Source organism: Echiichthys vipera (genome assembly GCF_963691815.1).
Source record: "Echiichthys vipera genome assembly, chromosome: 10".
Classification (NCBI taxonomy): Eukaryota; Metazoa; Chordata; class Actinopteri; order Perciformes; family Trachinidae; genus Echiichthys; species Echiichthys vipera.
Window position 1 is genome coordinate 1491999 of NC_139835.1, and position 119167 is coordinate 1611165.

Below are 119167 nucleotides of genomic sequence, written 5' to 3' on the forward strand. Positions count from 1 at the left end.
CTTAACCCTTTTAGCTTTCAACTCGGCTATCAGGGCTTTTCCTGCCTCCAACCATTCATTCAAAACTTGGGATGGCCCAGATGCAATTTGAGATGAGAAAGAGAGAGAGAGAGAGAGAGAGAGAGAGGGAGAGAGAGAGAGAGAGAGAGAGAGAGAGAGAGAGAGAGGAGAGAGAGAGAGAGAGAGAGAGAGAGAGAGAGAGAGAGAGAGAGAGAGAAGAAACTAACAAACAGAAGAACAAACAAAGGCTACAGTCAAAGTAAAGACAAAGACAAAGAGACAAAATGACAAAGCAAAAGCTCAGAAAATTAAATTAGTGTAGCAGGGAGAAGGATTAAGAAAATGGCTCTTAAAAGAACCGTTGGATTTGTGATATATGAAGAGAGTTTTTTTGATGTACAAAGACCTGGAAAATAAAAAAAAATGAAGCAGGATTAGTTGCACTTCCATAAATGTTACTTATTGCCACTAAAAATTTAAATTTAGCAAAATGTAGAGTAAATTATCAAAAGAATAAAAAGAGAAATAAAACGTGTGCCTACAAAAGTTATGAGTACACTAACACTAATTAAAACTATCAGGGCTCTGTATTTGAGAAATGATTAAGTATCAAAATGCGCTCTCTAAGTTCTTACAGTGCATTTTCACCTGTTTATTACCAAAATAAATAGTTAACAGATGTCCTAATACTGACGGAAATACACAAAATCACATAAGGTAGCATTTTTTTTGTCAAGATAGCATAAATAAAAAACGTGTTAGCATGTGCGCTAACCTTAGCGCCTTATTGATAGTTAACATACGACCTCCGTGGCATTCCCAACTGAGTTGTAACTTAAACGTCAAACTGAACTAACTTAGTTACACATGATTTGCAGACAATCACCGTTATAGCTCACGCACAAAACACAACATAACCACATAAATTGAGTACACAAACGTGACGGACTTACCAATGCTATGACGTTCAGTGAAACGTGAATGCCATGCCTCTGTCTGGCGCATCACATTTTGATTGGTGCCAAGGTTAAAGGGTGGACGATGACGACATACCCAACACACCGTTTATTGTAGTTATGTACACGACCGCTAAACTCGAAACGTGCCTATGGGTCGTAATAAGCTCCTTGATCAAACGACCTATGTGGTCGTTTTTGGGTGGAGGACATGCTGCTTACATTGGAATGAGTTGAAAGCCCCCTGCGTCAGGTTTATACATTTAAGGAGCGTCCTGAGCTTCAAATATGGACGTTTAAGGAGCGCCCTGAGCTTCAAATATGGCCGTGGACGGGTTTACATTGGAATGAGTTGAAAGCCCCCTGTGTCGGGTTTGTACGTTTAAGGAGCGCCCTGAGGAGCACCCTGAGCTTCAAATATCGCCGCGGACGGGCTTACATTGGAATGAGTTGAAAGCCCCCTGCGTCGGGTTTGTACGTTTAAGGAGACCTTTTTAGTCAGTAACTAATGCCAAAGACCCCTGACCAATCGTCAGTTTTTGACGCGTTGGGTGTGAGACTGTGTTGAAAACTAGCATATGAAATTAGACTGTGGGTATTTCCATAGCCTAGCATAGCATAACCAATATAGCTAGGGCTAAACTAGCTAGCATTAAAGGTTAAGAATTAACAGTTCAATTGATTTCAAATATCACTAAAAACGAGCATAACCAAGGTAAGAAGAAATGGGCAAAGCGCACGGAAAAAATGCCTGCACCATGGCCGAAGGAGGGCACATTTGATGTGGGAGCCTGCGAGGACATGGAGGGACAAATAAAAAACTACAAACCAAAAGATGGGAGTAAAAAAAGGAAAGGGAAAGGAGAGCTTGAATTAAAGGTTTTGAGCTTGTTCAAAACTAGGGTTGGGCATCTCTGGCATGAGGCCGATACGATACGCATCTCGATACACTGTCCCAAATCTGATGCATTTAAGATACATATGGAGCACCTACCGATGCAATACGATACGATTCACAACTCAATCATCATGCACTGCACAATTCAATGAGTTTGATTATTTATTAATCAAATAAAAGATCTCTCACAAACAAGTTCTGTATAAACATTACAACATGTTCATTATTAACAAAAACAATTAAATGCAAGATGAAGCTCAGCTTAGATGTGCTTAGCACGCTTTATGCTGCAGGTCAGCAAACTCGCCAGTGAGTAAAGTAAGTAAAGAAAAAAGAAAGAAAATAAATTACCCTCTCACAACGAGGTCTTCCATAGCTTCTTACAAAAGGAAACATGTAAACTAGATTCAGCAGTCATATGCTGTTGTAAACAAACACCAGTGTCACTTTGAAACAGTCGTAACAGTAGCTTAGCTTATCTGTTGTGAGAATAAACAAACATGTGCAAATTATTTACTTATATACTGAAACACTCTTTCAGATGGCACGCTTGTTCCTGGAATGGACAGGTAACTTTTTGCCAGAGCTGAAAGCAGTGGAAGGTCAACTTGTTTTTTCCACCACTGCAAAACATCCCCACCCAGACATAAAGAGCCCCTCTCTCTGTATTTTAGGATTTCCTCCTTAGCTCTCTCCCTAGTGGTCTTCATTGGTGCTCTTGCAGTGATGAAATCGCCAAACATCTGGTCCATGGCAGTCCTCTTCTTGGGAGGGATATCATCTACACAGTGGAAGAGAAGAGAGGCTTATCACTTGTAGTGAAAAAATATTTCTGTCAGTACTACGCTATGAAAATAAACTAGACGTAGATAACTGTATAAAGTTTTACAACTTCTGGCACCGTTTCCATCAAAACCAACCTGAGCATTGTTCCTTTTCATGGAGGCTCCTGACACCGTGTGTGTCAACTGCTCGGTCCTCCTCGTCCTCGTCCCGTTTGTCAACAGCCTCATCCAGTGTGTCAGAAGCTGCAGCAGCGTAGTCCTCGTCATCCAGTGTGTCAACAGCCTGGTCCTCATTCTGCATTTCTGTGTCACTGCCCCCCTCCTGACAATAAACAGTAACACATAGACTAGCAATCAGATTTTCTTATTTGAACCAAACAATCAGCATCTAAATAACACATTAGTTAATAAGTGAGGGTGAGAATTAGTTATGTCATTTGACATAAATTTTCTCAGCATATGCATTCACTTTATATGTATTCATTCATTCATTCATTCATTCAATCAATCTAGACAACAGTCATAATTGTATTAAATTACATAAAAGGCAAAAATGCACATACAGGATGATAAATGTCAGGTTCTACAAAGAAAAATAGTATAACATGTGATGATAATCTTATTAAGCATGCTCTTCTTACCTGTCCATTCATCTGAACCACCTCTGCTGTTAGCTTCATGAAAATCAGGTCCTTGGCTTCGTTGTCATCCAAGAAAGCCAGGTCTTTAAAACGCGGATCAAGTGCTGAGGCGTAGTACAGGAGATCCTGGAGATATGCATAGCGTCCATCAAAGTCCTGTCTGAGAGCGTGATCACACTGTCCTCCCGGACCGAGACCCGGACTTTAGGGTACTTGTCCCCCCTCCCTCTCCCCCCCGCGCCCCAGCCCCGTTTGTACTCACACTGCCTGGGCCTCGGCCAATGCTTCTTGCTGTCCATACGCCATCACGCCGTAACACGTCACACGCATTGATCGCGTGTGCGTGGCTTTGTTTACAAATCTTTCCACAGACGTCGGAGTTTTTGTGCGTCTTGTCGACTGTTTTTGAATATTTTCATCCGACCAAATCTGCAGTAAACACTCCACCTCCGCATCACACCAACGTGAACCTTTCACCACCATTGTTGTTGTTGTTAAATGTCCACGCATGGTCCGTCCTTCTATTTACATGTCCGAACAGGTAGGTCTCGTGCTCGTGCTCGTACACGTGCGCACGCTCGTGCTCGTACATGTGCAAACGGCTCCGCTAAAGCCCACCTCTTTCAAGCGGGCCGTGGACGGTCCGCTGGCCGCAGTTGAGCGCGGAGCGGGTGCACTCACATGGCTTTAAGGTACTAGGCTTTAGCTGAAAAACCGGTTTTGGCCGCGGCCAAAAGGATAGTGTGAGCACGCTCTGAATCGCTCCTTCATCTGGGAAATTACCAGCAGATCACTCTCATCAGGCTGGAAATGCCTCTGCAGTTTGGCCTGGATTGGGGCAATCATTGAAATGGTGGGGTTATTCTCCTCACTGAGGAGTGTGGTTGTTACTTTTAGGGGAGACATTAGTTTGATGACCTCTGGGATGAGTGTCATGTCGTCCTCTGTCAGGCTGACCATGACTTCTCCCCTCTTTAACTTTCCTGACAGCAGGGCGTTCAACACAGCAGGCTGCTGCTCCCAGAAACGCTCCAACATATCAAGGGTACTATTCCATCTTGTGGAAACGTCATGGACTAGCTTGTGAATGGGCAGGTGTAACTGGGTCTGTATTTCACGAAGAATTTCAGTTGCTCTGGGGCTTCTGTGGAAAAAAGTGACCACCTTCCTCACTTTAATCACAAGCTCTGAAGCAGTGTCCAGTCTCAGAGCTTTTTGCGACGCGAGATTCAAAGTATGGGCGATGCAACGCACATGTGGGTCCATCTTGGCATTCGCTCCAGCCAGGATCATATTTTTTGCGTTGTCTGTGACCAGCGCTGGCCTCTTGTCTTCAATCTTCCACTCGCGGCAAATGCCCTGTAGTAAAACTGCAAGATTGTTACCTGTGTGAGCCTCATTTAACACTCTGGTCTGCAGAACGTGGTTTTGTAAAACCCACTAGTCATCAATATAGTGCACTGTGGCTGTAACATATGATGCAGTGGGGCAAGATGTCCAGCCATCCATAGTGAGTGCAACTCTTTCCGCTTTGCTCAGTGACTCGGCTATCTCTCGTCTTACTTTTTCATACAGGGCAGGGATTTGCTTCTCGGAGAAAAGCTTCCGATTTGGTATTTAGTACCGTGGGTCCAAGACATGGAGAAGGTGTTTGAAGCCTTCGTTCTCAGTAACACTGTAAGGCTGGATATCTTTACAAATAAAGAACGCTATAGCGCCATTTATCGTCTTTGCACGAGCGGAGCTGTTAGCCAGCGGAGCATGGAAAAAGTTTTCAATTTGTCGCTCACCGCTCTTGGACGTAGTCGCCACATCTGACTCCACGGCGGGGGATGCCGGGTTACTGGCGGAGGCCACGGTCACACCGTGCCGTTGCTTCAGGTGACTAATGAGGTTTGTGGTGCTCCCTGTGTACCGTACAGCAGCACTGCGCATTTTGCAAATTGCGTCTGACTTGACAAGTTCTCCTTTTTCTTTGTAAAATCCGTAGTATTGCCAAACTTTGGATTTATGGTTGACAGGTGAGTAGATTTTCTCCGCCTCCGCCATGTTTGTTTTGAACAGCATGCGCACGTCCATGCTGTTCGTCCCAGGCGCATAGTATAGTATACATCCGCTGTACACGTTAACGTAACATAGATCCTGTTTAGTCAGAGTAAAAAGTCAAAAAATAACATCTTATTTGGTTTGTTACATGTACAAAAAAATGCAGAAACCACTCAATGATTAAAATATCGAATTTTACCGATGCAAACTTTTAATAATCGATGCATCTCGATTTTTTTCCAAAATTGCATCTATTCACATCTGTTCTACCAATGCACTCGCATCTCACCTGCACGTGTCCGTGTATCGATGCGTATCGGTTAATCTTCCCATCCCTATTCAAAACAGAAGGTGAAAGATACAGAGAAAAATTCAGAGAGAACGTGATAAATCACAGTCAAATGAAAAAAGAGGCGTACAAACAGCAGGCTGCAGGAATCTACCCCAGCCTAGCTGGCAATATCATATTTACTGGGGACTTTGACCTGCACAGGGAACAAACACCAACAACAGTGGCGACACACTCCCAGACACCTTCCTCATCACTGGCCACTGTGAGGGATGCCTCACCACAGGCCCTTCCGCCTTATGCACAACCCGAGCCAGGGGCGATGGAGGAGATATGTGGAGCTCAGGACTCGCAGGCCAGGGCCCCCGACAGTATGACAACACAGAAACAAGGTGTGAGCGACGACACGGACAAAACTCCGACAGGAGCTGATTGCCAATCAGGCCTGGTGCCTAAGTTTTGCAGCACAGGGAAAAGGACATCCATATTGGACTGCTACAAGGACCTAGATGCAAGCAAAGCAGGACAGTCCTACTGGCTGAACATGGATACTGCAGGTACTGACCTACATAGAGAATTGAATCGATGCCAAATACAAGACTTGGAGGAAGACATAGATGTATACCATGAAGGAGCACAGGACAGACAGACAAATGGAGAACTCCAACAGTGGCCAGAGGTTCCCCAGCCACCAAAAATCGACAGACCACAGACGACAGAATTTGACCTTAGATAAAGGCCAAACATACGTAAACCAGACAGATATGAGGCAGGCCAGTATCCAATTTTAATAAAGGCCACTCAGGGCAATATGTGCCGTGGCAAACAGTCGACCTTGCAGGTCTTGTCTCAAGGCTGCCTGACATTCACGAAGGAGCCTGCAAATGGATAAGAGCATTTGAAGAGGAAACTGTGGGAAAAATGCTGGCCCACATAAAAGCGACATGGGCAAGATGTTTTGGGGCGGCAGCAATGAAGAACCTTTTCCTGATGGTTGTATAGGAGATACAAGAAAATCAGATCCCACAAACACCCACACAAGCTCACCAGGAGCTGCCAATGTATACCAACAATCTCGCGGTGCACGGGGTGGATATGGAAACTCATATTATTCAAGGGGAGGTCCCTACAAAGGACAAGGATCATGGCGAACCAGTGGTGAATGCTGGGAGTGCGGCATGCCAGGTTATTTTGCAGACTGATGTCCAAAGAACAACGCATTCAGAGGGGGCAGAGGCAGGACAATGCAACGTGGAGCTAGAGGCTCGGCTGGCCCCTGGGGGAGACCTAATTTTGGATACTAGGGGTGCCCAGAGAATCCTAAAGGGGGGGGTCAGTTTCCAGTGTTAGTGGTGGAGGCTGATGAAGAACCTATGCTGCAGGTTCAAAATAAGTAGACAAGTACCAATTCTAGTGGACACTGGAGGATTCTCGGGACAAAAGCAGCTAATTCAAATGACGGCTCCAGTGAAATTAACCACAGGAAACTAAGAATAACTAATAACTAATAACTAATTGAAATGATGGCTTCAGTGAAAATAACCACAGAAAACAAAGAATAACTCTTAACTAAGAACTAATTCAAATGACGCTCCAGTGAAAATAACCACAAAAAAATAATAATAACTAATCACTAAGAACTAATTCAAATGACGGCTCCAGTGAAAATAACCACAGAAAACTAAGAAATTAAAAACCCAATTCTGGTTGCGAAATAAACACCTGGCAATTTGATTGGAAGAGATGCATTGTGTAAAATAAACATGACAATTTTGTGTTCATCACAATATATGCAAAATTCAGTTGAAAACACCCAAATATTTAAAAGTATAACTTTTGATACAGAAGAAGCGACTGAGGATGAATGAGACATTTGGAGAAGGCCAGGCGCAACAATGAGTGAACAAGGGTTATGAGGTCACAAGACGGTTTGTTGGTGGTCCCAGTATAGTTGTTGTCCATGTTGATTTCTGAAGTGCACAGTCTAGATCACTGTGCAAGGGGGGAAGTGATGAAGAAAAGGCTACTGGTCGCCTTATATGCAAGCAATGTTGAATGAGGTGTTAAACCAATGTGAAGTATGTGCTCAAAATAATGTAAAGAAAGGTGTGAAAACACCTGTCGGACATATTCCAGTACCAGAAGGTCCATTTAAACATCTAGTTATGGACTATGTCGATATGATAAAATCAGTTCAAGGCAAAAGATACATGCTTGTGGTAATCGACAGTTTCAACAGATGGGTTGAAGCTACACCTTCTAAAGACTTGAGCGCTGAAACGGTTGTCAAGTTTCTGATAAGAGAAGTAATCCCGCGATTTAGGATTCCATCAGAAATCAGCTCTGACAATGGGTCTGCGTTTGTGCAGAAATTTGCAAAAGGTATCCTACAACAGTTGAGAATCAAACAACATTTAGGAGCAGTGTATCATCCGCAAAGCCAAGGAATGGTTGAGCGAGTAAATGGAACCCTGAAGGCTAAGCTAAACAAAATTTGTGCCGCCACTAAGCTGAACTGGGTAGATGCTATGCCACTAGCACTAATGAGCTATCGCATGCAAACACATAGAATAACGCATTTAACACCGCATGGAATGCTTACAGGTCGACCTATGCCAGCACCACAGCTAAGAGGTCCTTTTAAAGCACCAGCGCTTGAACAATTGCAAAATTAGCTGAAAGCATATCAGAATCAGAATCAGAATCAGGTTTATTGCCAGACAATTTTCATTGCAAGGAATTTGACTTGATTTGACAGTGCCTACATAAATATAAACATGAACACAAGCAAACTAAACATATGGCATTGAATTATATACATGAAATATAAGTGACTGTATTTGTGTGACCAGTGCAGGTGGTAATGTGCAAGTTAAAGTGTCCAGTGAAAAAAAAAAGGGGGGGGGGGGGGGTTAATATAACACCTGTGATTTGGGTACGTTAATATAACGTGTGAGTTCCAGATGTCGTTAATATAACGAATGACAGTTAAGTGTCTTTAACAGAATTCCAGAGCCTGACGGCAGAGGGGAAGAAACTGTTCTTGTGGCGGGAGGTTTTGGTCCTGATGGACCGCAGCCTCCGGCCAGAGGGGAGAGGTTCAAACAGATAGTGTCCAGGGTGGGAGGGATCAGCAGCTATCCTCCCTGCTCTCCTCAGGGTCCTGGAAGAGTAGAGTTCTGGGAGAGAAGGGAGGTTGCAGCCAATCACCTTTTCTGCAGAACGTATGATACGCTGCAGTCTGCGCCTGTCCTTGGCAGAGGCAGCAGTGTACCAGGCGGTGATGGAGGAGGTGAGGATGGACTCGATGATGGCAGTGTAGAAGTGGACCAGCATTGTCCGTGGTAGATTGAACTTCTTCAGCTGCCTCAGGAAGTACGTCCTCTGCTGAGCCTTCTTGATGAGGGAGCTGATGTTTGGCTCCCACCTGAGGTCCTGGGAGATGATGGTTCCCAGGAAGCGGAAGGACTCCCCAGTGTCCACTGGAGAGTCACACAGGATGATGGGGGAGGGTGGGGCTGTGCTCTTCCTGAAGTCTATAGTCATCTCCACTGTTTTGGAAGCATTTAGCTCCAGGTTGTTCTCCCTGCACCAAGTCACCAGTTGGTCGATCTCCCATCTGTAGGCAGACTCATCCCCACCAGGGATGAGTCCAATGAGGGTGGTGTCATCCGCGAACTTAAGGAGCTTGACGGACTGGTGACTGGAGGTGCAGTTGTTAGTGTACAGGGAGAAGAGCAGGGGAGAAAGAACACAGCCCTGCGGAGAGCCGGTGCTGATCGTCCTGGAGTCCGAGGTGAGGCTTCCCAGCCTCACGTGCTGCTTCCTGTCAGTCAGGAAGTCGGTGATCCACCTGCAGGTGGAGTCTGGCACGTTGAGTTGAGAAAGCTTGTCCTGCAGACGAGCCGGGATGATTGTGTTGAATGCAGAGCTGAGGTCCACAAACAGGATCCTGACGTAGGATCCTGTAGATGCTGGAGGATGAAGTGTGTAGCCATGTTAACAGCATCGTCTACAGACCTGTTGGCTCTGTAGGCAAACTGCAGGGGGTCCAGGAGTGAGTCTGTGATGGATTTGAGGTGGGACAAAACCAGGCGCTCAAAGGATTTCATGACCACAGAGGTCAGGGCGACAGGTCTGTAGTCGTTTAATCCAGTGGGTCCTGGTTTTTTGGGGACTGGTATGATGGTGGAGGCCTTGAAGCAAGCTGGCACACGGCATGTCTCCAGTGAGGTGTTAAAGATGTCCATGAACATAGGAGACAGCTGGTCTGCACAGTGCTTCAGGCAGGATGGCGACACGGAATCTGGCCCAGCAGCTTTGCGGGGGTTCTGTCTCTTGAAGAGCCGGTTAACGTCTCTCTCAAGGACAGACAGAGGTGTCGGTGGAGGGGGGGTGGAGAGGGGCAGCTGTGGTGGTAGGAGGTTTACAGTCTCCATTGTGGTGATGGGGGGAGAAGGGCTGATGGGCTGGAGCTGGTGGGTAATGTGGTGGGGGGTGGTGTGAGTACTGTCCAGGTGATCTTCAAAGCGACAGTAGAAGTCGTTGAGGTTGTTGGCAAGTCGTTGATCGTTAGCAGCAGGGGGGGCTCTTGGCTTGTAGTTGGTGATCTGCCTGAGCCCCCTCCAGACAGAGGCAGAGTCGTTAGAGGAGAACTGATGTTGTAGCTTCTTGGAGTACAGCTGTTTAGCGTCCCTCACCGCCCTGCTAAACCTGTACTTGGCCTCTTTGTACTCTGCTCTGTTGCCACTTTTGAAAGCCCTTTCCTTGTCAGACCTCAACTGTCGCAGTCTGGGTGTGGACCAGGGCTTGTCATTGTTATAAGTCACCCTGGTGCGTGTTGGTACACAGCAGTCCTCACAGAAGCTGATGTATGACGTCACAGCTTCTGTGTACTCATCCAGACTGGTGGAAGCAGTCCTGAAAACATCCCAGTCAGTACAGTCCAGACACGCCTTTAAGTCCTCTGCAACTTCACTGGTCCACTTTTTTAATGTCCTCACCACAGGTTTAGAGAGTTTTAGTCTTTGTCTGTAGGCAGGAATCAGGTGGACCATGTTGTGGTCAGAGTGTCCAGGAGTGATAAGCGTTACTGACTGTTGCGTAACAGTGATCCAGAGTGTTCCCCTCCCTGGTTGCACATTTAATAAACTGTCTGTATTTGGGCAATTCGTGACTAAGGTTACCTTTGTTAAAATCCCCGAGGACAATAACTAAGGAGTCCGGGTTGGTCCGCTCCACTTCCAGTATCTGGTTGGCGAGTGCGCGCTGCACGTTGGCCTCCGGTGGAATGTAAACACCGACCAGAATGAAGGAAGCGAACTCACGGGGGGAGTAGAATGGTTTGCAGTTAATAATAAAAGTTTCCAGGAGGGGAGAACAGTGCCGTTGTATCACCGTTACGTCGTTGCACCAGCCGCTGTTGATGTAGAAACAAATACCTCCACCCTTTGTTTTGCCAGAGAGCCGCGTGTCACAGTCCGCTCGGTGAAGCTGGAATCCATCCAGCTGTAGCGCAGAGTCCGGAATGTTCTCACACAGCCATGACTCGGTGAAGCACAAAACAGAGGATGAATTAAAGTCCTTGTCTCTCCTCAACAGGAGCTGAAGTTCGTCCATTTTATTGCCCAGTGAGCGCACGTTAGAGAGAAATATTCCAGGTAGCGGCGTGCATCTTCCCCTCTGGCGAAGGCGCACGAGCGCACCGGCTCGTTTCCCCCTGCGACGGCGTAAAGTTGTAAAGGCGAGGGCACCTTGGACTAAAAAGTTCACCAGAACCGATGTGGGAGCCAGAAATTCGGGAAACAAATCCCGCGGAGTTGTTACCCGAATGTTCATGAGCTGTTCTCTGGTGAAAGACAGCCGTGAATCCAGACAAAAAACACTGTTTACAAACAAAACAAGACAAAACAAAGCGCACCAACAAATCGAGGCAGCCATCCGCGGCGCCATCTTGAACAACTTATAGTTAGATATGAAATATCTAACTATAATCCATAGAACTATCTACACACAGGAAAGAGCACGAGAGGAGAGCCTGGAGCAGAAGGGGGAGTCACCAGTGAAACCAGGAGACTTGGTGTGGATCAAGGTGTTCTGGAGGAAGTGGCATCAACCGCATTGGGAAGGACCGTACCAGGTGGTCAGGGCCACGCCGACAGCTGTCCAGGTCGAAGGGAGCACCACGTGGTATCATCTAAACCACTGCACAAAAACACAAATCAAGGATGAAGGGAACCCAACGGCAGAAGTGAGACATATGAAATGTGGTAAAACTGACTCTAACATTCCTGTGTAATCAGAGTATGATGGCTGAGGAGAGCAGAACCGTGCCAAGCCAGGTACCGACAAGCGAGAGTCCACAGAAAGGAGGAGTCGGAGACGAGGAAAATGCGATCCAGCCCCAGACGGGGATCCACCAGTCTTAAACAGATGAGTATGATGCAAAACTAAACACTCTGTGCCACCTGCCAGCATTGTCAGATAGAAATAAATTTACAAACCCATTTGAGGGTCTAACACAGGAAAGCATAAAAATGCGTAAGAAAAGACAGAGCCATACAGCATGGATTTGGGAAGACAGAGAAATACTTCCAGAACAAGTTACAAGACTAGAGGTACCAGAGAAGTTAGAAGGGAACGAAGGACTTAGGACAGAGGTGATAACAGGAGGGAGATTAAGATTACACCTCCCAGCACAAGAACGAGTAGGTTTGGTAGAAAGAAGAGAGGTGACGATTTCAGAAATCCTCAAAGATGGAAGTAGGCAAGTTATATGTGGGTGGATGTCAGATAAGTTAGGAATATCAGTGTGGGACAAGGGGGCAGTGAAATGCATGCCGGTAGTGCGAGAGGCGTTGTGTGGATGGATCATGGAACTAGATAATGCAGCAATTAATATTGGTAAAACATATGAACTGAATAGTGTTAGCGCTGCAGAAATAGGTGGTCAGATGAACGTGAAAGTACGATGGAGTGCAAGGTATGCAAAGCCAACGATGGACGTGCTGTGTGAAGGGCTGCCGAGGGATGCGATCGCCACGCCTGAAGAAGAAATGACTACACCTGTGAGTACAATTATTACTACAACTAAAAGTATTACAACACCAACTAAGACGACTACTACAACTAAGAGTCCTACAACACCAGCCAGAACCACGACCACACATAAAAGCATTACAATCAGTACAACAACCCAAAGAACTACCACAGTAGAACCAAAACAAGTGACCACAGGGCTTATCAAGACCACAAAAGTAGTAGTACAGAGAATGTATAGAACAGACAATGCAACTAAAATTAAAGTAGAGTGTAACGATCCCCAAGGTGGGCTGGAGGTATTGGTGGACGTGACGTGTAATGGAGACAGCCCCACGGCCGGTCTGAGAGCATTTCCTGTGGCAGGGCCGAGAACATTTAAACCCAAGTGGGTACGGCCAAAATAATATAGAGAGATTAAAGATGAGCTGGAGGCCCGAGCTGCACAGAACTATTGGTACAAGAGTGTGTGGGCTACGGCCAAAGACCTGACGACAAACGACTGTTTAGTGTGTTCTAAAAGTCCCGGAGCGAGACCTACGGTATTCCCAGAAAAGTATAACTCTAGAGAGTGTGCAGAGTATCAGAAACAAGTCTGTAAAAAAGGACAGTTTTCTAAGAATAAACATGCACCGATTTTCTTTCGCCAACCTGTGTGTGGTCTTGGATGTAGATTACTATATGGTTCTCAGAGAATACATTCAAATTTGAGGTTTGGAGACAATAAATACGACATAAAATGTGCCGATTTTAAGACACAGAAGGTTGAAGACGACACCCCCCCAACAAATTACAACATAGACCGAGAGGCTGAGTAAGAGTGCTTCGCGAGCGGAGTCTTCAGGGACCAAGGTGGTGTTGAAGTAGGAAACACCACCGTAAAGTGTAGTGTTACATGGGTACTATCCTGGTTTCCACATGTAAGCAAGACATCAATTACATCACCATTGTGGTTCGAAAACCCTTCAGAGACTTTAGAACAGGATTGTGCTAATGTAACCATGACGTTGTTTTTTCGGTGACCAGACCTTTCCCATTGCACACAGTTATTGGATGTGTGGAGGGGATAGAGTGATAAATGTATTACCAGCAAGGTGGGTTGGGCTGTGTATATTAGTAAGGTTAAAGGTGCCAATAACTGTGATATATTCAGGAGTGGACGAGTTAGTTGCAGGAGGGACCCGAATGAGAAGAGGTCTTATGGAGGACAGGGAAGTGTACTTGGATGTGATAGGACAACCACAAGAGTTCCATACGAGTTTAAGGCCCGAGATGAGATTAAAGCGGGTCTTGAGTCTATCATACCGTGGATCAATTACACCTTAGAGGGCTTTGAAGTATTCGGTGCACAGTTACATGCGACCTCCGAAATGACGAGACAAAACAGGCTGGCGTTAGATTGGCTGCTAGCCGAACAAGGAGGAGTATGCTACATGTTTCAATTCAATTCAATTCAAAAAACTTTATTTGTCCCCGGGGGGCAATTCAGGGCACACAGAGCAGCAAATAACGACAGTGCAATTATACAAAAACATTTTAACCTAACACAAGAATAAAGTGTAAAAGAAGAGTTAGTGTCAGGATGTTAGTGTGTTAGTACAGGTAGAATAAGTGTCAGGATGTTAGTGTGTTAGTACAGGTTAGATACAGAGAACATCGTCGGCGTGAGATGTAGAAAGATATGTGTGTATCAGATGTAAGCAGACATGTGAACGGGTGTTTATGATGTAAACAATGTAAACATGCAGTAGACTGTTGAAACAGGTATAAACAGAACTGTAGTGCAGAGAAGATATAAGTGGACAGTGATCGGATTCAGATGAGGTCAGACATGATACATGTGTGTAATGAGCAGACGTAACAGAACTATAGTGCAGTAATAGAGTATAAATATAATATATAACTATAAGCTAAATAATAAAGTGAATAATAAAGTGATGGTGGTGCATGGCAGGAAAACAGCAGTCTAAGTATATGCTAGCTCTGTGTAACAGATGAATACTGAAAAATAAAGTGACCATAGTGCTGTCATGGATACAATATAAGACCTGATAGACACAATAAAGTGGAGCAGTGCATTAATACCATAAATTAACATAACTAACAGAATCAAGTGGACCAGTAAGAACTTTTGGGGAGCAATGTTGCACATACATACCACATACATACCAAACAATACGGCCGCTAATGGAACTTTTTCTAGTGCTATGAACAAATTGAAGGGGCTGCGGGGCCGAAATGACAAAAAATGCTGGCAGAGATGCACGTGAGTGGAGAGGACTAGAAGCAATAGCCGGAGAGTGGTGATCATTATTTGTAAAAGCTATTGCGATCATTTTCATAGTGTTAATTATTGTAGCATCCCTACACTGTTGCATCATACCCATACTGAAAAGGTGGATCCAGGGAATGTTGTATAAGCGGGCAGTGGAAGACACGAGACTACAAATGGCTCAACTGGAGTTGGTCAACTGAACCAATACCCAGGGCAAATGATCTATGGAATGTCTACATGGTTTCTGATTCTTTCTTTTTCTCTTTTGGAGCAGTAAGGAGGATGGTGAAATGGACACAAACTAACTGAGAGAGAGCTCATCAGGACTGTGCCATGAGACATCCTCTCACGCTGAAATATTGCCCAACTGAATCTTGGTATCGGTGGAGTCGGCGACTTCAAGGACTGATGATGGGCGATGCCGACACATATTAACCCACATATTATTCCATTATTGTTTAAGACTGTAAAAGAATGTTCTTGCATTTCATATGGGTATGCTGTCCAATAATAGAGTGTAAGTTGCAGTATAGATGTTACATCATAATCATACACTAAATAATAGTTACAGGTTTTATGGTAATAAGACAATCAAGGTAAATCACAAATAGTGACTTCAGGAGGGATATGGTATGGTGGATGTAAACACACACACAGAGTAGATGGTTATAATCACCAGATCACAGTGGATGATCTGCATAGTTGAGAGTCAGGAAAGTCAGTCATTATACTCAGTTGGATTAAGATTAATTTTCATTCATTGTTTAGTGTTTTCATTCATTCATTTTTTATTCTAATCAAACCATGATTTAACAACAACTATATTCAGTTAGGTTGAGATTCATTTTTATTCTAATCAAAACATGATTTAATACAACTGCACAACGCAGGCAAGCGCTAATCCACAGTTGCTCAGGCTTACACTACATTTGATGATTTCAGTTGAAAGGTTTACAGGTAATAACACTATATCATGATTGCAGTTATAATTTACAGTGTTACAGTTTAATAACTTAGTTTTGTATATTTATATTATATTATATATATATATATTATATTATATTTCATTTACAAATGTTTTATCATTGGTTAATTTGCTTCACATGCTAAAAGATTAACGTGAAGAAATCAATGCAGCCGTTGCTAGCGCCCAGCGCAGTCGCCCATTATCTATGTATGTCGAAACAGAGGCCATGGGGACTATGCAGGACTTTTCTCCTCCACACAATGATGAGATGATCAAGAATGATTACATGATGACGAAATGAAGGCCGGAGGTTTTTCACCTGCATGAGCCGCGGATGGCAAATTGATTTCTAACGATAACACTTCAATGAGGGTTAAAACCCTCACAGGAGGGATATGTGGAAGAAAATATGATTGAGAAAGTGAATAACAGGCCGAGGTCACCGTGTACTGGGGATATAGGCCTGATAAGCTAGAAAACAATAGAACTGTATTTGGGCATGATGACATCTGGACACCAAGTAGACGCCACTGATTGTAAATGTACTGAGTGTGTATTGGAAAAACCTGACGGGGCGTGTAAGTGTTGTCAGCCTCATTATAAGATGGGAAGTTCTGTTAAGAGGAATTGGAATTTTGGTATTGTGGATCTTGGAACTCTGTGATGAGTGTATCAAACCTTGATTCAATAAATTTTCCTTGATTGCTGTGAGACCTCTCTGCTGACTCCTTCTTGTAGCCCTTTCTATTTTTATAATATATTGTTCTACCATACTTGCTACAGGAACAATTCAGAAGAACTGAATTCCAAAAGAGTGCCACCTCACTGCTGACAAGGTCCTGAGCAAAAAACCAAGAGGGTCATCAGAAATGATGGTACGGAGACCACATGAAATTGCAGTCACCAAATGGTTAGACAACAAGCCTGTTGTCATAGCATCAACCGCCCATGGGATTGAGCCCCATGATACCTGTTCCAGATGGTCAAAAAAGAAAAGCAGCAAGTCCCAGTCACAAGACCTGCAGTGGTTGTGGAATACAACTGCAACATGGGAGGGGTTGACATGTGCGATTGCATGCTAAGCTTCTACAGAATGTCAGGCCGCACCAAGAAGTGGACTGTTCGTACCGTACTTCACTTCACTGATTTGTCCATCACCAACTCATGGCTACAATACGGAGAAGACAGACAGGCAGGCCTGGACAGACAGGCCTGGAACACCTCCCTAGGGAGGCGCCCAGGGGTATCCTTACTAGATGCCCGAACCACCTCAACTGGCTCCTTTCAGCGGCTCTACTCCAAGTTCCTCACGGATGGCTGAACTTCTCACCCGATCTCTAAGGGAGACTCCAGCCACCCTTCTGAGAAAACCCATTTTGGCCCCTTGTACCCGCGACCTCGTTCTTTCGGTCATGACCCAGCTTTCATGACAATAGGTAAGGGTAGGAACGAAGATTGACCGGTAGATCAAGAGCATTGCCTTCCGGCTCAGCTCTCTTTTCGTCACAATGGTGCGGTAGAGCGACTGCAACACCGCCCCTGCTGCTCCGATTCTCCGGCCAAACTCACGCTCCATCGTCCCCTCACTCGTAAACATGATCCTGAGGCACTTGAACTCCTTCACTTGGGGTAAGGACTCATTCCTGACCAACGAAGCCATCAGGACCACATCATCTGCAAAAAGCAGAGAAGAGATCCTCAGCCCACCGAACTGCAACCCCTCCCCACCGCGACTACGCCTCGATATCCTGTCCAAGAAAATCACAAACAAGATTGTTGACAAAGCGCACCCCTGGCGGAGGCCGACCCCCACCGGGAACGAATCCGACTTACTGCCAAGGATCCGGACACAGCTCTCGCTTTGGATTTACAGAGATTGGATGGCCCACACAAGTGACCCCCGCACCCCATACTCCCGCAGCACCTCCCACAGTATCACCCGAGGGACCCGGTCATATGCCTTCTCCAGATCCACAAAACACATGTAGACTGGATGGGCATACTCCCAGGCCCCCTCCAGGATCCATGCGAAAGTGAAGAGCTGGTCTATTGTTCCATATCCAGGTCAGAATCCACATTGTTCCTCTTTAATCTGAGGTTCGACTATAGGACAAACCCTCCTTTCCAGCACCTTGGAGTAGACTTTACCAGGGAGGCTGAGTAGTGTGATACCCCTGTAATTGGCACACACCCTCTGGTCCCCCTTTTTAAATAGGGGACCACCACCCCAGTCTGCCTCTCCCTTTGCACTGTCCCAGACTTCCACGCAATGTTGAGAAGACGTGTCAACCAAGACAGCCCCTCCAAACCCAAAACTTTCAGCATTTCTGGACGAATCTTATCAATCCCTGGGGCTTTGCCACTGTGGAGTTGTTTGACTACCTCAGTGACTTCCGCCAGAGATGTTGACAATGATTCCCCATCAGCCTCCAGCTCTGCCTCTACAAAAGAGGGCGTGATAGTCGGATCAAGGAGTTCCTCAAAGTGCTCCTTCCACCGCCCGATTACCGTTTATCGGCTGAGGTCACCAGCGTCCCGTCCTTACTGTAAATAGCTTGGGCAGTTCCCCGTTTCCCCCTCCTTAGATGTCGAATGGTTTTCCAGAAGCACCTTGGTGCCGCCCGAAAGTCCTTCTCCATGACTTCTCCGAACTCCTTCCACACCCACTGCTTTGCCTCTGACACAGCAGAGGCTGCAGCCCTTCTGGCCTGTCGGTACCTTGCAACTGCCTCCTGAGTCTTCTGGGATAACATATCCCGGAAGGCCTCCTTCTTCAGTCAGACAGCTTCCCTGATCACCGGTGTCCACCACGGTGTTCAAGGGTTACCGCCCCTTTAGGCACCTAAGACCTTGAGGCCACAGCTCACCGCTGCAGCTTCAGCAATGGAAGCTTTGAACAATGCCCACTCCGGTTCAATGCCCCAAACCTCCACAGGGATGCCAGCAAAGGTCCGCCGGAGGTGTGAGTTTAAGATCTCTCTGACAGGGGCCTCCCCCAGACGTTCCCTGTTCACCCGCACTACTCGTTTGGGCTTACCTAGTCTGTCCAGAATCTTCCCCCATCCTCTGACCCAACTCATCACCAGATGGTGATCAGTTGACAGCTCTGCCCCTCTCTTCACTCGAGTGTCCAGAAAAAAACGGCCTTAGATCAGCTGATACGATCACAAAATCGATCATCGACCTTTGGCCTAGGGTGCTCTGGTACCACGTACACTTATGAGCATCCCTATGTTCGAACATGGTGTTAGTTATAGACAATCCGTGACTAGCACAGAAGTCTAATAACAAGTCTTAGTACATGAGGCCCCTGGATTGGAAGGAATTTCAGCCCAGGGGCCTCATGTACTAAGACTTGCGTGGCTTTCTTAGTAAAACATGGCGTACGCTAGAATCCAGAAACTGGCGTAATCACAAAAAAATTCAGATGTATCAAAGTGTGGGTACGCATGGATCCAAGCACTTTTCCTTTGTACATCCCAATCAACGTGGAATTGAGCGCACATGTAGAAGTGCTAAACTCCTCCCTCGAAATTTTATTAAATGAAGAGGAGACCCGAAGAGCTGTGTTATTTGGTAGCCTCTTTTCAGGGATAAACACAAAGAAAAAGACATTTGAGTGGGAGTGTGTGTGTGAGGCAGTGAACGCTGTGGGGTCGGAGCGGCGCACACCCACTGAAATAAAAAAAAAAAGGTCCGACGTGAAGGTGGAGGTGAAGCGGAGGATTTCGGCCCACCGCCGAAGTATCACCGCAACGGGCGGGGTGACAGGAGGGGAGGAACACAGATCATCCTCAAGGTAAATGTGTTAAACTCAGAAATGTCATTATACTGGTCGTACAATAGGCTGCTCACATTACACATGCTCGTGCGTTAAGTTGCCACGATATAAACACATTGACTCATGTTTAATTACTTCATTTTTTTATTATTATTTCTCAATAGACGATGAGACAGGAGAGGGCTCCTCCCTCTGCACCATGCGCCCTGGCGTCTCCACCGGCACCTCCAGCCCCACGCGCCCCGGTGACTCCACCGGCACCTCCAGCACCACGCGCCCCGGCGACTCCACGCCAGCTGACGTCCTCACGACTGGCCGTGTCCTTTCACAAGCTGTGCCGGAATCACAGGAGGAAATAGTGAGAGCAATCCGTGGCGTCAGTGATCGTCTAGATAAAATTGCCAATGCACTGGGAGATATTTATCATGCAATAAATGCACTTACAAAGTAAATTGTGTCCTTGCCTCTTTACATCGTTGAAATCAGACGCTAACGAGCCGTATCGCTTCACGGGGTGGATCGAGGTTGACGGGTCCGGCATCCGGTTCCTCTGGTGGGGGGATGTGCTCTGGCAGTGGTATGCCATGGCGGTGTGCCAAGTTGTGTAGGACACCATAGGCCAGCACGATCCGGCACACCTTCTCAGGTGTGTACAGCAGCACCCCACCCGACCGGTCTAGACAGCGCCAGCGCCCCTTCAATAGGCCAATTTCCCTCTCCACCACTGCCCGAGTTTGGGAATGGCGGCCGTTGTACCTGAGGGGTCAAAAGCCACGTTCTCAGGGGGTAACCATATATATATATATATATATATAAATCACACTACTGTTGGCGGGAAAACAAACAGGACAAAACAACTTCATTACAAGGATTGACTGATCACACTTATATTAATGACTGCAGAGGTGCGCCGTGGCCGTGGGTTGGGAGGGGCTGCCCTGGTTGACACGTCTCTTCAACATTGCGTGGAAGTCTGGGACAGTGCCAAGGGAGTGGCAGACAGAGATGGTGGTTCCCCTGTTTAAAAAGAGGGGCCAGAGGGTGTGTGCCAATTACAGGGGTATCACTACTCAGCCTCCCTGGTTAAGTCTACTCCAAGGTGCTGGAAAAGAGGGTTTGTATCCTCGGCAGTAAGTCGGATTCGTTCCCGGTGGGGGTTGGCCTCTGCCAGGGGTGCGCTTTGTCACCAATCCTGTTTGCGATCTTCATGGACAGGATATCGAGGCGTAGTCGTGGTGGGGAGGGGTTGCAGTTCGGTGGGCTGAGGATCTCGTCTCTGCTTTTTGCAGATGATGTGGTCCTGATGGCATCATCGGTCAGTGACCTTCAGCACATACTGGATCTGTATGCAGCTGAGTGTGAAACGGCTGGGATGAGGATCAGCACCTCTAAATCTGAGGCCATGGCTCTCAGCAGGAAACCGGTCGACTGCTTACTCCAGGTAGGGAATCAGTCCTTACCCCAAGTGAAGGAGTTCAGTACCTCAGGATCTTGTTCACGAGTGAGGGGACGATGGAGCGTGAGTATGGCCGGAGAATCGGAGCAGTGGGGGCGGTATTGCAGTCGCTCTACCGCACCGTTGTCACGAAAAGAGGGCTTAGCCAGAAGACAAAGCTCTCGATCTACCGGACAATCATCTTCCTACCCTCACCTATGGCCATGAAAGCTGGGTCATGACCGAAAGAAAGAGGTCGCGGATACAAGCGGCCGAAATGGGTTTTCTCAGAAGGGTGGGTTGAGTCCCCCTTAGAGATAGGGTGAGAAGTTCAGCAATCTGTGAGGAACTTGGAGTATAGCCGCTGCTCCTTTGCGTTGAAAGGAGCCAGTTGAGGTGGTTCCGGCATCTAGTAAGGATGCCCCCTGGGCGCCTCCCTAGGGAGGTGTTCCAGGCACGTCCAGCTGGGAGGAGGCCTCGGGGAAGACCCAGGACCAGGTGGAGAGATTATATCTCCACACTGGCCTGGGAACGCCTCGGGATCCCCCAGTTAGAGCTGGTTAATGTGGCCCGGGAAAGGGAAGTTTGGGGTCCCCTGCTAAAGCTGCTGCCCCCGCGACCCGACCCCAGATACGCTGTTGAAGATGAGATGAGAAGTTAAAGCAATATTAAAAAAGAAGTAATGAAAAAGTGGCAAGCTATGTGGGACAGAGACATCACTGGAAGAAATTATTATAATGTACAAAAAAATGTGAGTGCACATGGTGTTAAATGGAAAAACAGAAGGGAGGAAACAGTGCCGACAAGAATGAGAACAGGACACACAGGACTGAATCAAACTTTATATTGAATAGGAAAAAGTGGAATGGATGAGTGTGAATGTGGACAAACAGAAAATGTTGAACATGTATTGATGGAGTGAGAGATACACGGAGGAGAGAAGAAGGTTGGCTGGTGTAGTGCAGAGAGCAGGAAGACTGCGGAGTCTGGGAGGCAGACTGGAACAACAGGAGAGGGTGTGTCACTTACGCAGAAGGCACTCAGCAAGTGTTTAAAGGAGACAGGCATATTTAAAATGATTTATATTATTTATATTGTTATGATTATAAGTCTTTATATAACCCCCTTTTTCTCTCTTTAATGTTATGATTATTAATTTATTATTTAATTTATTTATCTATCTATTTCTTTTATTTCCTCTTTCTTTTTATGTAAAAAGACATAGATGGTAGTGTTCCATACTCCGATCCAGTTGGTGGCGGTGTGCACCAAAGTAACTTATGGTTGCAACCCGCCAATAAACAAAAAGAAGAAGAAGAAGAAGAAAACTGAAAGCAAGATCGTGCGTTTGAAAAGGTGGGCAGCTGCATTTAATCCTACATTCAAAACATGGCATGATGGACTATAACTAAGTTGCCTATGGCTACGAAGTTTAAACTCAATACGTTCATGGTTGATATTTGCTAACTGGTAGCTGGCTTCCCACGTTATTGTAAACAAGAAAGCTGCATCCTCAGCTGGAAGAATAACGTTATGTATGCTATCGTTAGCGCCCCGACATAAACGTTCACAGAGCCTTGACACGACCCAGGTACGATTTGTGTGTTCAGGATATCAAGCTAAAGAAGCGACTACTGAGGAGATAGCCTGCTGTTGTTCTTCAAGTGTATCCTAGCTTTAGGAACGGTACTGCTGTGCTAATGTTAGAGCTAGCTTAATCTAGCTATTAGTGTCTGTATTCGTTATTAATCAAAAACCCCTTATAGTCCAGTCATTTCAAGCCAAAACAGGGGTCAACGTTGAACAAATTGCAACAGATGCAAACTCAACCGATTTTGTATCCTGAGTAAGAGAAAAACCCTGAAGAATCACAATAGGGGAAAGTTTCTAAAATACACCCTTTGCATTCACCTATTCATTATTTTTTTCACACGAATAGGGAAAAAAAAACAACTTTTCGATATCACCATGAAAATGGATTGATAACTTGCATCAACACACACAAAAATTAGGGGAGCAACCAGAAATGTTAGGAGCACAACCAGAAATTTAAGGGGCACACACGGTAAATCAATAACAGATGCAGAAATTACAATGTGCAGTTTCAAATTCAGTGTCACATTTTTATTGTGCTCGCTTGAAGATGAAACATAGAAGGTAAACTGACAGCACCGTCACTGTCATGACAGTACAATATTAAAAAAATATACCATACATTCAGAATAAGGGCTCTGATCAGACAATACACGACATTAAGTTTGCAAGAACGAAACGCAACGAGATTTTAACACTAAACTTTAACACTAGAGTTGCAGTATTTTCTTTACAGGGGGTTGATTTTAGCAGGTGTCTTTGCATAGCACTTGGGTTAGCCGCGGAGTAGCCTGCATTACTCATGGAGGCACACCAGATGTACAATTCACTCGCACTCTCTCGAATTTTGGTAGAGATGAATGCGGCCATTTGGTGGGAGTCTGGAGCCCTGCATTGGGTATAGCCAGGTGAAAATGTCTGGATGAATCTTGATGACATAGAACAGTAAAATACTTCATGTTAAGGTCTGAATGGACCCATTAAGTCTACCCATGAGCAATAATAAATGCAGCAGGAAGAAAGACTTTAAAGCAGCCTTTATAAATGATCATTGCAAAGATGGGTTTGGGGCTGGGTCTGTTGGACTGTTTCTGGGGGATGAGTGAGGGAAGAACAGGAGAATGCAGAAGACAAACGGGAGCTAAAATAATGTCTATGTTTAATGTGTAATTCTGTATCTTGTGCAGGATCCATTTGTAGTTCTCAGTCATGTACAGACGCCAAATCCATTCAGCAGTGACCCAAGACCCTGCTTTAAAGGCCCATGTTAACAAACAATTAAAAAAAACTTGTAATTCATTTTTTTTTTTTGTCTTGATGTGGGTAATTAACTCAGTCGTTTTCAGGGTGATATCTGATTTGTATCCCCCTATTCTCTTGAGAAAAATAAAGGGTATATTTGGGTCTTTTTTTAGAAACTTTCACCTATTGGGATTCTTCAGGCCTTTTTTCATACTCAGGACATATTGAAGATACACAATCAATTGAGTTTGCTTCTGTTGCAATTTGTTCAACCCTTTTGCATAAAATGACTATTAGTGAGATAGCAGTTAAGATATGACAGCATCATTATTTAATTCATCCAGTAGCTATAACTTAACTGAGACTTGAACTGTTTCACTTTCATAGTGGATTGACATGGTGATGACGTTTGTCAAAATTGGATTTACTTTATTCATAAATGAAGTTAAGAACAGGTTAAAGGTCATGCTGTCCTAACCAAATGTAAGTGGTGATAACCAAATTTAGATCCTTAAACCTAAATTTGACTGTTACACATCAGGCCGAAGGTTGCTTAAAAGATAATAAGCCATATATGCATCATCTACAGGCAGCTTTGATGGTCTCTGATCTCAGCCACAAATAGCAGCTTGCATTCTGAAGAGCAGCAGGCGAAGCAGGTGTTGACACAAACAGAGTCGGGAGGAGTGGTTCACTTGTGCAGAGAGGGATCAAAGAAACAGAAGGAGGAGGACAAGAAGAGGGCTGCAGATGGCTGGCTTTCTGGATAACTTCCGCTGGCCAGAGTGTGAATGCATCGACTGGGGGGAGAGGAGGAACGCAGTGGCTTCGGTTGTCTCTGGAGTTCTGGTCAGTGGCTCTAGAGAGAGAGACTGGTTGAATGTCTGACAAACACACATAAATAGAAATGTTACATCAGACATAGTGGGCCTCATTTATCAAACTTGCGTGGAAACGAGTGCAGATCTGAGCGCAGAATTGGTCGTAGGAAAGGACCCACGTGTGATTTTTGAAACATTCGTATCCGACCAATCTCAGCGTGGGAATGAGCGGGCCTTGATAAATGCGGCGTCTGAATTCGATCGTCTTTAACATGTTACGCCCCTAAATATTCCTGGTTCGGAGGCCTCGCCCACTGAGGTCAAACATGGAGAGAAGGAACGCAGGTTAGAAAAGACACTTTTCCGACACACAGATCGGCATCCTGACATCCGAGATGGAGCAAAATAAAGCTGAGCTTTTTGGCAGTCTTAAGAGTGGAATAAAAGGGGCCCATAAAAACGCTGTATAAGAATAACGGAAGAAGTCAAACCGAGGCAGCGCTCCACTGAGACCCGTGTGCGCCTGTGCGCACTGTTGTCATCTAGAAGAACCATACCAAGATGTTAATCATCTGATACCTTGTTTGATTTAATGCAATTTATCGAGGGTAGCCACGAACCGAGGAGATGACTTTGGCTCTGCAGTGCGTCTTGCTGCAGCCGCGCACCAACACATTCATTCATTCATTCAATGTCGGGGTCGTGGGGGGCTGGAGCCGAGCTGTTTTGAAATATAAAAGAATCGTGTGCCCCCCCACCCCCGGCCACCTGGCCACCACGTTTAAAAGCGACAGCTAGGCGTCACAAATCACCTGTACATTTATCGAGTGGTAGTTTTGGCGATTGATGAATGCGTAATCATTCTTGGATGGTGCCTTCAGATTTTTATTTTTTTTTATTCGTTTTAAGAATCCGTTTTGATCTGTTCTTAATATGTGACTGCTTAATCTTAATGACAGCTGAGGTTTGTTAATTATTTTCAGCCAGATTTTGCTGTGCTGCACCGCAAATCCACAGGCCAAAATGTGCGTACACGACCTCAGACCAGACGTGAGATTTGATCGTAGCTCCCGCTCACGTCCAAATTGATAAATGCCGACGTTTACCAGGAAATGGTCATACGCACGTTTTTCTGCCGTACGTTCGTTTGATAAATGAGGCCTAGTGAGTGTGAGTGTATGTGTATGTGTATATGCAGACATTGTCTCTTTAATACCGTCTCAGTTTCTTCTTCTGTTTCTCATGTCGACGTGATCATAAGGAGCTTTGTCATTTGTAATCCTCTGTCTGTATTCTCTCTTTTCCAGCAACTATCCCCAACATTACAATATACTGTAAGAGTCATGTAATGGAACTACATGACATGTATCCAGATACCTCAAATGTCAACCCTCTTTTCTCTTGTCCCAGTTCTTTACAGGCTGGTGGATCATGATTGATGCAGCAGTGACGTATTCAACCCAGGATCAGATGAACCACGCATTCCACACATGTGGCGTATTCTCCACTATTGCATTCATCATGTAAGTGTTGGACAGGTTGTAGATCTGTCTGTATGTAGGAATACAAGTGAGAAACACACACACTACATGGTTTTAAAAAGGTCTTTAAAATTCTTACATTTAATTTGGTAAACACAATCAATCTCATCTCATCTCATCTTCAACCGCTTATCCGCGGTTGGGTCGCGGGGGCAGCAGCTTTAGCAGGGGACCCCAAACTTCCCTTTCCAGGGCCACATTAACCAGCTCTAACTGGGGGATCCCGAGGCGTTCCCAGGCCAGTGTGGAGATATAATCTCTCCACCTGGTCCTGGGTCTTCCCCGAGGCCTCCTCCCAGCTGGACGTGCCTGGAACAGCTCCCTAGGGAGGCGCCCAGGGGGCATCCTTACTAGATGCCGGAACCACCTCAACTGGCTCCTTTCAACGCAAAGGAGCAGCGGCTCTACTCCGAGTTCCTCTCGTATGGCTGAACTTCTCACCCTATCTCTAAGGGAGACTCCAGCCACCCTCCTGAGAAAACCCATTTCGGCCGCTTGTACCCGCGACCTCGTTCTTTCGGTCATGACCCAGCTTTCATGACCATAGGTGAGGGTAGGAACGAAGATTGACAGGTAGATCGAGAGCTTTGCCTTCCGGCTCAGCTCTCTTTTCGTCACAACGGTGCGGTAGAGCGACTGCAACACCGCCCCCGCTGCTCCGATTCTCAGGCCAAACTCACGCGCCATCGTTCCCTCACTCGTGAACATGATCCCGAGGTACTTGAACTCGTTCACTTGGGGTAAGGACTCATTCCCTACCTGGAGTAAGCAATCCACCGGTTTCCTGCTGAGAGCCATGGCCTCAGATTTAGAGGTGCTGATCCTCATCCCAGCCGTTTCACACTCGGCTGCGAACCGATCCAGTGAGTACTGAAGGTCACTGACCAACGATGCCATCAGGACCACATCATCTGCAAAAAGCAGAGACGAGATCCTCAGCCCACCGAACTGCAACCCCTCCCCACCACGACGACGCCTCGATATCCTGTCCATGAAAATCACGAACAGGATTGGTGACAAAGCACACCCCTGGCATAGGCCAACCCCCACCGGGAACGATTTCGACTTACTGCAGAGGATCCGGACACAGCTCTCGCTTTGGGTGTACAGAGATTGGATGGCCCACAGAAGTGACCCCCTCACCCCATACTCCCGCAGCACCTCCCACAGTATCTCCCGAGGGACCCGGTCATATGCCTTCTCCAGATCCACAAAACACATGTAGACTGGATGGGCATACCCCCGGGCCCCCCTCCAGGATCCTTGCCAGAGTGAAGAGCTGTTCCATTGTTCCACGTCCAGGACGGAATCCGCATTGTTCCTCTTCAATCTGAGTTTCAACTATAGGACGAACCCTCCTTTCCAGCACCTTGGAGTAGAGGCTGAGTAGTGTGATACCCCTGTAATTGGCACACACCCTCTGGTCCCCCTTTTTAAACAGGGGAACCACCATCTCGGTCTGCCACTCCCTTGGCACTGTCCCAGACTTCCACGCAATGTTGAAGAGACGTGTCAAACAAGACAGCCCCTCCAAACCCAAAGCTTTCAGCATTTCTGGACGAATCTCATCAATCCCTGGGGCTTTGCCACTGTGGAGTTGTTTGACTACCTCAGTGACTTCCGCCAGGGATATTGACAATGATTCCCAATCAATATACTTTATTTAGGTAGGGTAAAAAAACCTCATTGAGTTTAAAACCTATTTTCCAAGAGTGACCTGGCCAAGACTGCAGCACAAAAGCAGAATGGTTACACACAGGACACAAATAAAATACGATTACACAATACAAAAAAAAGAGACAGTGGGATTACATGATTACACAGTGCAATGACAAGATCCAAGCTTATTTCTCTGTCATTTAGAGTTGTCTTGAACTCCCCCAGAGCTACAAGATGTTTACATTTTTAGTCCTTCTGCACATCATTCCAGGTAGACGGGGCAGAAAATTTAAAAACCTTTTTGCCCAGTTCAGTTCTCACTCTCGAGACCTGCATCTGTGTGATGTCCTGAGAACGCAGGCCATATTGGCTGAGGTTTCTACGCATGTGTAAACACAAATAAGTAGGTAGAAGTCCAAGAGTAGATTTATAAATGAAAGTCAGCCAGTGAGAGAGTCTACGGACACACTAAGATGGACAATATGCAACAGCATATAGGGAGCGGTGATGTACACCATAGCTGCAACCAGGAATCAAACACAAAGTACTGTGGTATACTGTATCCAATTTCTTTAAAAACTGATCAGGAGCGTTCATATAAAGCAGGTCTCTATAGTCCAACAAGGGTAAAAGAAGTTGTGGTGATGAAATGTTTTCTGACTTGCAATGAAAAACATGACTTATTTCTAAAAAAGAAACCCAATTTCAATTTCAGGTTAGAAACAAGTTTATTGATGTGCAGTTTGAAGGACAGTTTCTCATCAAAATGAATGCCTTAGTATTTAGAATTTGTGACCATTTCAATTTCAACCCCGTTGACAGCCGAGGAATGTGGGATGGAAGCTGCTTTCCACTTGAATATAGCATGGTCTATGATTTATCTGGACTCAGCCCTAACTTGAGCTGAGTCAAACAGAACTGAACAGTGTCAAACGCTGACTGCTCAAGTGATTTTTAAAGCTGAAGATGAACAATAAATAACTGGATTATCAGCATACACATGGGACACACATACACAGCATCAGACAAATTATCACAAAGATTATTTAAATAAACTGTGAACAACAGTGGCCCTACTGTAATATTGAACCTTGAGGCACTCCCTTTGGGACAGGGAGGAAAGAGGAAAAGAGACCCGGCGGCCTGGACACACTGTGTTCTATCTGATTAGTTAGAAAACCAGTTTACAGGCTGGTTACATAAGCAGATCCAGCAGAAACCCTTGGCCATGAGACATATCAAATACTACAGTGCAGGGGAATCATGCTTTTCACTTTGAAAGAATTTTGGGAGCAAATGCTAGCTTGCAGTTTTGTTCGTTTTGCATTCATATTTACTTTTGAATGCCATTATGATATTTGGATATTATTGAGTAATGTTGTCATCAGCAGAATGAGTGAAATTGGTCGATTTTTCTGTAGAAATTTACATTGCAAGGCCAACTTTCAGCAATTAGATGTTGTCTTCAGCTCATTCAGCCCAATACTAATGGTGTATTTGACATGCATATTTGCACAGCTGATCAACATAGAATTAGCTTTGGATGTTATGAGCAAATTGTATTGTATGAAATAAAAACAACAAATTTCTCTAGGTTGATTGATATTAAATGTCAACGATGAATAACCTGTAACCAGTGTCAACCAGTGACTGATAACTCGAGGCTGTGTCTTTGTTTTCAGGATAAATGCAGTTTCCAATGGCCAGGTGAGAGGAGACACATATGGAGAGGGCTGCCTTGGCAGGACAGGTGTGTTTCTCCGTGTGTGTGTGTGTGTGTGTGTGTGTGTGTGTGTGTGTGTGTGTGTGTGTGTGTGTGTGTGTGTGTGTGTGTGTGTGTGTGTGTGTGTGTGTGTGTGTGTGTGTGTGTGTGTGTGTGTGTGTGTGTGTGTGTGTGTGTGTGTGTGTGTGTGTGTGTGTGTGTGTCTGCTGCTTTTAGCATAATGGACACAATGGCTGCTTGCAAATGAACACCCCCTCAAACATCAGCTTGAAGCCTTTGACGTCAGGGCAATAGCAAATAAAGAGGAACATAAGGTATTGTTGCACTGTAATAGCAAATTCAGTCTTGCTGCCGAAAAATACATTTGATAGCTAGAATTTATTTGGACTAGAGCCCAGCCACTGAAACGATTCACAGATTACCGATAGGATGCAAGATTTAGTGAATTTTTGAGCTGAAATGAAAATAGACTTTTTGTTTGTGCATTTTGCAACAATATTACTATACAAAGGTACTCAGAAGACTGCTTTTTAATATCTTTATTAAAAAATATTTAAAATATTAATACCTTAAACTACCAATGTATTACATTGTCTACCAAATCTGGAAATAAAATTAACATCTGTGTGTGCAGTATCATTTAGTTGCTGACCATTTAAATAATGAACTACGTAATGACACCATTTGTAAATCACCCCAAGTATTGTTTTGCTGAATTTTATGTTCTCTAAAAAATGTTTTAGTTCAGCACATATCAGACAACTTGTATGCCGATAACATAGACTGTAGACTATATAAAGATGAACAGCTTGACAGCTCCCTGAAAGTGAAGCCAAAACACCTGGATCGCCTCCTGATGGCTGGCTGCTCATATTTTTACCACTCCATGTTAGCTAGTGATGTCCAATTGAAGCTTGATGAAACAGTAGTTGTATTTGTTGAGCCAACATGATGAAGCTCTCCTCCAAGATAAATAAACATAATAAATACAATGCTTCATATTGAGAATGAGAAGATACGTGACAATTTGGGAGGGGTCTGAGTCCGTCCGCCATGTTGAAATCCCACACTATCACAAGCTGGGGCTGCATCCATTATGTGAACAAATGCAATATCTACTAATTCAAATACTTACACTTTCTTTTTCAAATTACAATCTGGGCTGCGTTCAAGCTGCGACTGGCGTCATGCAATTTAGTTCAATATGATCCTTCATTGTCTTTAAAGGGAACTGATCGTGATGACATCATTAGGTTTGTGCATCCATCCCTTATAAGATGATACATATTTAATATATGGACTAAGTTAGGATTCAGGGAACGATACGATTTAAAATATAACAATTCAGCTGATTTGATGATACGATGCAAACTGTTACAGTTCTCATCAATTGTTTGATGAAAACGTTCATTTTCTATAATAAATTAAAATAAGATAATTCTATAAAATTGGCACTGTGAAAAACACGGCACAGTCGTCAGCCCCTGCTGCACGCTACAGAGCAGCAGAGTGCATCCATCAGAATCAACAGTTACTTCCCAGAAGCTGCGGTGCTACGTGTGGTCGTGCTACACACAGAGCAAAGCAGAGACAGGTGAAGTGAACATATTGTTAGTTAGTTATTGGTACTGATTAACAGGCTCAGTAGTGAATCCCTCATGCTGACAGATTGGAACAGGAAGCCGCTTTAAAAGTGACTTTTTTTTCTTTGTAAATAAGTGCTGTGGATCATGTGGGTGCTCAAGTCAGCATCTGATCAGTCAGTTATATTTCTGGAAACACTATTTGCATTTTGTCAACCATTTAAAGATAACATCCTGATTATAAACTACTGGCATAATGTATTGATAGACCTTTTTAATTCATTCATATTTAATGGGCACAAAACCTTGCAATGTTTCAGCTTTAATATTTTGCATTCTAAAATACCTTCATACTTTGTCACAGGCTATCTTGCTCTGCTTTCATTTGATTGGCTTCAACAGATTCTACTGTGGGAGTGTTCAGCTGTAAACTAGTAAGGTAATAAAAGTGATTAGCATGCTATGTCCTTGCAGGAGCTCGTCTCTGGCTGTTTATTGGCTTCATGATGATGTTTGGCTCACTCATCGCCTCCATCTGGATCCTCTTCGGAGGCTACGTGGTGCCAAGTGAGTGTGACCACATTTTCTTTTCATCTCATTTCTCCCTCTTCACCACTTCCTTCTGTCCCTGCTTGAATTTGATGCCAGCAACACATATTAAAACAGTTGAGAAAGTGTCCACAAGAGTGTAAAAGTTGTGAAATATTCTGAAATATCTGAAAATGATTTAACTAAATCCAACACAGGTGGCACAGATATCTGCGGGTCTGACATCAAAACTATAAACTATATAAATATCATGAGTGAAAAATCGCATTTATCGCCTTACATCATTTACTCATTTTCATAGCCTCTGCAAGGTGCTCCAGTGTAATAATCATCCCACAGGGAAAGTAGATGTCCTAAGACCATCAGTTGTTACCAGAGATTTAGGCTGATTATATATAAGCTTAATATCCTGGAGTACCGGACAAAATCCAACTTCTTTCAGAGTAAAAATGAGATAACTCCAACTAACACCATCAAATGCTTTTTCCACGTCTAAAGACAGAGCAGCTGTTGGAGTATTTATGTCTTTTGCTTTCCAGATTAAATGTAAAAGACGTCTAAGACTGTCAGACAAGGTCCCCCCCTTCACAAACCCGACCTGGTCTGGGTGTATATTTTGTCTTATTACTATATTTACTCTCAACTCAAAAGACTAATGGATCTGTAACTTCCACATTCTAGGGGGTCTTTACCTTTTTTCAATATAATATAGTATTATTATACTAGTATTATTATTCAATTCAATTTTATTTACATAACAAAAGTTATCTCAGGACACTTTACAGAGTAGGTATAGACCACACTTTATGACTTAGACCCCAACAATTCCCCCACAGTGGCGTTGTAAACCTTCCCTTTAACAGGCAGGAACGTAGAACAGACCCAGCTCTATGGAGGACGGACATCTGTCTGCATCGGCTGGGGAGGAAGAAAAGGAGAGAGAAGAGACAGACAGATGGACAGAGTGACAAAGACAGACACAAAGACTGACAGAGAGACAGTCCCAGAGATGCAAGCAACCACAAAAGTAACAGTAACTACAATAATATCTATAGTAATTTGAATACGACGATTGATGTTATGACAGTTAATATAGTAGAATAGTAGAAACAAGCACAGCTAAGGTGATAGAACTAGACAATGGTAATAATTATGGTGGTAAATATAATCAGTGATGAGTAGTGGTAATAGCTGTGATACATTATGGACTTTGTCATTGAGGTTCCCTGTATCTATAGCGGCACTGAATATTTTTCAAACTTCAGGACAAAGTTCTTCTGCAAACTTCTTAAAACATTCACTAGGTATTCTGTCTATACCGGAAGTCTTCCTGCTAGTGACGTCCAGATGGAGCTTCATGAAGTATTTTCTTTATTTTCTAAATCCACTAGATGGAGCTCTCTGTTCAACAAAGGGTTGAATACACACTGGCCCTCATTTATCAAACGAACGTACGGCAGAAAAACGTGCGTATGACCGCTTCCACACAAACTTCGGCATTTATCAATTTCGATGTGAGGCGGGAGTTACGATCAAATCTCACGTCAGGTCTGAGATCGTGTACGCACATTTGAGCCTGTGGATTTGCGTTGCAGCACAGCAAAATCTGGCTGGAAATAATTAACAAACCTCAGCTGTCATTAAGCATAAGCAGTCACATATTAAGAACAGATCAAAACGGATTCTTAAAACGAATTAAAAAAAAAAAAATGTGGTTGGAGCAATTGATTGTACTCATGTGCGTCTGAAGGCACCATCCATGAATGATTACACATTCATCAATTGCAAAAACTACCACTCGATAAATGTACAGGGGATTTGTGATGCCAAGCTATCGCTTTTAAACGTGGTGGCCAGGGGGGGACACACGATTCTTTTATATTTCTAAACAGCTCAGCTCCAGCCCCCCGCGACCCCGACAGGGACAAGCGGTTGAAGATGAATGAATGAATGTGCTGGTGCGCGGCTGCAGGAAGGCGCACTACAGAGCCAAAATCAACTCCTCTGTAAGTGGCTACCCTGGATAAATTGTATTAAATCAAACAAGGTATCAGATGATTAACATTTTGGTTTAGTTCTTCTAGGTGACAAAGGTTATCCTCTAAAGGAATACCTAATAACCCCGCTGGCAAACCCTGCTACAGAGCAGGAGCGCAGGTTCAACAGTGCGCACACATGCACACGGGTCACAGTGGAGCGCTGCTTCGGGTTGACTGCCTCCGTTATTCTTTTCTATACAGCGTTTTTATGGGCCCCTTTTATTCCTCTCTTAAGACTGCCAAAAAGCACATCTTTATTTGGCTCCATCTCGGATGTCAGGATGTCGATCTCTGTGTCGGAAAACTTTCTTTTCTTACCAGTGTTTCGTCTCTCCATGTTTGACCTCAGTGGGCAAGGCCTCCGGACCAGGAATATTTAAGGGTGTAACATGTTAATGACGATCAAATTCAGCCACCGCATTTATCAAGGCCTGCGCATTCGTACGCTGAGATTGGTCAGATACGAATGTTTTATAAATCTAACTTGTGTCCTGTCCTACTACCAATTCTGCGCTCAGATCTGCACCCGTTTTCACGCAAGATTGATAAATGAGGGCCACTGAATCACCATTCATTGAGCCCTTTTCTTTAAACCAAGAGCTCCATCTAGTGGAATCAACAAATACAACTAATGTTTCATGAAGCTTCATTTGGACATCACTGCTTCCCACAAGGCAGTAGTTAAATTTTTTTTTTTTTAAAGAGTTATTGGATCTCAAGATCCCTCATGTTCTCCTCCAAGAGTTTGGGAAGATTTAATTTTGCAAAAAAATCTCTTCCTTTATTTACATCCATCTGACCCTCGGATCTATACAGCCTAGGGGTGGGCGATATGGCAAAAATATCATATCAAGGTTTTTTTACGGTAAAATCACAATCATGATTTTATCATATTGCAACCAAAGTCTATCTATCTCCATCTATCTATCTATCTATCTATCTATCTATCTATCTATCTATCTATCTATCTATCTATCTATCTATCTATCTATCTATCTATCTCTTTCTTTCTCTCTCTCTCTTTCTCTCTCTCTCTATATATATATATATCTATATATATATATATATATATCTTCTCCTCACCCTCCACAGGTAGTTGTCCCTCTCTTTAAGCTCAGGTCCTCTACCACAGGCTAGGGAGCTTGAGGGTTCTGCGCAGGATCTTTGCTGTTCCAAGAACTGCACTTTTCTGGACAGAGATGTCAGAGGTTGTTCCGGGAATCTGCTGTATCCACTCCTCCAGCTTGGGGGTCACTGCCCCTAGTGCTCCGATCACCACGGGCACTACTGTCACCTTTACCTTCCAGGCTCTCTCCAGCTCCTCTCTGAGCCCTTGGTATTCAAGTTTCTTGTGTTCCTTTTTGCGGATGTTCCCATCACTTGGTATCGCCACATACACCACCACGGCTTTCCTCTGTCCTTTATCCACCACCACGATATCTGGTTGGTTTGCCATTACCACCCTGTCAGTCTGTATCTGGAAGTCCCACAGGATCTTCGTTTGCTCATTCTCCACCACCTTTGGAGGAGTTTCCCGTTTGGATCTTGGGGTTTCCAGTCCATACTCTGCACAGATGTTTCTGTACACTATGCCAGCCATTTGGTTATACAGTTCCATGTATGCTTTCCCTGCCAGCATCTTGCACCCTGCGGTTATGTGTTGGATCGTTTCAGGTGCCTCTTTACACAACCTACACCTTGGGTCTTGTCTGGTGTGGTATATCTGGGCCTCTATCGCTCTGGTGCACATGGCCTGCTCCTGTGCAACCATGATGAGTGCCTCAGTGCTGTCCTGTAGGCCAGCCTTTTCTAGCCATTGGTAGGACTTCTTGAGATCAGCCACTTCAGTGATGTTCCAGTGGTACATGCCGTGTAGGGGCTTGTCCTCCCATGTAGGCTCCTTCTCCAGCACCTACTCATTTGCTCACCATTGTCTGATACACTCACTGAGTACTTCATCCATGGGGGCCTTATCCTTGATGTATTCATGGAGCTTGGATGTTTCATCCTGGATAGTGGCTCTCATGGTAAGTAGTCCACTGCCTCCTTCCTTACAGCTTGCGTACAGTCTCAGGGTGCTGGACTTGGGATGGAACCCGCCATGCATGGTGAGGAGCTTCCGGGTCTTAACATCTTTGGTCTTTATCTTGTCCTGATTATTCCCGCAGGGTATCCGATCACTGGCAGGACAGACTTCTTAGGACTTGTCTTACTCACTGGAGGTATTTGGCAGTTGCCGATTTCCCTGTTCGAGGTTTCCATTTGCTTGTGGTGTTCCAAGGTACTTTTAACTGTCCTCCACGTCTGCTATTATTCCTTCTGGGAGTGGGACCCCTTCGGTGTGGACTACCTTGCCTCTCCGTGTCACCATTCTACTACATTTCTCGAGCCCGAATGACATCCCAATGTCATTGTAGATATCCCAATGTAGATATATATGGTTCTGGAAGAGCATATGGGAGAAGGAGGCAGCACATAACAACATTGCACAATGGCTGGTCTCTCTGAGAGAGGAGCACAGCAACGTCCCTGAACAGAACCCAGTGACCATCACAGAGGCAGACATCCAAGAACGAGTCTCAGGTATGAAAAACTGGACAGCACCCGGCCCGGACATGATCCACGCCTACTGGCTAAGGAGACTCACAGCACTCCATTAGCGCCTTGCAGCACAAATGAACCAGCTGCTCAGAGACGGGACTCACCCAGAATGGCTAACCGTAAACAATAAACTCTTAGTCAAATATAAATGAAGTAGATGTAAGAATACAGGTACAATAAAATTCATGGAAAATGAAATCAGATCAGTTAAATGTAGAGAAAATGTATAAGATAAAATATATATGACTGTATATGACAGAAATGAGCAGCAAGATCAAATTATTGCACTAAATGGTGGATTTAGTTATTGCACAAAAAAAACTCCATCCCTTCTGTCCTATTTATTTCCTCCTCCTCCCAAATGAGGAGTTGTAGAGGATTATGGCCTGAGGGACAAAGGAGTTCTTGAGCGTGTTGGTCCTACACTTGGGCAAAAGCAGCCTTCCACTGAACAGGCTCCTCTGGCTGCTGATGACAGTGTGCAGGGGGTTGCTGGCACTGTCCATAATGTCCAGCAGTTTGTCCAGTGTCCTCCTCTCGGCCACCGTCACCCACGAGTCCAGTTTCATGCCGACCACAGAGCCGGTCCGCCTGATCAGTTTATCCAGTCTGGAGGTGTGTGCCCCCCCAGCACAACACAGTGTAGAAAAGGACACTGGTGAAACATCCACAGCAGTTTGCTGCAGATGTTTAGGGACCGCAGTCTCCTCAGGAAGTACAACCTGCTTTGTGTCTTCCTTTAGAAATGGCTGGTGTGTGTTGTCCAGTCCAGTTTATCGTCCAGACACAGCCCGAGAGTCCACAGCCTCCACCTTAGCTCCCTCTAGCAGGACTTGTCTCGGTCTGGACCTCCCAAAATCAATGACCTGGGCCCAGTATTTCAAACGTGATCTGACAGGATTATCCTGGTCGGATTGGATTAAATCTAGATCTGATCTGAAAACTGGGTATTTCAACACAGATCAGGAGAATCCTGATCCTGAAGATCAGGGTTTCAGCTCTGGTAATCCAATCCTCCCCTGAATCCAGATAAAAGGCTGATTTGGGTATTTCAAAAGTTAAGTCAGATATCTGGATCAACTTGATACCAAACTTTCAGGATCATTTGAATCCCACCTCAGAGGTGGATTTGACTTGGATTGACAAACTCTCAGCGCATACTTCTCCTAGATATTGTTACTCAAGATGTTTGTTACACTTAAGTGTTAGTGTTGTATTTCTAACAAGTAATTTAAGTAATATCAAAAAATGTAAAGCATAGTACAATTTTTGACCACACTGTAAAACTGCTGTAAATAAAATTACAATTATTTCTCAAATTCTAGTTCACCAAACATTGTAACTTGCATGTACCAAAACAGAGAAAGACAAAGGAATGCAGGGTCCAAACAAAGTTTTATTCCAACAAAAAATAATGTGACCACTAAGGACCATGCTATTTCAAATGTCAAGCTGTTTCTCTAACAGCTTGATTGTTAATTCTGTCTCTTTTTTCTGAAGCAGCGTCAGCTTAATTTGCCGTTTGGCCAGTTCAGTCTGTTTGACTGCCCTTTCGGTCTCCATTTTGAGGAGCCTCTCATAGGCTTCCTCATCCCCGGCATGCCTCTTCCGTCGCCGTCGCTCTGGCGCTGGCTCTGGCTTTGGCCCCCGTGCCTGATGTGGTAGATAGATAAGTTTATTGGTCACATGCAAAGCTAAAACCAAGGTTTAAAAACAGTGTAGTGAAATGCAAAAAAAACAAGCTCTCACCAATGGTGGACCGGGTGGAGCAATGCTGGCACTTGATGGTGTTGATGGCACAGGTGTGAGCAGCACATAGTCAGCTGAAAGGTTGAGTGGCTCGTCAGACTCCCCCACACTGGCTGGCAAAATCCCATGGAGGGCATGGGAACTCTCCCCTCCAAGTATATCGAGGACAGTATCTGAGAATTCTCCAGCTTTACGAAATAAACAAGAACATTTGTATTGCACATTCATATAAGACATGTAGCTCATAGTGCTTCACAAAACTGACATGAAATTAGTACTTGTACCATTAATGTAACATAATATGGGAATTTAGAAGACAAACAGTTAAGTCTTACCTTTGAAGGGCTTGTTCCCTGTTTGGGGGTTTTTCGCCTCCGCCTGGTCCTTGGTGGCCTTTTGCTTCAAGTTTTTCCACCAAAGCTTGACCTGCTCCACCGACCGTAGTTGGCCACTGCCAGTGGCATTTATTTGGGCTGTGATAGCAGCCCAAATCTCGCCTTTGGTCTTTGCAGACACATTGGTCTGGCCAGGGGTGCTGAAAGTGCCAAACAAAACACTATAATGTGACCTAACCCCATCCAGCAACGCATGCGTTTCAGCAGCTGTAAAGTTCAATCCCTTACTTTTTTGGGCCTCCATGGTGTCTGGAGGTTGATCAACCAGTCACTCTTTTATACCTTGCCAGTCTCGTTACTTTCAGGTGTGAGAGTATCCCAGGTTCATTAGTAAGGGCTTAAATTGGGTTCTCAGCTGAACACGATTGGTTGACAAGACAATAACAGCAATTGTACACCGACACCGACAGCAAAGGAGAAGGTATAGGCCACGGCATTATGCTGAGCGCCCCAACCTGCTCGAGCATAACTCAAATGAGGAGCTTTATGCAAGATACAGATTTGGGCGAGATGATATTACTTACATCTGTAATATTCTTCATCCTCACCTTGAACGTGCCACCCTGAGGAGCCATGCCTTGACTGTGGAGGAGCAAGTGCTTATAGCGCTACGGTTTTATGCATGTGGTTCCTTCTTTGAGGTAATTGGGGATGGACTGGCGGTGACAAAGTCAGCAGTCGGCCATGTGGTGCATTCAGTGTCATCTGCCCTCAGCAATCTTCTGGGTCAATTTGTGAAATGGCCTGAAAATGAAGACGACATGGCAAGGACCAAGAGGAAGTTTTTCTCATTGGGGGGGATGCCCAATTGTATTGGTGTTATTGATTGTACTCACGTGCATATTCAGGCACCTCATGCCAGGGAATGGGAGTATGTCAACAGAAAAGGCCGGCACAGCATTAACGTGCAGCTTGTGGGGAACGCTGACCTCATTGTCACCAACTGTGTCGTAAGATGGCCTGGGTCTGTACACGATGCCCGTATTTTGAGGTCAAGCCACCTCTTTCAAAGGTTCCAGCAGGCCGCCCCAGATGTCATCCTCCTCGGTGACAGCGGTTACCCCCTTCTACCCTGGCTGATGACCCCTTTTGCTACTGTCACCAATGACTCTCAGCAGAGGTACAACAGTGTCCATGCCACAACAAGAGGGACAATTGAGCGCCTGAATGGCGTGATAAAAAGCAGATTTGCTTGCCTGAACTATCTCCGTGTGGAGCCACAGAAGGCCTGTCACGTCATCTGTGCCTGCATTGTGCTCCACAACATTGCACAAACGAGGAGAGTGCCACTTGGGGCTCCCATTGATGGACCTCCTCCCTGCGCAGAAGTCCCCGATCCGCTGCCTCCACCACCGCAGCAGCCTGATGGTCCTGCTGGAAGAGCTGTGAGAAATGCCATGGTTAATCTTTATTTTTCCACTTGAATGATTAAAGAAAAATGTGCACATTTTTTCTGTGTCAGTGTTAATGTCATGCTGCACATTTCAGCACTTTCCAAGCATTTTCAAGGTATATTTTCATGCTTCTGATTAATTGAAGACAAAGTGGCTTCAAGCTTAAAAATGGACCTTTAAAATATTTGGATATAGCTTGAATGTGATTTTAAAACATGTAGCAATGTATTTCAGTTAGTGTTTTACACACTGATTATTTTACTTCATCAAATCAGATCCTTTTATAAATTATCATAATTATGTTGGAGAGGAATTAGGATGAAGAAATGTTTCTAATTGTGTCACTGACCAATACCATGAAAGTAATGCCATTACAAATTTAAGCAGTTTCAAGCACTTTATTCAAACTCCAATTACTTGAAAGTCTTAAATGTATCAATACAATTAAAGCATTTTCAAGGATTTCCAGCACTCACCCTGTTGTAGCTGAGTGGTCCATGGCTGTGAGTGGACTCTGAAGGTAGAAGGTGTATGAGTATCTTAATCCACAATCCCAAATTGTGTTTATGTAGCCTACACAAAAACATGATATCATCACCAGCATTAGGCTACTGTAGCATTCTGAACCTTCTGAACAAACCTTGTAGTTAATACTCAAACTGTGTTGCGTTGTGTTTTCTAAGCACTGAGCAGGTCTGTACACAATGCAGCCTGCTTATACTGTAAATCTGCCGTGTTGCAAATGACGTGACGCTAATGATAGCCGCTAATGATAGCCCGCTAGCTGCTTAACACACAAGTCAATGGAGCCGCGTTAGCTCCCGTTAGCACGGCCGCGTCTCAATTAGAGATCGCCACGGCTTGCTTTTAATAAGGTGACAATTCAAATAGTTGGCTTGCATGATGTGTTGGTTGCCGTTCGTAAATGGATGGTAAATGGACTTGTACTTATATAGCGCCTTTCTAGTCATCTGACTACTCAAGGCGCTTCACAGTGTTTGTCACATTCACCCATTCACACAGACATTCACACTGATGGCAGTGGACATCTACATACCATCTAATCTGATCTAATCACTCACACCACATTTACACACCCATGCGCAGCACGGGGAGCAATTCGGGGTTCAGTGTCTTGCCCAAGGACACTTCGACATGTGGACCGGGGGGAGATGGGGATCGAACCACCAATCTCTCGAACAGAGGACGACCCACTCTGCCACCAAGCCACAGGCGCCCCGTTCGTATGGTATTAAAACCGCTACACAATAGACGACGGTTAACTTACACTTTTGACGTGAAAGTCGGCTCTCTGCTACTCTTTTCATGAAGTAGTCCACCATGTTTCAGATCCCGGAGGCGGAGACTTGAGATTGGGAAATCCGTATCCGGCCAGGTAGGGATCACGGTGATCCACCCTGCCTGTGTTTTGAAATACTCAGATAAAGTCAGCAGGATCACCGTGATCCATGACTGAGAAAAGGAGGATTTCATTATCCGGATTATTCTGATCCAGATTACAAATTTTGAAATACTGGGCCCAGCTCCTTCGTCTTGGAGGTGTTGAGCTGTAGGTGGTTAGTGTGGCACCAGAGAGAAAAGTCCCCCACCAGACTCCGATACTCCTCCTCCCTGTCACCCCTGATACATCCCACGATGGCTTTGTCAACGGCGTACTTCTGTATGTGGCACGGCTCTGAGTTGTAAACCTGTTGAAGAAGTCAGTCAACTCGTTCACCCTCATTGTCCCCCCTGTAGCTCTGGTCTTTGTGTAGTGACCTGTGATGGTCCTCACACCTTCCCAGACCTCCCTCATGTTGTTCTCCCTCAGCTTCTGCTCCGTCTTTCTCCTGTAGCTGTCCTTAGCTTCCCTCACACAGTGTTTCAACTCCTACTGTGCTGCCTTCATGGCCTCCCTGTCCCTGCTCCTGAAGGCAGCCTTCTTCTTCTTGAGGACAGCCTTAACTTCCCACGTTACCCATGGCTTGTTATTAGGGTAACAACGGACAGTCTTGACAGGGGAGACCACGTCTGAGCAGAAGTTCAGGTACTCCATCAGACAATGTGTCATCCCCTCTATGTCCTCACCGTGCAGGTTAAGCAGCACATCCCAGACTGTGGTGTTGTAACAGTCTCTCAGGGCACTTTCCATCTCTGGGGACCACCTCCTGATGGTACGAGTTGTCACCGGCTGCTTTTGGACCAGGGGAGTATACAGTGGCCATAGGTGAACCAAGTTGTGATCAGACTTCCCCAGTGGGGGGAGGGGAGTCACTCTGTATGCATCCCTTACATTAGCATACAGGAGATCAATTGTTCTGTTGTTTCTGGTGGGACAGTCTACAACCTGGTGAAAAACAGCCAAAGTAGAGTCCAAAGTGGCATGATTAAAGTCCCCAGAGATGATCATAAATGCCTCAGGGTGCTGTGTCTGCAGCCTTGCAGTGACTGAGTGGATCTTGTCACAGTCAGTGGTTGCGTCCGCTCTGGGAGGGATGTAAACATAGAAGGTGATCATGTGACTGAACTCCCTTGGTAGCTGCTCTCACGGTAGATCCGCTTCTTGTTCAGTGCGGACAGCTCGTTGATCTTGTTCGGAAGCGAGTTCACATTCCCCATAGTTTTTGAAAACATTTCACTCAACTGTCTAACAGGATTAATGATGAAGGGGTGACAGTTTCTATGCAAAAGGTCAAAGGTCAACTTCACTGGGACCTCATGTTTCATGACTAAGAACAGAAGGAGAGACACTTGGGCAGATACTGAACTGGTGACACTAATGTTGAAACTGTGCTGATCTGGAGAAAACTACACTTAATAACTTCACTAAGTCTTCACTATATACTGTATATATTATGTAAGTCTGGACAATTTGGATGTAAACTGCAACTTGACTGTTTGGTGGAGTTATACAACCACAAGACGGTTATTGTAATTGCGATGGCGGCATGCTGACTGATGGAACTAAAACACGGGAGAAAGGGACGGCCGGTGGCTGAGAGGTCAGAGCAGTCGCCCCATGTAAAGAGGCTGAAGGTCCTCGAGGCAGCAGCCCTGGGTTTGACTCCGACTGGCGGCTGTTTGGTGCATATCTCCCCCTCTCTCTCACCCCACTTCCTGTCTGTCTTATCTAATAAAAGGCTTGAAAAACTGCCAAAAAAAATAATAAGAGCAGATAAGCAAATGTAGAAAACAGCTCACTCACATGCACATCACACACCACATCACCACTGTCTCATTAACATGTATTGGAAATGTGCATTTTCAAATGTTCCGGAATAATGTATTGATACTGTGGGATTACTGCGTTTTAAAATATGACTCAAGCTGTGTCCACACTAATGTGGATCAACACCAACTCTGATGTTTGCTGCTTTGTATTACAGTGTAGTAGATTATACCAAACTTGTATTTAAATGTATTATATTTACTATTATATCTATATTATGTTTATTCTCTAGTCATTTGATGCAACGTCTTGAAGCAGCAGCCCACAGATTATTAGCTTAGCTTTGGATATAGGAATCATTTCTCACTCAGTCAAGTCATTTAATGAGCTATTTTGTTGTGCAGTTGTTAAGCAACATAAACTGAATGTTCTGACAAACATCTCAGAGACTTGTGGAATACCCACTGGAACCCGACATACCTGTACATAGATCAAATTTTAAGAAAGAGAGAGATGGAATCAGAAGGTCTCCATGCAGTCTCTGCGCTGCGTGAGTGGCAGCCTGTTACAGCAGCCCTCGCTCACTTTTGAGCTTTTTCCTCTTTTTATATTTCTTTTGCACTTTTTTAATTATTCTTTCTTAAAACTCTTTTGAGCTGTCTCTTGGGCAGTCTTATTTTTGCTATTTTTTATCTTTTTATTTTATCTGATTTTGTAATATGTTTCTGCTTGTAATATTCTGTTGCTGCCGTGACAAACGAATTTCACCGTCTGCGGGACATTAAAGGTTTTCTGATTCTCATTCTGATTCTGATCTCAATAGACCTGAGAATAAAACACCCAATCAACAATGCAGTTGATCCAAAATGTGGATGACCTGAAGGGATTTGAAAAGTGGGAGAATACCAACAGCAGCAGCCAAGAGAGCAGCATTATAATAATGTCCTAAGAATATATTTAAAGTCATAGAAACATATTCTAAGAATAATTTGGAAGACTAATGCACACTCCTGGTGTGTGTTACAGCAGGTGTTAAACATAGGCCCAAAGGTTTAGACCAATACCAGTTCATTACCCATAACAACCATAAAGTCAGTAAGAGCTCCAGTTTACCAACCCATCATAATTTAATTACAACTAAAAACATACATATAACTGAATGAGGTGATGTCACGACCATGGGGAAATGAATGCATATTCCTATTTCGTTTTGAATTCTAAGTCCTCGTTCTCTTTCTTTGTAAACTGTTCAATCTACTACAAGATACTCAAATACAACAAAATATCCCCACATAGTGACACCAAAGATTCTCTATACAAAAAAAAGATGCCGCACTTTCAGGAAACGCCAATGGAACTAAATGGTACACACTTCCTGCCTCCTAAGTGAGCACTTCCTTGTTTGATAATGTTGTGAACTTCATGTGGATGAATGAAACGTTATACTTTTTCTTTTTTATTTAGATTTATTTTTTCTAACATTACACAGCTTACAGACATAAGGGCTTACAACATTCTGGTGGCTGTCTCAGCTCACTAATGTCTCATAAGTTGTTGCAGCAGTTTTTGGGTTGATACCATTTGTCACACAGACTAGGTGATAAATTGAACCAGTTTTTACCACTCAAAACCTTTTCAGAATCCTACATTAAGACACCCAGACCAGCAGAACACCAAAAACATTTGATGTTTGGAGATTTCTGTATGAAATGCATTTTGTGGTGATTCAGCACTTGTGTTATGTAAACTTCTCTGAATGCCCTAGATCTCTAGTTTGTGGTAGTAAAGTTTCATGAGGCTGTAATTATCCTAGATGTTTGGTTTGGTTTATTTATGGATATAGAAACACAAAAAAAGAATCCAAGCGAAAACATGTGAGAGCGTTGAACACTTTTTTCCAACATGGTCCCTGAACAAAACAGATCATTTTGCACAGTGAGTAAATCGAGTCAGTGAATGAAAAGGCTCCTCCCCACAAGATGTGTTCCACGGAAGCTCATTTGAGTTCAGTCATGCATACTGCATAGTTCATCTTCTCTCTGCCTTCAAGGACTCCATGCACCTGTTTTAATATTCTTGTGCTTACTTTTGTGTTATTGATAGTGATTGTGTTTTGTTTGATTTTTCAGAGAAAGAAGTGGCCCCGGGGCTGGCTGTGTTCTTTCAGAATGCCTTCATCTTTTTTAGGTGAGTATAAAACATGAAACTGGACATTGTGTTGTACATGGTGTGATGTCATATATGAAGTTTTATGGAACAAAGCCATCTGTGAGCCTCCCTGCTCACCGGACAGACGGACAATGAGAGACACAGCGTTTGTCAGCGGTTAACTGTTTATTTCCCGCTTCTTCTCCCCCCCCCAAACGTGACTCAACGTCTTTCACGTTGTACGGACGAGCGGCCGTCCCTCTGACGGCCGTGGTCCGGTGTCTGCTGCCTCTCTATTCGGTCCCCGCTCTGGTCCTCCCATAGGACCCAGTCTACTGCAAGAGACAGAACCAGGTTACAAACGTGCTTATATAGCTGACTGATTACCTGATTCTGTCCAGCTGTCTGATCACCGGCTGAGCCACTCCTCCCTCTCCTCCAGCAGTCGACACCTTAACCACACCCCACTGCCACATACCCCCACCGCCCGACTTAGGCCGGGATCCCACCGGCCGCAAGCCCACTCCCACCCCCCTCCGCGGAGCGGGAGAGAAAGTCAGCCACGACCATGCGGTTACCCGGCCTATGGATCACCTTGAACCGGAACGGCTGTAATGCCAGATACCAGCGAGTGATCCGCGCGTTGGCATCTTTCATGCGGTGGAGCCATTGGAGCGGGGCATGGTCCGACCAGAGGGTGAATGAGCGCCCCAGGAGGTAGTAGCGGAGGGCCCCGACCGCCCACCGTATGGCGAGGCACTCCTTTTCCACCGTACTGTAGTTCACCTCCCGCTGAGCCAGCTTTCGGCTAATGTACAGTACGGGGCGGTCGATCCCCTCCACCTCCTGGGACAAAACGGCCCCCAGCCCACTGTTCGAGGCATCGGTCTGCAGGATGAAAGGGAGAGAAAAGTTAGGGGTGTACAAGAGTGGCTTCCCACAGAGGGCTCGCTTCACCCTCTCAAACGCCAGCTGACACGGCTCCGTCCACTGGACCGGATCTGAGGCACCCTTTCGGGTCAGGTCGGTGAGGGGGCTGGTCAGCTCCGAAAAGGCCGGAATGAACCTCCTATAGTAACCGGCCAGCCCCAGAAACCTCCTGACCTCCTTTTTTGTCTTGGGTGTCGGGCAGGCCGCCACTGCTGCGGTCTTTTGCACCTGTGGCCGCACCTGCCCGGCCCCCAAGTGGTACCCCAAATACCGTACCTCCCTCCGTCCAACCGCACACTTCTTCGGGTTGGCCGTGAGCCCCGCCTTCCTCAGAGACTCGAGCACCGCCCCCACCTGCTGCATATGCTGCTCCCAGGACTCACTATGAATGATTACATCATCCAAGTAGGCCGCAGCATATGCAGAGTGAGGCCGCAGTACCCGGTCCATGAGGCGCTGGAAAGTAGCTGGGGCCCCGAACAGCCCGAACGGAAGTGTGACAAACTGGTACAAACCGTACGGAGTGGAGAAGGCCGTCTTTTCCCTGGACTCCGGCGACAGGAGAATCTGCCAGTAGCCCTTGGTCAGATCCAGTGTCGTGAAAAAGCGAGCCGTGCCCAGCCGATCCAGGAGTTCGTCGACCCGGGGCATTGGGTAGGCATCGAATTTGGACACCTCATTGACCCTGCGATAGTCCACACAGAACCGTATTGACCCATCAGACTTGCGAACCAGCACAATGGGGCAACACCAGTCACTGTTGGACTCTTCTATTACCCCCATCTCCAACATGGCCTGAAGCTCTGCCAGAACCATTTTCCTCTTGTGTTCTGGCAGCCGATAGGGTCGTGAACGCACGGTCACCCCTGGGGTTGTTTCTATGTGGTGGTGTATGAGGCTTGTGCGTCCTGGCAGGGGCGAGAACACATCCGCAAAACGCTGCTGCAACGAGGCCACGTCTGCTATCTGGCTCGGTGAGAGATGGTCATCAAAGGGGACCGGTGCTGAATAGTTCGATTTTGCCACCTCCGGCCCCAACTCATCTCTCTCGATCACCGTAGTAGCCAGAGAAACAGCAGTCACCTCCCTCCAGGCTTTAAGGAGGTTGAGGTGGTAAACCTGTGTGGCTCCGCCCCTGTCTGAACGTACAACCTCATAGTCAACATCCCCCACTCGCCGTGTGACCACAAAGGGCCCTTGCCACTTGGCGAGCAATTTGGAGCTAGATGATGGTAGCAATACAAGCACTTTATCTCCCGGTGAAAACTGTCTAAGTTTTGCCCCTCTGTTGTACAGACGCTGTTGACGTTCCTGGGCCTGGAGCAAATTCTCCCGTGATAACTGACCCAGTGAGTGGAGTTTTGCTCGCAGGTCCAGGACGTGCTGCACCTCGCTCTTGCTGGTGCTTGGACCCGCCTCCCAGTTTTCCTTAACCAGGTCCAAGACACCCCGCGGTTTTCGGCCGAACAGAAGTTCGAAGGGAGAAAATCCCGTGGAGGCCTGGGGAACCTCCCGCACTGCAAACAACAGAGGGTCCAACCATTTATCCCAATTACGGCTATCCTCGTGCACGAACTTACGAATCATGTTCTTTAGGGTTTTGTTAAACCGCTCCACCAGGCCGTCGGTCTGGGGATGGTACACACTAGTCCGGATTGAACGGATGCCCAGTAATTCGTATAGTTCGCGTAGTGTACGTGACATAAAGGATGTGCCCTGATCCGTCAGGATCTCTTTCGGGATCCCAACTCGGGAGATAACTTGAAACAGTGCCTGTGCAACACTCTTTGCAGAGATATTGCGCAGAGGCACCGCCTCGGGATATCGGGTTGCATAGTCCACTAGGACTAACACAAAGCGATATCCCCGTGCACTCCGGTCTAATGGCCCGATGAGGTCCATGGCAATTCTATCAAATGGGACCTCCATTAGTGGTAGTGGGCGCAACGGCGCTTTTGGGGTGGCCGGCGGATTGACTAACTGACATTCGCGGCAGGATGCACACCACCGACTTACATCTGCGCGAATGCCCGGCCAATAAAATCGGGCCATGATCCGGTTCAGTGTTTTGTCATAGCCTAGGTGGCCCGCCATGGGGTTATGATGAGCCGCCTGGAAGATTGTTTCCCGGCGGCTTTTGGGCACCAACAACTGGGTGAGTTCTTCGCCTGTCCGAGCGTCACGACTCGCTCTGTATAACCTGTCCCTAATGACAACAAAATATGGGTGAGTGAGTGCTGTGTTAGGGTGGACCTGGCACCCATCAATTTTCATCACTTGGTTAAAGGCATGACGGAGGGTCTCATCCCGAGACTGCTCAAGTGGAAAATCTTCCATGGGGGCTATCTGCAGGGCCCCCGGAGCCAGCCGTGCTGGCCCCGCCGGCCCCACGCCCCCCCCGACGGCGTCGGGATGCGGCACCCCCGTCTCACCACTAAGCACGGCACACCACTCGCATTCCCCTGACGTACGTGACCGCACCCTCATAGTTTCCCCCGCTAAGCTAGCAAACCCCGGCCAATTCGTGCCCAAGATTAGAGGGTGCGTGAGGCGAGTACTAACTCCAGCCCTAACTCTATGCTTTTTCCCTTTAAAAAGAATTTCTAGAGCCACCACCGGATAATCGTGAATATCCCCATGCACACCGCCCAGAGCGGGGCGGGTTCCGGGTGTGTGGGCGCGTGCGGGGCAGGGTGCGGTGCAGCGGCCACCGGGAATCTCCTCCTCGGGGCCTGGGTGGGACGGCCCGCAGGGATCGCCGCTGGCCTGGCCTCCTCCCTCATGCTCCGCCGGGGAAGGGAGAGATGGTCCTCCGCGAGGGCGATCGCTGCCTCGATGGTGGGGGGACGGTGGCACTGGACCCAGTTGGCGGTGGACGAGGGTAAGCCGGCGATAAACTGCTCCAGCGCCACCTGTCCAACGACGTCCTCGGCGGAGTGGGTCCCCGGCTGGAGCCAGCGCCTCGCTGCGTCGAGGAGCCGCTGCGCGAAGGCGAAGGGGCGGCCGGCTTCCTCGAAAGAGAGCCCCCTGAACCGCCGCCGGTGTCCCTCTGGCGTACTGCCCAGCCGGTCCAGGATGGCTCTCTTCAGGTGGGCAAAGTCATGGCGAGAGGCCGCCGGCAGGCTGTGTGCGGCCTGCTGCGCAACGCCGGTAAGCAGGGGGAGAAGCAGGACCGCCCTCTCCTCCTCTGACCACCCGCACGCCTCCGCCGTGCCCTCGAAGATGTCCAGAAATGCCTCCGGATCATCCTCTGCTGTCATCCGTTGAAGGGCAACAGGCGGAGGCCGGCCGCGACTGGGCTCCGGGTCGGGCTGGGTGGCCGGGCGCTGCAGCAGCCCCTGCAGGAGAGCACGATCTTCCCTCTGGGCCGCCGCGATGTCGGCCAGGGCACGGGACTGCTGCTGCTGGAGAGCGGTGGTGCTCTCCTGCATCGCGGCGAGGTGCTGGAGGGCCAGCGCCAGCGGGCTTTGGGCTTCCGACATGTCCCTGTTCGGGTGCCAGATGTGAGCCTCCCTGCTCACCGAACAGACGGACAATGAGAGACACAGCGTTTGTCAGCGGTTAACTGTTTATTTCCCGCTTCTTCTCCCCCCCCCAAACGTGACTCAACGTCTTTCACGTTGTACGGACGAGCGGCCGTCCCTCTGACGGCCGTGGTCCGGTGTCTGCTGCCTCTCTATTCGGTCCCCGCTCTGGTCCTCCCATAGGACCCAGTCTACTGCAAGAGACAGAACCAGGTTACAAACGTGCTTATATAGCTGACTGATTACCTGATTCTGTCCAGCTGTCTGATCACCGGCTGAGCCACTCCTCCCTCTCCTCCAGCAGTCGACACCTTAACCACACCCCACTGCCACACCATCATAAAAGAGTCAGGGGCTCAGCTTTGTCTTAAAATTGAAAGTCTAATCTGATTATTCTGGTTGACAATGTACATAGTATGCATTCTTTAATAAATAAAGTTATTTGTTTTAGAGAGGAGCTTTCCTAACAGTGCACAATCCACATAGAAGAGGCCTATTTTCATCCCAACTCATAAAGTCACTGTATCAGCTGCCCATCATCAGCATCACTCTCAAAAACGTATGGGTCGGGCCCTGCTTCCCATAGTTCTCAACCCTATTTAGGAACAAGAATGCAATGTCCAAAAAGTCAAAGAAAACACTCATAAAAGAAGAAGGCCCCAATCCTGGTCTCATCTGGAAATGTTCCCCTGCAGGCTGCTGAATCTGTAAAGCCCACAGAGGCAGAGACAGAGGCCACCGAGTCTCTCCTCACAGACTTTACTGGGCCAAGGACCTTTGTGCCAGAATGGACTCATGGATTAAAGTAGTTTTGATTTTTCAATGAAATGGCACATCACTTCCTTCAGTGGTTACTTTAGGACAGGTGATGTAAATGTCATCATATAATTCAATTCAATGTTATTTACAGTGCCAAATGATAACAAAAGTTATCTCAGGACACTTTACAGAGTAGGTATAGACCACACTCTATGACCTATTTATGATTTACATAGACCCAACAATTCCCCCGTAGAGTACGGTGGCAACGAAAACCTTCCCTTTAACAGACAGGAACGTTGGACAGACCCAGCTCTATGTAGGACAGACATCTGTCTGCACCGGTTGTGGAGAAAGAAAAGGAGAGAGAAAGAGAGAAAAAACAGACAGATGGCCAGAGAGAGACAAAGACAGACAGAAACACACTTCCAGAGATGCAACCAACCAAAAAGTAACAGTAACTATAATAATATCTATAGTATGTGAATATGACTTATATGTTATGGCAGTTAATACAGCTGTAGTAGTAATAGTAGAAACAAGCACAGCTAAGGTGATAGAATATGAAAATGATGATAATAACAATAGCTATAATAATATAGTGTTCAGGCATCAGCTTCATATAGAATAGAATAGGATAGAATAGAATTACTTTAATGATCCCAGACTGGGAAATTATTTTGTAACAGCAGTAGTGGGTCAGCAAATAAAACACTTTGTACATAAAATACATTGAATCCAATGTGTGCTATAAACAATAATAAAATATACAACAAAACAAAGTATGCAAAATATACTATAACAATAATAATATATACAACAAAACAGTAGAGAGACCAGAGTTCTCTGTCAGGCAGAGGTGAGAGAGTTATTATATAAAGTGATGGATTGTGGCAGGAAAGATTTCCTGTATCTATTGCTACGACAGCGAAGCTGAAGCAGCCTTCTGGAGAAGGTGTTCCGCTGTCTGACCAGTGTGAGTTGGAGAGGGTGGAGAGGATTATCCATGATGGATGAACAGTGACAGAACATAACAGTTTTTTCAGTGTCCTCCTCTCCACTACAGCCTCCAGAGTGTCCTGTTTGCAGCCAATCACAGAGCCAGCCTTCCTGATCAGCAAAGAAAAGTACACTGGCCACCACAGACTGATAAAAGATCTCCAACATCTTGCTGCACACATTGAAGGATCTCAGCTTCCTCAGGAAGTAAAGTCTGCTCATCCCCTTCTTGTAAACAGCTTCAGTGTTAGATCTCCAGTCCAGTCTGTGGTTGATGGTAACACCCAGGTACTTGTAATACTCCACAGCCTCCACATCCTTTCCCAGAATGCACAGAGGTTGGAAAGCCGTCTTCCTCTTCTTCCTGAAATCTATCACCGTCTCTCTGGTCTTGCTGATGTTCAGCCGCAGGCAATTCTGTCCAGTCCACTTCACAAAGTTGTCTACCAGTGCCCTGTACTCCTCCTCCTGTCCCTCACTTATACTCCCAACAACAGCCGAATCATCAGAAAACTTTTGCAGGTGACATGACCTGGTGTTGTACTGAAAGTCAGTGGTGTATAAGGTGAACAGGAAAGAAGACAGTACAGTCCCCTGTGGCGCTCCTGTACTCCTCCTGTCCCTCAATTATACTCCCAACAACAGCCGAGTCATCAGAAAACTTTTGCAGGTGACATGACCTGGTGTTGCACTGAAAGTCAGTGGTGTATAAGGTGAACAGGAAAGGAGACAGTACAGTCCCCTGTGGCGCTCCTGTATCACTAACCACCACATCAGACAGAAAACTGCCCATACAGACAAACTGTGGCCTGCCTGTCAGGTAGTCAGTAGTCCAGGAGATCATTGTGGATGATGGATGAACAGTGACAGAACATAACAGTTTTTTCAGTGTCCTCCTCTCCACTACAGCCTCCAGAGTGTCCTGTTTGCAGCCAATCACAGAGCCAGCCTTCCTGATCAGTTTGTTGAGTCTGTTGGTGTCGCTGGCTCCAATGCTGCTTCCCCAACAAACTACATCAAATAAAAGTACACTGGCCACCACAGACTGATAAAAGATCTCCAACATCTTGCTGCACACATTGAAGGATCTCAGCTTCCTCAGGAAGTAAAGTCTGCTCATCCCCTTCTTGTAAACAGCTTCAGTGTTAGATCTCCAGTCCAGTCTGTGGTTGATGGTAACACCCAGGTACTTGTAATACTCCACAGCCTCCACATCCTTTCCCAGAATGCACAGAGGTTGGAAAGCCGTCTTCCTCTTCTTCCTGAAATCTATCACCATCTCTCTGGTCTTGCTGATGTTCAGCCGCAGGCAATTCTGTCCAGTCCACTTCACAAAGTTGTCTACCAGTGCCCTGTACTCCTCCTCCTGTCCCTCACTTATAATTAATAATAATAATAATTCATTTAATTTATATAGTGCTTTTCAAAGACCCAAAGTCGCTTACAGAGCAGGACAGGTAGTACATAGACACACATGCAACAGGTAGCAAACAACAGAAGACAAGGATGACAGGGAAACAAAGCAAAGGGGGCATGGGGTAATGGTGATACAGACAAACAGGCAGAAACAGGTACAACAATAGAGGTGGGGGGATGGATTGAAGAGCAGTGGTGGGGGGGGGGGGCTGAATGGGTGAGGAGAGCGGAAGGAGGGTGGGGGGGGGTCAGGGGGAGAGGACAGGAGTGAATGTAGTTATGGGTAGGGGAGGTTGTAGGCTTGTGAGAAAAGGAAGGTTTTTAGACGGGATTTAAATGTTGTGAGTGATGGAGAGTCGCGGATGGGCTGGGGGAGAGAGTTCCAGAGTCGGGGTGCAGTTCTAGAGAAGGCTCTGTGTCCGAAGGTTTTGAGTTTGGAAGGTGGCATGGTCAGAGTTAGGGAGGAGGAGGATCGGAGGGCTTGGGAGGGGCGGTGGGGGATAAGGGGGTCAGAGAGGTAGGGTGGTGTCAGATGGTGGAGAGCTTTGAAGGTTAGGAGGAGTATTTTGAAGTCGATGCGTTGTTTGATCGGGAGCCAGTGGAGGGTGTAGAGAATGGGGGTGATGTGTTCACGGGAGCGGGTGTGAGTGAGGAGGCGAGCAGCAGAGTTCTGGACCATTTGGAGTCTATGGAGGGAATGGGAGGTGATGCCAGTGAGGAGGGAATTCAATAGTCAAGACGTGAGGAGATGAAGGCGTGGATGAGGGATTCAGCGGCAGGGGGGGAGAGGCAGTGTCTGATTTTGGCGATGCGGCGGAGGTGGAAGTAGGAGGTCTTGACAATGGAGCGGACGTGGGGATCAAAGGAGAGCGTGGGGTCCAGGATAACACCAAGGTTGCGTGCAAGGGGGGAGGGAGAAATGATTGAGCTGTCAACGGTAAGTGAGATGGGTCCGGTTTTGTTTTAAAGTGGATTTGGTGCCAATGAGGAGGAGTTCTGTTCTGTCACTGTTGAGTTTGAGGAAGTTCTGGGACAGCCATGTTTTTATTGCAGAAATGGAGGTTTCAATGTGGTTGAGTGGAAGATTTTGGGTGGGTTTGGTGCGGATGTAGATCTGGGTGTCGTCAGCATAGCAGTGGAATTCGAGGTTGAGTGAGCGGATGAGGTGACCAAGGGGGAATAGGTAGCAGATGAAGAGAAGGGGGCCAAGGACTGAGCCCTGGGGGACCCCCTGGGAAACAGGAGAGAGGGTGGATGTGTGGCCGGAGAGGGAGACGAACTGTTGCCTGTCGGTGAGGTAGGAGGTGAGCCAGTCGAGGGCAGTGCCCTCAACACCCTGCTGGCGCAGCCTTTCGAGGAGGATGGAATGATTGATAGTATCGAAGGCTGCGCTGAGGTCGAGTAGTAGCAGGATGTTGAGGGCACCGGAGTCTGCAGAGGTGAGGAGGTCATTGACAACTTTGACAAGGGCAGTTTCGGTGCTGTGAAGTGGGCGGAAACCGGATTGGAGGGGTTCATAGAGGTTGTTTGACTGGAGGTGGGTGTGAAGTTGGGCGGCGACAATGCGTTCCAGAGTTTTGGAGAGGAACGGCGGGTTGGAGATTGGACGGTAGTTGGAGAGGTTAGCTGGATCAAGGGTGGGCTTTTTAAGGATGGGGGTGATGGAGGCAAGTTTGTAGGTGGAGGGAATGAGACCAAGGGACAGAGACTGGTTGAAGAGGATGGTGAGGTGGGGGATGAGGACGGGGAGGCAGGCCTTGGTTAGAGCTGTTGGTATGGGGTCGAGGGAGCAGGTGGTTGTTTTGGACGCAGAGATGATGTCCAAAATGTAGGAGGGGTCGATGGGGGAGAAGGCAGTGAGAGAAGGGGGGGGCGGGTGGTCAGGGAGGGGGGAGGGGACTGGGATGGTGTTGGTGGAGGAGTTGCCAACAGTGGCAGTCAGGGAGCTGTTGATTTGGGAGATTTTATTGTTAAAGGCGAGGAGCAAAGAGTTGCAGATGTCGGGTGACGAGGGAGGGTTATGGTCTGGCGGCCGGAGCAGTTTGTTGACGGTGGAGAACAGGATGCGGGGGTTCCTGTTGGTGCTGTTGATGAGGGTGGAGAAGTGGGCGGATTTGGCAGCTTGGAGAGCATCACGGTAGGAGGAGATGTGGTGTTTGTAGGCTTCAGCGTGAACAGTGAGGTGGGTTCGTTTGAGGCGTCGTTCGATTTGTCGGCCGGTCTGTTTCATGGTGCGGAGTTCGGGGGTGTACCAGGGGGCAGAGCGGGTGAATGAGACAGAGGACGTTTTCCAGGGGGCAAGGGAGTCAAGTGAGTCAGAAAGGATGGAGTTGAGCATGGTGGCGTAGTCATCAGGGGAAGAGGGGGCAGAGTCGGGGGGGAAGGCAGAGGATATGAGCTGGGAGAGGGAGAGTGGATTGACTGATTTGATGTTACGGTAGGAGATGGCACGCTTTTTGGGATTGTGGGGGGAGGGTAGAGGGGCGGAGAAGATGATGCATAGGTGATCAGAGAGGGGAAAGGGGAGGGGATGTGGGTTAGAGACGGGTAGGGAGGCAGAGCAGACGATGTCGAGGATGTTGCCTTTGGTATGGGTGGGGAAGTCAATATGTTGGGTTAGGTGGAAACAGTCAAGAAGAGAGAGGAAGTCAGATGTCAGTGGGGCGTTGGGCTGATCGATGTGGATGTTCAGGTCACCGGTAAGTAGGAGGCGGGGAGAGAGGGAGGACGCAATAGTGAGGAGGTCGGACAGATCAGAGAGAAAAGATGGGTGTGGCTTCGGGGGGACGGTAGATTAGAACAGCAGTGATAGAGTTGGGAAGGGAGAAGGCAAGGTGTTCGAAGGATGAGATAGATAGGAGGTTGAGATTGAGTTCAGTGATGGTCATGGATTGTTTATGGAGAACGGCAACGCCTCCCCCTCTGCCGGAGAGACGGGGTTTGGCGATGTAGCTGTAGTTGGGAGGAGTGGCTTGGTTGAGAGCGTAGTAGTCCAGCGGCTGTTGCCAGGTTTCACAGAGGAGGAGTAGATCGAGGTTATTGTCCAGTAACAGTTCAGATATAACAGGTGATTTGTTGGAGAGGGAGCGACAGTTCAGTAGTGCAAGGGAGATGGATGGAGGAGCGGGGGAGGGGGAGCGGAGGTTGTTGAGGTTGGCAGTTCGGGAAGTGGGAGCGGGGGGGGGGGGGGGGGGGGGGGAGTTAGTCCAGAATGAGGGGATAGGTGAGCCAGCGGGGAGGTGCTGGTTGCGGGGGGGGCCAGGGCCTCGTGATGAAGCGGCGATTGCGATGGATCCCAGCTTTGCTGGCTGCGGTGGCAGCAGCAGCAGGAAGGCGATGGTTGTTGTTGAGGCATGGAGATCGGCAGCAGTGTAGGTGAGAGGGGGAGGAGTTGGTGGAGTGGAGGAAAGGGTCGAGAGAGTGTGAAGTAGCAGAAGTGAAGATCCAGGGTGTAGATGGGTCAGTATTGGTGAAAGGAGGCGAGGTAGGATGTTGGCAGTGGCTAGCATCTGGGTAGCTAGAAGCTGGTAGGCAGTGAGTTGTGTGGGCGCAGCAGTGAACCAGGGGTTGAAGTCGGTGGAATGGGTGGTGTTGGTTGGCCCGGACCGTTCCCGGGCGGTAGGCAGAGCCCACATTGCCGTGTCAGCAGTCAGCCAGGCGAGCTGATGGGGAATGGGGATTCCCCCCAGGTACGCCTGCTTGGTGGCGGGACAGCTGGGCTGTTGTTATTAGCTGGGCACACAGCTAGACTACCGCTGACGAGCAGGAAGGGAGTGGGGGTTCCCCCCCTGAACGCCGGCTAGGTAGCTACACAGCTGAGCTAATGTTTTTAGCGGGGCACTCAGCTAGGCTGCGTCTGACGGACTGGCAGGGAGTGTGGCTAATGTTATTAGCAGCAGACGTAGCGGGACGGTCACAGGTTGCCACAATCACCACCACAAACACACAGCTTACTCACCCAGATCCAGAGCAGGCGGTCCACACAAACAGAGAGACACAGGCAGACGAAGTGAAGGCGACACAGATAGATCCAGAGGCGGAGCTAGCTAGCCGGCTAACACAGCTGATAGTCCGGGAGCGTAGGAGCGGGTGAAGGAAACGAGCGGAGCCCAGGTCCAGGGTGAGCGAGCGAGCCGCACACTCGGAGACACGGGGAGATCCAGTGGAGGAGAAGCGGATAGGTCCAGTGGTGGAGGACGTTTAGCCGGCTGGCAGTTAGCTAGCTGGCTAACACAGCTGATAGTCCGGGAGTGGGGGGAAGCAAGCAGAACTGCGGGGAGGCGAGATGGGGTGAGAGACGCGGACGGTTGGACAGCTAAACTGACACTGAGACGAGGGGATAAAAATAAAACAAAGAAAGAAGAGACAGATAGACACGAAAAACGTTGGACGGAGACAGGGATAGAAGCGGCAGTCAACAAGCCAGACGCCAGCAGTGCTCTAACCCGGACGAAACATCTCGCGAGAATGACTCCCAACAACAGCCGAGTCATCAGAAAACTTTTGCAGGTGACATGACCTGGTGTTGTACTGAAAGTCAGTGGTGTATAAGGTGAACAGGAAAGAAGACAGTACAGTCCCCTGTGGTGCTCCTGTACTCCTCCTCCTGTCCCTCACTTATACTCCCAACAACAGCCGAGTCATCAGAAAACTTTTGCAGGTGAATGACCTGGTGTTGTACTGAAAGTCAGTGGTGTATAAGGTGACAGGAAAGAAGACAGTACAGTCCCTGTGGCGCTCCTGTATCACTAACCAACACATCAGACCGAAAACTGCCCCATACGGACAAACTGTGGCCTGCCTGTCAGGTAGTCAGTAGTCCAGGAGATCATTGTGTCGTCTACTCCCACCACCCGCAGCTTTTTCCCATTAGCAGTGGCTGAATGGTGTTAAAAGCACTATAGAAATCAAAGAATGTGATTCTCACAGTACCTCCTCCAACATCCAGGTGCGAATTGGCTTGTTGCAGCAGGTAGATGACAGCGTCATCAACTCCCAAGTGGGGCTCGTAAGAAAATTGCAGAGGGTCTAGGGCCTCAGGTTGGCCAAAACCAGTCTCTCCAGCACCTTCATGGCGTAAGATGTGAGGACCACTGGTCGATAGTCATTGAGGTCTGATGGTGCTGACTTCTTTGGAACAGGAACCAGGCAGGAAGTCTTCCAAAGCACTGGTATTCTCTCCTGACCAAGGCTCAGGTTGTAGAGGTGTTGTAGGACAGGAGACAGCTGTCTGGCACATGTCTTCAGGATCCTGGGGCTGATACTGTCTGGGCCTGTAGCCTTCTGCTGGTGGTGTCTCTCCAGCTGTCTCCTAACCTGGCCTGCAGTCACAGTCATGCGAAGGGGGCTGCTGGTGTCTTCAGTGGAGGACGAGGAGGTGGAAGAGGAGGAGGAGAGGTGCTGCACAGGAGAGCACACAGCAGGGAAGTGAGGGGGGAGGGGAGGAAGCATTTGGGGCAGTGAGGGTGTGTGGGGGTCTGGAGGCGTCATGGAGACGACAGAAGGATGTGAGCTGAACCTATTGAAGAATCTGTTCAGCTTGTTTTGCCCTCTCCAGGCTGCCTGATGACTGTCTGCCGCTCACCCAGTGATCTGCTTCATACCAGTCCCCACATCCCTCAAATTGTTCTGCTGGAGTTTGGCATCCAGCTTCCTCCTGTATGCGTCTTACAGGTCCTCAGCATATCCCTGAGTTCATGCTGCACTCTCCTCAGTTCTTCCCTGTCTCCAGACCTGAACGCCCTCTTCTTCTTGTTAAGAAGGGCTTTCAGGTCATTGGTGATCCTCGGCTTATTATTAGGGAAGCGGCGTACAGTCCGGGTTGGCATGGTGGTGTGTTCACAGAACCTGATGTATTCTGTGATGCAGCCGGTCATGCTGTCCAGATCCTCTCCATGTGGCTCAACAAGTACATCCCAGTCTGTTGACTCAAAGCAGTCCTGTAGTGCATCAGCAGCCTCCTGAGTCCACCTCCTCACACTCCTATTGTGGACAGGCTGCCGCTGAACAAGGGGAATATACTTAGGGGTCAGCAGAACCAGGTTGTGGTCAGATCTTTCAAGAGGGGGGAGGGCTGTGGGACTGTATGCATCCTTAGCATTTGCATACAACAGATCCAGTGTGTTTCAGTCTCTGGTGGGGCAGTCAACATACTGTTCAATTCCATTTCAATTCAATTCAATTTTATTTATAGTGTCGAATCATAACAAAAGTTATCTCAGGACACTTTACAGAGTAGGTAAAGACCACACTCAATGACTTATTTATGATTTACATAGACCCAACAATTCCCCCGTAGAGTATGGTCACAACGAAAACCTTCCCTTTAACAGGCAGGAACGTCAGACAGACCCAGCTCTGTGGAGGACGGCCATCTGTCTTGACCGGTTGGGGAAGAAGAAAAGGAGAGAGAAAGAGAGAAAAGACACACAGATGGACAGAGAGAGACAGACAGACACACTTCCAGAGACGCAAGCAAAGCCTAACAGTAACTATAATAATATTTATAGTAATGTGAATATAACGTATATGTTAAGACAGTTAATACAACAGAATAGTAGAAACAAGCACAGCTAAGGTGACAGAATATGAAAATGATCATAATTATGGTGGCAAACATGATCAATGATGAGTAGTGGCAATAGCAGCTACGATACAGCTACAAATTTTATAGTTTATTAAACTAGTGATAGTATATATGAGTAACAGTGATAACAGCAGCAGGAAGCGTCATGTAGGACCACGGCAGCAGGCACCACCACGATCAGCAGAGACCTGCGAGACGACAAAGCACAAACAGCTCCGGGGGAAGAAGCTGAATTAGTAACATGCATTGATGAGACATGAATGATACAGACAGAGAGGAGAGAAGCTCAGAGTATCAGGAAAAGTATTATCCCCCGGCAGACTAGGCCTATAGCAGCATAATTAAGCAGAATAAAGTCTTATCGTAAGCCCTAGCTGTAAGCTTTATCAAAAAGGAAAGTTTTAAGTTTACTCTTATATAAGGGACAGTGTCTGCCTCCCGAATAACATTTGGGAGTTTGTTCCACAGGAGAGGAGCTTGGTAGCTGAAGGCTCTGCCTCCACTTCTACTTTTGGAGACTCTAGGAACGACGAGTAGCCCTGCATTCTCAGAGCGCAGAAATCTAGTTGGGTGATGCGGTACTATGAGCTCTTTAAGATACGATGGAGCCTGACCAATAAGAGCTTTGTACGTAAGGAGAAGTATTTTAAATTCTATTCGAGATTTTACAGGTAGCCAGTGCAGAGAAGCTAATACAGGAGAAATATGTTCTCTTCGATTTGTTTTAGTTAGTACACGAGCTGCAGCATTTTGGACCAACTGGAGACTCTTAAAAGACTTATTGGAGCAGCCTGATAATAAGGAGTCGCAATAGTCCAGCCTAGAAGTAACAAATGCATGGACAAGTTTCTCTGCATCTTTCTGAGACACAATGTTCCTAATTTTTGCAATATTACGCAGGTGAAAATATGCAGTCCTTGTCGTTAGTTTTATGTGAGAATCGAAGGACATATCCTGATCAAAAATAACACCAGGATTCCTTACTGTGGTGCTGGAGGACAACACAACATCATCCAGGGTAACAATGTCTTTAGCTATTGAGTTTCGGAGGCCTTTGGGGCCAAGTACAATAACTTCAGTTTTGTCTGAGTTTAACATCAGAAAATTGCAGGTCATCCAGCTTTTTATTTCCTTAATGCACTGTGACGAAGAGCACATCGTCACCAGTTTTGCACACATGGCACCACGCACTTTAGACCGAGTATGAATACAGATGCACTTTAATAATTGCACAGACACTTTAAGAAGAGCAACAGCACTTTATTAGAGATTTGCACAATACATTTTAACACTATTTTTGGATTTGTAGCCATGTGATTTATGTTTGGCGGGTCTTGATCTGGCTGATAGGTGCTGTGTAGGCCACGCAGTTTACCTAGAGCAGAGGGACATGGGGTTAAATGTGCCTATTAAGTTGTTAATTGATCAAACAAGGAGCTAAGTTAAAAATGTGTATTTTGTTGCTTAATGAGTGTGCAGTGGATAAATCAAGAGTGTTGTGTACTCACCAGTCTTTTGTCTTACGGGTGTGCGGGCAAAAGGCTTCCCCAGGAAACGGACGCCACTTATATAGTTCCAGGGGCAGCCAAGTGTAAATTGGTGTGGGGATGGTAAATGTGTGCATTGTATTTTAGTGGAGGTAATATGAAGTGTATTGGTGTATTTTCTCTGTCAGTGGATGTAGAGTAGGATGTATATAAGTCACAGATGATGTGGTGCAGATACAGAAATAAAAACAATGGTGGGTTAAAAATGTTTTAGGCAGGGGATCCTGGAGAATGGATTCTTCCAGGGTAATAGGTTGACACCCTATAAATAGGCGCCATTTTGGCAACCTGGGGTTCTCTTTTTTTTGGTGATCCTGATGTGCCTATACGGTTTGCCAAGGGCAATGAATAAAGAATCGCCTTGATGACCAGCCTCAAACCTTGCCTAGGGATCATTTTTTTGCTGTATCATCCGGCTGTAATTGTCGTCATTCTCACATGCACATTTGAAGTTTATCTAACTGATGGGTTTCTTCTGGTTTGATCGACAAATATAATTGTGTATCATCAGCATAACAATGAAAGTTTATGGAGTGCTTCCTTATAATATTTCCTAAGGGAAGCATATATAAGGTGAAAAGAATCGGTCCAAGGACAGAACCCTGTGGGACTCTGTGACTGACTTTAGTGTGCATGGAGGATTTGTCATTAACATGTACAAACTGAGATCTATCTGATAAATATGACTTAAACCAGCTCAGTGCGGTTCCTTTAATGCCAATTAGATGCTCCAGTCTCTGCAGCAGGATGTGATGGTCAATAGTGTCGAAGGCAGCACTAAGATCTAGTAAAACAAGTACAGAGACGAGTCCTTTGTCTGAAGCTATTAGAAGGTCGTTAGTAATTTTCACCAGTGCTGTCTCAGTGCTATGATTTGCTCTAAATCCTGACTGGAAATCCTCAACTATCTCATTATTATGTAAAAAGTCACACAACTGATTGGCAACTAATTTCTCGAGGATCTTGGAGAGAAAAGGAAGGTTAGATATAGGTCTATAGTTGGCTAGTACCTCAGGATCAAGACTGGGCTTTTTAAGAAGAGGTTTAATTACAGCTACTTTAAAAGACTGTGGTACATAACCTGCTGATAAAGACATGTTAATCAAATCTAATACAGGAGTGCTAATTAAAGGTAACACTTCTTTAAGTAACCTAGTTGGAATAGAGTCTAGGAGACAAGTAGAAGGTTTTGATGCTGAAATAGTAGAGGTTAATTTGTTAAGGTCGACTGTAGAAAAGCAGTCCAAGAATATATCAGGTCGTTCAGTTTCTAAGGTTCCTGGGTTTGTTGAAAAAATGGTGCCAAGCGAGTTGATTTTGTCTCTAATAGTTATAATTTTGTCATTAAAGAAGGCCATGAAGTCGTTACTACTGAGGGTTATAGGAATACATGGCTCAATAGAGCTGTGGCTCTCTGTCAGCCTGGCTACAGTGCTGAAAAGAAATCTAGGATTGTTCTTATTCTCCTCTATTAAAGATGAGTAATATGCTGCTCTGGCATTACGGAGGTCCTTCCTATAGGTTTTAAGACTTTCTTGCCAAACTAAGTGAGATTCCTCCAGTTTAGTGGAGCGCCATTTACTTTCCAACTTTCGCGATATTTGTTTTAATTCACGGGTTTGTGAGTTATACCATGGAGCTAACTTCCTCTGTTTTATTTTCTTCTTTTTTAAAGGAGCAACAGAGTCGAGTGTTGTTCTTAGAGAGCCTGCAACACTGTCAACAATATGATCAATTTCAGAGAAACTAACGTTAGTGCAGGAGTCTTGAATATTAGGATAAGGCATTAAAGTAAATGCAGATGGAATCGCTTCCTTAATTTTAGTTATAGCACTATCAGATAAACATCTAGTGTAGACACTTTTACCCAGAGGTGAGTAGTCCTGTAATATGAATTCAAAAGTTATTAAATAATGGTCTGATAAAATAGGATTCTGTGGAAAGACTATTAAGTCATTAATTTCCACACCATAAACCAAAACAAGGTCGAGGGTGTGATTAAAACAGTGAGTAGGTTTATGTACACTGACTAAAACCAATCGAATCTAATAGAGAGATAAACGCGATACTGAGACTATTATTATCGCTGTCCACATGAATATTAAAATCTCCTACAATGATTACTTTATCAGTTTTAAGGACTAAATTTGACATAAACTCTGAGAATTCAGACAGAAATTCAGAGTACGGACAAGGAGCACGGTACACTATAACAAATATAATTGGCTGCACAGTTTTCCAGGTTGAATGTGAAAGACTAAGAACAAGACTTTCAAATGAATTATAATTTAGTTTAGGTTTAGGGTTTATTAATAGGCCTGAGTCATAAATAGCTGCAACGCCTCCTCCTTGACCACTGCCTCGAGGAATATGAGTATTAATATGACTGGGAGGAGTGGATTCATTTAGGCTAACATATTCATCGGGCCGCAGCCATGTTTCGGTCAGACAGAGTAAATCAATATGGTTATCTGATATCAGATCGTTTACTAATACAGCTTTAGATGACAGAGATCTGATGTTTAAAAGTCCACATTTTGTTTTCTGATATTGTTGCATAGTGGCAGATTTTGCGTTGATTTGTATCAAGTTTTTCTTTATAGCTCCTCTTCTGTTCATTTTTGATCTGTTTAATTTAAATGATCGTGGGGCAGACAGTGTTTGTATACTAAACTGAGCTGGAAAATGCTCCACTGGTGAAATGTTGGAAGAGTTTTATCCAGTGAGACGTGATTAAAATCCCCAATGATGACAATAAATGCATTAGGATGCTGCGTCTGTATCTGGGCAACAGCGAAGTGGATGATGTCACAGGCCAGCGCTGCATCAGCTGAAGGAGGAACGTACACACCGATAATGATGGCGGACGTTTATTTAGCTTCTGTCACCGGGCGCTGCTAGCTTTGGATATTTTTCTGCTTCGTCGGTCACACCAGATCGAACTTTGTGCTTTCCCGCCCCTCCGCGGCTTGGTCAGCACTGCTATCGACGCCTCACCACGGCTGTTCGAGCGCCGAGCATTAGCGCACCAGCTAATCTCTCGGCTTCTTCACAGTTAGCACACCAGCTAACTGCCTCGGCTCCCTGCCTGCACACCAGCTCGCACAGAAAGGAGGCTAAACACCCTCACACCAGAGGGCATGGAGACTCCGGAGCTATACTCTGTCGCTGCGGGAATAAGATATCCAGCATGGATCCACAGCAGGTCTGCTGAAGCTGTCTGGGGCTGGAACACGGCTGGGTGGCTATCGATGTCCCCGACTCGTGTCCCTACTGTGCTGTGTAAGAAGAGTCTCCGCAGATGACTTTTCCGCCAGGCTAGCCTGTCCGGACATGACCCCTATCTCCCTTCCGACGGCGCCGCAGTCGACAATGGATAGGAGGTGGGGGTCACTGCCGTGGCAACACCGGAGGCTAGCGGCAGCTGGGGCTCCCAGATGTAGCTAGCCGCGGGTCCCCCGCTGGAGGAAGACGTCCTGGAATTGGACTATGGGGAAGATGATGATGGCGCCTTGGAACTCCTCATATCAGAGGATGGAGAAGAGCGTGACGAAGCAACTTCTCCCCATCTTCCCGGAGCTGCTGGAGGGGGTGGCTCGCTCATGGAGAGACCGGGGCTTCGTCCCTCGATTGTGAGGCAATGGAGAGCCTGGGTCTGCTCCGTATGCCTCCGATGGAGCCACTCGTTGCAGCGCACCTTCACCCCCAGCTGTCAGCAGTGTCCTCCCGGAGCCCCAGCCTGGCTGGTTTAAGAAGCCCTCGGCCCCAGCTACAGCTTCACCGGAACAGCCTGCGCAAGCTGCCAGCAACCAGGCAAGAAAAAAAGAAGAGAGCGGCCTGACGTGCCCCTCTCTCCACCGGTGTTGCAGTTGGAAGTTCCCCGTTCTCCAGCTCCACCTGTTTGGCTGCTGAGCGTGCATCTAGGGGCCCCCCACGCCCCTATCTCCCGGCTGCCATGGACTGTGCCAGAGCAGACCGGGAGAGACGGACATTTGACGGCGGAGGGTTCAAGAGAGCCAAGGGCGCAGCTAATAAAAACCAAAGCTGTCAAAATAAACAGCGTGGTGGCAGCACCCGCTGTCTCCCCCAGCCACGGCTTTCCCCGGGCGGGGGCGGCGAGGTCCCCACCGCTGTCCTGTCCTCCCGGGCCAAGGTGCACAGCACCAGGAGAGGGCGCCACGGCACCACGGTTGGGCTCTCTGGTGGAGCTGCAGCGTGTGTCACCTCTCTGCCACAAGTGGTGGCAGAGAGGGTGCTGAGGACGCTTTCGAGGGGGTACAGGCTGCGGTTTGCCGCTGTTCCCCCATGATTCGCAGGCATAATACACTCCCAGGCTCAGGGATAGTAAGCTCGTGCTTTACAGGAGGAAATCCTCTCACTGTTAAACAAAGGAGCAATCTTTGCACAGTGTCAGAGCGGTTTTTACTCCAGGTATTTTCTGTTCCCGGGGGGAGCAGTATTTGCCCTATCCTGAAATACATGTTCAGGATGCTTACACACGCATCCCTGCTGCGCCTGGTGCGACAGAAATATATGTTCACTTCTGTCGATCTGAAAGACGCGTATTTCCACATTCCAATCTATCCTCCCCACAGAAAGTAAGTCGAGGGTTGCCTCGACATGAGAGAATTCCAGCTCTGGGTGGCCTCATGTGGGCTGGATCCCGTGCGTCATGGCGCACGGAGGGTGTTGGTCACACCGGGGTGCGTCAGAGCGCTGCGCCACTGGCGAGCCCCGTCCTTTCTGACCCGCAGGGTACCCATGGGCACGTCCTGTCCAGGAAGGTGGTCACTACTGATGCCAGCCTGACAGGGTGGGGCGGAATCCACATGGGCCGATTGGTGAGGGGCCACTGGGGTGTGGGCCTTCAGCGGTCTCACATACATTTTCTGGAGCTTTCAGCGGTATTCTTATCCCTGAAACGCTTCCTTCCGTCTGTTATTGGTCATCATGTCCTGGTGAGGACGGACAATACGACGACGGTGGCATATATGAACCGTCAAGGGGGGTTACGCTCTCGTCAGTTTCACATGCTGGCACGCAGACGGATCATGTGGAGCTGTGGTCGTATCCTCTCCTTGAGAGCGATGCACGTCCCGGGAGCTCTGAACACGGGCGCAGACCTGTTGTCCAGGGGAGCGCCAGTATACGGGGAGTGGACTCTGCACCCGGAGGTTGTGGATCAGATCTGGGCCCGTAATGGGCGGGCCGCGGTGGACCTGTTCGCGTCGAGAGGAAACACGCAGTGCGCGCTGTTTTACTCTGCGCAGCATCGATGCTCCCCTCGGCGTAGACCCACTAGCGCACGTGAGCTTCTTTACGCGTTCCCTCCCCTGGCCTTGATACCCCCCACTTTATCCAGAGTAAGGGACCACAGCCACACGCTGATTCTGGTTGCTCCGCATTGGCTTATGATGCATTGGCTGGCGGAGATTTATCGGTTACTGTTACAGCCCTGGCAGCTCCAGCTGCGCAGGGACCTGCTATCACAGGGGGGAGGGACGGTCTTCCCCCGCATCCAGAACACCTAGTGCTGTGGGTTTGGCCCCTGAGTGGCTCAGTCTGTCAGCTGTGGGACTCCCACAGTGTCACGTGGGGTTTGGCAGGCAAACAGCGAGCCAGCACCTGCTGGTTTGCCGTTTTATGAAGGGAGTGTGCAGGCTTCTCCCCGTGTCCAGACCATTGGTGCCACCATGGGATGTGGCTGTGGTTCTGGGGGGGCTTAAGGGCCCACCGTTTGAGCCAATGGAGGGTGCAGACGTGAAACACGTGTCTCTCAAGACGGTGTTGTTACTGGCTCTGGCTTCGGCTAAACGGGGGATGTGAGGATAGTTTTGAAGCCCAACCCGGCTTTTGTACCGAAGGTGGTGGGCTCATGTTCTCCTATTGACCTTGTGGCTTTTGCTGCCTCACCAGGAGGGCAGCGGTTGCATGCATTATGTCCGGTCCGTGCAGTGCACACTTACATGGACAGGACTAAAGGTTTCAGGAGGAGTGACCAGCTGTTTGTGTCCTGGGCTAATTCTCATAAGGGGAAACCTATCACAAAGCAGAGCCTGTCCCACTGGGTCGTGGAGGCAATTGCTTTGGTCTTTACGAGTCAGGGTCTGCAGCCACTGTAAAGTTTCAAATGATTATTTTGATTATTTTATTGTGTGCTGTGAAGATTCCAGGTATAGCAGAAACACACTGGCCAATGTCAGCGTTTCAGAATGATGTTGCAATGTGTTATGGCCAAAGTTCAACGTCTGGAGCTGCGTTGGAATCATGCAGCATTATATTAAAAATGAATGAGGGCGTTGTGTTTTGTCAGGGTGAATGTCCATCTCAAAGCAGCCCTGAGTGCAGACGGATGAAAGGAAAGATCATTAAGTTAGATTAATTCTTTATACAAGGTGTTAATAGTTCCACTGTAGATACTTGCACTTAGGTTTTGATTTATAGTTTTGTTGATCCAAGACGCATTGAATAACATAAATGTGAAGTAGTGTATTATAGCTGGTACCCTAAAATAAACGTCAGTCATAAATATGACAGTAGATTTTTTGTTAACAGGGTACTGAGGTTACTATGGTTACCTGTTTTCTTGTCCAAGCGTACTGACGGCTTCTAGCATCAACAAAAACAAGTTCCACTGAAGCTTTTTATCCCTGAAACATAGCTGTTATTATCATTGTCATATTCTATAACCTTAGCTGTGGTTGTTTCTACTATTCTGCTGTATTAACTGCCATTACATATAAGTCATATTCACATTACTATAGATATTATAGTTACTCTTACTTTTGTGGTTGCTTGCATCTCTGGAAGTGTGTCTGTCTCTGTCTGTCTTTATCTCTCTCTGTCTGTCTTTTCTCTCTTTCTCTCTCCTTTTCTTCCTCCCCAACCAGTGCAGACAGATGTCTGTCCTCCATAGAGCTGGGTCTGTCCCACGTTCCTGCCTGTTAAAGGGAAGGTTTTCAACGCCACTGTGTACTCAATGGAGGAATTGTTGGGTCTCTGTAAATCATAAATAAGTCAAGTGTGTGGTCTATACCTACTCTGTAAAGTTTCCTGAGATAACTGTACTTTAAATATAATTAAATTAAATTCTTTGTGCTGCAAAGAGCTCTGATCAATGTCCTGACATTCTGATATCATGTCCCCTCCCCCCCCCCCTCCCCTCCTCATTGTAGCACTCTGATCTACAAGTTCGGCCGGACTGAAGATTTATGGGGTTAGAGCATCTGTCACATTACTGTCTCTTTCTTTCTTTCTCTGACACACACACATGCACACATACACACACGCCATCAGAAAGCATATAATGTTCTGGATCCCTTTTTCATGTCCTTCCTGGTGTGACTAGTTCTCTGTCCTACATTTGCATCATTTACTTTATCTGTGCTGTTCTCTATGAATTCAGTTTTTAACTGTTTAAAGTGTTTGTATTTGGAATGAGGGACTTCCTGTTTGTTATTAAGATTCCAGGTTTTTTTAAATTTGTTTGTATCACAGATGCATCTCAAGTGTCAATTCATGTCAGCGTTTGCTCGACATGTTGAGGATTACAGTGTAGTTTTACTGTAGTGAATCAGGAAGGGAAAACAGTCTTGAGACAGGCTTATTTAGAGATATAATACATTGTTGGGTGGATGTGACGGGGGACAAAGCCCTGTCTGCTGCTCATATTGGCCCTTATTTATCAAACGAACGTACGGCAGAAAAATGTGCGTACGACCATTTCCAGGCAAACTTCAGCATTTATCAATTTGGACGTGAGCGGGAGCTACGATCAAATCTCACGTCAGGTCTGAGATTGTGTACGCAAATTTGAGCCTGTGGATTTGCGGTGCAGCACAGCAAAATCTGGCTGGAAATAATTAACAAACCTCAGCTGTCATTAAGCATAAGCAGTCACATATTAAGAACAGATCAAAACGGATTCTTAAAACAAATATAAAAAAAAATAAAAATTGTGGTTGGAGCAATTGATTGTACTCATGTGCGTCTGAAGGCACCATCCATGAATGATTACGCATTCATCAATTGCAAAACTTGATAAATGTACAGGTGATTAGTGATGCCAAGCTGTCGCTTTAAAACGTGGTGGCCAGGGGGGACACACGGTTTCTTTATATTTCTAAACAGCTCGGCTCTAGCCCCCCACGACCCCTACAGGGACAAGCGGTTGAGATGAATGAATGAATGAATGTGTTGGCCCGCGGCTGTAGCAAGGCGCACTGCAGAGCCAAAGTCATCTCCTCGGTTAGTGGCTACCCTCGATAAATTGCAAATTGCAACAAGGTATCAGATGATGAACATTTTGGTATGGTTCTTCTAGGTGACAAAGGTTATCCTCTAACGGAATACCTAATAACCCCGCTGGCAAACCCCGCTACAGAGCAGGAGCGCAGGTTCAGCAGTGCGCACACACGCACACAGGTCACAGTGGAGCGCTGCTTCGGGTTGACTGCCTCCGTTATTATATTTTCCATACAGCGTTTTTATGGGCCCCTTTTATTCCACTCTTAAGACTGCCAAAAAGCACATCTTTATTTTGCTCCATCTCGGATGTCAGGATGTCGATCTCTGTGTCGGAAAACTTTCTTTTCTAACCTGTGTTTCTTCTCTCCGTGTTTGACCTCAGTGGGCGAGGCCTCAGAACCAGGAATATTTAAGAGCGTAACATGTTGATGACGATCGAATTCAGCCGCCGCATTTATCAAGGCCTGCTCATTCGTACGCTGAGATTGGTCAGATACGAATGTTTCATAAATCACACGTGTCCTGTCGTAGGACCAACCGTTTTCACGCAAGATTGATAAATGAGGGCCATCATGATCAGTTTCCTGTTGACACATCAGTTCTGCCTCAGGAGGAAGTGTGTTTTGTCTTCTTGTACTTTGTCCTTGTTTAGTTCTTGTTTCTACCAGAACCTGTAAAGTGAGATGTAAGTATTCAGATACTTAAGATTTTGGCATCATTTTTAGTATTTAAGTATGGAACAAATCTTGTGAAGCTGTCAATCAGACTGCTGTACTAACAGTATTAAATGACATGTAAGATTCCTTGTTACAGTATCACATATAGACGTGCATCAGGCCATTTTTTATGTAATAGATGCACTTTTACTCTAAAGTTTTGGGCTGATTTCCCCCTTTCCCTACACCTTTTTAACTATTTGAATAACGTCAAGAGTTTAAAATGTGAAAAATAAAATGTTTTATTGGAGACTGCTGTAGATCATTTTGTTTCCATTCATTTAGCTGTGTAAAAGTAGCAAAGTTGTGTTTCTTTGTAGCTGGGGGAGAGGAAGTGAGACCTGCTGCTTTTAGTAATAACCTGTGGCCATCTATAAAGAGAGGAAATGATGCCTAAGCCTCCATTGTGACATCACTTTGTAACACATTTTTACTGACGCAAGCTCAGTTAATATTTCATGATTCATCATGTATGTGATGAATACAGCTGCCACAGTTCTACAAGGTCTAACCAGGTTTGAGTATAGAGTGTTCAAAGTGGGGAAGTAAACACTTAAAACATTTCCTCTTAAAACACATGCATTAACCAATGTTTTCTTCATTATTTGTTCTCAGTTAAGAACAAAATATACACACGTTTGTGCAAAACGGATGCTTATTGAGTTCTCTTCAGTTATACAGTTGTACAGTGGAGATCAAAATTAGTATAATTAAAAAGCATTAATACTTGATTTATTCTGAAATGTTTTGTATTGTTCATAATTTGATAGAATATCAGCTGTGACTATACCTCTGCTGCACTAGCATGTTTTTTTTAAATAACCAAGGCACTTCAACAAAAACCTTTATTTAGTGAAAAAAACAGTGATCAAAATTAGAGAACAGTAACTATTGTATCAGAAGAGATTTCAACAATGTTTTCTTCTATAGGATTCAAAAATGAAAAGGAAGTGTAGAGGCCACAGCTTTGAATGACTTCAGCACATCTGCACCCAGAGGACATCACTAGTTTCTCAGACTGCTCTGGTTTGATCTTGGTCCATTCTGACTCAGTTTCTTCCACAGTTCAGTAACTGGATTGGGTTTCTGAGATATTACTTTGTCACCAAGGATTTTCCAGAGATTCTCTATGGCATGGGTGTCAAACTGATCCAGTAAAGGGCCGTGTGGCTGCAGGTTTTCAGTCCAACCAATCAAAAACACACCTGGTCCAACAAATCAACTGTGTGAAGACTGTTCAGGTGATTGAGTAAGTCGAGTCAGGTGTGTTCTTGCTTGGTGCCCTTGACGCTGCAGTAAGAACACAACCTTTGAGTCTGGAGCAAATGTTCCATAAAGCAAAACGTATCAAATAAACCAGGCTTATTTTAGTTAGTCTGACTCATTTTCAGTAACATGGTTCCATAAAACAAGTTCAGCATAGTTCAAACCCAGTTACTAGTGCTGTCCAAATGAAGCTTCATGAAGCATGAGAGCTCCATCCAGTGGACTCAGAAATAATGAAAATGCTTCATGAGGCTTCATTTGGAAATCACTAGCAGATGACAATAGGTGGTGGTAATGCTCCGCACGTTTGCTATTCACCATTAAAAAGACGACGCGGTTCCAATCAGTGTATAACAGCTCTGTGCGACTGGAGACAACACTACCCTGCTGAAATGCACCCACTGCACAAGGTGAAAGCATAATGTACAGTGTACTACATGTAAGTGTCCTAACAGGACACCAGAAAATGCTAGTCAGCTGGTCTGCAGAGAAATGACACGTCCTTGTTTAATAGGCCAAATCACAAACCTTTCAGTCTTTAAACTGGTCCTTTATTGGGAGTTCGTGTCAGACTGGAAAATGTCCAACCACCTGATGAACATGATTTAAACTCAGATTAGGATCATTACTTAATGTTCAAAGTAGTAAAAAAATGATCTTGGCAATGAACACTGAAGACATCCTGCTTTTAAGAAATATGAAGCTCTGCCAATGCCGTCATTGTCATCAATGCCATTTTTCTGTCCTAAGATTGACTGAAGATCAAACCCGGTTTGTTACACTTTGCAGTAGTGAGCTGAAATAATGCAAGACAGATGAAAGACCTGTGTGTCTTCAATCTGAACCTCTGGCAGGAGGGCTTCTGGTCAAGTGCTTATTGCCTGATTCATAACAAGAAATATCCAGGAGGTTCAGACAAAATCTCCTCCCAAATGACAGATTCAACAAATAACTCATTATGAGGAAGCTTTGATTAGATTGAAGGATTTGGAGGGTTATGGAATCCTCCTCAGAGCCATAAAAAAAGCTTGAGATGAGTGTGTAGGTTGTTTAATGCCAGAATAAAGACAAAATCAACATACTTAATGCTCGGAGCGTATGAATGTGGTTCATTAGTGCCTCAATGGTTATTATAGAGTGCATACTTTAGAATCTAAAGTACCACATAAAACATTATGACTGTGAACTTTGTCACATTTTGAAGAACTCTGAAGAATTCTTGGCTCAAAGAAAGACATGTGGAGATCTTCCCTCAAACTGGTGTCCAGTAGATGGGGATTCAGTGACCCTGTATGACAGCTGTCTGCATGTGGCTCCAACTGTTTCTAGTGAATTAATTTGTGTCGACTGTGGCTCTCCACAGGTGGACAGGGCAAAGTGGACCTTTTTCTGTCACTTCAGTTGCGTACAAACAAAACTTCTTCTCCTGGAAATGAGATGGATGCTCATACTGAGGTGCAGAAATACTAGGTATACCTTTGGAGCTTAGTGTTCATATTACATTTGCCATGATTGCAGTTTACTAGTATTCATGGAGCCATATTAAACCAAATGAGAGTTGGGCTTATAAACTGGAGAGCGGCCCTTTTCAAACTTCTTTTTCTCTCCTGTAGTGAAGGCTAAAACTAGATCAAATTAGACTTCATCTTCCCAGTAATTCAGTTTGACTTAAAATCTTTATCGTGAGTCTAAATCCATCTCATCAGACGTCTTGCTACAGGGAGAAGCAGAGCAGATATTAATGCGGGGGAGTCGGGATAGCAGGCTGCAGAGTGTGCCTCTCAACCAGTTTAATCCCCACGAAGGGGATGTAGTGAAGGAGCAGATTGGTTGTTGCTTTCATTCTCTCAACTCCTCTGGGGAAATAGAAGAGATGACATCCCAGTGCTCCGAAGGGGGGCAGGTGGTGGAGAAGGGAAGCCGATGCTCAGGAAATGGCTCGAGGAAGAACTAGAAAAGAGATTCAAATATATTTATTTCAATAATACAGTTAGAGATATGGAGGCATTATGCACATTGTCTGCTTGTCCAGGACAAGGGGAAGTTAAAAGTCAGTGACAAAGAAAATACAGTGTTTCTTTACGTGTTCCATACATCACTTGGCTCTTTAGTTAAAGCTATTCTTACCTTTCTGGCATTTCTATTGTGCCTCATTGCCCTTCTGTCCGTGTGTTCTGCATTTATCAATCAACAAATATTTGTTTTGTTTTAAAGCTGTGTGGTCTTTGTCATTTAAATCAATAGTGTAGACTACATAATAGCATAACAATAAAGCCTATTTATATAGGATAAACATGATTAATTAAATAATATGCTTTTTATTTGTGAATACTGCACTATTAACTAGTGATGTCCACATGAAGCTTCATGAAGCATTAGTTGTATTTATTGAGTCCACTAGATGGAGCTCTTGGTTTAAAGAAAAGGGCTCAATGAATGGTGACTGTGTGTTTTCAACCCTTTGTTGAACAGAGAGCTCCATCTACTGGACTCAGAAAATAAAAAAATTCTTCATGAAGCTTCATTTGGACATCACTACTATTAACCCATTCTAACCTACCACGGTAGAAACTGCATCCCTGTGACAGCCCTTAGTGAGAGAGGGAGAGGCACAGCAACAATAACTAGAATAGTTGTCATCAGACTGGTGGTCATTTTCCCGTGGTTACACTGTGGTGAAGTGTTTATCAGAGTTGGGACTCACATTGTCTGGGATGGTGTATGGAGGTTGCAGCCAACGTTTGATTCTCCCACGTTGGTAGATGAAGAGATATGAGATCCCAGGTATCAGAAAGAGCAGGATCAGGACAAGAACCACAGCTACTATTATCTCCGTTTGCTTTGAGTCTTTTCCTACACACACACACACACACCAATAGTTTTCTAGCTGTTATGACAGACAGAATGCACCGTACACTAATAAGTTTGTCTGTGTGGAAGTCTGATTTAAGACGTGCAGTCTTTGGATAGAACTGATCTGTGAAATCATCTCTTTCATGTCTAGAAATGATGACACATTTCACTTTATTAGTATGACCACGTTACAGTGAAGGTTTGAACTCTCTCCTCGGCTGACCTCTCTCTCTAAAAGAATAAAATAAAAAATAAAGTTCAAAGTTAGTGAAAAAAAGAGCCAAAAGTATCTAGCACCTGCCTTACTAAACAGAAATAAATCATTCAAATCAGGCTGTTGTCATGCACACTGTTCGCTGTATTATGGCTAGAGTTGTTCCAATACCGATGCCAGTATCTGGGTAAAATGCTGGATCAGATATCGGCCAGTATGCAAGTCTATACACAAGTTCACCAAGAAAATTATCCCCCAAAAAACATCTTTTTTAAAAGTAGATTGAGTCTGATAGAACTGCTGTTTTTTTTCTTGGCAGCTCTAAAAGTGTAGCCTACACACGACGTTTTCCACAACATACTGAAGCAGCCCAACGTTCCCATTTGAAGTTAAAATGATCCTGGACTTAGGTTGAGCCTGTCATCTGTTTTGAGGAGCTCTGATAGTCTAGTAGATCATTCTCAGCTGAAGGAAAATAGGAGAATGTTGATATAATAATATAAATATAATAAGACTTTCCAGGACATTTTCCATGACTGGAAAATTGATCAACTGTTTTCCAGGATGCATGGGAACCCTGACTGCTGGTTTTTCATGATGTAGCGCAGTAAAGGAATACCACCTCACCAGTACATTGCAAACATGGGTTTGAAACTTGCAGATAAATGGAGAAAGCAGCTACATGAGTGCTTTCTATAGATGTGTTGCTTTTCTGCTGTGAATGCAACTTTTCATTTTCAGCTCACAGAGTGACTATATGATACTGGAATATTCTATTTGTTTATGACTAATCAAGTACCATTGCATTAATCAGTATTTGATCACCATGAACATGTAATGAGCTTCCCTTTTCATTAAAGGCTCTGTCAAAAAAACACACAATAATCAACAGTTTAAAACTTTCTTCTTGTGCGTTCAAGGAAGCTCCGATATTCAAGATTTAAGAGTTGACTGCCACAACCAAGTCCAATAATCTTATCACAACATTCAAGTTTGAAGTCCTTAAAACATGCAGCTGACACATCCTAGATGGCAGTGCTTTGTTAAATGCAGCTCCATGGAACACTTTAGAACACTGTGCCTGGCTGCAGATGTGTTACCGTGTCTCCTGTGACGGTTGTCTTTAGCATTTAACTGACTTTCTGAACCCAGTCGCTCTCAGGACGACAGGGACTCAGAGTAAAACTTGTTGGAGATTTTGGAAAGCTGTTGAGGGCAAAACAAACAATTTGGTTCTTTAACGTAGGGCTGGGAGGTATGGCAAAAATATATCACAATTTGGTTTTTTTACAGTAAAATCACAATCATGATTTTATCATGTTTTTTTATATTGATTTTTAATTATTTTGCAAGTTACTGAACAGTTAAACCAAAGTTTTTCCCCATGTAAAATCATAACCCTAAAAGAGAAACTATATAACAGAGCATTTAGGCCAAAGAACCTTTCTGAATATTTTTTTATCAGTTTGTGCAATTTTGCCAAATACAATGGACTAGGGATGCAAATAATCAAGTAACTCAATCGATAGTTGTTTCATATTATCGATCGATGAACCGATTAATTGATAAGCGGCAATTCTTCTGAGAAGCTGAATTTCCCCCTGAATAGGTTAACTGTATAGACCTTTTTAATGGAATTCCATTACTAGGCAACAGCCTTGGTCCTTGTTAACTTCCTGTCAGCTGATGTCGTTCACATTCACTGCAACAGGAATAAACTTGTCTAATGTCTATGTTTATGTCTAAAATGCCATCTTCTGTATGATCTAAAGAAAAAATGCAAATCATATTCCTTAATCACTCAATTGAGGGCAGGGAATAATATTTTGGAAGCATATCAAACCTATTCTGAATAGAAAATATCAAAATATTACACAGGCTACTTAACATGAAAATAAATTGGGCATGCTCTCATCTGCGACATTGGAATCATTAATAGCAGCAACACAAAAAAATCCTTCCTGAAGAGAAGAATACAATACTATGCCAGTGTGCCTCACTGACATCACATGCTGTGAGTAGGACTGCTGACATTATCTGCCAGTTCAGTTCAATGTAGGAGCATGTAACTGTAATGTGGCGTTCTGTAGTCAAGGAAGTCCAACATTCTGTTGTGAGGGCCACATTCGCGTTTGCAAGTTGTGCTTTCCACTCAGGCTTCTTCCTTGCGTAGCTTGTTTCCACACGGGTGGTTATGGTTGTTCTAGAGGGGATATTGTACCCTGGCTCCATGTACTTTATTACCTCTCAAAGTCCCTCTCCGTCAACGACATTTATGGGCAGCATGTCTGTAGTTACCATGTTACATACCCACTGGGTAATGCCCTCTGCTTTCGTGGAGTCTCATACCCTTCGTCCCAACACTGAGGTGATTGTAGGCTGAGAGCCACTCGCTGCTTGTAGCACGGCTGAATGTGATGTATTTAGGTGGTAAATCAACAAAGTTGTTGAGTTTTTGTACTTTAAAAATACTTCCACATATTGTACATTTGCATTCATCAACCAACTTAAAGTGGCTCCATACTGCACTCTTTTTTGCCGTCTTCATCCTGTCAGTTTACCGCTTCTCGTTGGTCTTGTTGTCGTCGCAGATAACGGTTCTTGCGTGTGCGTCAAGTACGTCTGGCATCAAGCGCGCCCTCACGTGGACTGGCAGGGAAGTACCGGTTCAAAATGCAATTAATGCTGTTAGGACACGATGGATGTAACTCCTCTGTTCTGTTTTGATTTTCAGTCATGACTTCCTGCTACTCTGAATAAAAAAATAATAGGATGAGAAATCCTCGTCACTGCCTGTAGTTCACTATGATTGGTTGATCGGCGTGTCTTTAGGGTGAGAATGAAGCGGACTAGCCAATAGTGTGATTTGGCTGAGGAAAAAAAACCCTGGTGTGTCTGTGCAGAGGAGAGAACAGCAGTGGATAGAATTTGTCCTATAGAGGATACTACGATCTCTCTGCTTTGGCAGATCGTCAACACGTTCTGAGCCTTCACCATCTGATGTCATATCGCCCACTCCTACTTTAACATCTCAACAAAATTTTTTCACCTGGCTGAAAAACTCTTAACAGCAGCAGCAACTATAACCTGTTCTTACTTGACTCAGGGATGACTTCACACTGGGTGCAGCTGGCCAGTCCAACGGCCGTATCGAAGTAGATATACTGCACTTTTGTACAGTAACGCTGTCCCTCCTGAAGCTCAGGGATGGTCACTGAGGAGGCAGCATCTTTATACTTCTGTTGGAGAGTGGAGGGAGGTTGGTTAATATGTCATTTATTTTCTTCATCTATTAGTTGTTTGGTCTATAAAAGGTCAGAAAATGGTTAACAGCCCAAGATGCCGCCTCAAATGTCTTGTTTTGTGCACAACTCAAAGATATTCAGTTTACTGTCAAAGAGGAAGAAAGAAACCATAATATCTTCACATTTATTACAGATTTATCACTATATTTCATATTTGATCCAGTACTGGCCATTAGCAAGAGTGAAATCATCCTGAAACTAACAGGCACTTGTTCCCAGTAAACTCATCTTTTTCTCTGTAGTTTGGCCTTCTGTTCACACAAAGCTGCCATTGCAGACAAACAAAGACCATTTCATGGCTGGAGACCACTGCTGCATGTCGTTCCCTTCCCTCATCTGTTAGCTGTGTATTTAAGGCATATGACGTCTAAAAAAGACACAACTACTTCCTGTTGTCTCCATCTCTCTGTGATCACTAATAGCCGATCATGTTTATCTGTAACAAAAAAGAGCCCTGGTGGAGAGGAAGAAACAATCCAAAGTGTAGCTTCATTTCAGAAAGAAAGATGACAAACAGTTCTGCTTTTATTGTCTGTCAAATGTTCATGTAAGGGGGGGGAAACAGAGGTTTAACCAGCAGAGTAACCAGTATGTCACTCCCACTGCTGGAGGAGGAAGATCATCTTCTTCTTATTATTATTATTCTTCTTCTTATTATTATTCTTCTTCTTCATAATAATATAGTACACAGACAACAGGAAGCTACAGCTTGTAGGTTCTTGCTAAATTGACGGACTCTCTCACCAGTAGGGGCTCTCCTTGCTTGCCATAGTAAACCCTGTGTTTTGCATGGTCTCCATGTTCCAGAGCCAAACTGTGGTTCCTACTCAGATGTACAGTGAGGGAGCCAGGCCCTGCAGTCAGGCTGAAGACAGGAGTACAGAGGTCACCTAGAAGAGCAGAACAAATATACTGAGCACTGACTAAATCAGGACACATCCACACGATCTGTCCTCACTCAATGGTTTACTGTATGTGTCAGATCTCATACCTTTCAGACTTACAACTTCCAAATCAACCTAGCATAAGGATTTTAATGAAGGTATGAAAGCGTCACAGTCACAGCATGTGGTTCCCACCATGGTGGGGCTGGTTAACGTCTAGAACTCACACCTCATGACAGAAATGTTCATCATAACGCTGATTTGACCAGAAATTGTAGAGTTTGCACAAACTATAGAAGCCCTGTGTAAACGGACAGCAGACGTTATGTGGGACTGAGATCAGTCATCTCCCGAGTATCAGCCCAGTCAGACCACTCACAACCATTAACACACTGGAGTTTCAAAACTGTGGTGTTTCTGCTTATAATAAAATACACTACCACAACATCAAACAGTGCATACATCCAGAGCTTCTTGTACAAACCACAACAGAAAAAGAACAACAGCTGCCAGTGTGTGCACACAGTTTTCAGACTGATGCACAGTGCCCTGTTTACATGGCAGGTGGGTGTGTCTTACCGTTTCTGCTGCAGGCTTTGACTGCTGTGGAGGTCAGCCCACGTCTCTCTGCGTGCACACGCAGCATAACACAGCCGTACTCACTCTCAGCTTTGGTGGAAATGACATTACAGGAATTTAAAGATATACGGACGCAGGCTGGTACATTTGTCCACTCACTGTTGTCAAAGCTGAGGACAAGGAAGAGGAGATTTACAATCAGCCCATGATGCCTGTAGCCTTTATTTACAGTGTATAACACATTTCATATATTCAAATAGAAAAAGTGTGTGTTATTAAGCAAAATACTGTCTGGGAGCTGTGTCGCCACAAATATAAATATAGATATACACAGATATTTACTCTAAGCAAAAATGAAGATGGAACAGAAGGAAACAAAAGGCAATAATGACCTGAGATATCCATAATCCAAGTTCAAAGGGACAGTATGTTTTCTACTTTTTTTGAGATGTGTCCAGTATTGAGTGTGCAGCAGCCTGACTGCTGTGAAATGGGCTGCAATGTAAACAACGGGGAACCTGCACACTGAGGTCACACACACAAACGTCCACTAAAGCGTTAGTTTTTACACCGACAGACTGTTATCAGAAGTGTCTGACTGTATCATGGAAAGATTGAGAAGTTGCTGTTCTCCTGCCATCTTTGGTGTGTAGCTACTGATGCAGGTCAACACTTTAGCTAATAGCATTAGCTTAGCATTAGCTAGTGTCTCCAGTGTTGGAGCAGCACTTTTCTTGATGAAAATGTATCTTTGGTAGGATGTCTTCTCCTCTTTGTCTTGCAGTAGTGTCCCGGTCAAACTGCAGACCTGATGGTGTGTAAAGTGCAGTGTATCTGGAGTTATTAGGATCCATCTGTAACTTGCATCCAAAGGGAACGTTAGTCTATGAAAGCTGTGTGAAGTGGAGCTCCACATGTTGTTGGCACGATTGGGAAATGCGCAAAAAATAACCATTATTTTGATTCAAAATGGTTTAGATCACTGGTTCTCGAACTGTGGTACTTGTACCACTAGTGGTAGTCAAGCTTTCTCTGGTGGTACCGGAGGAATCTCCAAAAATTAAAAAAAGGAAAAATTAATTACTAAATTAATATAACACTAAGAAAATACTTGTAATTTAAAATAAGTTTAGCATTTCCTGTCGTATTTTTGTTTCAGTATCAGTCTGCTACGTAGCCATGTTCATGAGTTACAAGCTAAACTGTGATGAAGGAGAGTAAGCAGAGGTAAAATGATTGGTTTGAAAACTCTTACATGTCAGTTCTGATGCTATCCTTTCATACAGCGTGGCTGTGGCTGATGACAGTCAAGAAATAATCTTCTGATTAGGAATAAACCTCCCTGTCTGTAGCTGAATAGTGTCGGCCTATGCTACTGTAGGTGGTACTTGAGAGAGCCTGATATTTCCTGAAGTGGTACGTCATGTACAAAGTTTGGGAACCACTGGTTTAGATAACACAAAGTTAAGCTAAACAATACTCTCCCTCTCTGAAGTTCCACTCAGGTGTCTTCAAGCATCGAGATTTCAGAACAAGATTTCACCATCTTTCTTAATAGTCAGATACTTGTGATAACAACCTGAGCCTGTCAGCGGCAAAAACAAGCATTTTAGTTGACATACAGTATATTGCCAGTGTGCAGGTGCCCCGTTTGATTACATTGTACACAGAGGAGCCAGGCCGCAGCACTCCTCTCAATACTGGACACATTTTAAAAAAGTTGTCATACATGAAGAAATAGGGTCTAGGTTGAAAAATACAGACATTCCCCTTTAAGAGACTTTCAGATTTCTTCTCATGCAGGTTGTAGATTCCCACATTGCTACAGGCACAACAACCATCAGACCTCACCTCCTGTACTGAACTGTGTAGGTGACATCCTCCTCGTGGGCGGCAGGAGTCCATGTCAGATGCCACTCATTAACCTGGATATTCTGTGGCGGTGCTGGTGGAGCCACAGGTAATGCTGCCGTGGAAGAAAAGATCATGTTTGACACTTCAAGCTGGAATACAGGCAATATTCAAACAGTAGTTACCAGGTCAATTGCACCTCCACTGTTTCACAATCATCACTACTGTTATTTATTGTTTCAAATCCATTTACCATCTTCGATCACTTAAAGCCATATAAATACAATTTAAACTCCTTCATGAGCTGTGCCATTTATTTGACCAAATTAGACATGAAAATAAAAGTCTCTTTCCTGGAAGCACAGTAAGCTGCTGACATTTCTGATATACCTTTAGTTTGGTGTAGTTTTGAGCATTGGGAGGCAATAAAGGGAGTTTTATCAGTGTAACCTCTGATGTACACTGACCTCAGTGTACAGTCAAAATAAATGACCAATGATTAATGATAAAGCATTAAGCATTATAATTCCTATTTAAGTTATAGCTATACTCAAAGAGTTCACATTATACTGAAATGACATGTTGAAGGATTCACTTTACCTGTTGTATCCTTTTAATCCATGCTCATATTCTACCTGATATTCAGTCAGACAGGACGCTTCACAATGTTAAAGTGTGAGGGTGACTTGAGTCTGGCTCACTACGCGAACTTTGTTCAGGACTAATGTAGAAGCTCTGAGAGTCTGAGCGAACGTTAGCTTGGGTCAAATCAGGACACTTCTCACACGCAAGCGCACACACACAGTATGTTGCCTCACCTAGCACAGGCGGTGAACGCAAACTAATATAGGCTATATATATATAACACATATATTATAATTACCTTGGACGACGACTAGAATGAACAAGACGGTGAGGAGCATCGTAACGGCGTCATTTCACCTGAACACACGGGTCTCAACAGCAGCCATGATATGTCTGTTTAACTGCACGGACACTTTTTCACTTCCTCACAGTCCGGGAAGGAATCGGGGAAAAGTCCCGCCTCAAGCGCTAGGATTGGACAGGCAGCCTGTCAGTCAAACTCGCAAACCAGCCAGAGCTACGTCATCATGCCTTCATTCATAGCTTGTCTAATTCACCAAACAGATGTTAGAGATCGTGAGATCTGCAGAATTTACGGTTGCATTTGTAGTCCTTGATGAGAACAGTTGATTTATTCAATGATGAATGTTGGAACTGGAGTTTCTGTTTTTCAGCAGACTTCCTGAAACGCCCCTTAAAGGCAACAGGACCTACAGTACATTACACGGTTGTAAAGTACAATTCCCAAAAGAATTCCATAAAACATGAGCTCGACAGGCGACATTTTAGTCTGGTTCCCATACTAGATTAGATTTATTCCAATAGAACCAATCCAAGATAAATCCATCAAACTTGATGTCATTCTATGCGTGTAGTCATAGAGGTAATTATTCTAACCTTTATTTATTCTCGAGGTTACCCTCATTTCAATGAGGTCAAGTTTACAAGGCAATTCAAATATTGACAGCGGTTACAGTCATTTGAAAGTGATTACATGACAATATACACGTGGTGTCCTTGGTATATGTACTGTATATAACTTGCCAGCCAGATAAACTCCTTCCTGACAGCAAGACCCTGAAGACAGTTGCTCCTTAGTCCACAGGTTTATTGACGTTGAAAGGAAAGGTGAAACTAAAACATACAAAACCACATTCAGTTCATTGCTTAATTTTAACATGAACAGGTATATGCAATGTAAACGTAACACAAACTTTACTGTGAATCAAATCTTTATTTTTAACATATTTCCTTATTTATTATCCTTATGAACTTGCAAAGGCCTTAGAACAGTGTATTCATCAGCAATAGCAACCCGGTAGATTTCTAGCGTGAAACTTTACTAAATGTAACATTGTCCAAAAGATAATGCTCTGCACTCCCCGCCTGGAGTGATTACACGTCACTAATTCATGACACTTCCTCTATCTATGCATCTGGGGGAAGAAGAAGCACAGTCTCTGTAACAGGCATAAGAAAGAGTGCAGTTCCTCCTGGTTTGATGACCTTTACTTCAACCTGGCCCACCCTCCCGTCTTAGCTAGGGAAGGTCTGTGTTATCAGCCCTATAGAGGCCATTCATTTCTTGGTGCCTGGCTGTTCTTGAGGGGAACAACACTTCCTGGCTTAATGTTTGGATGAATAGACTGCCACTTTTTGCGTGCTTGTAGCATTGGCAGGAATTGCTTCCGCCATCTGTCCCAGAAGGCGTTAGACAGGTGCTGAACTTGTCACCACTGTTGCTTGAAAAGGTCTGAAGCTCCAAACTCTCCTGCACGTGCAGGAACAATGTTCACCTTTTGTTTGAGAAGAGCAGCTGGTGTGAGTAGAAACAAATCATCAGGGTCGGTTGTCACAGGAACCAGAGGCCTGCCGTTGATAATGGCTGCTACTTCTGCCATGAAGGTCACCAGCACTTCATGGGTAAGTTTGTCTTTCAGCTGGAGAAACATGAAGTCCAGAATTCTCCTGGCAAGACAAATCATTCTTTACCATGTGCCACCAAAATGGGAAGCATGCGGGGGATTGAAGGTCCAAGAGCAACCTTGGTCTGAAAGGTAAGTCTTCGCAGTTATGCTGTCAATGTTAGAAGGTATCTCCAAGTCCTTACAGGCACCAACAAAGTTAGTGCCACGGTCAGAACGAATATGTTTGACTGTCCCGCGCACGCTAAGAAAACGCTGTAGTGCGTTGATGAAGCTGGACGTGTCGAGGGATTCAATTACTTCAATATGAACAGCTCTGACACTCATACAGTACCGTTTACTGTCTGAAAGGCCTCCTCTGGTCCGACGTGAAGAGACACACCAAGGGCCAAACACTTCAAACCCAACATTTGTAAAGGGAGGGTCTGTTGAGAGACAAGCTGAAGGTCTAGTTTTGCTGAAATCAAATCTGCTTACTCAACAGCCAGCACTGCTGTGCAAAGTTCTAACCTTGGTATTGTGTGCTCAGGGCGGGGGGCCAACTTGGCTTTCCCCATAACAAACCCAACATGATTGTTCCCAGCAGCATTTGTGACTCTCAGATATGTCACTGCAGCGACAGCTTTGGCTGAGGCATCAGAAAAGACACACAATTCTCTTCTGACAGCTGTTGAAGGGGAAGTTTACGTATATGGTCTGGAGATTGAAAGATTAGACAGTTCTGTCAAAGATGCTCTCCAGCTCGTCCAGGCTTCCTCCATGTCTTGTGGTAATGGCCTGTCCCAGTCGCCATTTTCAGCAGTGAGTTCTCTCAGGATAGCCTTGCCTTGTATTGTCACTGGAGCTACAAACCCAAGAGGTTCATAGAGGCTATTGATGGTAGATAAGACACCCCTCCGAGTGTAAGGTTTTATCTCGTCAGAGACTTGGAAGAGGAAACAGTCTGCCTGCTGATTCCTTCACTCCAGCGCATGTTCACAATGTGTAAGGTGCACTTGGACTTTGGTCACTGAAAACTTCAAATTCTGAGAGCGAACTAGTGACCTGTTGCTCTGCTCATCCAAGATTGCATACAGTTTCACTGCTTTGTCTCTCTGGCCAGCTGGATATACTTTTACAAGACATATTTTAGAGCAGGATCGGTCCGTCAGATCTCAGCCGCAGACTTTTGTGCATTTGTTGGTGACATGAGATTGAGCTAAGATTTCCTCCTCCTCCTCCCCGCCGTGCTCTGTAGCAGGGTCCGCCTGTTCGACCCAAGGTGCGGGTCCAGGGTGCAGTGATGTGTCATGTTTTTCACTCTTACATTCAGAACATTGAACTTTGATTTTACAATTCTTTGCAATATGTGATGATGAGGAACAGCATAGCACACAATACTCATTCTCCCCCGGTGTAATACTGAACGCCGGAGGAAGTCTTTTCTTCCGGCGGCCATCAAACTTTATAATTCATCTCCCCTCAGTCAGGTAAGGAACAGTGGAGACACTGTATCCTGAAAATGTCACTTTGTCACTTTATACCATCATTGCATCACTTTATTCAGTTGTACTTTATTCAGTTGTACTGTCACTTACTTCAGTAAGTAATGCTGCTATACGACACTGTCACTTTATACCACCACTACATCACTTTATTTATTTATTAATGGTTTACTGTAACTATCGGCTGATACACTTACTGTGCTTTAGGACATGCTGCTACATTTCACTGTGGTTACTGTAACTTACTTAAGTACGAAATGCTGCTACACTCCACTGTGCCATACTGTCACTTAGTTCTGTAGGACATGCTGCTACATTTTTAACATTTTTAACACTTATAACTTATCGCTCCTTCTCACTTATTTAGTTTGTACTTATTTTATTTCAATCTGCTGCTAAACTGCACGCTGCGTATTGTTGTATATTGTATATACCTGCGCTTAACCACGACGTCTGTTGCACTCTGTCACACTTGGTTCATTGCTTGATTTATCTGACGTTAGCTTTATTTTGATTTGATTTATGTTTATGCTTATTGTTACTCTGATCCTTTTCCGCCTTTGTATCGAAACTGTTGCACAATAATTTCCCTCGGGATAAATAAAGCTTCTTGAATCTTGAATCTTGAATCACAGTTTGTCACAGTCGTCAATTTTTGTTGGGGGATTGCCAATATCAGACATGGGTCTGGGAAATATCTCTGTTTTGTGAACAGAGACTTATCTCTTGTTTGTTTGGCTTCCAAACAGTTCTCTCTGCCCTGCTCTCTGTCCTGGGAGTCATGTCCATGTGAGAGATAAAGTTGAAGCTTGGCTCATTCCCAATGCTAGCCTCCTGGCTAACAAAGTCTACGAAGTAGGCAAAGGGAGGATAGGGAACACGCTTGTAGGATGCACCGACTGATGCCCAGATTTCCTGAAAACGAAATGGGAGCTTCTGTATTATAGGGTTGACACCTCTTGCTGTATTGAGAAAAGAGGGGCCAGGTAAGTCTCCTTCAGCCTTGGCTGACTGAAGTTCCATTAGTAGTCTAAGTCTTGAGTAATCTCTCAACTTTGTTAGTTTAGGATAGTCTCGATTTGCTATTTTTGGAAAGTTGTTGATTCGTTTGAACATAGCATCTTCCATACAGGGGCAGAGTGGCCATTGGGACAACTGAGAGATTTCCCGGGAGGCAGGTGGCCAATTAGCTCAAGTGAACCGGCAGATTTCCCTGTGCAGCCATGTGATGTTCCGGAAACGGCCCATTGAGTTAAAACTCTTCAGAATCAAACACGTTCCTGTGACCGTACATACAGAGAGTCCAACCACTATATATAACATTTGTTGTGTCTCTGCATCTCACTCATGGTTGCTACAGTGTCACACTCACTCTCATTAATCCAGCCTACTGATTTTTGTTTAGCCTCTTATATTGACCTAATTATTTTTATTCAGACGTTACATAACTTTCATGAACACAAATATAAAATGGCCAACGATTGAATTTGTTTTTTTGTTCATAAATTAATGTAGAATGGTCGGAGCAAAGCCCGACAAGGGAATGGGAACTGCGTATCGCTCCAATGAACGAATTGGGATGAAAGAGTGGCAGTCAGACAGAGAGAAAGCAGGCAAGGTTGAAGTAGCAGATTTTCTACAGTCGAAAAGGAATCGGATTTTGCGTGTTTGATTTGCTCAGTTACACCTGATGGAGGGCAAGAAGAAAAAGGAGAAAGGAGGGGCTGAAAAGGCCAGAATGAAGAAGAAGCAGATGCTGGAGGAGAGTGCATCAAGATGGTCAAAAATCACAGATTTATTCCGAAACAACCAGGTGTCAACTAGTGATGCAGGTGAGTTGACGGAAAACGGTTAGCTCAAGCTTTGACATTGTTGAGAATTAGCAAATCATTTGAGCTGAGTTCTTCATAGTTCCTCCTCAGTGGGGGCGGTATCATCATATCACGATCTGCACCGCAAGTTTTACACACACACACACACACACACACACACAGAGACACCCCCTTATCCTAATGGAGGGGATGGGTTCGGCCCGTTGTGGCCCGGTGCAGTCAAAATTGTCCCGGTGGATTTTTGTGTCCCACTCCTCCCCTGCTTCTGCTGAACCATAAGTTTGCTCAAGTCTGTCCCATATAATTGCCAATCCTGCTTCTGTATGGTTGATGTGTATTGCTCTTATTTGTTCAACATGTTCTGCTGACTCTTTGCCGAGCCACTTAAGCAGGAGATCCATCTCTTCACTTGGTGTCAGATCTAAACCACTGTTTGCAGTTTGAAAAGAACTTTTCTAGGCTCTGTAGTTCTAAGGCTTGTCATTGAATTGAAGTAAGCCTGTAGCCACAAGTTCGCGCCTAGCAAAGTATCTTACAAAGTAATTTATGTTTGAGCTGCTATTATTGGAGTTTGGAGACATGGGATATAAGGAGAGAGTAGGATGACCATTGTAGTTTTGAGGTCTGGAATCCTGCACAGAAGTAGCATGGTTATTCTCAAACCTTACTTTCCGTGACTCATGAACACATTCATCTCCATAGAAGTAAGGCTGCTGTGAGATAAGATTAGGTGATTGTGGAGCCGTTTTGGTTTGGTCCGGAATAAAAGGGTTTGGCCTCAGGTCTGAGATGTGGAGGTGTAATGCTGAAGCTAGGGCTTGGCTCTGTTTTTGCTGGTACCCTGTCCTCACCTAGCTGGAGTTCTGTCTCTCGTACTTCGGCTTGGTCAATAACATATTGTTCAGTGCGTTTTGTGTCTTCCAAGGGAGTAGAATCTAAGTTTAGCTTGCAACTATATTTCTCGCTATTTGAATCAACAGCAGCTTCAAGTGCTTCTGCTTCAGCAACGGCTGCAGCTGTCTCTTCTTATAATTGAGCATTTCTATCAATGCTTCCAACTTAGCTTTTTCTAGCTTTAGGTTAATTACCCTCTTCGGCGTAGGAGAAATGTGCTTTTGCCGCTTCTGCTCTAGCCCTTGCCTTTGCTGCAGCAGACCCAGTTGAAGAGGAACTTGATCTTGCTGAGGAAAATGAAGCGCGGGAGCGTGTCTTTAATGACAATGCTGTCCTTGGTATATGTACTGTATATAACTTGACAGCCATATAAACTCCTTCCTGACATCAAGACTCTGAAGACAGTTACTCCTTAGTCCACAGGTTTATTGACGTTGCAAGGAAAGGTGAAACTAAAACATACAAAACCACATTCAGTACTATGCTTAATTTTAACATGTACAGGTATACGCAATGTAAATGTAACACAAACTTTACTTTGAATCAAATCTATATTTTTTACATATTTAACATGACATTGTCGGTTAATTTATTTATTATCGTTATGAACTTCCAAAGGCCTTAGAACAGTGTATTCATCAGCAATGGCAACCCGGTAGATTTCAGAACATTGTCCAAAAAATAATGCTCTGCGGTTGTAGGTAACACATAAAATGATAGATACATACCCACGATGCAACCAAAGGGCATACGATGTATGCAGATGACACTGGATTAGTTTAGGTACAATAACAACATCTCTCAGAGTCATACTCACTTACTTCCTGTTTACCGATCACATGTGCGACATAACTTCTTGTTACTGACATATTGTGACTCTTAAAGTAACCACAATAAAATACACAACATAAAGAAATTACTTAACTAAGCAATTGAAATACTTTAAACATTTAGTTGTAACAAAACAAACTCAAGGAACTTTGAGTAGCAGCAATTCAGCTGAATGGGTCATGGAAGTGCCTGAGTTCCATTCCAACATATTTGCTACATACAGTGGTTATTTGCCAAAGAGGGTCTCTTGCACCTTTCCTCAAGATAGGGCCAACCAACTTTTTCATACAGAACACAGTGGCACAGATATTCGTCCCACCGGTTCTTCCTCTGCTCTCTCCTGTTACTTTTGGGTCGGAGGTTGTGCCCAACAGGTACGGTCGCACACAGTTTTCACCTTGTTGGTCGTTTCATTTTGTAATGTTTTAAAATCATTTGTTATGTTGTATGTGCGCTGTTTTGATTATTGGCGGTGGTAAGTTAAGGTGACCAGATTTCTGAGAGAAAATCATTTTTGGTTCCGTGGAGTAAAAACCTGAAAAACATGTAGTGTTGTTGTCTTTGGAAAACTCAAATGGGGACACTGCCCTTACCATTCATAAAGCACTTTATCTCAGCCTATTTCTCCTAAATTGCAAAGGAACTGATTAAGAATGTGTTTTTACTCTGATCAAAGTAGCTGAGATCAAGAACATCCATAATATCAGCTGTAATAAACAGGTATCAGGCAGACACTTCACCCCAACTAAGGCCTGCTCCTTACACCAGATGATTTTCACAAGATTTGGGGAAGAGTTTGAAACAGAAAAACTCACAGATCATGTTGAATGACAACCTAGGGTATATGGTTTTAGAACTCCAGTCGCTGCAAGTGTTGGGAGACAGAAGAGGAAAATACAACGATATCATCCAAGTACATAAACGTAAACACACGCTGGTGCTCAACGATCGTCGTGAGGGAGAAAAATGTGCACCCCGGACATCGAGCCTCTGGCTGTCTCCCTTCGCCCTTTCTACCTACCCAGAGAGTTTCCTCAGTTCCTTGTCATTCTCGTTTACATCCACCCCAGAGCCAACGCAGTCAAAGCCACTGGACACATCACAGACTCTTTAAACAAACTGGACCACATTTCACCGGACTCTCCCAAATTCATCTTGGGTGATTTCAACCACTGCTCCCTGGACAAATCATTAAAAGGTTATCAACAGTATATCACATGCGGCACACGCCTGGAGAAGACACCGGACAAGTGCTATGGTTCAGTACCCGACGCATACAGATCTGTCGCCCTCCCTCCTCTGGGCTCTGCTAATCACCATGCCATCCTGCTTGCTCCGGCTTACATCTCTGTCATGAGAAGGGTGAAGAAAGTTGTCAAGAACATCAAGCAATGGACCAACGAAAGCATCATCACACTCCAAGGATGCTTTGAATCCACTGACTGGGACAACCTCCTGGCCCCCTCTGATGACATTAATGAACATGTGGACACTGTGTCATCGTACATCTCCTTCTGTGTGGACAACATCATCCCCTCCAAAACAGTCACTATCTACCCCAACAACAAACCCTGGATCACCAAAGAGCTCAAGGAGATCCTTAACAAGAAGAAAAGGGTCTTCTTCACCGGCTCCGAAACGGAGAAAAAGGAGGTCAACAGAGAGGTCAAGCATGCCATAAAAACTGCCAAGCTGGAGTACAAGAACAAAGTGGAGGAGTGCTTCACGCAGGGTAACCTCCGCTCAGCCTAGCAGGGACTCAAGAACATGGCTGCTGTGAACACTGCTGCCAGCAACACAAAAACCATCCAGGTTACAGGCGGTAGCTCTTCATCTCTCCCCAACGACCTTAACTCTTTCTACACAAGGTTCGAGCAGGACAACACCACCCAGCTGGAAGAAGCGATGTCCAAACTCAAGCCCAGTGACTCAGCAGCTTTCACCTTCAGCACAGAGGACGTGGTGAAAGCCCCCAGGAAGACAAGGGAGAACAGCTCACCTGGCCCAGACAACATCAGCGGCCGCGTCCTGAAGCACTGTGCTGAGCAGCTAGGGGGCGTGTTTCAGACCCTGTTTCAAGATCCATGGACAGCAGCATAGTCCCCCAGCAGTGGAAACAATCAACAGTTATCCCCATCCCCAAGAATAGCGCCGTCAAATGTCTGAATGACCTCCGGCCGGTGGCCCTCACCTCTATTGTGATGAAGGCCATGGAGAGGATCATAAAACAACACATCATCAGGGAAACCCACTCCCTGATGGAACCGCTCCAATTCAATTCAACTCCAATTCGGGCGTCGATGATGCAAAAACATTCAAAAACATTGAAGTACGCTGACGACACCGTTCTCCTGTCTCTGCTGTCAGGCCCATCTCATCACCACGGACCAGCTCTTCAGGAGTTTGTGGAGTGGTGTGACAGCTCCTGCCTGGAGCTGAATGTCAACAAAACCAAAGACATGGTGGTGACCTTCTCCAACAAGCAGAGGGAACTGGCTGCCTCAGCAAACACCGTGATCCACGGGAAGCCTGTTGAAGCAGTTGAGGAGTACAGGTACCTGGGCACCATCTTCGACAGCCTGCTGAAATTCTCCTCCAACACAGAGGAGATTCTCAGGAAATGCCAGCAGCGGAAATACCTCCTTAGGAAGCTCAATTCCTTTGGAGTCAGCAAGAACATCCTCCTGACCTTTTACTACTCCTTCATCGAGAGCATCATCACGTTCTCCATCACATGCTGGTTCTACTCCACCAGCCTCCAGAACAGAAACCACCTGCAGAGCATAGCCACGGTCTGCTCTAAGATCATTGGACTTCCTGTTAGAACTCTGTCGACCATCTATGAGCAGCAGACACTCAGGTTAGCTGGTCGGATCATGCAGGACCCCTCTCATGCTCTCTTCTCAGCGTTTGAGTGGCTCCCCTCAGGACACCGTCTTCGCTGTCGCTGCTGCAGGACACGGAGAAGGGCTGTCCAGCTCCTCAACTCCTGACCCCTCTGACCATCCCCCTCCCCACACTTGACACCCTCCCCTGGACACTTCACCCCCCCCCCCTCCCTGGACACCATCAACCCCCCTCTCCTCCCCGGACATCCCTCCCTGGACACCATCACCCCCCTCTCCACCCCGAACACCCGGTCAATATTGTATCCATCATAGCACTATGGTCACTTTATTTTTCAGTATTCATCTGGTTACACAGAGCTAGCATATATTTAGACTGCTATTTTCCTGCCATGCACCACTATCACTTTATTATTTAGTATCTGCATATATCACTTTATTATTTACTATCTGCATATATCACTTTATTATTTACTATCTGCATATAGCTTAAAGTTATATATTATATTTATACTCATTACATATATGTATCATGTCTGATCACATCTGAATCCGACCACTGTCCACTTATATCTTTTCTGCACTAAAGTTCTGTTTATACCTGTTTCAACAGTCTACTGCATGTTTACATCATATACACCCGTTCACATGTCTGCTTACATCTGATACACGCATGTCTTTCTACATCTCACGCCGATGATGTTCTTCGTATCTAACTCTGTGACTGGATTCTAACCTGTACTAACACACTAACATCCTGACACTTATTCTAACCTGTACTAACACACTAACATCCTGACACTTATTCTTCTTTTACACTTTATTCTTGTTGATAGGTAAAATATTTTTGTATAGTTGCACTGACTTTATTTGCTGCTCTGTGTGCCCTGAATTGCCCCCCGGGGACAAATAAAGTTTTTTTGAATTTGAATTTGAATTTCTACAAGAGCAGGGATTGGCACTGTTGATCCCCAAACATCCTTTGCAACAATCCCTGGGCGTTGCACAGGTCCAAAGGCATACAGTTGAACTCAAAGAGGCTGAAGGGTGTACAAAAGTCTATTGAAGTTTCTTCAGCTTGTCTTGCTTTGCGACGGGCCCGGTTATACCGTTCGCTAAATCGAGGGTAATGAACCAGCGAGCTCCATCAAGGGTATCGAGGCAGTAGCTCAGTCCATAGGTGACTCGAGTCCATGTGAATGGAGCGAGGACTGGTGGCACCTCGGTGTGCTGACATCTCTCCATTAATGGCCTGCTGTACACAGGTGGTTGCCACAAGCTTTATTACCCCACCAGGTAATGAATCACTGACGGAGCCTCGAAAAGGCCGTACATACCAAAGAGTTCCTGATAGCATCGACGGATGATTTAGCTCCCCAAGATCCAAGGGGAAACAAATGCAGCAAATGCAGCATCAGGAGGGTCTTTCACCACCAGGATCCCACAACAAGAGAACACCTTTCCACATAAGGTATGGCGCCGTACTAGGTGGCAGCCTGTAACAGCAGCTCCCGTGGGTTTTTAAGTTTTTAAAAGTTTTTGTTGTGTTTGTGTTCTGGTTTTCGCCGAACTTTTGGCGGCTCTTCTCCGGAGACTTGAAGAGGTCGAACACCTTTCTTTTTTTTTTGAACTTTTACGGCACTTTTTGTGATGTTTTTGCAATGTTTTTGCTAACCCTAGCAAGGGAGGTTCACTAGCGCATAACTGAGCGCATTGTTCACACATGCGACAAGCTGATTGCACTGTGTGAAACTGTACTGCTGCCCGGAGGAGACACCGTGGCTGCAGAGCTGGAGTGAAACGGCCGGTGAAGAGGAGGAGACAGAGACCGGCTGTACCGGCAATCGTCATGGGAAACGTGAGGTCTCTGGGGAACAAGACGGACGAGCTCGATGCGCTGATAAAGGCTCAGAGGGAGTATCGTGAGTGCAGTGTGTTGTGTTTCATGGAGACATGGCTTCACTCACACATCCCGGACCACAGCGTGGCGATTCCCGGCTTCAGCACTGTTCGGGCGGACAGGGACGTGACAAGCAGCGGAAAGAAAAAAGGAGGAGGGATTGCACTGTACGTGAGTGAGAGGTGGTGTAATCCCGGATATGTTCACGTGAAGAAACGTCTCTGTACCCCGGACTGTGAGGATGAGGCCTTATTATTTACCCCAGGAATTCACGTCCTCCATCATTATCGGTGTGTACGTTCCTCCTTCAGCTGATGCAGCGGTGGCCTGTGACATCATCCACTCCGCTGTTGCCCAGATACAGACGCAGCATCCTAACGCATTTATTGTCATCATTAGGGATTTTAATCACGTCTCACTAGATAAAACCCTTCCAACATTTCACCAGTATGTTGACTGCCCCACCAGAGACTGTAACACACTGGATATGTTGTTTGCAAATGCTAAGCATGCATACAGTCCCACAGCCTTCCCCCTCTTGGAAGATCTGACCACAACCTGGTTCTGCTGATCCCTAAGTATATTTCCCTTGTTCAGCGGCAGCCTGTCCACACTAGGAGCATGAGGAGGTGGACTCAGGAGGCTGCTGACGCACCACAGGACTGCTTTGAGTCGACAGTCTGGGATGCACTTGTTGAGCCACATGGAGAGGATCTGGACAGCATGACCGGCTGCATCACAGAATGCATCAGGTTCTGTGAACACACCACCATGCCAACCCGGACTGTACGCCGCTTCTCTAATAATAAGTCGTGGATCACCAATGAGACAGGGAAGAACTGAGGAGAGTGCAGCATGAAGTCAGGGATATAGTGAGGACCTGTAAGATGCCTACAGGAGGAAACTGGAGGCCAAACTCCAGCAGAACAATGTGAGGGATGTGGGGACTGGTATAAAGCAGATCACTGGGTGTAAGGTGAACGGCAGACAGTCATCAGGCAGCTTGGAGAGGGCAAACGAGCTGAACAGATTCTTCAATAGGTTCAGCTCACAGCCTTCTGTCGTCTCCATGACGGCTCCAGACCCCCACACAACCTCACTGCCCCAAATGCTTCCTCCCCTCCCCCCTCACTTCCCTGCTGTGAGCTCTCCTGTGCAGCACCTCTCCTCCTCCTCCACCTCCTCCTCCTCTGCCTCCTCCTCCTCTGCCTCCTCCTCCTCCACCTTCACCTCCTCTTCCACCTCCTCATCCTCCACTGAAGACACCAGCAGCCTCCCCCGCATGACTGTGAATGCAGGCCAGGTTAGGAGACAGCTGGAGAGACTCCACCAGTAGAAGGCTGCAGGCCCCGACGGTATCAGGCCCAGGATCCTGAAGACGTGTGCCAGCCAGCTGCTTCCTGTCCTACAACACCTCTACAACCTGAGCCTTGGTCACATCTTACGCCATGAAGGTGCTGGAGAGACTGGTTTTGGCCAACCTGAGGCCGCAGGTGAGAGGCCTGCTAGCACCTCTGCAATTTGCTTACCAGCCCCACTTGGGAGTTGATGACGCTGTCATCTACCTGCTGGAACGAGCCCATTCGCACCTTGATGGGGGAGGAGGTACTGTTTGAATCACATTCTTTGATTTCTCTAGTGCTTTTAACACCATTCAGCCACTACTACTGGGGAAGAAGCTGCAGGTGGTGGGAGTAGACGACACAATGATCTCCTGGATTACTGACTACCTGACAGGCAGGCCACAGTTTGTCCGTATGGGCAATGTTCTGTCTGATGTGGTGGTTAGTGATACAGGAGCTCCACAGAGACTGTAATGTCTCCTTTCCTGTTCACCTTATACACCACTGACTTTCAGTACAACACTGAGTCGTGTAACCTGCAAAAGTTTTCTGACTACTCGGCTGTTGTTGGGTGTATAAGTGAGGGACAGGAGGAGGAGTACAGGGCACTGGTAGACAACTTTGTGAAGTGGACTGGACAGAATCACCTGCGGCTGAACATCAGCAAGACCAGAGAGATGGTGATAGATTTCAGGAAGAAGAGGAAGACGGCTATTATCTATTCTAATTCTATTCTATCCAGCTCCAGGTAACCGATGTACGGGATACAAAGACCATTGGCTGCCAGCAATTGCAGCCAATTACAAGACTGAAGGCGCTCTTGGCCCCATTGTGCAAAATGTTCTACAAAGAAGCTCTCAGGGATCGTGGACACCATGGAACCACTGTCCAACAAGCATGAAACAGTGACTTCATCCATCACGATGTCAATATGGGGACATGGTGCAATTATCCGATCAATGAGGTCAGATTGCGAGCCTCCAACCTCCCCAACTGAGCTTTGGCTCTACAAATCAGTGGGCTTCATTTTTTTTCAGCTTGAGTGCAGATTGACCAGTGGAAGAACCAGCACAGGGACAAGGGGGGGCCCATCACTCCAGGTTCCGGCGCTGTGTAAAGCGGCAGCCAGCAACCGTTGCTCTCTCTCCTTCCGCACTTTTTAGCTATTATATCTTATTTTACTGTCTTTTTATTAGTGCTTTTTCCTGTAAGTCGTCGTGCTAACCTTAGCCAACTATTCGTTAACTTTTCTTACATGTTTTTTGTCCGTTTGTTACATTCTTGGGACTATTTTTGCCGACCGCGTCTCGGTCTGGACGCAACAATGCGGCGGCTCCATTGTTTACACCCGCAAACTGTTGTCGCTAATACCAACGGTGCTAATGCAGGAGAGGCCTGAAATCCCCACAGAACTGAGGAGAAAGTACAGGGGATGTAAGGCTGGACGTAAACATCGGGAAAAGAAGAGGAGATATAAACCATCTCTACCTTCCATCACCATGGGGAACGTGAGGTCGCTGGCTAATAAGATGGACGAGCTGGCGGGCCTGGTAAAGACTCAGTGGATGTATCGTGTGAGCAGTGTGCTGTGTTTCACGGAGACGTGGCTCCACGAGGACATCCCGGACTCTAACGTAACTGTGGACGGCTTTCAGACTGTTCGGGTGGACAGGAGTCACCGTGAGAGTGGCAAGAGGAAAGGTGGGGGACTTGCTATTCTTATTGACAACAAGTGGTGTCATCCTGGACACGTTACTGTAAAGGAGCGTGTGTGCAGCCCGGACATTGAGCTGCTTGCCGTGAGTCTTCGGCCAGGGAGTTTTCACACGTGATCATCCTGGTTGTTTACATTCCTGCAAACGCGGCGCGCACGAGTGACGTCATCCACACCGTCGTCGCGGGCCTTCAGACACGGCACCCAGACGTATTCATTGCAATGACTTCAACCACATCACTCTGGCTGCAACACTGCCCACTTTCAAGCAGTTTGTGGACTGTCCCACCAGGGAAAACAAGACACTGGACCTGCTGTATGCTAATGTTAAGGAGGCTTACAGCTCCACTGCCCTTCCTCCTCTTGGAAGGTCAGACCACAACCTCATCCACCTGCAGCCCCTGTATAAGCCCCAAGTCCAGCGGCTTCCTGTGACCACCAGGACTGTGAGGAGATGGTCACAGGAGACCGATGAAGCTTTACAGGGCTGCTTTGAACTTACAGACTGGGATTTGCTCTGTGATTCACATGGTGAGGACCTTGATGATCTCATGGACTGCATAACAGGGTACATCAATTTCTGTGTGGACAGCGTTGTTCCTACAGTGACTGTACGCTGTTTCCCAAATAACAAGCCGTGGGTCACCAGAGACATCAAGGTCCTGCTGAATGCGAAGAAGAGGGCCATCAGAGAAGGGAACAGAGAGCAGATGAGGCAGGTCCAGAGGGAGCTGAAGGTGAGGATCCAACAGGGCAAAGACACCTATAGGAGGAAGCTGGAGCACAAACTCCAGCAGAACAATTTAAAGGTGTGGAGCGGCATGAGGAGCATCACTTGCTACAAACCATCTGGTAGCCAGATACTAGGAGGTGGTACTGAACGTGCCAATGAGCTGAATCTGTTCTTCAACAGATTTGACGAAAGGGCTCTGGACCACCCCCCCACGGCTCCTCCACAACCTTCCACCTCCAAACCTCCAGCCCTGCTGACACCCCCCCTCCCCCTCAATTCCTTCCTGATTTTGCCCTACCTGTCCCCTCGCCCCCGCCATCACCTCTCTCCACCCCCACCAACACACACAGCAGACAGACCTTCACTGCAGAGCAGGTGAGGAAGGAGCTGTGCAGACTCCGCCCAGGCAAGGCAGCAGGTCCCGACGGTGTCAGCCCGAGGGTCCTCAAAGCATGTGCGACCCAGCTGTGTGGAGTCCTGCAGTACATCTACAACCTAAGCCTGAGTCTTGAGAAGGTCCCTGTGCTGTTGACGACATCCTGCCTGGTACCAGTACCAAAGAAGTTGCGTCCCAGCGCCTCCGAAGACTACAGACCGGTGGCGCTGACGTCGCACCTGTCGAAGTCCCTGGAGAGGCTGGTCCTTTCACTTCTTCGGCCCCTGGTCAGCTCATCATTGGACCCTCTACAGTTTGACTACCAGCGGAGACTAGATGTGGAGGACGCTATCATCTTCCTGCTCAACCGTGCCTGCGCCCACCTGGACAGACCGGGAACCACAGTGAGAATCTTGTTCATGGACTTCTACAGTGCGTTCAATACCATCCGGCCTGCTCTGCTGGGACGTAAGCTGACAGCGATGCAGGTGGACCCTCCCCTGGTTTCCTAGATTACGGATTACTTGACGGGTCGACCACAGTATGTCAGACTGCAGGACGGAGTGTCTGACACTGTAGTCAGCAGCACTGGAGCTCCACAGGGAACTGTTCTTTCCCCCTTTCTGTTCACCCTGTACACCTCAAACTTTCAGCTCCTCTCTGAGTCCTGCCACTTGCAGAAGTTTGCTGATGATCCTGCAATTGTTGGCTGTGTCAGTGAGGGAAAGGAGGAGGAATACAGGGGCGTTGTGGACTCCTTCGTCAACTGGTGTGCAGCTAATCGCCTGATTCTAAACGCCACCAAGACTAAGGAGCTAGTGGTGGATTTCCGCAGGAGTAAATCTGCCCCCACACCCATCTCCATCAACGGCGTGACTGTGGATGTTGTCCAGGATTACAAATACCTTGGAGTATACCTGGATAACATACTGGACTGGTCCAAGAACACTGAGGCTGTCTACAAGAAGGGCCAGAGTCATCTCTATTCCCTGAGGAGGCTCTGGTCATTCAATGTATGTAACACCATGCTGAGGATGTTCTATCAGTCGGTGGCAGCCAGTGCCATCTTCTTTACTGTTGTGTGCTGGGGCAGCAGACTGAGGGCAGCAGACGCAAAGAGAATCAGTAAGATCATCAGGAAGGCTGGCTCCGTCCTGGGGGTCAAACTGGAGTTTTTGGTGGCGGTGTCTGAGAGGCGGATGCTGTCTAAACTGCACAGCATCCTGGACAACAACTCTCACCCTCTCCATCATCTGCTGACCTCCAGCAGAAGCACCTTCAGCCACAGACTCATTCTCCCCCAGTGTAATACTGAACGCCGGAGGAAGTCTTTTCTTCCGGTGGCCATCAAACTTCATAATTCATCTCCCCCCGGTTAGGTAAGGAACAGTGGAGACACTGTATCCTGAGAAACTGTCACTTTGTCACTTTATATCATCACTGCACTACTTTATACAGTTGTACTGTCACTTACTTAAGTAAGAAATGCTGCTACACTTTACACTGTCACTTTATATCACCACTAGATCACTTTATTTTGTGGTACTGTAACTTACTGCTGCTACACTTTACTGTGCTTTACTGTAACGTATCTCAGTAAAATGCTGCTACACTGTACTTTACTGTAACTGACTGTAACTTACTCCAGTAAGAAATGCTGCTACACTTCACTGTGCCATACTGTCACTTAGTTCTGTAGGAAATGCTGCTACATTTTTAACACTGTTATCACTTATCGCTCCTTCTTACTTATTTAGTTTGTACTTATTTTATTTCAATAAAATCAATCAATCAATAGTGTGACTATCAAATGAAATATTTGATAAAGAAAATTAATAAAGAAAAATTACTAAAAATGAATAACTTCAATTTATTAAAAACGTCACACGAAGAACCAATCAAAGATAGGGCCTTGACTCACGTTCAGATTATGAGATTGAGTATTCTCAATAAACTTGTCGTAAATCAAGGAAATATTAGTTATCACCAATAATTATCAAAGATAATAATAAAAATGACTCTAGTTAAACCAGAGTTCCTCGGGGCACCACCGTCATAGACGGAGTGATAACTAATATTAAAGTCTCATAAAATATATTAAACTACTAATTAAGGGTTAAACACCGATAAATATAATAGTTTAATTAGTTGAAGGATTTAAAAGTTCTTTTCTCAGTAGAAGCTGGCTCATTCATCTTTGTGTAATATTAAATAATCAGACATATGGTAAACACAAACATTTATTAACAGATTAATAAATGCAACAAACAAAACACAATAAACTAACTAAAGCTAACAGCAAACGTATGTTTGTGTGTGTATGTGTGTGTGTGCGTGTGTGTGTGTGTGTGTGAGAGAGAGAGACAAAGAGAAGAGGTGGGGGCTCGGAGAAGGTGTGAACATTCTCTTCGTTACACAAAGGCCGGAAGCCTGATCTCTCAGTTCTTATGACAAAGTTACAATGGTATCTAGCCGTTCATACAGTCCTATAACATGTAGTAATGCCCAGTTGGTGATTAGTTACCAGTCCATGAGATGGGAGATGTTTTGCGTTGCTTGATGCCAGTGGCTGGGTGAAGAAAGGAAGCTCCGTGGTAGTTCTTGTCTGATTGTGGCTCTAAGGGCGTGATCACACTGTCCTCCCGGACCACGACCCGGACTTTAGGGTACTTGTCCCCCCTCCCTCTCCCCCCCCGCGCCCCAGCCCCGTTTGTACTCACACTGCCAGGGCCTTGGCCAATGCTTCTTGCTGTCCATACGCCTTCAAGCCGTAACACGTCACACGCATTGATCGCGTGTGTGGCTTTGTTTACAAATCTTTCGGTAGACCTCGGAGTTTTTGTGCGTCTTGTCGACTGTTTTTGAATATTTTCATCCGACCAAATCTGCAGTAAACACAACGTGAACCTTTCACCACCATTGTTGTTGTTGTTAAATATCCGCGCATGGTCCGTCCTTCTATTTACATGTCCGAACAGGCGGACATAACGCTACTGCCGTAGGGCTCGTGCTCGTACACGTGCGCACGCTCGTGCTCGTACATGTGCAAACGGCTCCGCTAAAGCCCACCTCTTTCAAGCGGGCCGTGGAGGGCCAGCTGGCCCCAGTTGAGCGCGGAGCGGGTGCGCTCACACTACTTAAAGGTACTAGACTTTAGCTGAAAAAACGGTTTTGGCCGCGGCCAAAAGGACAGTGTGATCACGCTCTTAGGCAAAAGAGGAAACAGATCGCTCTGTGCTGTGCTCAGTTGAGGATAACGGGTTGGTTAACCTTCGTGGTGATCCCACGCCATAGGCCAGGTCCAGGGCCGAGGGGACAGCGGGAAGCTGGTCTCCAGGATCAGGATCGCGTAGAGTTGGAGAAGAGCAGGAGGAAGATCCAGTAGAAAGATCCAGTAGAAAGAGAAAGAAGCAGTTGTGTGCTTCACTTTATATAGGCTCAGGTGATGTCATAGTCAATGGTCAATTCAGCCAATGAACAGTTTGGGTGCCTTGGAGAATTCACACCTGGGTGTGACCTGTTGTGGGGGAGAAGGCATGACAGCCAAACTTTTGGGGTCTTTGTTCCAGCAGGCTTCGGGCCTACTTTTAATCAAACTGACAGTTCGAGTTAATCCAGAAAATGAACAATCATCTTTGGATGCCGGTTGCACCTACATATCCCCCCGATGTCCTTCAGACTGCACCCGATGTGCGGGTTTAAGGGCATCTTTCACAGTCCATAGATGCACAGAGGTCATTTGTCAGTTCATTTAGTGTTTGCAAAGTTTTGGGCAGTTATTTCACCAACTGGGAATTGGCTTAACACTACTAATATCTCGACTAGGCAAGAACAAAAGCTACAAAACAAAATCTAAACATGACAATGGCACTATACGAAATACATAATAAACATTGTTTCTCAGCTACTCTTCAGGTTAGTGAGAACAGAAGTGTTAGTTATGTAAATGACTTGGGGTGAGATACAGATGAGATGCAGCTGTCAGTTGCATGAGGACAGGTGTATGACTGGTGCTTCAATCATGAGATGTGTCCTAAACTAGTGTTTACCAGTGAGCTTATTACAAAATACAAGGAGTTGATCCAAAAGTATTTGCAAAGTTTGTACAAGGTGTTAAGTCCAATCACAATTTGGGTCTTATTGAGTTTGCTGCGGCTGCTAACAAATCAAAGTTTACCAATTTAACTGTAAGAAAAGTAAGGCTGCTGAGCTTGCATTAATCTTACTATCAGTGCAGATGGACTGTTACCTACAGAACCGAGAGGAGCGGACTCTGGAGCTCTGTTGTTTGAAGTTCTTCTTAACTCGTGGCTCAGGGCTGTAACGCTGCCTGTAGCCGTGTACAGAAAGACACTCAGAGGCGCTGTCACTGTCGGATTCTGAGCTGCGGTCAGAGATGCTGTGGTCATCATCTGAGCAGTGGTTTGGCAGGTCATTATGCTGGGCCAGGATCTCAGAATATGGCCTTCTACAGCTACTGCTCTGGGCATGACTATCCCGTGGCAGCTGGTGGACATGGCGTTTACGCTCTGCGTCCGTATGCTGTGTTTTGTCCCCCCCTTTCGATCTGTTCTGAGGGTGGGGTTCTGAGACAGAAGGTCTGTGTGACCTCACGGTGTTTGAGCTGCTGGAAGCAGATGTTGTTTCCCTTGCTTTGCAATTGACAACAGTTTCCCAAGCCACCTGTGCTATTTTCCTAACCTCGTTAAGAGAGAGGTTATCTTTTCTTGTCTCAAGAATAACGTGCGTACGTATACAAGGATGAAGATTCTGCAAGTACAGGGACTTAAAGGTTGGGTTCTCTTCTAAGCCTGGTGCATTCTTTCCTTGGAAGTATACGTGTCTCAAACGTCTGTAATAGTCTCTGGGACTCTCTTGACGGGAATGTTTTATTTGACTAGCTGCAACCAAAGAAGCGATTTCGTCTGCAGTAGAAGAGAATTCTTCTGTCAGTGCATGACGGAGCTCATTGTAGTCATTTCTGACGCTGGCAGGTTGAGACTGTATAACTTTGCGGACAGCTTTTGAGCTGGTTTTCCACACAAGTTTAACTTTCTCTCTCTGTGTTGCATTGGGCAGGTCAATGAGATTTTCATCTAATTCCCTAAAATAGTCCTCAGTGTTATGATCGCAGTTGTCTGGATCAAACACGTCCATATCTTTAGCTAGAAGCTCAAGCTCTTCAAGGCGGGGACATTGTGAGGTCACCGTTTGTGAAGGCGAGACTATGCTCTCTCTGTCATCACTCTCAAAGTGATGCAGTGAGGAGGTAGAGCAGGACTGAACTTCCTTGGTCTGCTCTGGAGAGGGCGTTAATCTCTCATTGAGGGAGGAATTTGAATTTGAAAAGCTAGAATCAGCAAGGCTGAACGACTTTGGTGGGGCAAGAGTTTCTGATCTAAGCCCTAACAATTCCTTTTTGTGGGAGAAGAGCTGTGACTCTGCTGAGTGCAAATCTTCTAAATAACGCAGGACTTTGTGATTTGCTATCTGAACTTCACTAATGAGATTAGCATTTTGAGCTTTAAGGGATTCTATCTCCTTTTCTAATGCTGTTTTGCTCTGACAGACAATGTTAATTTGCCGGTGGAAGTTCAGGAGCAAACATCTCAACACTGACCCTTTAGATGTGTCGCTGAGAAGGGAGTCTATTTCTTTACTGCACTCACTTAAGTTCAATGTGTTAATGAACTCAGGGTAGCCAGGCTCAAGGCTCTGTGCTAGGGAAGAAATGAAATTCTCTACACATGGGTTCTCCATTGTTTAAAATGGAAGGTGAGATAAAAACTTGTTGTCTAGTACAACAATGCAATTGTTTTGGCTCTGGTGTTGCTTGGCAGACACCTTGTGATGTAAATTGGGTAGTACACTAGCCTAAAACAACAGTTCCTCTGATCTACACTTTGTGGGTAGCTTGCTTCCTGCGTGGGGAGGGGCAACTACAGCACCATGTGGTTCTGGGACCAGAATTTACACTAACTGAGATGCAGGGCAGTCAGTCAGGGAATAATATCTATAAAGTACTACTCAAGCTGAGACACGTGGAAGAAACAGCTGGGCATGTAACTTTATTTCACAGGGCTGGTAGCACACTGTGGCTCTATCTATCTCCACTCAGGTTGAAATGCAAGGCAGTTCCAACAGTTCAAGCTCTCGGGTTCATAGGGCCGGGGGCACGCTATGAGAAAAGGGGAAGGAGCACTTAATTTAGCAACAATTTCTGACAAGACTCATTGGTTTAGCATTGAATATGTGATATTCCAATGCTAAACCAAACTTCAATAGCTAGCAGCAATAACAAAATCTTAAGGGTAACTATCAGGCTTACAGAGGTTATCAATATTCTCAAATCGCTTTGGCTAAATTTGGAGAATTAATCAAATAACACCACTTTGTACTTGTTTGTAAGTACAGCTGGATGTCTACTCCTGTGGAAGACAAGTGGGGTTAAATGGTACGACTTTTGGAAAATTTTGGACGAAAAATCCCAAAATTGTAAAATGTCCAAAAATATGTCGAAAATTAATATCACACAATTATGAATTATTGCCAAGCCAACATAACTAAGCCTCACACGGGGCACCAATGTAGGTACTTTGGGTTTAATTGGATCAATAGTGTGACTATCTCTGGTCCCCTGCCCAACTTGACTTGCGATGACATGTATAGCCGCATGTCATCATTCCGTCGCTGGCTGTCTGGATGGTGCCCGGTAAATAATGTGGGCTTCGTAGATAATTGGCAGTCTTTCTGGGGAAAACCTGGTCTTATTAGGAGAGATGGTATTCATCCTACTTTGGAGGGTGCTGCTCTCATATCTAAGAACCTGGACGCAGTTGTTAGCGGTCTAAAACCATGACAACCCAGTGTTGGGATCAGGAAGCAGAGTCGCAGTTTAATACACCTCTCTGCGCTGCCCTTATCGCAGGTGCCCAGGAAGCAGAGTGGCAGTCTTACACACCTCTCTGCGCTCCCTGTGGAGCATTTTCCAGCTCAGTTTAGTATACAAACACTGTCTGCCCCACGATCATTTAAATTAAACAGATCAAAAATGAACAGAAGAGGAGCTATAAAGAAAAACTTGATACAAATCAATGCAAAATCCGCGACAATGCAACAATATCAGAAAATAAAATGTGGACTTTTAAACATTAGATCTCTCTCAACTAAAGCTGTATTAGTAAACGATCTGATATCAGACAACCATATTGATTTACTCTGTCTGACCGAAACCTGGCTGCGTCCCGAAGAATATGTTAGCCTAAATGAATCCACTCCTCCCAGTCATATTAATACTCATATTTCTCGAGGCAGTGGTCGAGGAGGAGGCGTTGCAGCTATTTATAATTCAGGCCTATTAATAAACCCTAAACCTAAACTAAATTATAATTCATTTGAAAGTCTTATTCTTAGTCTTTCACATTCAACCTGGAAAACTGTGCAGCCAATTATATTTGTTATAGTGTACCGTGCTCCTGGTCCGTACTCTGAATTTCTGTCCGAATTCTCAGAGTTTCTGTCAAATTTAGTCCTTAAATCCGACAAAGTAATAATTGTAGGTGATTTTAATATTCATGTGGACAGCGATAATAATAGTCTCAGTATCGCGTTTATCTCTCTATTAGATTCGATTGGTTTTAGTCAGAGTATACATAAACCTACTCACTGTTTTAATCACACCCTCGACCTTGTTTTGGTTTATGGTGTGGAAATTGATGACTTAATAGTCTTTCCACAGAATCCTATTTTATCAGACCATTATTTAATAACTTTTGAATTCATATTACAGGACTACTCACCACTGGGTAAAAGTGTCTACACCAGATGTTTATCTGATAGTGCTATAACTAAATTTAAGGAAGCGATTCCATCTGCATTTACTTTAATGCCTCATCCTAATATTCAAGACTCCTGCACTAACGTTAGTTTCTCTGAAATTGATCACCTTGTTGAAAGTGTTGCAGGCTCTCTAAGAACAACACTTGACTCTGTTGCTCCTTTAAAAAAGAAGATAATAAAACAGAGGAAGTTAGCTCCGTGGTATAACTCACAAACCCGTGAATTAAAACAAATATCGCGAAAGTTGGAAAGTAAATGGCGCTCCACTAAACTGGAGGAATCTCACTTAGTTTGGCAAGAAAGTCTTAAAACCTATAGGAAGGACCTCCGTAATGCCAGAGCAGCCTATTACTCATCTTTAATAGAGGAGAATAAGAACAATCCTAGATTTCTTTTTAGCACTGTAGCCAGGCTGACAGAGAGCCACAGCTCTATTGAGCCATGTATTCCTATAACCCTCAGTAGTAACGACTTCATGACCTTCTTTAATGACAAAATTATAACTATTAGAGACAAAATCAACTCGCTTGGCACTATTTTTTCATCAAACCCAGGAACCTTACAAACTGTACTACCTGATATATTCTTGGGCTGCTTTTCTACAGTCGACCTTAACAAATTAAACTCTACTATTTCAGCATCAAAGCCTTCTACTTGTCTCCTAGACTCTATTCCAACTAGGTTACTTAAAGAAATGTTACCTTTAATTAGCACTCCTGTATTAGATATGATTAACATGTCTTTATCAGCAGGTTATGTACCAATGTCTTTTAAAGTAGCTGTAATTAAACCTCTTCTTAAAAAGCCCAGTCTTGATCCTGAGGTACTAGCCAACTATAGACCTATATCTAACCTTCCTTTTCTCTCTAAGATCCTCGAGAAATTAGTTGCCAATCAGTTGTGTGACTTTTTACACAATAATGAGTTATTTGAGGATTTCCAGTCAGGATTTAGAGCAAATCATAGCACTGAGACAGCACTGGTGAAAATTACTAACGACCTTCTAATAGCTTCAGACAAAGGACTTGTCTCTGTACTTGTCTTACTAGATCTTAGTGCTGCCTTCGACACTATTGACCATCACATCCTGCTACACAGACTAGAGCATCTGATCAGCATTAAAGGAACCGCACTGAGCTGGTTTAAGTCATATTTATCAGATAGATCTCAGTTTGTACATGTTAATGACAAATCCTCCGTGCACACTAAAGTTAGTCACGGAGTCCCACAGGGTTCTGTCCTTGGACCGATTCTTTTCACCTTATATATGCTTCCCTTAGGAAATATTATAAGGAAGCACTCCATAAATTTTCATTGTTATGCTGATGATACACAATTATATTTGTCGATCAAACCAGAAGAAACCCATCAGTTAGATAAACCTCAAATGTGCATTAAGGAAATAAAAAGCTGGATGACCTGCAATTTCCTGATGTTAAACTCAGACAAAACTGAAATTATTGTACTTGGCCCCAAAGGCCTCCGAAATTCAATAGCTAAAGACATTGTTACTCTGGATGATGTTGTGTTGTCCTCCAGCACCACAGTAAGGAATCTGGGTGTTATTTTTGATCAGGATATGTCCTTCGATTCTCACATAAAACTAACAACAAGGACTGCATATTTTCACCTGCGTAATATTGCAAAAATTAGGAACATTGTGTCTCAGAAAGATGCAGAGAAACTTGTCCATGCATTTGTTACTTCTAGGCTGGACTATTGCAATTCCTTATTATCAGGCTGCTCCAATAAGTCTGTTAAGAGTCTCCAGTTGGTCCAAAATGCTGCAGCTCGTGTACTAACTAAAACAAATAGAAGAGAACATATTTCTCCTGTATTAGCTTCTCTGCACTGGCTACCTGTAAAAGCTAGAATAGAATTTAAAATCCTTCTCCTTACGTACAAAGCTCTTATTGGTCAGGCTCCGTCGTATCTCATAGTACCGTATCACCCAACTAGATCTCTGCGCTCTGAGAATGCAGGGCAACTAGTCGTTCCTAGAGTCTCCAAAAGTAGAATGGGAGGCAGAGCCTTCAGCTACCAAGCTCCTCTCCTGTGGAACAAACTCCCAAATGTTATTCGGGAGGCAGACACTGTCCCCTTATTTAAAAGTAAACTTAAAACTTTCCTTTTTGATAAAGCTTACAGCTAGGGCTTACGATGAGACTTTATTCTGCTTAATTATGCTGCTATAGGCCTAGTCTGCCGGGGGATAATACTTTTCCTGATACTCTGAGCTTCTCTCCTCTCTGTCTGAATCATTCATGTCTCATCAATGCATGTTACTGATTCAGCTTCTTCCCCGGAGCTGTTTGTGCTTTGTCGTCTCGCAGGTCTCTGCTGATCGTGGTGGTGCTTGCTGCCGTGGTCGTACATGACGCTTCCTGCTGCTATTGTCACTGTTACTCATATATACTATCACTAGTTTAATAAACTATAAAATTTGTAGCTGTATCGTAGCTGCTATTACCACTACTCATCATTGATCATGTTTGCCACCATAATTATTATCATTTTCATATTCTGTCACCTTAGCTGTGCTTGTTTCTACTATTCTGTTGTATTAACTGCCTTAACATATACGTTATATTCACATTACTATAAATATTATAGTTACTGTTAGGCTTTGCTTGCATCTCTGGAAGTGTGTCTGTCTGTCTCTCTCTGTCCATCTGTGTGTCTTTTCTCTCTTTATCTCTCCTTTTCTTCCTCCCCAACCGGTCAAGACAGATGGCCGTCCTCCACAGAGCTGGGTCTGTCTGACGTTCCTGCCTGTTATAGGGAAGGTTTTCGTTGCCACTGTACTCTACAGAGGAATTGTTGGGTCTATGTAAATCATAAATAAGTCATTGAGTGTGGTCTTTACCTACTCTGTAAAGTGTCCTGAGATAACTTTTGTTATGATTTGACACTATAAATAAAATTGAATTGAATTGAATTGAATACCATCCTCTGGGAGGGGTTACAACGTAGCAGGATTCAGAGTTGTACATCTTTCAATGGTCAGATGGGGTTGTGACAGCAAAGTAGACATGCAAGACAGAAGTCTAGCCGGTGACAGCAATATCATATTTGTTTGTAGTAGTAGCACAGACACAGCATGTGGCACTTTCAAAACCAGTGGATGAAACAAAACTATTGTAGCACTTGTTTCTACAGCCGCGGAAGCTGCTATGACTGCTCTTACACAGTGAGGCAGTACACATGCTACACTGTCTAGTTTAGATGAAAAATATGCTATAGGTTTCAATATGTCTCCATGTTGTTGAGCTAATACAGAGGTCATAAAATATCCTTTGCAATCTACCACTTGAACAAAAGGTTTACTATAATCTGGTAATGCTAGTAGATACCAAAATTTGTTTTATTTTACAGAATGCTTCTTCAGCCTCTGCATTCCAGCATAATGGGGATGTCATTTTTAGATCTTCATACATTAATTTACTCAAGGGTGCTGTTATTTCTGCATAGTTAGGCACCCAAGTTCTACAATAATTTGTCAATCCTAAAAAGGACATCATCTGTTTTTTAGTCACTGGTTTAGGAGCTTGGAGGATTGCAGTTTTTCTGTCTTCCACTATTGTTCGTCCTCCTGCACTAAGATTGTGTCCCAAGTATTTTATCTGTTCTTTGCACATCTGCAGCTTGTTCTTTACTTGATTTGTGACCTTCTTCAGCTGAATATTTTAGGAGTGCTATAGTGTCTTTTACATGTCTCCACATCAGGGGAGGCTAGTAAAATATCATTTACATACAGGAGCACTTGGCTTCCCCCTGGAGGTTGGAATTTAGCCATACTTGCACTCATCACTTGAGAGTAAATAGTTGGACTATCACAATAGCCTTGGGGGAAGTCTGGTATATGTTTATCTTTTCCCCCCAAAGGTGAAGGCGAACCAGAATTGACTTTTTTTTTTTCTTTTTTTTTTCTACTGGCACCGAAAAGAATGCGTTACTGATATCTACTACAGTGAACACTTTTGCATCTGGTCTCAAAGTATTTAGCAGCGTATGAGGGTCAGGAACACATGGAGCTCTTTGAATTACAGCATTATTTACTGCTTGTAAATCTTGCACCATGCGCCATCCTTCAGATGGTGCTTGCTTTTTTACTGGAAAAATAGGAGTGTTGCAGGGGGAGTCTTCGCATTTAATTATTACTCCTGCAGCAATTAAATCCTCAATTACAGATTTTATTCCTTCTTGTGCATCCTGTTTTAATGGATATTGTCTCACACATGGTCTGTACTCAGTTTTAGGTCTTACTTGCACTGATAATGCTCCTTTTACTTGTCCCACATCAGTTGGTCCTTTAGACCATAATTTATCTGGAACACTTTTTAGCAGTTCTTCCTCATTTTCCACTAACATAATGTTTAACTGAGCTCTTTCTGAGGTCCAGATGAGTACCTCCCTGTACTTTTATTGTCCAAAAACAATGCTTTTCTGGTCAGACCTGTATTTGAGCTATACCACGTGTTCACTGATGTGGCAACCCAGTCTGTTGCACTCTCCCCCATTTGCACTATTTTACCCAAATCTTTCCATTGTTGATTTTTTACTTTTATACAGGGAGATGTGAGGTGGGGTCCACATCCGATACAGCTTGGAATTTTCACTAGACTGCTGTACTTTCTGATTTTAGCAGGAGTTTCTTTCCCTAGTTTAGCTTTGTATTCTCTATGTGGTCCAGGTGTAGGTATTCGTGCTAGTCCTAACAACAACAAGCGTCTCTGCCCAAAAGGTTGACTGGACATTCTGGAAACATTAAGATGGACAGCTGACAAGACAGTCCAGATGGATCTGGGTCTCTTATCCAATGGGAACAATTCTGATTGTTTTGTACCGCTGCTACGATTACCTTATTTCCCCTCTGGGATAAATAAAGTTATCTATCTATTTATTTATCTATCTATTTATCTATCTATTTATCTATCTATCTATCTATTAGTTATCTGCAGGTAGTCCTGCAGGCACCTATGTCACATAAAAAGGTAATAGGTTCACCGTTCACATACAAAATTTACCTCTGGTCTTATACTATGCATAGAGAGCAGGTCCTGATAATTTAACAGCACTTCCCTTGTGTCCCTGTCTATTTTGCTCTCTCTGAAACCTCCTCTACCCCTACCTACTTGGTAGTAAATCTCCTCTTCCTGTCCTGAAAGAAAATACTAACATAATCCCTGCACTATGACCTTTGGCCCTGCAGCAACCATTGGCTTTGCAGCAGCTCCTTTTTCTTCACTTTCCTCATCCCTATGTCTCTCCTTTTTTCCTGTCACTGGCCCTGTCCCATCATCCTCCTTCCTTTAAAACAGCACCTCTTTTGCTTTAGCTTTCTCTACACTTTCAAGTATCTGTCTTTTACTTTTTCTTTTCTCCACAGCCTTCATCCAATACTCCGTATCCTCATACCCTTCTTGTTTCATCTTTTTTGGATTCTTTTTGGTCTTTGTTTTTTTAATTTAAGTGATCGCTTCTACCTGATAGTGTCTAGAATTGTCAGGGCTTTATACACGCAATGATCCTCAGTCATTCGTCATCTTTTTAAGTGAAACTTCACTCACCACTGTGGCACCACTGTTGTCTTTCCCCTTCACGGATTACCGTCAGCCGTCGGATCCCAGCGGGTGAGCTGATTTCCAGTCCTGGAAAAGGATCTTAAAAGACTCACTCTATGGAGTCTGCCGTGGCCACGGTCTTTCCTGGAGTCCCCCACACCCGCTGGAATCCTTCAGGCGTGTTGGTATGGTTTAAGCAACCTAAAACACCCAAAACTTAACAAAAGAGAGAAAGACAAGAGTTATTTTACTTGCAAGGAGAATGGACAGAGATGTGTTCAGCTACAATCTCCTACCGCTCTGAAGCACACACTGCCGAGCGCCTGTTTTATTTACTTTCGGTGGTTCCAATGTTTTACAATGCTGTTAAAGAAATGTATAAAATATTATCAGAAATGTTCTTTTGATGCATATAATACTAAGTGTTCTTTTAGAGTGTTTGTTGCAAAGTATGTGCCTGCATGTCTAACCAATTATATTTGACCCATCTGGGGAAAGTTTGATAACGTGTTCCCTCCCTAGAAGAGAACTGTGGGAGCAAAAGCTGTGACCTTGTAGAAATTCTTGTGTGGAAAATAGTATCTGTATGTAACTAGTTAATTATTATTCATGAGTGACTTATGATTATTCATGCAAACTTCAAATAAAAGGACACGGGGAAGAATGGAGAGTGGGAGAGAATTTGCAGAGGGACAAGCCAAGCAGTGCTCGTTGACCTCCTCTCTCCCCGTGTCAGATACGTTAAAGGTGTCTCTTGTTTCTGATCTGATGAAGCCTCCAATGTGTTGTCCTGTCTGACAACTGAAAGAATTGACTGTGTTGCGTTTGTCAAAGCAACAGAAATATTTTGACATTTTTATGTGTTGTCCTGTCTGACAACTGAAAGAAGTGACGGTGTTGCGTTTGTCAAAGCAACAGAAATATTTTGACATTTTTGGTCCTTCGAGCCGGATCTCAACACTGCAGAAAAAAGGGTGACTGACGGGACGTCTGCAAAGACTGTGCACAGCAAAGTCTGGCGGAAAAACCTGCCGCTGGACAAAGACCACTTTTCAACGTGGCCAGACGGAAAAACCCCTCATCCATCCTTTTGACGCAGCAGACGAGATCCGAGCCAGTGGAGGGGAGACTTTCATCACGAAAAGGTCAGAGATTTGAAGAGACTAGGGAGCATTACGGCTCCACAGAAAGACGTCTTTAAAAGTGTGTCTGATTGCAGATCTGCAAAGAGTGTATGTGTGTGCGTGAATAATTGTTGTATGAAAAGGAATTTGGTCTGTTCGGCAGTATTTGGGCCCGAAACCTAACGGTGTAAACAGAAAGCCTATTTGCTTGCTGTAATAGATTAAATTGCATTAAGGACATTAGGTGAAGGGACTAGGGATCTAAAACGCAGATTTATTCCTGGGATAGAACCCCCAGACTGTGTCCGCAAGGAACAATACGTTCTTTGTAGAAGCTTGACACAGTGGGAATTATCTGTGGTCCTTGAGAAATTTCCCTGAGTCCTGGATCACTCAGTAACGTGATGCAATTGAATAAAACATTTCATGTTGTAGTAAGATGCAATTAAAATAAAAAGTAAAAGACAGATACTTGTAAGTGTAGAGAAAGCTAAAGCAAAAGAGGTGCTGGTTTATATGACCGAGGATGAAGAGACAGGGCCAGTGACGGGAAGACAGGAGAGACATAGGGATGAGAAAAGTGAAGAAAAAGGAGCTGCTGCAAAGCCAATGGTTGCTGCAAAGCCAAAGGTCGTAGTGCAGGGATTATGTAAAGTACATTCTTTCAGGATAGGAAGAGTTGATTTACTACCAAAAAGGGGTAGAGGAGGTTTCAGATAGAGCGAAACAGACAGGGACAGGGGAAGTGCTATTAAACTAACTGCTAAACTGATCTTTATGCATAGTATAAAACAAGAGGTCATTTTGTATGTGAACGGTAAACTTATTACCTTTTTATGTGACATAGGTGCCTGCAGGACTACCTGCAGATAACTAATAGATAAATAAATAGATAAATAGATAGAAATACCATTAAAGCAGTGCACAGACGCACAGTACGGAGGACAGAAGCTGCCAAACAAATAAATGAATAAGTTGCTTTTTAGTTTAAGAAAACATTTAATTTGACTTCACTTTGTCCGTTTGTGGCTGTAGATTTCTCCTTAATTCATCAAAAGTTAACATTAGATAAAACATACGATTATAAAAAATAAGCTTAATTTTATGGGGACATATATTATAAATAATACAAAATAGTACTTAATATACAAACATATCCCTCGATCAAATTTAAGATCAATCTAGACAACAGCCTTGGTCCTTGTTAACTTTCTGTCAGCTGATGTTATTTCACATTCACTGCAACAGGAATCAAACTGGGTCTAAAGGTATTCTGGATGTATAATGTTTGGGGATTTGGGTTTAATTTAAAATGCTATTTAGGTAATCATCAAATACACGCAGAAAACCTGACATACAAACTTTGATTCTGATCGTTTTCTGGATGTTTAAATACACCCCAACGGTGTTAGTAAAATTTGAGGGCAGCAGGGGGTTAACGTCAGTAAAGAACGGGGGAAGTTTCATGGTGATCTCAGCCTGGTTTGTACATTTGATTCATAAAAACATGCAGAAAACAAAACTAACAGTATTTTCTGATTTATGGTTAAAAGTGATTTCTGTAAATATATCTCTATATTATAAATATGTCAAAATTAAACAAGAACGTTGAACTTGGTTTTATCAAATGTTCACTTTTCTGTTCTGGAAATGTAAGAAAAATAATACTTTATATTTTATACCTTAATGCCTCATTTGCATTTTTAAACACTACATTTCAAAGAACTTGTAATACAATAAATATTTTAATAATATAATACATTGTACCCTTTTCATCCCTTTATAAAGACTCAACCTCTTTCTGTACAGTAGATATAACAAATGATGCATTATATTTAATGCAGGGTGGACGCACACCACATGTTTCTTTGACTAAATCCTCAAAGCAAACATGGAAAGATTTGGATAATGAAGCAAGACGAGTAAAAGCAGCTCACAGCTGGACAAATACAATCGATCCTAAAGTTCAATACAATAAGGATACGCAATATTATCGTCAAAAACTACAGTGGGTGGTCACAACCACTCCAAACGTCCAGTTGGACGAGTCAAACACATGAGAAGCAAATGTGTTATCCCTTACGACAGAAGAAGAACAAAGTCTGGCTTCATTACCCAAAGAATTATGGTCTGAAGGTCCATCTGATGTAGGATTAATGAAAGGCGTTCCACCAGTAGTAATTAAAGGAAAAACAGAATATAGGCCGAAAGTTAAACAATATCCCTTAAAACCTGATGCAGAAGAAGGCATTGAGCCAGTAATTGAAGATCTAAAGAAAGCAGGAATTATAATTCCGTGCCCAGATTCACCCTGTAATACACCTATTTTTCCTGTCCGAAAAGCTGCGCCATCAATTTCTTGGCGCATGATACAGGACTTAAGAGCAATTAATGCTGCAGTACAACAAAGGGCACCAAATGTCCCCAATCCACACACATTGCTTAATTCTATGGATCCTAATGCAAAGTATTTCTCGGTCATAGACTTAAGCAATGCGTTCTGGTCGATTCCAATACATAAAGATAGCCAACATTGGTTCGCATTTACGTTTAAGAATAAACGATATACATTCACAAGACTAGCACAAGGCTATTGCGAAAGTCCCACAATTTTCGCTGAAGCAATTGCCAATTGTCTAGCAGACTTCAACCCCCCTAGTGGGAGCCAAATCCTCTCATATGTAGATGATATCATAATTAACTCCACAACAAAAGAGGATTGTAAAGAAGACACGTTAGCTTTACTCAAATTTCTTGCTAAAACTGGCAACAAAGTAAGTAAAAGTAAATTACAATTGTGGAAAGAAGAAGTAAAATACCTAGGTCACACGTTGACCCAAAATGGCAAAACAGTAAATCAAGAAAGAAAAACAGCCATTTTGTCTGCACCAAGACCAATAACAAAAAGACACATGATGTCCTTTTTAGGACTTTGCAACTACTGCCGAGCATGGGTAATGGATTACGCAGAAGTAACAAGACCTCTGCTTGATCTCATTTACTCTACACCTATGGCGTTAACAGATAAAATAATTTGGACAGAAACGTCAGAAAAAGCATTTTGTAACATAAAACAAATGTTTGCAGGAACGACGGTACTTGCCTTACCAAACTATGATAAACATTTTATCCAAACTGTAGATTGTAAAAATGGATTTATGACGTCAGTGTTATTACAAATACATGGGCAAAAACAAAAACCCTTAGCCTACTATTCAACACAACTGGACCCAGTGGCTAGAGCATCCCCGCCCTGTGTTCAGGCTGTGATCGCAGCAGGAATGGCTGTACAGGCCTCTGCGGAAGTAGTATTATTTCACCCAATAACACTACAAGTGCCACATGCAGTAGCAGCACTGTTATTACAAACAAAAATGACCTTTTTATCACCTGCCAGACATCTGTCATGCATGAATACACTTTTGTCGCAACCACATCTGAATATAGAAAGAAGTACAACACTAAATCCAGCCACGCTGATACCAGTATCAACGGATGGCACTATACATGATTGTCTGCATGAAACACAGTTAGTGTACAAACAACGTCCTGATTTATTAGACACACCTTTGACACATGGCCATATAGTATTTGTTGATGGTTCTGCACGTAAGAATGCACAAGGACAAAATTGTGTAGGCTACGCTGTAACAACTGTAGATAAATGCCTAAAAACAGGAAAATTACCATCTAATTTATCGGCACAGGCCGCTGAAATAGTAGCATTAACTGAAGCATGTAAATTATTTCAAAATAAGGATGTAACAATTTACACAGATAGCCAATTTGCATATGGCGCAGTACATCTATTCTGCCAACAGTGGAAACTTAGAGGTTTTAAAACGTCAACAGGAAAACCAATAACACATGACAAGTTATTACAAGAACTTTTAAAAGCTATAATGTTACCTAAATCTATTGCAGTGTGCAAGTGTGATGCCCACACTAGAAGAAAAGATATGGTTTCAATCGGCAATGCAATGGCAGACAAAGAAGCTAAATTAGCCGCACATCCTGTCTTGCATGTTTCAACTTCTCAAAATACACCAGTGACGTGTGACATATTACGACAAAGACAACAACAAGCACCACAAATGGAGAAATCAATGTGGCAGAAAAAAGGAGCTACAAAAATAAATGATATTTATATTAGACCCGATGGTAAACCCTGGTTACCTCGATCGCTGTTCAAATGGGCTTCAATAATGAGCCATGGGCGTTGCCATGCCTCAAACGGGGGGATGACAGACTTAGTGAACAGCTACTATACTACTTATGGGTTTAATACATAATAAAAAAAAAATTTGTAATCAATGTTAACATGCATTAAACATAACTCACCAGGACAACAACGTCCAAAACGAGGTGCATTTCCAAAACCAGAATATCCTTTTGAATACATACTTCTGAAAATACATATGGATTTCATAAAACTAAACAAAAGCAAAGGTGTAGAATACTGTTTAGTTATAATAGATGCCTTTTCCAAATGGGTAGAAATGTTTCCATGTGCTAACCCTGATGCAATCACAGTAGCAAAAGCTATATGTAAAAGAATTGTCCCAACCTTTGGGATACCAAAAAGAATACGATCAGATAATGGCTCACATTTTGTAAACGACACAATAAATAAAATAGGAAAAAACCTAAAAATAGACTTAAAATACCATAGTGCTTATCACCCGGCCTCAGCTGGACTTGTTGAGAAGTTCAATGGCACAATTAAAAATAAGCTAACCAAATGCATGAACGAAACTGGAAGACCATGGCCTGAATGTGTTGATTTAGTACAACTAAGTCTACACATTATGCCTACAGGCTGATGTAAATTGACTCCTTTTGAAACACTGTATGGTAGACCATATTATTTACCTGACTGACATTTAAAAATAAAAGACGAGCCTGACTCTGAGAAGACATTGGCAGACTATATGAGACAGGCGCTGAGCCATAGAAAATGTAAAGAAACCAATAATCTGCCTGATTTTCCTATATGCCCCCAGGAGGACAAAACTGTGACGCCTGGTGACCACGTGTTCGTGAAGGTGGTAAAAAGGAAGTGCTGGTCCAGTCCAAGGTGGGAGGGGCCATTCCAAGTTATTCTCTCCACACCCACTGCTGTGAAGATCGCTGAGAGGTCCAGCTGGATACATCTGTCACATTGCAAAGTGAGGACACTTAGTGATCTCGTTCCAACCGCTGAGTAGGGGAAGTCTGACTACAAAGGGGTTTGGAAACGCCTAGGTCCACTCGTCTCAACGTCAGTGAAGAAATCAACGATCCTCTCAGGTTAGTGGAACGAGAGCATAAGTGTGAAACCATGTCAAAATACCAGAAAAGATGGCTGGCCTCCTGGACTGCAGGTGCAACGATGCACGCACTGATGATCTTTGCTGCCTCGCCCCGTGGATGTGGACAACACCTCAAGACCCGAAGGATGAAGAAATGATTCCATTGTTAAAAACTGTGATTGATGACTGTGATGATTTATTTCTTCTCCGTAACAGTACTGGTATGACGAGGTCTGTAAATCTCAGATTACGTAGGAAATGTTATCAAGACAGCGAGCAGAGTCATGGTAAGACTTTGATATACTGTAGTGATTGCATTATTCTCACAGCAGAAGGTACTTGGTCACTTCAGGTTCTCAATAAATTATTGATGACATGCAAACACTTGTTCCGTAATCATAGCATGTGGACACCTATTGTTGAACCATACACACTCCGCATACGACATCCTAGAGGTGATTATTATCGTAACCTCATTGGCAGGGAAGGGCATGGCTTACTGGAGGGGCCTGGTGTGAGATTCTGCTGAAGTTTCTGACACCCATAACTGTGATTCTTCTCCTATGCTGTGTATTCATCACGTGCATCGTGCCTTGTCTACAATCCCTGATGTCCAAGATGATAAGCAGAACCACGGCCGAGAGCCTGGCCCTGATAACTGCACATGCACATAACGAAGGATCCACCACAGCAGACACACACTTATACTGTGATGGCTGTGAGGAGTGTGCACTGGCTGACATAAAATACATTGTCTAAACTGATTACCTCTGAGTGTAAAGAAATGTTGTTTTCGAACCTGACGACTGTACTGAAAGCTCTGCCAAGAGAATGGTATGTGTCTGATATGAGAAAGAATAATAACAATTCTGATAAACAGGAGGGAAATGTTAAAGAAATGTATAAAATATTATCAGAAATGTTCTTTTGATGCATATAATACTAAGTGTTCTTTTAGAGTGTTTGTTGCAAAGTATGTGCCTGCATGTCTAACCAATTATATTTGACCCATCTGGGGAAAGTTTGATAACGTGTTCCCTCCCTAGAAGAGAACTGTGGGAGCAAAAGCTGTGACCTTGTAGAAATTCTTGTGTGGAAAATAGTATCTGTATGTAACTAGTTAATTATTATTCATGAGTGACTTATGATTATTCATGCAAACTTCAAATAAAAGGACACGGGGAAGAATGGAGAGTGGGAGAGAATTTGCAGAGGGACAAGCCAAGCAGTGCTCGTTGACCTCCTCTCTCCCCGTGTCAGATACGTTAAAGGTGTCTCTTGTTTCTGATCTGATGAAGCCTCCAATGTGTTGTCCTGTCTGACAACTGAAAGAATTGACTGTGTTGCGTTTGTCAAAGCAACAGAAATATTTTGACATTTTTATGTGTTGTCCTGTCTGACAACTGAAAGAAGTGACGGTGTTGCGTTTGTCAAAGCAACAGAAATATTTTGACAAATGCTTACAATGAATTACCATTCTTAAGGTGAGGGTCACATAGCTGCAACTCAAGACATATGGACAATTCATTGTCTTTATGACTTTACAACTCTAAAGAAGCTTTAAAACATGTCCTGTCATTAATCAGTTGAGCAGGGTCTGAGCAGGTTTTCACAGACCCCCTTTTGGTGACTCATCAACAGTCACGCTTATCTGATTTCCTTGACCTGCAAAGCACCTCTGCACAACTTGGCTATACACACACACCAAGTAATGTTAGTTTAAATGTAAAGGCAATTGGAGTAAATATGTGATTACTTTATGTACAATTATTCTTACAATATGCATCACAGATGGGAATTTCGGATCCTTGAAGGTTTAGAAATCCTTGTGATAACAACCTCCGACTGTGTGAATGCATGTGAATATCACCCAAATGTCACTTGTGACCATGC

The 119167-nt window shown here is 44.9% G+C and overlaps 3 protein-coding genes across 6 annotated transcripts; 2 read left to right on the forward strand and 1 right to left on the reverse strand.

The window, feature by feature from the left end:
* Positions 1 to 22422: 22422 nt before the first annotated feature.
* Positions 22423 to 70222, forward strand: LOC310952839 (transmembrane protein 50B-like). 4 transcript variants are annotated; one of them, XM_083921595.1, is made up of 7 exons: positions 22423 to 22467; positions 24536 to 24795; positions 26178 to 26290; positions 29650 to 29717; positions 31748 to 31840; positions 45299 to 45356; positions 68254 to 70222. In XM_083921595.1, the coding sequence occupies exons 2-7, from the start codon at positions 24697 to 24699 to the stop codon at positions 68297 to 68299; spliced, it is 477 nt and encodes a 158-aa protein (XP_083777721.1). In that variant the 5' UTR covers positions 22423 to 22467; positions 24536 to 24696; the 3' UTR covers positions 68300 to 70222. The 4 variants fall into 4 exon arrangements, with proteins under 4 accessions (XP_083777721.1, XP_083777719.1, XP_083777722.1 ...); XM_083921593.1 differs by lacking the exon at positions 68254 to 70222 and adding an exon at positions 51597 to 51849; XM_083921596.1 differs by lacking the exon at positions 68254 to 70222 and adding an exon at positions 48846 to 48885.
* On the forward strand, positions 38214 to 40030 carry LOC310952772 (putative nuclease HARBI1; the record flags this gene model as incomplete). The annotated part of the gene is made up of 2 exons (XM_083921476.1): positions 38214 to 38264; positions 38984 to 40030. The coding sequence occupies 2 exons, from the start codon at positions 38214 to 38216 to the stop codon at positions 40028 to 40030; spliced, it is 1098 nt and encodes a 365-aa protein (XP_083777602.1).
* A 656-nt stretch (positions 70223 to 70878) lies between the features above and the next one.
* Positions 70879 to 82007, reverse strand: ifngr2 (interferon gamma receptor 2). Its single transcript, XM_083922313.1, has 7 exons — positions 81877 to 82007; positions 80994 to 81108; positions 79143 to 79312; positions 78424 to 78569; positions 77472 to 77613; positions 74012 to 74160; positions 70879 to 73257 (listed from the first exon to the last, which is right to left on the reverse strand). The coding sequence occupies exons 1-7, from the start codon at positions 81914 to 81916 to the stop codon at positions 73147 to 73149; spliced, it is 873 nt and encodes a 290-aa protein (XP_083778439.1). The 5' UTR covers positions 81917 to 82007; the 3' UTR covers positions 70879 to 73146.
* Positions 82008 to 119167: the final 37160 nt, after the last annotated feature.

Coding starts and splice junctions, on each gene's coding strand:
- LOC310952839 (XM_083921593.1), top strand. CDS start 24,697: ATGGCTGGCTTTCTGGATAACTTCCGCTGGCCAGAGTGTGAATGCATC. Junction 24,796..26,177: donor CGGTTGTCTCTGGAGTTCTG/GTCAGTGGCTCT, acceptor CTCTTGTCCCAG/TTCTTTACAGGCTGGTGGAT. Junction 29,718..31,747: donor GGGCTGCCTTGGCAGGACAG/GTGTGTTTCTCC, acceptor ATGTCCTTGCAG/GAGCTCGTCTCTGGCTGTTT.
- ifngr2 (XM_083922313.1), bottom strand. CDS start 81,916: ATGCTCCTCACCGTCTTGTTCATTCTAGTCGTCGTCCAAG. Junction 79,313..80,993: donor TACACAGTTCAGTACAGGAG/GTGAGGTCTGAT, acceptor CCTTGTCCTCAG/CTTTGACAACAGTGAGTGGA. Junction 78,570..79,142: donor CAAAGCCTGCAGCAGAAACG/GTAAGACACACC, acceptor CTGCTCTTCTAG/GTGACCTCTGTACTCCTGTC.